The sequence below is a fragment of the Micromys minutus genome (genome assembly GCF_963924665.1).
Source record: "Micromys minutus genome assembly, chromosome: 1".
Lineage (NCBI taxonomy): Eukaryota > Metazoa > Chordata > Mammalia > Rodentia > Muridae > Micromys > Micromys minutus.
This window is the reverse complement of record NC_137969.1, coordinates 228,037,061-228,167,885: the sequence shown is the minus strand read 5'-3', so window position 1 is coordinate 228,167,885 and position 130,825 is coordinate 228,037,061. Positions and strand designations below refer to the sequence as shown.

At 45.2% G+C, this 130,825-nt stretch overlaps 2 protein-coding genes and 1 pseudogene across 6 annotated transcripts; 2 read left to right on the top strand and 1 right to left on the bottom strand.

Moving 5' to 3' along the window:
• The first annotated feature begins 24,476 nt into the window (after positions 1-24,476).
• LOC308439909 (SS18-like protein 2) lies at positions 24,477-24,808 on the top strand (annotated as a pseudogene). The gene has a single exon. The product of its transcript is annotated as an SS18-like protein 2 (transcript).
• A 2,323-nt stretch (positions 24,809-27,131) lies between these two features.
• ZFYVE1 (zinc finger FYVE-type containing 1) lies at positions 27,132-73,148 on the top strand. 3 transcript variants are annotated; one of them, XM_080908323.1, is made up of 12 exons: positions 27,132-27,265; positions 28,814-29,649; positions 50,005-50,509; positions 55,266-55,480; positions 63,424-63,530; positions 66,587-66,695; positions 67,138-67,235; positions 67,356-67,473; positions 69,855-70,025; positions 70,564-70,744; positions 71,256-71,369; positions 72,911-73,148. In XM_080908323.1, the coding sequence occupies exons 2-12, from the start codon at positions 29,167-29,169 to the stop codon at positions 73,141-73,143; spliced, it is 2,334 nt and encodes a 777-aa protein (XP_080764449.1). In that variant the 5' UTR covers positions 27,132-27,265; positions 28,814-29,166; the 3' UTR covers positions 73,144-73,148. The 3 variants fall into 3 exon arrangements, with proteins under 3 accessions (XP_080764449.1, XP_080764447.1, XP_080764448.1); XM_080908321.1 differs by having other exon boundaries at positions 27,135-27,265; positions 28,810-29,649; XM_080908322.1 differs by lacking the exon at positions 27,132-27,265 and adding an exon at positions 27,643-27,859 and having other exon boundaries at positions 28,810-29,649.
• A 4,943-nt stretch (positions 73,149-78,091) lies between these two features.
• Positions 78,092-95,948, bottom strand: DCAF4 (DDB1 and CUL4 associated factor 4). 2 transcript variants are annotated; one of them, XM_080908346.1, is made up of 14 exons: positions 95,850-95,948; positions 92,172-92,267; positions 89,550-89,650; positions 89,045-89,202; positions 88,078-88,160; positions 86,700-86,802; positions 85,193-85,336; positions 84,051-84,100; positions 83,072-83,151; positions 81,991-82,092; positions 81,768-81,865; positions 80,428-80,601; positions 80,022-80,136; positions 78,092-78,752 (listed from the first exon to the last, which is right to left on the bottom strand). In XM_080908346.1, exons 2-14 carry the CDS (start codon positions 92,258-92,260, stop codon positions 78,526-78,528), a joined length of 1,524 nt encoding a protein of 507 aa, XP_080764472.1. In that variant the 5' UTR covers positions 92,261-92,267; positions 95,850-95,948; the 3' UTR covers positions 78,092-78,525. The 2 variants fall into 2 exon arrangements, with proteins under 2 accessions (XP_080764472.1, XP_080764473.1); XM_080908347.1 differs by having other exon boundaries at positions 81,991-82,089.
• Between the last annotated feature and the right edge of the window lie 34,877 nt (positions 95,949-130,825).

The following is a 130,825-nucleotide window of genomic DNA, read 5'->3' as shown; positions in this document are numbered from 1 at the left end:
TGAGTGGGGCTCCACCGGTTCGAGGTTTCTGCGCGTCGCCCGACTCAGAGACTGGTTCCGAAGCGCCGACTCGCGTAGGCCGCAAACACAGCCGCGCTGCGCGGGAGCTACTGGAGGTCTTCCTCTTGCCCGGCATGCACTGCGCCAAGAGGCGTGGAAAAGGGAAACCATAGAGAAGATTATACATAGATAGTCTCCACTGTTGCCTCTGAATCACTAAGTACAGAAGGGGAACCATAGAGTAGGATTGCCTAGAGAGGCTCAAGCTGTAAATTACGACCCACCCTGCCATTTTTGATTGGAGCCGATTGAATCTTATGACTGTGCGACGCCATCTTGAGGTCAAGGTTCCGGCTGGTTACCCGCGCGGGGCTTGTCAGAGTTTTTTTCTCACTTTTTGGTAGTTCGTTTTCCAGGAATTAGAACCTTGGTCTCCTGATTCTTTGAGGTTCGATGAACTGATACCTGGGGGGATCGAGAACCTCAGTAGAAAGCCCAAATGTCATTTGTCCTTCGAGAAGAACTGTTCACATCAAGAAATATCTGGCAACGGCTATATTGTTTGTTTGTTTGTTTGTTTTGTGGCCTTTTTGTGCGTACACTCATTACAAATTAGGCGAGGAACAGGGTCAAATAGGTAACTTAATAGTTTCAGAAGCCTGTAAGAATATTTAATAAAACTTTATGTACTGGAAATGATTAAGAAAATACTAAAATAGTGGAAATGAATACTCAAAAATTACTGGGTTATTCGATTTATAGAATTTTTAAAAGCCATATCTACTGCTTTTGTTTCCTGTTACTCAGAAGCATTATAATTTGTTCATAAGGATCTTGTCTCCCTGAAGGTAGAGAGTGAAATTTAGTATTGTTCTGGGAGAGCTGGAGTCCTGAAGTAACAAATATCAAACCTTGGTTGGTTAGTTTGGTTTGGTTTTCGAGACAGAGTTCTTGTGTATCCTTATATGTCCTGAAACTCCAAGCTGGCCTCAGATTGGCTTGCCTCTGCCTCCCAAATGCTGAGTACTGTCATCAAAGGTCTGCTCCACCACACCCATCTTTTGTCTAATATTTTTATTCTAGTATATATCACTATTTATCATGCTAATATGTCTCGTTTAATGGTCCACCTCTTCCTTCCCTCACTAGGATCTAAACCTGAGGAGAGCACCGACCTTTCATCTTCTGGAGTTCCTGTGCTTAGAATAGTGACTGGTGTTTAACAAGTGCTCAGTATTTGTTGAATAAAAGAAATGATTGTCTGGGTGTGGTGTGGCATATATTGATTGCATTCCTGAGTTTGGTGGGGCCAAAGAAGGTGGGTTCAAAGATAGCTTCTTTGGTTCCAAGACCCCTAGGGAGAGCTACACAATGAGACCCTGTCTCAAAAAAACAAAGCAACAAAAAAGGAAATACAGGATGTGTATCAAGAGAATGCAATGCTAGGACAGTGGGAATAGGGAAGTATGACACTACTGCCATCTTACATTTTACATACTTTTATATTTCTTTTTACTAGGTTCCTTATAAAAAAGATGAACACTACCTACTTCCCAAGACTATTGTAAGGATTAAATTAACAAATATATGAAGGTACTTTCTACAATAAAATGCTCCTTAAATGTTATTTACACTTTGTAAATGTTTATTTTTACAACCACAAGCATAAACATAGAAATCCTCTCAAATTACTGCATATCCTCTTTTTTGTTTTTAAAGGTTTTTCTGTATTTTTTAAAGATGTATTTGTTTATTTATTTATTTATTTTATGCAAATGACTACAATGTAGCTGTCTTCAGACAGAAGAGGGCATCATTGGATCTCATTACAGATGGTTGTGAGCCACCATGTGGTTGCTTGGAATTGAACTTAGAACCTCTGGAAAAGCAGTCAGTGCTCTTAACTATCTTTCCAGCCTGGTTTTTTAATTTTTTACGAGTATGAATTTGACCACATATGTGTCCACTACATCTATGCCTGGTGCCAGCATAGAACAGAAGATGGAATTAGATCCCTTAGAACTGGTGTTACAGGTGATTGTGAGTCATCTTGTGGACTCAGAACTGAGCCAGGGTCCTCTGCAAAAACAGCAAGCAAATTCCCTTAGCCAAGCCATTTCTCAACTACTTGTGTAATATCACTTGTTTACTAAAACGCTGGGGACTAGTGAGATGGCTCAGCAGATACAGGTGCCTGCTACCTGAACTGACAAGCTGAGTTCAGTCCCTGAACTCACATAGTGGAAGGGGAGACCAAACTCACACAAGCTGAACATTATAGAATACATTCAAGAGGATAAATATGCACACATATTAAGCAATAAATGTAAAATACAATAACCAAGAACTAAGCTAGGTAGTGGTGTCACACACCTTTATTCCCTTCACTCAGGAGGCAGAGGCAGGTGGATCTCTGAATTTGAGGCCAGCCTAACCTAGGGAGTGAATTCTAAGACAGCCAGGATTACACAGAGAAACCCAGACAGATAGCTACAGCTGGAGAGAGAGTTCAGTCTTGTTTGTTTTGCACTGGAGCTGGGTTCTGTTTCAGGATAGTTGATCACATTGTGGACACTAATGTGTTACTTACTGGAAAAACCTGTTTTTAGTTGTGGTATGGCTCAGCCTCAGCACACATCTTTAATCCAAGAGCTCAGTTTAAATACTGAAAACAGAATTAAATAAAGTCAACCACAGGTCAAGAGGCAGAACAAGCAACTAGTTGACAGAAAGTGAACATAGAATTCTTAAAACCAAAACAAAAACAACAATAACAACAGAGTAAGAGGGAGTCAGGACGACAGATAGACATACAGAAAGTAGAAGGGAAGAACATTCAGTTTGAAGGAAGCTTTTTGAGACGTCATGAGGAAGAAAGACATTGCTTCTGGAACTTGAGCTGAGGAGGCAGGTCAGTTGAGTGCCTGCTCTGCTTCTTTGACCTAGCAGGCTTTCACACAGTATCTGGCTCCTGACTCTGTTGGTAAAAAAATGATTGAGATTTTGTTAAGCAACAAAGGTTCAGTTCCTAGAACCCAGATGCTGGCTTCAGATCCATTGTAATCCCAGTTCCAGGGGATCCAGTGCCTCCTAGACTCTGCAAGCAGCTAATGCACATGCATGTACATGCAGACAAAATATGCATACACATAAGCGAAAACAATTTTCTTAAGAAGTCTGTAACAGTTGTCTAACCTTTGTGTAATAGACATTTGTTTTTTACATCTACCAGTGATGGATATTTATAGTGTGACTAGAACTAGATTTACCGAGGATACAAGCTTCAGGGCTTACTGAGAAAGGATTACTTAGATTGGCTGTCTGAAGTGAGAGGACCACAGATGCATGTTGGTGGCACGATCCATGGGCTCAAGTCCTGGACTCGGTAAAGAGAAGCTGAGAACCAGTGTGTGGTTCTCTGCTTCCTGACTGTGGATGAACCATAACCAGCAGGGCTGTTTCTGCAGCTAGAATTCCCCAGCCGTGATGGACTGTAATCACCAACCATGAGCTAAAATAAGCTCTTTCTTCCTTCAGTTTCTTTTTTTGGGGGGATGGGGGAGGGAGACAGGGTGTGTATGTCAGGGGAGAGGTCAGTCTATTTTATCATAGTAACCAGAAAAGTAAACTGCTCCCACAGAATCCTTGCTGCTCTTACATTGGACTTGGTTCGACTTCTAGCACATGGCAGCTCACAACTGGCTCTAACTCCAGATACAGGGCAATAGATACCCTCCTCTGGCCTCCATGGGCAACAGGCATACATGTGGTATACAGACATACATGCAGGCCAAACACCCATACACATAGAAAACAATAAAATAAAAAGGGAAAACCAATGGACCAGGTCTAAAGAGGGCAGCTGAGGGGCAGCTATCTGACCAAAGAAAGATTGTTTTCTCTTAACATAAGTGAAAATGATCGTGAACAGAATTGTCAGTGAAGGAGAGATGGCTCAGTGGTTAAGAGCACTGACTGCTCTTCTAGAGGTCCAAGTTCAAATCCCATTATCCACATGGTGGCTCACAACCATCTGTAATGGGCTCTGGTGCCCTCTTCTGGTGTGTCTGAGGACAGCTACAGTGTGCTTTTATATATATAGTGAATAAATAAATCTTTAAAAAAAAAAAGAATAGTCAATGAAGCCACCTTGCATAGAACCCTGAGTTTACAGAAAGATTAAAAAAAAAAAAGGAACTGTTAGAAAAACAAAAACCAGGTGGGATGTGGTAGCTCATACCTTTAATCAAGAGGCAGAGAAAGGAGGGTCTTCAAGTTCCAGATCAGCCTAATTTACAGAGCAAATTCTAGGACAGCCAAAGATATACAGAAAAATCCTGCCTGGAATTATAAAAACCAAAAACAAAAAAACAAAGGGGGTGGGGGTGGAGGAAACAGAAAACCAGATGGACCAAAAACTAAAAGGCAATGTAATGTATACAAAGAGTGGCCCTCTGGAATTTTCTTATATAGAACCAATTTCAATAACTGTATAAAAACATTCTCAGCAGAAAAGCTGAACCTAGCTGGGCATGGTAATTCATACCTGTTAATCCCACCACTGGAAAGTGGAGACAAAAGGGTCAGGAATTCTAGGCCAGACTAGTAAGAGCAAGCATAGCAGGTCTGAGATTCTGTTAAAGAGGGAAAATAAGGAAGGAGAGAAAAGCAGAATGTCAAGGTCCAAAGATGAAGAGGAGGAAGAAGAACGCATGAAGAAGGAGAAGAAGAAGAAGAGGAAGAAGGAGGAGGAGGTGGTGGCAAAGAAGACACTACTCCAGAAAAGATAAAAACTAAAAAAAAAATTCCTTATGAACTGTCAGTCCTTAAAATGTAGCTAAGATTCAAAATGTCTCAGAGTTTGAGGCCAGTTTGATCTACAGAGTGAGTTCCAGGACAGCCAGGGCGGGGAAACCATGTCTTTGGGGGGAAAAAAACAAAAAGAAACAAAAAGTATGGGGATAACAAAATACTAAAAAGGCTGCAGAACTCAGCTACCCACTCAGACCTTAGTGCAAAACTGCCAAATTCATTCCTTCCATAGCTCTGAAAAGGCATAAAGGAGGGTAAACGCCACAGGCTACCCAGAGAAAAGAAATTTGTGTAGACTTTTTATAACTTTGCAGAGTCCTTCAAGACATTTGTACACTCTATTGACTTTCTGGTTTTGTTTTAAGAAAAGGTCTCACTATGTAGTCTTGGCTGGCCTACACCTCACTAAATAGGTCAGGATGCTTTGAATTCACAAAGACCTACCTGTCTCCTGATTCAAGTCCAGCACCACCACACATAAACTCAGTTTATTGGAAATGCAGTGAATAGAGGGCTCTCCTCGTATGGGTGAGGCCTTGGATCTGTTCGCCCACACAACATAAACCCCGGTGTTGGTTCTCACTCTTTATTCCCAGTACTTGGGAGGTAGAGGCAAGAGGATCAGTTCAAAGTTATCATTGGGATTTGAGGCCAGCTGGAAATACATAAGCCTCTGTCTCAAGAATTAATTAACTGCTTTTGGGCTGATGAGATGGCTCAGCGATTAAGAGTACTTATTGGCTGCTCTTCTTTCTGGAACATGTTCCTGACCACAGAGCCATCACACCAGCCCCCACTGCATAGTTTTATAGGAAAGAAGAGCAGCTACCAAAGAGTGGATCTGCCCCCAGCACACAGAGGTGGAACTAGCATCAGATCATCACTCCAGTGTGTCAGCAGGTACATGTGCACAGGGGCCAGGAAAGAGTCTAGCATCGTTTATCTCTCTCTGCCCATTCCATTGCCTTTGAGACAGCACCTTCTCCCCTTCCTCCTTCCTTCTTCCCTTATCCTTTCTCCCTCCCTCCTTCTCTCTTCTTCCCTTCCTTCCTCCCTTCCTCCCTCCCCGCCTCTCTCAACCTGGGGCTCAGGTCTTTTTGGCTAGGCTGGAAGCCATCTATCTTCCTGTCTTGGCCCACCTCGGAGCTGGGGCTACAGGCATTTGCATATATGGCTGGGATCCAGACTTCAGCCCTCATGATTCCTGATCGATCGAGAGTTCTTAACTGCTCAGCCGTCTGTAAGTCCCACACCATTCCTTCCTAACTTCCTAAGCTGTGTTAGATCTGGAGGTCATTGAAGAGCAAGTAGCAATATTGAGTGAAAGAGATGACATCTTCTCGGTGCAGTGGTGTACATCTATAAACCCAGCACTGCAGAAGCAAAGACAAGCTCAGGCCCAGCCATAGCTAGCTCCAGGCTATCTAGTTCAATACATCAAGTTCCAAGCCAACGGGAGCTACATAGCAAGACTCTATTTTTAAAAATTTTTTAAAGTAAATGGAAAAGATGGAAAATTTAAAATTTGCAATCATCTTCAATGAAGTTAAACTATATGCTTTGGGTTGAAAGAAAAACTAGGATAGCTTTGAGAGAAAAAAAAAAAAGAAAAGAAAAGAAAAGAAAGTTCTGTAGAGCATTGTGAGTGGCATTCACCCTATGCTGGAGGTGTGTGGGAATCAAGGGAGGCTTCCTAGAGCAGATAGTCTCCTGAGATGTGTCTTAGCCAGGGCTGCAGAGAGCACAGTAATAGAGTTTTTACATTGGTAATGAGCAGCACAGGTACTTACACAGACCCTGGAGATCAAGGCTGGAGCTGCCTACTCGGGAGAACATCTGAGGTCTGCAGTCTGAAGTCAGACTCTGAAAGGAGGGTAAAGGAGTGTTACAGAGTGGATATGAAGGAAATATCACCCTAAAGGCTCATTTATTGAAAGCTTGACCAAGTGCACAAGTAGTGCTCAGAGATGTACTTTAAAAAGTGATTGGACTCTAAGGGCTCTTATCAATTAATTAATTAATTAACTGATGGGGTCATCACTGAAACGGTTGTTGGGTTGGGCAGTGATAATGAACTCAAGAGTCAGAGGCAGGAGGATCTCTGTGGGTTTGAGGCTAGTCTGGTCTACAAAGTGAGTTCCAGGACAGCCAGGGCTACATAGAGAAAAGAAACCCCGTCTCCAAGAACAACAACAAAGGTAACTCAGTGAATAGAGTGTCTGACTGCCATGCACAAAAACTGTGATCAATCCTGGGTGTAATATAGACTCCTGGAACTCTAGCATTTAAGAGATAAATTGCAAGAGCGTCCTCAAGTACATAAAGAATTTGCAGTCAGCCTGAGCTATGTGAGGGTCCTATGTCAAAACAAAAATATTCCTTTTTTATTATGTCTGGAGGTACAGGGATATGCATATGTGTGGGGGTCATAGGAACCTTCAGTGCCAGTCTTCATGCTCAATCTTGTTTGAAACAGGGTCTTTCCTGTTGTTCTCAGCCCTTGAGCTTCCAGGGATTCTGTTTCCAACTCACATTTTGCTCAGGAGCACTGGGATTACAGGGGTGCGCCCTGTACCCAGCTTTCTGCAGGTTACAGGGATCTGAACTCAGGTTCTCACACTTGCAGGGCAAGCACTGCACCCACCGATCCATCTCTTCTAGCCCCGTTCCCCCATAAATAGAATAATTCCTCAAAGTAGCAAGGAGACAAATAGTGGTGAAAACGGTTGCAATATTCAGAAATAGACTTTCAGAGAACATGAAAAGCATAAATTATATATAAGGTAAAACTACTGTGGAGCAGGATGCATAAAAAGACAGAAGTGGCTGGAGAGATGACTCATGGTTAAGAGCACTGACTGCTCTTCCAGAGGTCCTGAGTTCAATTCCCAGCAACCACACAGTGGCTCACAGCCATCTGTAATGGGATCCAGTGCCCTCTTCTGGTGTGTCTGAAAACAGCTACAGTGTACTTATAAATAATAAATAAATAAATATTTAAAAAGCAAACAGGCTGAGTAGAAAGACAGACAATGTACACATAAATTACTCTTAGGCTAATATAAAATTATCAGTAATATAATTTCAAAAATACCCAGGAAGGGCTGGCAAGCTAGCTGAGGGTAAAGGAGCCCATCATCAAGACTGATAAACCTGAGTTCAATCTCAGGGACTCATAAGGTGAAAAGAGAGGCAATTTCTATAAATTCTGACTTACACACACATACAAGTGTGAAAAAAGAAAAAAACACTAAAATAATGCCAGTTACTAAGTTGTATGATTTGCAAACATATACAAAGCACACAGGACAAATAAATACTTAAAATAAAAGCAGAATAGATAAATAATGAGAGAAATGTGCTTTTACTGCCAAGAACCTGAAACTTTTTAAAAAAGATTTATTTATTTTATTTATATGAAGACACTGTAGCTGTCTTTGTCTTCAGACACACCAGAAGAAGAAGACAACAGATCTCATTACAGATGGTTATGAGCCACTATGTGGTTGCTGGGATTTGAACTCAGGACCTCTGGAAGAACAGTCAGTGCTCTTAACCACTAGGCCATCTCTCCAGCACAGGAACCTAAAACTTTGAGCTCTACTTATGACCAGAATTAGTGACTTTTCCTCTAATTTTAAAGCCACCATGATCAAGACAGTGTGATTAGCCTGGCAAGGTAGTCCTGGAGGCAGAGGCAGATGAAAATTCAATGTTTGTGAATTCAAGGCCACACTGGGCTATATAATAATTTCCAGGACTACCTTGGTGACATAGAGAGACCCTGACTCAAAAAAAAAATACTGAAACAATTTAGGTGATTAAAATTATTAATCTTTTTGCATGTGTATATATGCACAGTTCACATGAATGTGGGTTCATGTGTGTGAGTGAGTGTGTTTGTTTGTGTGTGTGTGTGTCTGTGTATGTGTGTGTGTATGTGTGTGTGTGTGTGTGTGTGTGTGTGTGTATGAGTGTGTATGATTTGTTTATGTTGTGAAATTAGGTCCTCATGCTTGAATTTTACTGACTGAACTATTTCTCTAGCTCTGTAAACTTGCTCTGTGGACCAGGCTGGCCTTAATCCCAGATATCTAGCACCCTGCCTCTGCCTGAGATTAAAGGTGGTAGCCACTAGCACCCAGCTTGAATTTTTGTTTGTTTGCTTGCTTGCTTTTTAAAATCAGGTTTTTGATTATAGTCTCAGATGAACTCAAACTTACAGGCATATTTTATCATGCATAACTTAAACATTTTAGGAAAATTCTGTATTTGTTGGCATGAGGGAGGTTGGTTCCTGTTTTTATTTCCCTACATTGTTGGTTTCTGTATCAGGGTCACGTTGGTCTCAGAGTTGGGAAGTGTTTCCTCCTTTTTTATTTTATGGAGGAATCTGTATATAACTGACATTCTTTTTCCCTCCTGTATTTGGTAGAATTCACTAGAAAATTCATGTGGGCTTTTAGTCATCTTTGTGAGAATATTCTAAGTAAAATTCAATGTACTTATTGTTTTTTTCTTTCTGAGTGCTTTCTGGAAGCTTGTACTCTTAGAGGTATTTGGCCATTTCTTGCAAATATATTTAATGGTATAATGGCTTAGTCAGTAAAGTACTTGCTGGACAAGAACATGAAGACCCCAGCTTATTTCCTGGTAGCCACATAAAAAGCTGAGTGTAATAATGTACTTACTTGTAAGCCCAGTGCTAGAGAAGAAGACAGGCAAATTCTTAGGGCTTTCAAGGCAGCCAGCCTAGCTTAATTAATGAGTACAGGTCCCTAATTAATGAGTGAGGGATTATATCTAAAAAGTAGACCTCTCCTAAGGAAGAAACTACTGGCTTCCACATGCACATGCACATAAAGAGACATGCACAAACAGGAACATGCACACACACTCATATGCTTCCTACATATGAAATTATTAGTAATTGGTAGTTGCGTATGTGATACTGGCTAGTGATCAAACCAAGTGCCTTATACATACTGAGTGAGTGTCTCTCTCTCTCTCTCTCTCTCTCTCTCTCTCTCTCTTTAGGGTGTCCTTAAACTTTGAGTTTCTCCTGCCTCAGCCTCCCTAGTACCAAGAATATACAGGAGTACTGTTTTCTGTCTTTTTTTTTTTTTTTTTTTCCTTAGATAGGGTTTTCTGCATAGCCCTGGCTACCCTGGAACTCACTCTGTCGACCAAGCTGGTCTAGCACTCAGAGATCTGCCTGCCTTTGCCTACTAGTGGTAGGATTAAAGCATGAGCCACCACCACTGGCTGACTTCTGCCATCTTTGCTATAGTGTTTGCTTATTTTGGGTCCTTTTATAGCTTTATATGAAGAAACACTAATATTGTTTTTTTTTTAAATAAATCTCTCTCTAGACATTGATGTGTTTACTGTGTTTTCATTTTACATGTTTTCTTTTATATGTATGCACATATGTCTGCAAGCATGTCTACGTACCTCATGACCTCAGTGCCTGAATAGGCCAGAAGAGGACATCGGGTCCTCTGGAACTGGAGTTACAGGCTACTGTGAGTCTCCATGTGGGTGCTCTGTGTGAGAGCTGAACTCAGCTTCTCAGAAAGAGGGGACGGAACCCTTACTCCTGAGCCATCTCTCCAGTCCCTGGCTTCCAGATTTGTATAACCCCTTCTGATTTCCTTCCTTCCTTCCTTCCTTCCTTCCTTCCTTCCTTCCTTCCTTTCTACTGAAAATAGATCTCAGGGCTATAACCTTTCTGATTTCTTTAGTGGCTTCTCTTTGGCCAAAGCTAGTTTTGTGTAGTATTTACATAGCAAATATTTTTTAAACCTTTTACTCTGTTTATATTTCAAGTCAGTTCCTTGTAGGCAGATACTACTGAACCTTGTTTTTTTTTTTTTTTTTTTTTTCTTAACTATCCAACAAAATTAGCTTTGTTGTTATAGTATTCAGACACACTTTATCTAATTTCAGAACACTGAGTTTAAATATACCATCTTGCTATCTGATCTCTGATCTCTACTTGGTTTATATGTCTTTTAAGCTTTTTCTGACTTATTCTGGATTAACTTGCTATTTGTTGCTGTTACTCCTTTTTGAGAGGAAAGACTGAGTATCATATAGCTGAGGTTGGTTTTAGACTTAAGAGACTCTCTCCTGCCTCTGCCTCCCAGTAGCGAGGACTAACAGCCAGCCTACTGCTCCGTTTTATGGCTAACATTAATTAGCTTGCTCACTATACATTTTGGGGGGTCTGGTGTTCACAATAACATTCTTGTCATAGCATACCTTCAAAATACATATTTTCTTTTCAATTTTTACGTGTACAGGTTTCTTGCCTGCTCACACAGATTGTGTGTTTGGTGCCCAAAGGGGATAAATGAAGGTGTTAGATCCCCTGGAACCTATATGGTTGTGAGCTGCTGTATTGGTGCTAGAAATCGAACCACAGGTCTTCTGGTAGTACAGTCAGTGTTGATATGTGCTGAGCCTTCTCTCCGGCTCCTATACTGCCATTTTAAGTGAGTTTTACCTTCATGTACTATGGAAATAGGGGCGGGGAAGTGGTGAGTAAATGGAGACAGAATCTATGATGGTGGCCGGAATTCAGACTCTGGAGTGCAGACCTAACTTTATTGTTTACTACACAAGCTTATATATAGCTTTTTAGCCAGTTAGGTTGTGTTTATGTATTCAGTGATAAATCCCGGGTGCTAAGGGTGTTGTTTATCAGAATCTGACTCTTCTGTCCAGGATCCTGTGGGGGAGGGTCCAATCCCCCGGGGAGATTTCCCTGAAGACCCTGAGAGCAGCCACCGCCCTGGTTCCTTTGTGTTGTCTCACAGGTGTGTCAGGAGACACAGGAGTCTGTAGCGCCTTGCTCTCTGTCCCACTTCTTCCTTCATCTGGTTCCTCCACTTCCCCCACAGCATCCTTCACTTCTGATTCTATTGTTTGTCCTGTTATTTTCCTTTTGTGTATGTGATATGCTATTTTTTAAAATGTTTATATTTATTTATTTTGTGCATGTGTGTAGGTATGAATATGTTGAGGTGGGCTCAATTCTCACCTTCAACTGCTTGAAATCCTTGGAGTAAAGGTGAGGAGCATTTACCTGCTGAGCCATCTTGCTTGCCCTAGTTTTTTGTTTAAACAGTTAAGTATTGTTTAAATAGATTGTCTCAGCTGTTCCTGTTGCTATAACAATATTTGTGGTTGGGACTTGCTGCTTCTCTACCCAGTACAAGGCTCTAGGTTTGGTCTTCAGTACTGAGGACAAGGGATCTGTGGCTAATTTATAAAGAGTATTACCTTATTTCGAGCATGTCTGGGTACTAGAATTCCCAAATTCTATATCCTGGCAAATTTAGAGTCCAGGCAGAGGCCTGACTTTCTACTTTCAGGATAGAACCTCTTTGCTAAATCCTTACATAGCAGAAGGTAGGGGGCAAAAGGTGCCTAATCAATTGCCTTCAGCTCGTGTGTGTGTGTGTGTGTGTGTGTGTGTGTGTGTGTGTGTGTGTGTATGTGTGTGTCTGTGTGTCTGTGTGTCTGTGTGTCTGTGTGTCTCTCTCTGTGTGTGTGTTCTTTCTAAGATTTATTTTATTTATGGTGTCAAATCCATTAGAGCCAGAGTTAAAGATGGTTGTGAACTACCTAAGGGTGCTGGGAACTGAACTGGGGTCCTCTGGAAGTACTCTTAACTGCTGAGCCATCTCTTCAGCCCTGCTTTTCTATTATTAATTAATTAGTTAATCACATATGTATGTGTGAACTCATGCATGTTGAGGTGCAAGTGAGGTCAGAGGACAATTTCTGTGAGTTGATTTTGTTTCTTTTCACCAGGTGGGTCCAGGGGCTTGAGTTTAAGCCATCAGGCTTGAAGCAAGGATCTTGACCCATTGAGCTATCTTGGTGACCCATTGTGCTGATTCTTACTCTTGGGGACTTTGCTTCCATGAGTTGAGGATTGCCCTCTTTCAGAAAGGATTCCTGTTTATATTCACTGTGCATTCAAGTGCACCATTAGCCTGTGGTCACTTTGATTCTACACTCTGACCCTTGAGACAATAAATCTTTGAGTATAGATGCTCCGAAAGGGCTCTTAGCATTCCAATGTTAATGATGAGAGTCTTGGATCTCAGGTTTCTGTCATGCATTCTTCTGTCTACCCTATCCTTTGAATCAGCTTGTTCAGGCTCCAGGCTCCCTTTTAAGGACTCCTGTCTTGTCCAAAAACTTAAACTCTCTTTCTCCTACATAGTTATTAATCACTAAGGTAATAGGATAGACCTTCAGGGCTCTCCCACAAATTTATTATTGCAACTTTTCTTTTGTTATGCTTGGGATGGAATCCAGGGCCTTAGGCTAGACAAGTGCTCTTCCATTAAGTTCTGCTTCTGGTTCTATCTACCCCTTCCCTGGCACTTGAGGATTTCTCTTATTTTCCTATCAGTCTAGTGGTCCACTCAGATGTACATTTGTTGTGGTTTATCTCCCATCAGAGTATTCTCCTATAGGAATTTTCAGAATATGAGTTCCAAACTGCTTCTCCTCTGTTTAGGAGGAAAGGGGTCAGCATTCTGGAGTCAGGGTCTTTGCCAAACCCATTGACTGGACAAATTTCTTACCAATGCACAATGGTAAGTGGCGCTGTGTTCACTAGTTTAGGACATCAGGCTGGAAGTGCTGGCACAGGATTACGGTGCAGTATGTGAGAGCCAGAGAGGACTGCAGTACGAGCAAGGCCAGCCTGGTCTACATAATGAGGGGCAAACAGGAAGAACTCTGTCTGAAAAAAATTAAAATGCAATAAATTCACTGAGCAGAGACTCTGGTTGGCACCGTTGGTGACCAGGATAACATAATACAAATGTGAAGGTCAGGCTCTGCTTCTTGGGTGGGTGAAGTAGGATCCAGAGAAAGAGAAAATAAACCAGTGATGGTGGCCTTTACCTTTAGTTCCAGGACTCTGGAGGCAGAGGCTGCTGGGTCTCTCTGAGTTCGAAGCCAGCCTGGTCTGCAGGGCAAGTTCCAGGACAGCAAGGGCTACACAGAAAGCCTGTCTCAAAAAACCAAAAGCCAAACAAACAAAACCTTACTCATAGAAAAGCACCTGTTTTTCTCTCCCTAACTGCTCTAGACTTTCAAAGAATACATCAATTTGCAGATTCGGTTGATAGAATTATTTTAGTCATAGAAGCAACAATAAAATGGCAATTAAAATGTTCTATTCCATATTGGTTTCTGTTGTATTTGTGGCAGCAGATTCCATAGTGTGAATCTGGAGGTAAGAGAATGACTTGGGGGAGTTGGTTTTCTCCTTTCTCCATGCGGGCTATGGAGATATAGTTGAGGTTGTCAGACTTGGTGGCAATCCCTTTTATTTGCGGAGCCATTTCACTGGCCCAGAAGGAGCAATTTTTGAATAATGCCAAAACTCTGACGCTAAATACAACTTAGTCTTTCTTTCTTCTACTCTAACCTTGCATCCCTGTTTATATTGGCCTTGAAGTTGCTATGTAGTTGAAGGGGGCCTTGAACTCTTTCACTGGAATTTCAGGCATGTCCCACCATCCCTGAGTCTGTGCTATGTGTTTTGGTTTATTTTTTCGATTCATGAAATTGTCTATATGGACTTTCCTAGTATCTTTGATGAACAAAACATTTCAACTTGACCTAATTTAAACTACTGTGTGTCTACTTTCTATTCTATAAATTATAGTTTTGGTTTTATATCTAAGAACTCTTTGCTAGATGGGCCTGGTGATGAAGCCATACAATTCCAGCTCCTGTTCCAGGGAAGCTGAGGCAGGAGAATCAGAAGTTCAATTCAGGGCTGGAGAGATGGCTCAGTGGTTAAGAGCACTGACTGATCTTCCAGAAGTCCTGAGTTCAAATCCCAGCAACCACATGGTGGCTCACAACCATCTGTAATTGAATCCAATGCCCTCTTCTGGTGTGTCTGAAGACAGCAACAGTGTACTCATTAAAAAAAAAAAAAAAAAAAAAAAAAAAAAAAAAAAAAAGGAAGTTCAATTCCTTCCTGGGTAGTTTAGCAAGGTATCTGAGTTCAACCTCCAGGATTCAGGTAAAGGAGGAAGGAGAGAACCATCCTGACAAAGTTGTCCTTTAACTTATGTGTACTGTGGCATGTGTGCCGCCCAACCCATCACATACACACAATAAAATTAAGTAAATACATTTAAAAGTATTCTAATTTTTTTAAAAAAGCAACAGAACTCTGCTGAACCCACATCATTAGATTTTTCTCATGCTCCCTTTTTAGAGTATTTTTTATTTTATGATTTTATTTGTTCATTTATTTTTATGTGTTTGTGGATAACCATGTGTGGGACTTTGTGCATATGCATGCAGAAGTCCGTAGAGGCCAGAAGGTATTGGAGTCCCTGGAACTGGAGTTACAGATGGTCGTGAGCCACCAGGTGGTCCTCTGCATACACATTCTCTTAACAACTGAGCAATTTCTCTAGCCCATGCTTCCTTTTGAAATCTACAATCCATTCTGAATTAATTTTTGTGTAAGTATCCAATTGAGGCTGTTTTCCCTCTCTTCAGTAGCACCCTTTCTCTAGGATAGAGGACATACTATTTCTTCCACTAAGTTGCTTTTAGAAAATATTGACTTGAGGCTGGAGAGATGGCCCAAAGGTTAAGAGTACTATGTATTGCTCTTGCAGAGGTCCCTGGTTCAATTCCCAGTAATGCCCATGGGAGTTTATAACCATATAGTTCTGTTCTCACTGGGCAATAGACATGACTGTGGTATACATATCTACATGCACATAAGCAGGCACTTACACATGAAATAATCTATTTGTTTGTTTGTTTGTTTTTCAAGACAGGGTTATTCTGTGTAGCCCTAGCTGTCCTGGGCTTACTCTATAAACCAGGCTGGCCTCGAACTCAGTGATCAGCCTGCTTCTGCCTCCAGAATGCTGGGATTAAAGGTATGTGCCATCACTGCCTGACTTGAATTTTTAAAAAAATATTTATTTTATTTTAATTTTATGTTCACCTGTGTATCAGAGTGTAGGTAAGTGCATGTGAATACAGTTGCCTGTAGAGGCCAGAAGAGGGCAGCAGCTCCCTTGGAATCTGAAGTTGATGCCAAGTGTCTTTCCTTGAAACTCTACCTTTATTTAAAAAAATTTGTCTTGAGGTAGAGAATCTCTATTATGCCCTTGAACGTACTATGAAGACCAGGCTGGCCTCGAACTCAGAGATCTGCCTGCCTTTGCCTCCAACTGTTGGGATTAAAGGCTTGCACCACCATGTTTGGCTTGAGAGTCAATGAATTTCATTTTTTTAAATTTATTTTTATTATAATCATGTGTATTTGTGTCTGTGTGAAGAAATGTGCAAGTGAGTGCGGGTGCCTACAGAGGCCGAAGCAGCTGGGTGATCTTAGAATTGCTATTATAGACTGTAGTGAGCCACCTGACAAGGCTGCTGGACACTGAATTTGGATCTTCTACCAGAGCAGTAGATGCTCTTAGCTGAGCCATCTCTCCGGCTCCCATTTTATTATTGTTGTTGTTGTTGTTATTACTCAGTTTTGTTTTTTTTAAAGGATTTATTTATTTATTATATGTAAGTACACTGTAGCTGTCTTCAGACACAGCAGAAGAGGGCATCAGATCTCACTAACAGATGGTTGTGAGCCACCATATGGTTGCTGGGATTTGAACTCAGGACCTCTGGAAGAGTAGTCAATACTCTTAACCACTGAGCCATCTCTCCAGCCCTATTACTCGGTTTTGTTGTTGTTGGAAACAATGTCTCACTATGTAGCTTTAGTTGGCCTGGAACTTCCTATGTAGACTGGGTTGGCCTCGACATCATAGAAATCTGCCTGCCTCTTCTGCCTCTCACTGCTGGGATTAAAAGCATTTTGCACCAGCCCAGCAATTTTATTTATTTTAAACTGCATCTTTTTAAATTTTTAAGTGGTATTGATGCTTGTGCGTGTCTCTGTTAATGTGGTTGCCCACACATGTACCACAGGATGTTTGAGGTGACTAAATGACAGCTTGCTGGAGTCCTTCCAGGTGTTGGCTCTCTCCTTCCACCATGTAGGTGCCTGGGGTTTAAACCCAGTTCCTTTAGCCCAGAGGAAGGCACCTTTATCTAGTGAGCCACCTTGCCAGTTTTCATTGGTAAAAACTTTGTATATTAAGACAAAATGTAAAATTAATTCTGTTAAAACATATTATATGCATGTTTCAACTCTTAGATAGTCCTTGTGCCTACGCAACTCATTTAAAAGTCCAAGGTTTAATCCCAGACCTTTTTTTTTTTTTAATGATTTGAAGAATGTTTCCTTTTTCTTTTTTTCTTTCTTTTATAAAAGATTTATTTACTTTATGTGAGTACAGTGTCATTGTCTCCAGACACACCAGAAGAGGGCATCAGATCCCATTACAGATGGTTGTGAGCCACCATGTGGTTGCTGGGAATTGAACTCAAGACCCTTGAAAAAGCAGTCAGTGCTCTTCACCGCTGAGCCATCTCTCCAGCCCAATCCCAGTCCTTTTAAGAGATGCTATTACAAACTGTTTAGGATAATTAAGCAGTGCAAATTACCATCCAGTCAATCAGACTCATGTCATGTTAGATTCTAGTCTGGATTATCATAGAAATAGACATCCTGGGTTCAACAGATAATAGGTAGCTGGATACAGGCAATGTTTGCTTGTTCAGATAGATGGTCTGCAGACCTCAGAGTCTCACAGAATATGGCATTTAAAGATCTTTTCTATTAACTTAAGACTTTTTTTTTTTGACATTTTGAGACATGTCAGCTCCTGCTAGCAGCCTCATTCAACTTGGAAGAACATAGAAAAGCCTTCATATGGAGTTGCTTCTATTGTGGCAAGCTAGCCACTGGGCAAAGACAATTCTCCAGCTATATCTGCAGAGAGAATGCCATCCAGAAAAGACAAATGGGTGCAGGGAAGTCCACTGTGAACCTATGCCAAGACAGGGTAAGCAAGTCATACATAATTCCTGCTTCACCAAGGTCTGTCAGATATTCTGTGCCAGAAGGCTGAAGATGATGCTCCAATGTTATAGAGAATTTTGGGGACTGTCCTGGAGGTCAGTCTCCAACTGTCTCTGTCATTTTATATTTTTGGAAGCTGTGTCCTAATGTATCCTGCGTACAAGTAACATTTATTTCCTTCTCAGTCCTTTGGTGGAGTTGATGACTAAATAGACATAGTCTTATTATAAGCTTAAGTTGTTTAGGATTTCCAAGGATATTCTAGGTCTAAGAAGGTAATTTTAGAAATGTAATAGAAGTTAGAATAAAATTTGACTTAGATATAGAACTCTGAACTCACAAGGATAGATAATAAAATACTTTCACCTGAATTGCCAAGTACAAACGGTCTGGATTATTTGAATGTAACTTTTGTTTAATAATTTTCAAAATAATTTCATAATTGTTCCTAGGGTATGCTTTCTTTTTCCTTTTTTAGATTTAGTTAAGTATATAAATATGCTGTAACTGTCTTCAGACATACCAGAAGAGGGCATCAGATCCTTTTTCAGGTGTTTGTGAGCCACCAGGTGGTTGCTGGGAACCTCTGAGCCACCCCTCCAGTTCCAGTTGTTTATTATTATTATAAAAAGCCTTTTTCAGTTAGACAAGAAAAAAAAAGGGTGGCGGAGGAAGGGAGGGGACTCTTGAGGTTTGCTCTATTACCATCTATTCAAATGCTAAATCCTATCTTTACCAGAAAAGTCTAAGCCTAGTGACTTCCCTCCCCCCCCCCTTTTTTTACAAGCTTTTGTTGTAGCAAACCTTCTTCCTTAACTTAAAACTATTGGTTAAATAAAATTGGCTACAGCCAATTACTGGAGGGATTAGAGGTAGGTGAATTTGGAGTGATCTGGTTGGAATCGGAGAGACCAGGGGAAAAGAGGAAAAAGGAGAGAGGAGGAAGAAGCTGCCATGACAGGAAAGAAGCATGAGGACATAACCAAGAGAAACTGCAAGTATCTGGGGTACACACTGGGGAGGCAGCCAGGCCTGTCTGCAGTTAGAAGAGTAGATTAGGGGTGATCCCCAGTAATTGTCAAAGCCCAATAAAATAGCCACTGTCTGAATCTCATTATTTGTAAGCTAGTTGGGAGACAAGCTTAAATTGTTTGTATTACACTCACTGAACCCAATATTTTATCGATCCTCTTTTCTCTGCTAGGGCTAGGGTTCTGGACCTGATGTGCTCTGGTTTTTATGTGGGTTCTAGGGTCCAAACTTAGGTATCCTTGTATACTTTACCAACTAACTTAGCTCCCCCAGCCCCCTAATTCACTAACTAATTCATGGGTGGATTAATCATTCCTCAAAATTCCACCTGGTCAGCTGGGCAGTGGTAATGAGTGCCATTAATCCCAGCACTCAGGGGCGGAGACAGGCAGATCTCTGAGTTTGAGGACAGTCTGGTCTACAGTGTGAGTTCCAGGATAGCCAGGGTTATACAGAGAGGCCGTTTCTCGAACCCCTCCCACCCCCCAAAAAATCCACTTTGTCTGTCTTATCTGTTTAATATTTCATGACGGGAAACATGAGCTTTAGCTGGGACATCCAAACTGGCAGTGAGGTGAAGCGGTAAGCACAGGAAGTGCAGTGAGTGCGTCCAGTTTTTGAGCCATTCTCCGGTCTTCCCGACAGTACTCACCAGGAAGACTGTTTGGACATGGGTTAAGCCACGAGTAGTCTGTATTAGTTGGCCTTCGACGTCACTGGGTGTTCAGGACCCCAGTGTGGTAGTGTAGCCTTTCTCAGGGTGAGCTTTTCAGTGCAGAAACCATATTCGGAGTTGACATACTTCAGTTAATAACAGTTACTAAAAGTTAGCTAGAAGTGAGACTACAGAAGCTACAAAAAGCTAGGCTTGAGACTTTCCAAGAACTGTGTGGGTACTGATGGATTAGGTCCTTGTTTTCATTTTGGCAGGTGGAGCCTGAATGGTATTTCCATCATGGAGTCCCTGAGTGAAGGCCTACGGAGTCTGTGGCTGGTCCCATTACGGTACTACGCATTCAGTAAGTTAACTTTCTTTTTAAATTACTGAGAGTGAATTGATTAGCTTTATCTTAGACAGCAAAGAAACTTCAAGGAAACAGTAACTTTAGAGGTATTAAGAATTCTGTTGCCGTGGGGTATGTGAGGGGGGTATGTGAGTTAGCCTTTCCTTGTAAGTGCTCATTGGTCTGATTCCTTTCTTCTTGTTCTGATTCTCGTCTCATCAAACTGTCCCCACTACAGTTCTCTCATAGAACTATTATGGGAAGAAATGTGCTGTACTGATTTTTGAGTCTAGTCTGAAACTGGGCGTGGTAGCGCATGCCTAATTTGTAATCCAGTATTTAGGGGGTAGAGGCAAGAGGGTCAGGAGTTTAAGATTATCCTCAGCTATATCAAGACCTTGTCTTTAACTCATTCATGTTGTTAACTCATACAAGTTCCATACATACACAGAATTCTAGACTAGATAAGATAGATAGGAGATAGCTGGAAACTTTTGGGATGGTATCACCAGCATGGTAAGCTCGCTTGTGTGTCCTGCATTTAAAAGATGAGTTCACTTCTGGAGGTGGTAGGAAAACCAAACTTTCTAACCTGCAAGGCAAGGCTAAAACGGTGTTTTTTGGGATCTGGCAAATTCACCAAGCCAGTAGAATTTCTTAGCACTTCACACTGTATACCTGAATGCAGCCTCTTGAACTTTGGGTGTGTGTGGGTTTCAGCTTGAAACAAATGTTCCTTGTAGGCTCCCACATTTGAACACTGGGTTCCTGGTTAGTGGCATTGTTTGGAAGGTTGTGGAACCTTTAGGAAGTGGGCCTTGCTGGAGGAAGTATATCACTGAAGGCCAATTTTAGGAGTTGGTAGCCTCACCCCACAGCCAATCTTCATTTCAAATCTGGCTGAAGATAAGATCTCTGCTATCTATTGAGCTACCACACCTTCCCTGCTGATATGGACTCTCCTTCTGGGAGAGGAACTTTTTTTTCCATACATCATTTTCGGTAACAGTGTTTTATCACGGCAGCAAAAAAAATAACTAATAACTAGTGTGTTTGAAAAAAAGTTATAGATCAAGAACACATTTGTGTCCCCACACTCAGGAGGCAGTGTATACTTTTATGCACTAGGGACATGTGCATTTGCATCTGTCTTTTTGTTGTTTTTTAAAATAATTTTTTTAAAATCTTATTTGTATTGCTGTTTGAGGTTATCAGGACCTTTGTTACAGACAGCTGTGAATTGCAATGTGGGTGCTGGGAATTGAACCCAGGTATGTTGGAAGAGCAGTTTATGTTCTTAACTGTTCAGCCAGCTCTCCAGCCCCTCTTTTAATAGTTTTGTATTTCCTGGAGCTGGAGAGATGGCTTGGTAATTAAGAACACTTGTTCTTTTAAAGTATCTGGGTTTGAAACTTGGCAGCCATACACTGACTTAGAACTGTTGTAGATTTGGCCTAAGGTTTTCATTATGTTGTCTGGGTTCCCAAAGTCGCACAAGATGCTGAGGGTCCCTGTCCCCAGTTTTTTTCCTGTTGGTAAAAAGTTGCCAGTGGCCAATGGCTAGGCAGAGAGACAAAGGTGGGGTTTTAGGATTTGCAGGGAAGAGGACTGAGAGAAGGACAGAACTACCATGCTGAGTTGGGCTGAGCAGGGAGGTGGGGGTGGGGGGAGGAGAGGGGGGGCAGCAGGACAGAGACAGCCAACATATAAGATCTGGGGAGGAAGTGCACCCCTGTCGGGTCTAGGATAGCAAAGATGGAATATAGATTTTAGTAAGTAATAACTCAGGAGTTTCGGAGGGGAGACATTAGCCACGTGGAAGTTTGGGAGTAGCCCAGACATTGAGCTATTTAAGGCGTATCAAAATAGAAGGCGGCTTCGTGAGTCTTTCATTTGGGAATCCACAGGGTAGTGAAAACTCACACCAGGAAGATTAGAGCAGATTAATCAAATTCAGCAACACACAACTGTCCATAATCTCAGTCCCAAGGGATCCAAAAGCACATGATGTGCGTACATGCACGCAGGCAAACATATATCCATAAAATTTAAAGTCTAAAATAGTTCAAATTGTTTCTGTATTTCTTGTTGCAGCTAATTATTATTATTAATTACTCCTGTGTGCTGGGATCAAAGATGTGTGCCTCCTGGCCTGACTTTTCTGAGTGTCATAGAGCAAACGGGACAGAAGGAAAGCACAGGACCTGGTAGAACATCTAAATCTGGACACTTAGATTTCCAGAGGTGAATGGGGAGTAAAGACACTCCAACCCAACAAACAAGAAAGAAAATTGTTGTGGAACTGGGGAGGTTGTGGTGTGTGTGCGTCACTAGACCCATAAACCAGGGTTTACTGCTCAAACAGAAACGTCCTGATGGCCTTTAATTAAATAAAATAATAACAGTGACTTTAAAGTATTTCTTCCTGAGGGAGAAAAAAGGCCAAAAACCCAATAGTAAATCCTCTCTGGAACAATGACTCAGTATTGCTCTCAGACAACATTCCAATGAAAATACCAAGGGGGGGGGGAAAGAGTGGGAAAGGACAAAACCCACTGAAAATGTAAAAAGATCTGATAAACCCAAGTAGCCAATAAAAGAATCAAAACTAGATCCCCCCCCCCCCCATTATTCACGACATTGCGTTGCTGCAGTGAAAAGATTCAAGAGCTCTGGGTTCTTTTTCTATAGAAAAGCCACACAAAATAAAATGCCACCAGCTTTCTTGTGGTTGGAGAGATGGCTCAGCCTTTAAGAGCACTCCTGGCTCTTGTTGAGGGTCTGACTTCCTAGGACTAACATGGGCCTCACAATCGTCCATGACCCCAGTTCCAGGGGATCCCATGCACTCTTCTGATTATCTGTGGGCTCATGCATACAGGTGGTTGTGCACATGCACATGCCCAGGCACACATGCATACACAGAAAATAAGAAAAAAAATACCCTCAAAAAACAACTTTCTTCTGCACCTTTAGTTGTCCTCCCTGGAGGAAGCTATTTCCCATAGTTTTAGTAATTTTCTTAGGGTTACCATTTAATTGGGGATTGGGTCAGTGCTTGCTGTGCAAGCAAGTGGTGACCTAAGTTAAAACCCCTAGATTCACATAGGATCCTGGCTATGAGGATTACTCTTAGTTGTCAACTTGACCGGTTCTGTACCTGAGAGGGAAGGTTGTCCTTATGCCTCCCTCTTCTGCCACCTCTGCTCTGAGACAGTCTGCGTACCTATGGCTAGCCTGAAGCTCCATAAACAGACAAGGCCGGCGTTGAACTCAGAGAGATCTGCCTGTCTCTGCCTCTTGGGTGCTGGGATTGAATGCCTGCAGTTCCACTATGCTGGGCTGTGAAGGAGTTTCTTGACCAGTTGAACTGAAGTGTGACACTCACCCAGAATGTGGGTAGCAATGTCTAGTGGCAGGTAAAAAGAAAGTTCAGGAAATTTCTGCTTTCTCCCTATTTCTCTTCCTTGTACTGGCAACTTCATCTACCCCATTGGCATTTTGCTCTTTCCACTGCTGCTGCCATGTTCGCCTAAAGATCTCAGTTTCTTTAGGCTTCCAGTACTCACCGAGGAGCAATGGCTTTTCCAGAAATTCTCCAGGCCTTCAATGCCAGAGAGGACTACTGAGGTGTCTGGCCTCATGGACTGAGCAAGCTCCTGGGCTCTCAGCCTCTCCAATGTAAGAGCAGACACTGTTTTATTACCTCGAGTATTTTGCACAAGTCAGTTGTACTGCTAAGTTTAATGTCACCTTGTCACATATTAGTCATAAGAGTGTCACTTGAGAAAATGCCTGTATAAGATCTGGCAGTAAGACATTTTTCTTAGTGATTAATGGAGAAGGCCCAACCCATTCTTGGTGGTGCCACGCCTGGGCTAGTGGTCCTGGGTTCTATTAGAAAACAGGTTGAATAAGCCATGGGAGAGCAAGGTAGTAAGCAGCACCCCTCCATGGCCTCTGCATTCTCCAGGTTCTTGTCCTGTTTGAGTTCTTGTTCTGGCTTCTTTTAGTGACAGACTACAATGTAGAAGTGTGAGCCAAATGAACCCTTTCCTCCCAAACTTGCTTTTTGATCATGATCTTTCACACAGCGATAGAAACCCTAGTTAAGATACCAGTCTATAATAAGTCTCCATTTTAGTAAATATGCATTCTAGTGGTTCTGTTCATATACCAGGATGGTAGCATACTTTTGTAATCCCAATTCTGGGCAACAGAAACAGGAGGATCTTTGGAGTTCACTGGCCAGCTAGTCTAGCTTTCTTGGTAATATCTAGGTTAAGAGAGATCTCAAACAAATAAGCAAACACCACAAGCCAAACTAACCAAAACAAGGTGGATAGCTTTTTTTTAAAAAAAGATTTATTTTTATATATGTGAGTACGCTGTCACTGTCTTCACACCAGAAGAGGGCGCTGGATCCTATTATAGATGATTGTGAGTGACCATGTGGTTGCTGGGAATTGGATTCACAACCTCTGGAAGAACAGTCAGTGCTTTTTTTTTTTTTTTTTTTTAAACTTTGAGCCTCCCCCCACGCAGGGAGGCGCAGGCTTGCGTCAGCAGCGCGCGACTCGGGGGCTCCCAGCTCGGTATTCCGAGCTTTTTTTTTTTTTTTTTTTTTTTGAAGCATGTCCGTCATCTTCGCTCCGGACTGGCTACGCGGCAAAGCCAAGGTCAACCAGGAGACTATCCAGCGGCTCCTGGAGGAGAATGACCAGCTGATCCGCTGTATCGTGGAGTACCAGAACAAGGGCCGAGCAAACGAGTGCGTCCAGTATCAGCTTACATAGAAATCTCATTTATTTAGCTACCATCGCAGACTCCAACACAAACAGTCTTACAAAGGCTGTGGAGTAGTCTTCCAGGAGGCCGTACTGAGGAGTGGCTGCGTGGAACCCGTCTCATGGGAAATAGAGAGCTGCCTAGAACATGGGCGAAGAGTCCCATGCATTTTAGACTGAAGAAACTTGCTACTGACTCTACTATATTCTTATTGTAAATATTTTAGTAATAAACAGATTCCGCAGTTAAAAAAAAAAAAAACTTTGAGCCTTTAGCTATAATAAGTTTATTTTATAAGTCATTAATACCCGGGCTGGAGAAGAGGTGGCTCAGAAGTTAAGAGCACTGACTGCTCTTCCAGAGGTCCTGAGTTCAATTCCCAGCAACCACATGGTGGCTCACAATCATTTGTAATGAGGATCTGATGCCCTCTTCTGGTGTGTCTGAAGACAGCTATGGTGCACTTATATATAATAAATAAATCTTTTTAAAAAAAGGCATTAATACCCAATTCTTATAACTTTTACCGAGAATAAATTAATAACTTACAAGAACTTCATTAATTTAAGTAGAGGTTTAACATTACACATGCTAAACTTGGAACTTTGAAGTTTTAATATTATATGTATAATTAAGTCATTAAGCAGTCAGTGCTCTTAACCATCTCTCTAGCCCCAAAGATTTATTTATTTATTTTATGTATGTGAGTACATGGTCATTGTCTTCAGACACACCAGAAGAGGGCATCAGATCTCATTTCAGATGGTTGTGAGCCACCATGTGGTTGCTGGGAATTGAACTCAGGGCCTCTGGAAAAGCAGTCATGCTCTTAGCCATGAGTCATCTCTCCAGCCCCTTTTGAGGAATAATGCTGAAGATTGACCTCTGGCCAAAACACGCACCTGACTCATGTGCGCATGCACCAGTACCCATATGCACACACATAATAACTAAAATTTAAAATGCTAAATGTTTGTTCCTATGATCTATTAACTCCCATTTTTTGTGGTGCTGGGGATGAAACCCAGGACCTTGTGTATGCTAGGCAAGCAATCTCTTCCAAGTTACACACATAGACCAATATATTCATTTTATAAGTAAAGTTATGAAACAATCTGGCAAAGCTATACACAGCCACAGAGGCAGTCCTAGCGATGAAACCTTTGTCATGTCAACCAACCTCAGGCTTGTTCAAAACTTGTTAGCTTAACTTCTTTTCTAAAATCCCTTCTCTTCTTCCTACACCATATTATTTCTAGTAAACATTTACTTTTTAATGTGATATAGAAAGCCTAGTTCTTATTATCCTGGTTTTTGATAGGGTACAGGAAAAAAAGCTTCCCACCCAGGTTTTTTACTCTTGGCTCTGTGTTGTGAAGAGATACTTCTCAGCAATATAATCCATACACATTGTGCATTCACTATTTTGCAGATTTGGCTTGACTATTAATTTAATTATGTCCTTTGAATCAGAAGGCAAATAAGTGTCCTGCTGGAATCAGAAGATGAGGTCTTAGCTAGTGTTGTCGATAGTTTGCTGTGTACCTTGGCAAGTAACTTAACCTTAGTTTTCTCTCTCAGGTTAACCATTATCAAGATAAAAATCATACGTCAAGATTGGCAAAGCCATCAGAAATTACACAGCAAAATTTGCCCTATCCACCTGTGTAGTTAGTTTTCCTAAGCATTACAGACCAGTATCTTTTCCATGCATTGTGTTTTTTTTTTTTTTCACTGTGTCTCAAGAAATAAAAGAAAAAAGTGAAAGCACTAAACAAATATAAAGCTAGTTTTAAAAAAGGTCAGATAATATTTACATTAGCAGGTACTGTAATCTTAAATTTTATCGCAATATGAGCTCTAGCCAGCTTGCACAATTCAAAAATTATAAGTTATGAAGCCTATATAGGGAAAAAACAGAAAAGGAATAAGGCTGGAACAAAATTAACAGTGAATTTGTTGAATACCTTTGAAGGGAAAACAAAACACCCTTAAGGTTAAGCATAGTAATATCCTCTCAGTGTTTACTGGTATTTTTCCACTTTGAGCATTTCTGAAGGAAAGATGTGCAATAATAATGTGCCGTGCCATTTCTGGGTTATATAGAACATTATATCATTATTTCATTTACAATACTTCTTCCCAGGCCACTGTCCTAAACAACTAGCTGCAACCTGCAAAATCCTCAGTCCCGGCCGAGACTCCAAGTCCCGAAATGCTTTCCGGGCTGTCTGCCGTATTCGCAATGGCGATGTTTCCATCGGGAATTGTAGTCAAATGAAGTCCGTATTTCTGGGCTGTGAGACAGAAGGATAACCTCGCCCAAAACTACAATTCCCAAAAGACTGCGCGCGCCCTTCCCGCTCCGCCCGCCGTCGTTCTCCGCCCCTGGCCTCTCCTCCCTCTCTGGGCTGCGCTGTTCATGCCTTCCTGTTGGTCAGAGCAGGGAGAAGTTCACTCTGATCAGCTGATTCCAACTGACAACAAGAAAGGAGGAAGCCTGGGAGGCAGCAGAGGAGGAGGGGGCGGAGATGGAGCTGAGGATGGATCCACTGGGGCCCTAGAGCAGTCCAGGTCCCGTAGCAGTCTGCCACCCCCACACCGCCTTGCCTCCGTCGAGCTGCTCCGGGTGGGCTCTGCGGGCCGCGGACAGGGCGGGGGCGCCTCGGCCCAGCCCCAGGCGAGCTCTGGTCCCGGGGCTCCAGTCCTTCCCGGGAGGAAGGGGGGACGGGTGCGGCTCGGGTGGGGGTGGGGTAACATAAACAATGGATTTGGCTCCGGGATGTGCGGGTTTGTGTGAGATTTGGGGGGCCTTCTTTGTTCTTCGGCTCCGCTGCCACCCCTTGGGCAGTGGTGGTGGTGTCCGGGAGCGAGGTGGGGGTGAGGGACCCTGGATTGGAGAGAGGCATCGAGGTGGGGAGGGCGGTTCGAGTTGGCATATTGTTTGCTTGGTTTGGTGGTAATGGTGGTGGTGCGGGTCAGCTGTTCTTTTGAAGGTTGGTTTTCTGTTTTTCTCTGTAGCGACAAGTTTTGATTTTTGTTTCCCTTTTGAGAGCTGACTGGGCACGTCTGAGGTTAAGGTGAAAATAAGGTCTCCTGGTTACTCCCTTGCCTTCCTTGTTTATCTGAAGATCAGATGGATAGATTGGTTACTGTAAGGGAGGAGTGCATATCTGAACGGAGGACTTTACACTTGGTTGTGCTTTTGGAATAGAAGGCAAAGGTAGGAAGAATTAGGAGTGCAATTGCATGTAGAAGTGACACAAAACTCCCTTTCCTGCCTCCCCAAGTTTTTGATTTAAGTGCTTGAGTGACAAGTGAGTTGTTTTGAATCACTATAGGACCTGGCTCAACTGTGCGCTTAAGTGCAGGAATTGTGCCTTCAGTTGCTCCCAGCTCTCTTCCTCTGTAGAAAGAAGAGACAAAAGGATGCACAATAGTTGTTTTATTGGTTTCAGACATGAAGTTGGGACCATTGTTGTCAGTTTTAGAGACCTTACTAGGCCTTTGCTTGTCCAGATCTGAAACAGTCCATTTATAAGGATAATTGGGTCTGTGGAGGTCTTTGAGCGAGGTCTGAAGTTATTGTTTCAGTGTTTTTCTTTAGCTTTTTGCAGACCACCTTCTCCACTTCTCACATATAAAGAACAGTGCAGAGGGCTAGCCTCCTAAAAAACTGTTCAGTGATTTTGAGTCAGAATTCGATAAAATAAGCAGAGCATTTTACCAACAAACCTGCAGAATCTTTTAGAAAGAGGCTCTGGGCCTAGAGTGTTTTGTTGTTATACATGTTTGTTTTGAGACAGGGTCTCTGTGTAGCCCTGGCTGACCTGGAACTCGCAGAGATCCCCCTACCTCTGCTTCCCATGAGCAGGTGCCCGTAGGCCGTTTTTTGTGGTTTATGTAGTAGCCGGGCTTCAGCCTTTAGAGTTCGAGGATTTACAGGTGTACGACATACCCAGCATGGCACTTGTTTTCAGAAGTGAGGTCCTTAGCCAGGATTTTGAGATGACATTTCTAGTCCTAGAATAAGCCACTGTAAGTTGTATAAGCAGGAATGAGGGTTCTCTCTAGTTTTGGCCTAGCATTTAGGTGCTCTTTTTTATTTGCTCAGTTTAAGGTACACTTCTGCTTTTTCCCCCAGATGAGTAAAACTTTCTTTCTCTGTTCCAGGTAGCCCTTGCAACAGTGGCCTAAGGTCCATGTAAATCGAACAGCTCCTCACCACCTTCTGTCATCAGCAGAGCCCTCAGTGTGCAGCAGAGACTCTGTCCAGTTGGCTTCCACCACATTTCACCTTGCAGAGGATGAAACCATCAAACTCAGTTGACACTGCTGCTGGTGCAAGAGACTGGGAGGCAGAGAATTAAACATTTGAACATTTGTGTGTAAAAATCCTTAGCCAGACAGGTTTGCAGAAGCCTGTGGAAGCGCTAGCCGCCTTCAGACTCAGAGCATTTGTCTTCCTTCATTCCTGAGAAAGCACAGTAGTGACTGTTGCAGGGTGGGTGGTTTCCAGAGTCTTACGGTATGAGTGCCCAGACTTCCCTAGCAGAGAAGGGCCTAAATCCAGGGCTCATGTGCCAGGAGAGTTATGCTTGCAGCGGGACGGATGAAGCTGTTTTCGAATGTGACGAGTGTTGCAGTTTGCAGTGTCTCCGCTGTGAGGAGGAACTCCACCGGCAGGAGCGTCTTCGAAACCATGAGCGGATAAGACTCAAAGCTGGCCATGTCCCTTACTGTGACCCCTGCAAGGGCCCCAACGGGCATTCGCCAGGTGTTAGGCAGAGGGCAACTGTGAGGTGCCAGACCTGCAAAATCAACCTCTGCCTGGAGTGCCAGAAGAGGACTCATTCAGGGGGCAACAAGAGAAGACACCCTGTTACAGTGTACCATGTCAGTAAGGTCCAGGAGTCCCCTGAGGGGGAGGAGATGGATGAGGAGACCAAGAGGAGGAAGATGACAGAGCATGTTGTGAGCTTCCTCCTGGTAGACGAAAACGAAGAGATCCAGGTAAGTCCCCAGCCATTAGGGACTCCTGTCTGTATATCCATCTGTTGCTGGGACCTTGCTCTCCAAAACAGGAAGGAGGCAGTGCCCCTTAGAGGCAGAAAAGGCCAGGGCCTCAGAAGCCTTAAGTTGTCTGCAGTCAAATTTATTTAGTTAGGTTGTTTTTGGTTTTGTTTTGAAGTTTTACTTTGTAGCTCAGCTGGCCTGGAATTCACAATAATAATCCTCCTGCCTCAGTTTTCCAAGTGTTGGGATTGTAGATGTGAACCATTATGCCTTGTTACCTTTTAGTGTTTTGAGACAGGGTCTTGCTGGGTAGTTCAAGCTGGCCTTGAACTGATGACCTTCTACCTCAACCTCCTGAGGTACTGGGACGGCAGAGTTAAGATTTAGTTATTTGCCAGCTAGATAATCTTGGGCCAAATTCATTTTCCTTTCCAAGCCACAGTTTTCTCATCTGTTCAATGGGAACAGTGGTTGTGGGAATGAAATGAGCCTCTGCAGGGTGTTGCCTGCCAGTACTGTCATTAATGGTAGGAAAAACTGCTTAAAACATATGGGAGAGTATGTAGGAAACCGTGAATAATGTTATAAATACGGGACTGTGTATCCTTAGTATTGAAGGGGAAGAAATCTTTTACAAAGACAGTATTCTTTCAGATGGCCTCTTTTGATTTATTTACATAAGCTTCTTAGTCCATTATCTGTTGATATAGCAAAATATCTGAGTCTGGGTAACTTATGAGGAATAAAAAAATTATTTTGCTCACAGATCTAGAGCGTGGAAAGTTTGGGAGTCTCTGAGTATTCTATGGCAGGGGTATCAGGATCCTGCTTAAGTTTCTTGGCTCAGTAAGCCGCCCCTCCCATCACAGGGCTCCACTTTGATGACCTTACCCCAGTACTTCCCATAGAGTCCTCATCTACGGATGCGAGGATCAAGTCTGGGTGGGGCACCATCCCTCAGTGGTTAAGAGCAGTGGGTTGTTCTTGCAGACGAATTTTCCAGCACCCGCATTAGGCCTGTAGTTCCAGCTAAGGGATCCAACAGTCTCTTGGTCTCCAAGAACACCATGTGCACAATCTATACTCTACATAAACATATATATATATCATTTAAACAATAGTTTCAGAGGACTGTTCCAACCATGGTGACTTGTGGAAGGCTTCTAGAGTGACTCTGGTTTGTCTCACTTGGAGAGAGAGTGGCAAGAGATGGATGTGAAAAAGTGTTTCTTAAGCTGTGACCATCAGGAATGACTGTGGAAAGAGTACTTTTTTTTTTTTTTTTTTTTTTTTTTTTGAGACAGGGTTTCTCTATGTAGTCCTGACTGTCCCAGAACTCCAATCTGTAGACGAATCCACCTGCTTCTGCCTCCCAAATACTGGGATTAAAGGCCTGTGCTTCCATGACCTGGTAGGGTAATGTACTGTTAGGTTTTTGTTGTTGTTTGTTTGTTTGTTTTAAATTGGCTTTAAAAATGCATGTGTGTCTCACTGCACATGTGATGGGGGATAGTTTGTAAGAGCCGATTCTTACCTTCCACCATGTGGTTCCCGGGGATTGAACTCAGTGTTGTTGGTAACAATAAGCTTCTGCCATCTTGAGGCAGGCCCTTTAGTTGGCTGTCAAGGGGCGGCTGCCTCAGTGTTGAATTCACGCCATAGTCCAGCGCTCATGGGCTGTGCAGCCACAGCAAGTTTCTCCTGCCTCACTAGTCCCTTCTGCTTCCACTAGTCCTTTCTCCTGCCTCACTAGTCCCATAGAACTGCCGAGAAAACAGGAGTGGATGACTTACCATACAGGGCCTCACGTCCTGTACTGGTTTGTTGTTGCCAGGCCCCTTGTGGTATTTTTGTGACCCAGTCACTTAGTATTTGGTGATGACTCAGTCCCAGAGGGAGGAACTCCGATGTAAGTCACCAACAGAGAGATTTCCCAATTATTCACTTAAGTATTTCTTACCTCTCCCTTTTCCTATGTGGTTAAGCTGATGGAAATGAATTATGTCATGATCCCTGTTCACTTCCCCTGTTGCTGGATACTTGCTAACAGACTTCCTTTGTTGGTTTGCGAGGAACTAATAGAGTTAGGGACAAATGACCCAGATCCCATTCTGCCTCCCCTTGTCAGCAGTAATGTCTTCATTATAGATTATGCTCTAATTGGGCAACATTGTGGACTAAATATTTTATAAATGGAGCAGCTGGATCTGGATAGTTCTTGTTTGTTCTGGTATACTGCCAGCCTCTGAAAGTCACAGTTCATGGTTTGTAAAGTGAGAGGAAGATTTGGGAAGAACCAGTAGTTTTCATGAATATTGTGTAGACAGACCCCTTTTAAAAAATATGTGTTTACTTAAGGTATGTGCTCATTTTAACTTAATATTTATCCTAATCTCTCTCTCTCTCTCTCTCTCTCTCTCTCTCTCTCTCTCTCTCTGTGTGTGTGTGTGTGTGTGTGTGTGTGTGTGGTACCTATATGTGTCTTTTTGCAGGCTAAAGCTAGAGGTTGATCTTTACTTTTGGAGACAAAGTCACACACTGAGCATACAGCTTGCTGTTTAAGCTAGACTATTACCTGAAAGCCCTTGGAATCCTCTTGGCCTCTGCTCCCACCTTTACTGTCCCCCCAGTAAGTACTAGGGTTCCTGGTACCTGCCACCATACCTGTATCTTCATTCTTTCCTCTGCTTTATCCTTTTTTCTTTCTGGAGACCTTTAAAGGCATTGTCTAGAGTAACCCACGCTATCCTTAGACTCTTTGCAATAAAGGATGACCTTGAATTTTCTTTTGAGACAGGGTCTCACAGATCTTGGCTATCCTACAAATCACCATGTAGATAGATTAGGCTGACATTGAACTTAGAGATCAGCTTGCCTCTGTCTCCAAAGGTGTGTGCTTAGCACACCTGGCTTGGCCTTGAACTATGATCTTTTTTGACTGACTCCACTTCCTTACTGCTGGGATTATAGGTTGTACCACCAAGCCTGGCTTATGTGGTGCTGGGGATTGACCCTAAGGCTTGCTTCATGTGTACTTGGTCAACACTTGACCAATAAAACTACATCCCTAGCCCAGTCAGGCTGTCTGCCCATCATCTCCACCTCTGTCTTGTTCTCTTCAAACATTTTATCCCCAAATAGGGTAGAAAAAAAAGTCCCAGTATTATCACTTTCAGATAGCTTTTTTTATGGGGCTGGAGAATTTGCTCAGAGGTTAAGAGCATTGGCTGTTCTTCATAGGACCTCGGTTAATTCTCAGCACCCACATGTCAACTTCCAGCTGTCTTGTGACTCCAGTTCCAGGAGATCTGACACTCACACAGATCTATGTGCAGGTAGGACTTCAGTGTACATAAAATAAAAGTTTTTTTTTTTTTTAAATTTTATTTTGAACCAGTGTTGTTATTTAGGGGTACTCACAGGAGCATAGGTAATTCAGTGGCTATACCACTGAAGAAAAGTATCTTCCCTTCCCTAGCAATTATTAATTAAATACTTGGTGATTCTGAGGAAGGCATGTTTGTTTTTTAAATGAAAAAGTTATGTGTGTGTGTATGAGCTTGTCTGAGTTCATGTGTGCCAAATGTGTGCAGGTGCCAGAGAAGGCTAGAAGACTGTTGGAAGCTGGAGCCATCTGATGTGGGTGCTGGGAATCAACCCTGGTTCTCTGCAGAGGTGGTCCACACTCTGAACCTCTGAGTTGCCTCTCCAGCGCCCTCTTAGGGTTTGCGGCAGGGTCTCACTGTGGACTTCAGACTAGCCTTGAACTACCTTCTTATCCCAGTGCAGAGGCTATGGTCATGCCTGTCTTGTTGTACGGTCCATCTTTCTTTTTCTTTTTTCAGAAGGTTTCTCTGTAACTTTGACTGTCCTAGAACTTGCTCTGTAGACCTCAGAGGTTCACCTGCCTGTGTCTCCTGAGTACTGGGATAAAAGGTGTTTGCCACCATGCCAAGATGGTTCCCTTTTTTAAAAAAGGGATTAGAAAGAAATCTAATGAGACAAATCTAGCTCTAGAGACACCTGCCCTTCATCTGTTTTTGTGTTTGTTTGCCAGTGTGATGTGTGTAGCTGGGCTGCTGAAGGCCCCTGTTTTTCCTTCAGTAATAAATATTGACCATTCCTGGGAAATAATAGTTTATCAATCACAGCAACATTAGTTGGGAAGAGAGGATTGGAACAGAATTCATTCACTTTAGGTACTGTTTGTTCTCACAGAGTTATAAGTAAAAACTTAGATAACTAAAATTTAAAAAGCCCCCTCCTACTATGGTGTTAGGAATTTTTCTTAGTGCCTGCATGAGACATTTAATCCTAGTGATAATCCTGTGTATTAGTTTCATATTACCCTAGCCAATCATTATGCAGATTACCATCTAATTTCAGAGATCAAAAGTCTTAAAGTGGGTGATAGGCTGTGCTCTTTGTAGAAACTAGAGAGACTTTTTTTTTTTTTTTTTTTTGGTTTTGTCTAGCTGTAAGAGTTGATGTGTGGTCCTTGATTTGTGGCCCTGTCCTTAAACTTTTAAGCCCTTAACTGAATCATCCTCAGGGTTCTGTTTGTCACATAAATTGCCACTATGTAGGTTCCTGGGATCAGGACTTGGATGTCACTTGGGGACAGTCTCCAGCCTGCTACATCTTGGGGAGTAAATTGTGTTTCACAGATGAGAACCCCAAAGGTTGATCTGGTTCAGAATGTCCACAGTGCAGTGATTGAGAAATGGATCTGCCAGATAAAGGCTCACTACAGAACAGGTTCCAGTGGAGTAAAGCTGCTGTAGGGCAAAGAACTTAACCAAACACCCTTCTGGGCTCACAGAAGTGGTCCTGCCAGGGAGTTCATCCTCTCTTTCCTGTGTTTTGTGGCCTTTCTAGTGAAATGGGCAGACTTCTGGGATTCCACCCATTGTGTTTTCTAGCCTTAGTGGAGCCAGTTGAGAAGAGCACAGTATTTACAGACCCATTATTCAATTGGTTATGAAGGACTTATACTAACAGGTTGTTTATAATGTCCAGAAGTCAGACCAACACCCTTAGCAAATGTCTCAAAGGTTAAGAGACTAAGCTTTCGAGTGACTGGGGTTCTTACAGGAGGAAGAAGGTGCTGTTTTCCTATTTTGGGGGTCTTCAAGAAGCTGGACATCTTGTTAGTATGTTTAGTAATTGGGGAAAAAGATGAGAAACAAAGTCATTCTTCATTTTTTTTTCTTCTAACACTCAGGCCAGTTATCTCATTTTTGAAAAAAGATTTATTTATTTATTATATAAGTACACTGTAGCTGTCTTCAGACACAGCAGAAGAGGTCATCAGATTTCATTACAGATGGTTGTTAGCCACCATGTGGTTGCCAGGATTTGAACTCAGGATCCCTGGAAGAGCAGTCAGTGCTCTTAACTACTGAGCCATCTCTTCAGCCCTATCTCATTTTCTAAGATTTATATGTTTTTATTTTGTTTATGAGTACGTTGTTTGTATGTGTGTGGTACCATGTGCATGTCTGGTGCCCGTAGAGTTAGAGATAGTTGTGACAGTTGTAAGCTGCCATGTGGGTGTTGGCAACCAAACCTGGTGCCTCTGAAAGAGCAACAACTGCTCTTAACCTCTGGGAGAGGCATACTACCCAGAACTGTGTTTCATCTTCATGCTGACTGACCACTGACTGATACTCAGGCCGGCCCAGGGACTCAGTTTCCTAAGCTGACTCATGACGTGGTTGGGGAGAGGGACTAACAGTGTCCAGGTGGGTCAGGCTTTCCTTGAGTCTCAAGCATCCATAGACTACTCTGTGACTTGGGAACCCAAGCTGAGTCTTCTGCCGTTCCCTCAGCCTGGTCATTGATACCTCACTGAGACTGGTCCTTTAGGAAGACCCAACACATTGCTTAGCTGCCTTCCTTGTTGACAGTCCCAGAATAGTGCTGCTCAAAATACTGGGACTTGTTTTTTTTTTTTTTTTTTTTTTTAAATTGACCAAAAGAAACCTTATTTTAGTAGGATTCAAAAATGGATAAAGATGTTTTCTTCTTGGATGGAAAGTCTTTATCTTGATGGGCTGGGCAGGTCTGACACGTGTATGTTTTTATGTCATGGTTCCTGGGTCTGCTTTACTCTGTCCTCTGTCCTGGTAGCTTCTGGGACCTTGCCTTTAGGTAGTCTCCTTCAAACCCCAGAGGACTCCATCATGTGCAAAAGGAATTGTGATTTTCTATATTGTTGAACTTTTCCATTCTTCTCTCTAATGTCCAGATGGATAGGGAGTAAGACCTGACTTTGGTGCAGTGGGGAGTTACTCTCTGACAAGTTCTGGTCAGAATTACATACATTTTGCCATTAGTTTCTTAAGTGCCATAAGAAAATAAAACCCAACTCTCTGGTGCTGTCTAAATAACAATATTTGGCTGAGTGTCAGGGTCTCCCAACCCTGCCCTTTACTCATAGGAAGTAAGAGCTCCTTTGTTTAGTGATGGTGGTGGACTAGACAGACTTAAAATGGGATTACTGGGAAACCCAGCACTGGGGTGACTCAGACAAACAGAAGCATGAAAGAGCTCCTATTGTGTGCCTTCAGTCTCTGCTCAGGGTCTTGGGAGTACTCTCAGCTTTGGATTCATTCTGTGGTAACTAAGTTCTGGCTTTTAACCTGGGAGACTATTTTGTTTAGTACAGGGCTGTTTAAAATTTGATCCATATAAGCCATCAAGATCACAGTGAGCCAGCTTTTAAGGAACCCATCTTTATCTGAGTTACCTCCACTTTGTGTGAAATTACCTTTACCTCACCCCTCCTCAGTTTTGAAGTCATCTTTTTGACTTTGAAAGCGCTTGGCTTTTTTGAGCCAGGATTAATGTAGAGGGCAAGGTTGCTTGCTGAGTTAGTTGACTGTGTATTTTTTCTGGGCATGTGTCTCTTGACTGTATCATTCTGGATCTTTCCTGCGGGTTGTGTAGCCCTGGTGGCTGACTGAACTGTGCGGGGGGACCTGGCTTGCTTAGGGAGGAGCTCCTAGGAGACTTTTTAGTTCATGTTTAAGTTCTAACTGATTGCTGAAGAGAAATTAGAAGGAGCTAGCGGGAAGGCCGTGGTGAAGGGAAGGGAAGCTGAGCCTTGAATTCAGTTGGTAGCAAGGATTTCCTTGAACTTCTGACCTTCCAGCTTCTACCTTAGACCTGGGATAAGCAGGTGAGCATCTCCATGCCTGATTTGTGCAGTGCCGGGCTCTATACCCAGGGCTTCACCAAACAGTCTGCCAAGTGAGCTATATTTCCAACTCTCTTTTTGCCTTCCTTAAAAAAAAAAAAAAAACAAAACAAAACAAAATCTTTTATTATGTATGTGTTGGTGTGTGTGACAGCTGAGTGTGTGTAGGTGCCACTGCTTGAGTGTGGAGGGCAGAAGATAACTGCACAAGTCCGTTCTCCTTTTTATACGGGAGTTCTGGGGATTAAACATAGGTCATCAGGCCTGGCGGCATATGACTTTCTCACACTGAGCTTTCTCACTGGCTGGATGTCCCTTTTTTTAAAAAAAATTATTTAGATAGATTTTACTGACTGGCCTGGAACTTGATTTGTAGACTAGGCTGGCCTTGGACTCACAAGGATCCATGCCTCTGCCTCCTAAGGGCTAGGATCAAGAGTGTACCACCATATCGTTCCACCAGTCAAGAAGTTGTGTTTGACTGATTTTGGGGTAGAGATGTGTACTAATTATATATAAGAACTTGACCACTGGCTTGACATCTTTGGAGGATGACTTGACTTTCTGGTAACTCCTAGACTCCCTACCCCTGCCTGTTTTTGATACTAGATCATTTCTGGTAGATTCTTGATGCTGGGTGCTTGAAAATGCTAACTTTGCCCCTTTCACACACCCACATTTAAGCTAAGAGACAGCACCACCCTGAGCAACTTAGAAGTTAAGGAATACTCTAGAATTCTACTTTCTAGTTAAGCTCTGCTATTTGCTGACTGTGTCATCCACATGGCTAAACTGCTCTGAATCCTTTCATAGCTTCTTTCCAAGCTTTCAAAGCCCTGCCTTGATATGGAAGTAGTTACTGAGCTGTACGTCTTAGTAGCTGGAATAAACTCTTCTGTGCAAACCTTCTCTCTCTCTCTCTCTCTCTCTCTCTCTCTCTCTCTCTCTCTCTCTCTCTCTTTCTCTCTCTCTTTCTTTCTCTCTCTCTCTCTCTCACACGCCATCCATCCATCCATCTTTATAAATGAATAAAATTGCTGTGCCCCTGGGTCCTGGGAGGCAAGTGCTCCTACCCCGACCAAATTACTTAGGCCGCCCTTGGGTCTATGATCTTCCTCCCTCACTTTCCTGAGTATTTAAGCTTCTAGCTGGTACGCTCAGCTTCTTGTGCTTTTGAGAGTCATCCAAAGTTTTGTACAGTTTATAAAGTAAATAATTTTATTGCTGAGTTGTGAGTATATCATAATTTCTTTATTATGATATCTTATACACATATATGTGTATATACATTCTTGATTTGGAGATAGGTCTGCAACTCAAGATCCTTTTGCATCAGCCTCTTTGAGTGCTAGAGTTAGGAGTGGCCCTGGCACTTAGCTTGTACTGTGTATTTATATTGGATATTGTGCATCTTTGTATTAGAATGGAAGTGCGATGAAAATGGCTGCATTAGTTAGTGTTTGCTGCTAGGACAAAACACCTGACAAAGGCACATTGAGGAGGGAGGGGCTTACACAGCTTGAAAATAGGGCTGCAGGAGTGGGAGGCAGCTGGCCACATTGCAGGTCTGTAGGTGGCACGGTGGCCGCCAGGTATCCGTCTGTCTTTCCCCTTCTGTGCTGCTCTGGCCTGGATTTGATTTTAATGAGTCCTAGGCATAAGACAGCTTTGGCTACCAAGCTAGATATCAAGGTAGGATGAACAGAGGACTGCCATCTGCTCTGCCCGCAACCCCCCATACAAGAGCAACACAAACAAGGTGTCTCCTTGTCCATCACCAGGGGCTCTTCTGACGGTTGGGCGGACGGACGGACGGACGGGTGTGTGTGTGTGTGTGTGTGTGTGTGTGTGTGTGTGTGTGTAAATTCACTTCACATCCTTTTTTTTTTCCTTTTATTCCAGTCCAGAACTCCAGCACACTGGATGGTAATATCCACATTCAATTAGGTTTCTCTAGAAACTCCTTCATGGATGCATCTAGAGAGTGTTTCTACTTGATGGTTCTAGATCGCTAGGCTTACAGTCACAGAATTAGAAATAGTGTAGTAAATCACATCGCTCCATCATCTCACAGACAGAAAATGGAGGCCCGTGTAAGTTAAATGATGTTGTTAAGATTGTTCCAGCTCAGTTATGGGTAGAGTCTGCTTAACCAAACCCTCCAAGGTGACTGTGCTCTTTTCTTACCCCTAGAGAGAACACAGCATGTAAACCTTTGCTACTGTCATCTATTCATTGAAACTATACTTACTGATTTCCTGTTGTGCTAGGCATGCTGTATTGAATGGCACAGACCAGACCCCACCCCACCCCCTACAAGGAGTTCATTGTAGTGGTGAAGCTGAGAGCTAGGAAGGATGGACTGGATGTGTTAACAAGAAGGGTGGTGGGAGTGAAGGGTTTTTGAAGGACAGGGATTTCATCAGTTGTTTCTGCTGGGATATTTATATTCTTACTTATTTGTTGATTTTTTATTTGTTGATCTATTTATTAATTTTGTGGCCTGTCTCTTTGTCTTCTAGTCTGTTACTTTTCCTTCTAAGGACTCACCTGTCACCGGTGCTCATGTTTGCTTTGTCACTAATGGAGTTGTAAAGGGAGCTGCATGTCCCATTTGGAAGGTTTTTGGAAAGATCTCTTGTAGGTATTTCCAGTCCTCAGGATTGGAAGGCTCTTTGTTCAGATATAAAAGGAGAGCTGAACTCGGTGAATTGGGTATGTCAAAGAACTTCAGCGTGGAGTTGGCGAGCTGTTTTGGAAGAATCTGTTGACTCATTTCTGTGTCTAAGCTGCTAGGGACAGCAGAGGAGCTGTGGGTAGTGTCTGTGAGGCAAGGGTCAGCGCTGCTAGAGTTATAAGACACGGAGGGGAATTCCTGACCTTTCCAGTCATGGGACACTTTGGGGACAATGGAGTGGAAGAAAGTGATCTTTGTCCTTACCAAATGTACTCTGTGTTTGTGAGGCCAAACTTGTGACTTCAGTCACCTTAAGAAAACATCTGATAGGAAACTGGCTCTGCTTCTAAGGAGGAGCTCCATCTTCCATGTGAATCCACAGTGAGTGTGCACTCCAGTAGGATAGAGTGCACATGTGACTTCCTAACCTCCTGTGATGTAGAAGCAGGGTTTCTAGAACTTTCTGGTCATCCATTATAAGGAATGGAACCTTTGTTGGAACTTAAGACTAGACTACACTGGACTACTGATGTGTTTGACATAGTTTTAGTAAAGTCCTATTTGATTCTTTTATTTTATGTATGTACATTGGTGTTTTTTTGCATGTATGCCTGTGTAAGGGCATCAGATCCACTGCAGCTGGAGTTAGAAGCAGTTTTGAACTACTGTGTGGGTGTTGGGAATTGAACCTGGGTCCTCTGGAAGAACAGCCAGTGCTCTTAACCTCTCATCCATTTCTGCATATTTGAAATGATACAAATTAGACCTTTTTATTTAGTCAATATACAGATTAGACGGTGAACATAAATCATTGTCTGATGTTCTTTTACTTAGGGAGAGTTGGAACTCCATGCTCTACTGCTGAGCTCCTGATGGTTTTTAAAAAGATTTTTAAAAAGATTTATTTAGTTTTATGAGCATTGGTGTTTTGCCTACATAGAGACACACATATACACACCACACACACACACACACACACACACACACACACACACACACACACACACATCTGTGTTAGTGTGCCAGATTTTTTTGGAGATAGGGTTACAGACAGTGGTGAGCTGCCATGTGGGTGCTGGGAACTGAATCCCAGTTCTCTGGAAGAGAGTAGCCAGTGCTTTTAACTGCTGAGCCATCTTTTTGGGCCAATTTAAAAAAAATATTTATTTTGTTTAGATTTTATTTATTGTATGTATGTGAGTACACTGTCACTGACTTCAGATACACCAGAAGAGGGCATTGGATCCCATTCCATGTGGTTGGTGGGATTTGAACTCAGGACCTTTGGAAGAGCAGTCAGTGCTCTTAACTGCTGAGCCATCTCTCCAGCCCATATTTATTATTTTTATTTAGGGATATATGTCCATATCTGTGAGTGAATGCTGTATGTGTGTAGGTGCCTGTGGATGTCAGAATCCTTGGAGCTGGAGTCACAGGACCTTTTACTGCCTGCCATGGTCTAGGTATTGGTACTGGGACTCGGATCATCTGGAAGAGCAGCAAGTGCTCTTCACTGCCCTTCACTGCCAAGCAGCTCACCTGCCCTGTTCTTTTAATATTATGGAAATGGTTTTGGATTTCTCAAGGGAAAGATTCCTTCCTTTTCACCTCTTTCCTTCCTTTATAAGAAAACAAAATGTTACTTGGGGTCTGTATATGTGCTTTGTCATCAGAGGCTAGTGATGGGCACAAGGTGAACTTAGTACTATAGAAACTACTTGTTTTTTTAGGGTGCTGGTCTCAGTTGAAACTAGAGAATCTCTTGGTTTCTTTGGCTCTCTTCCTCCGAACTTAGCCAGAAAAGATAAGAAAGCAAAGTAAACTAGAAACCAACAAATACAAATCATTAGTAGAAACTCAGTGTTGAAAATAACTGCCCACATAGCTTAGTTACAAATTTCAGTGGAAAATTATAAAACAATCATTTGTTAAATCGGGGTAGAACTTATCAAGAGGTTTCTATTGTGATAGAATAGGGGAGCTTTGGATAGTGCTTTGTGTTTTGTGGGGATGGGGCTGATTGAGGCTGCTGACACTAGGAACAGTTTAGCAAACTTGGCAGGGATGTCAGATCATAGTTGGTACAGATCTGATCTACTTTAGAGGGTAGGACTAGAAGGGCCTCCATGTTGGGCAGCTTCAGAGTGCCTTTGTGGCTTATCTCCTCGAGTCTGGCTGGGCTGGAATTCCTTTCCTCCCTCCTCAGCTCATTGGTCCTTCCCCATTGCTGCTTTTCTCTTCCCAGGGCTGCTGGGGGAAAGTCCATGTGTGCTCATGCTTCCTGGAACGATCTGAGTGCTCAGATGGAACCTCTCGAGTCACTGCTGTTGCCCACTCAGATCAGAGGTGGCTGGTGCTCTTCTCCATGAAATAAATACTTTGATTTACAAATAGAAGTAGTGGGTGTAAGGAAAAGATGACGGGGCACGAATGAAAGGAAAAGTCACAGGGCACCAATGTTGTGAAAGGTTAACGATCCGAGTCACGGCACCAATGTTAGGGGAAGGATGAAGAGAGTGGGGGGCATATGGCCCATGGAGGTGCGGCGAGGCCTGAGGGCAAGGGAGATGCCTCTGAGGGGTCCATGTTGGGAATCCCTTCCCTGAGGGACCAGCCACACAACAGTATAGTACGGAATAGAGTTTATTCAGGTCATGGGAGAGTTAAGAGGGTGGTAGAGGCAGAGAGAGAGAAGTAGAGGAGTAGAGGCTGGCCATGAGCACGTGGGAGAGAGGGGGGAAGGGAAGGGAAGAGGGAGGCTACAAGAGCACAAGGGCAGGAGAGGCCAAGAGAGAGAGGAGGGGTCAAGCAGCTCCTTTTATAGTGTCAGGTCACTGGGGCGGAGCATACCTGGCCACTGCTGGGTAATTGAGGGGTGGGGTATACCTGGCTGTTGCTAGGTAACTGAGGGGTGGGGTTTACAGAATCCCAACAGTGGGGATCTTTGAGAACTGTTCATTGATTTTACAAAATGAGCTTGTAATGTTACACAAATTAAGTTTTTAGGAAAGTGGGTAAGAGGTTCTATTGAGTTTCTTCCCGAAAGATTAATTTTGTTTTTTTTTTTTTAAATTGTGTTTATGTGTCTCTGTGTGGCTGTGTGCATGTGAGTGTAGATTAGGGGCATTGGGTCCCCCAGAGCTGGGTTACACTCCTGATCACTCCGGATTAGGTACCAGGGGTCCTCTGGAAGAGTAGTACATGCTCTTAACTGCTGAGCCATTTCTCCAGCCTCTTGTTGGGTTCCTTTCAGCCTAATATGTATTAGGTGTCACTTTACTAAGAGTCAGCCACAGCACCAGTATTATTAATGCTTTGTTTTGCTTTGTTTGTCTGAGACAGGGTTTTTTTATGTATCTCTGGCTGACCTGGAACTCTCTTTGTAGACCAAACTGGCCTTGAACTCAGAGATCTGCCTATCTCTGTTACTGGAGTGCTAGATTAAAGGCATGAGTGACTGTTCCCGGGCAATAATGTACTTTGGTTTGATTTCTTTCTTTCTTGTTTTTTTTTCTTGAGACAAGCCTCACTAGGCTTGGCAGCATGTACCTTTACCTACTGAGCCATCTTGCATGGCTCCTTGACCCTCTTTGAGTCAGAGTCTTATTGTGTATGCCCCCCGGATGGCCAAGAACTCATGGAGGTCCCCTTGCCTCTCTGCCTCCTAAGTCTTGGAATTCAAGACACATGCTACCACTTCTTGTTAATACCTTATTTTGGTTAGTGGGAGAGGAAATGAGTTATTTGAAGTGTGCAGTGAGAACTTTGATTTTAGGTGGAGCTGGTTTAGATCTGGCCACACTGCTGAGTTGCTGACGTCTGGGTAACAGGCAGGCGGGAGCCCCGTTGCTCTTGCAGCACACTTGGGTGTTTTCCCAGTGGGCTGATTCTAAGTAAGAATGGCTCCTGTTCTCTCAGTGTGTGTGCACACTGGAGCTATGCCCTTTGCTGTTTGACTTAAACAATTCTTTATCTTAGGCTGTCCTCTGTCCCTGCAGGGTTGGGCAGTCAGTTGTTATCTAATGTCCCTGAGGCTTCCTAGTGAAGTGGTTCTTTCAAGGCCCTGTAGTGGCAGGTCTGGGTGGAACCTGGGAGCTGCTGACTTGCCCCAGGTCTCAGAGTCCATGCTCCAGGAGGAGCAAAGGTGATGCTGCTCCTGCTTTTGTTTGTTTCAGGGCCAAGGGCTATTTGGTCAGAATTGGGTGGGTTGACAAGGGTGGCTCACCGTGAAGATGGGGCGGATGAGTGAGCAGACAGACCCACAGCATCCTGTGCCCTGACCTCTTCTTTGACCTTTGCTTTTCCTAGTTTGAAAACTTGTCTTCCTGCCACCTAAATGAAGGCAACTGAGTCCTTTCTGGCTCAGGAAAAGTTGTCTACAAGTTGTTTGAGTGTTACCAGGGAGCAAAGTAATGTGAAAGGCAGGAGGGTGAGGCCATGTTTGCCAACCTGGTTTTCTCATCTATTCATTTAATTTGTCTCTTTATGTGCCAATGGGAGTCAGAATGCTTATGTCCTTACTTTACACAAGTAAAAGGCTGCTAGCATATGCTGACTGCTCATAGACCACCTGAAGGCAAACCTACCAAGGCTTTTGAGTTCTTTTTTCTGAGTCTGCTTATTGGATCCAGAAGCTATACCCAACAAAAGAGCATACGTGTTTAGTATGTGTCAGGATACCAAATACCAGATTATATTCCAGATGTTAGTTTTATCATAAACACAAACACAGAGACATATATGTGTGTTAACTTTGTTTTCTTTTTTGAGATGGATCTTACTCCATAGCTTGTGCCGATCTTGAACTCACGAACCTCCTGCTGTCTTTGCCTCCTGAGTATTAAGATTACAGGGGTGTATAAGCACACATAGCTTATTTATATATTATGTACATTATTTACTGTTAAGCTAGAAACACTTCTGTACCTAAATGACCGTTCTTAGATACTCTAGATACCAGTTGGTGCTTCTAGATTTTCAGGGGAGACACTGAAGGTCTAGGTTTTCTTTCTTGCCTCAGGACTGTTTGAGCAAGTAGACTCAAGTGGCCAGCTGGCTACCCTGACCTTAGCTGACTCCTTTCTAGTAGAAGTTTATGGGGCCTTTGTTTGTGTCTTGCTGGCCACCTTAGCAACTTGGAACCAGACTGGCTGAGTGACCGAGGTCCAAATGGACTATTCTTTGTCACTTTTTTTTTTCTCTTTTTGTTGGTTTGTTTTTTGAGACAGGGATTCACTATGTTGTAGCCCTGGCTGCCCTGGAACTCTGTAGACCAGGCAGGCTGGTCTCAGATTCACTAGCCTTTCCCCAGAACTGGGATTAAAGTGTAAGACCCCAATTGAGTCTTATCTACTTGAGGCTCCCATGAATGAGAGAGATCAGGGATTGATGCAAAAGCAAAAGGTTTATTAGTCCAGTGCACTGGGGTGGTCTACATCCAGAGGAGAGGCAACCCTTGAAAGGCTGTTACAGGTAGTTTTTATACTTTTTAGGGTTATATCCGCAAGGTTATAATTTAAATTCATTGGCTAGCCTTTGACTCTATTGGCTAGCAAGCATGTGATATATGGGACCAGAGGGTCAGGTGATTTTCAGTCAGTACATTCTGCAGTTTTTCAAGAATGTTCCTGCTCCTCCCAAGAACTGTGGGTGGAGAATGGAACTTGGCCTACCCTTGACCCGAGGCAGTGCTTGTAAGGCTGGCAAAAGCCCCTAGGGTCCTTCAAAAGGACTGTGCCACTGCACCTAGCCATTTAAGAAATTTTTAACTGGGTCTGGAAAGACTGCTCAGCAGATAAGAACACTGACTGCCCCTTCCTAAGGTCCTGAGTTCAAATCCCAGCAACCATATGGTGTCTCACAGCCATCTGTAATGAGTTCTGATGCCCTCTGCTGGTGTGTCTGAAGACAGCTACGGTATATTCAAAACAAACAAAAAAAGTTTTTAACTTAATTTTTTGACAGATTCTTGCTGTATAGCCCAAGTTGGTCTTGCACTTACAGTCTTCCTGCCTCCATCTCTTCCATGCTGGGATTACAAATTTGAGTTACCATGCTAGCTAGCTTCTGGATCTCTTGTTTCTTAGAGCTATCAGGCAGTTGAAGTGGCCTGTGCCCAAGCTGATCAAATGCTGCTGTGGGAGGTCTGTGGAAGGTCTGGGGGACAGGGCAGAAGAGAGGGATTCAAGGGTTAGCAATGTGTCACACCTGAATCCTAAATGCTGTGATTTCCTCAGATAGCTGAGAGAAATTGGTTATAAAGGTTTTACTACTGAAGCTAGAGGAGACCTGTGTGGTGGAGGTATTGATTTGAGGTTCAGTAGTCTGAGTTAGTGATCCCGAGGAGCTTTCTGAAGTTCTATTCTGGATTTTGAAAAACGAAAACAGGTGCTGAAGAGATGACTCAGTGGTTAAGAGCATCAGCTGCTCTTTCAGAGGTCCTGAGTTCAGTTCATGGTTCACAATCATCTGTAATGGGATCTGATGCCCCTTCTGGTGTGTCTGTAGATAGCAACAGTGTACTCGTGCATAAAATAAATATATTTTAAAAACAAAACAAAGACATTTTATTTACAGATAGGGAGAAGAGGAGGGGAGGGAAAGTGTGTGTTGTGTGTGTGTGTGTGTGCTAGCATGCATGTGTGTTTATGTGTGCATGTGTGTATATGTGAATGCTGGCTCTTCTTGAGAGTGCATGTGAGGAGTCTGAGGAGGTTAGAGGACACCTCTGGTTACCAGGGTGGTAGGAAGTGAGCTATTGTACCCTTCGTGTTCTTTCATTTGTCACAGGGTTTATGAATGTATGAAATTGGAACAGTAAACTTTTAAAATATTACAACTTTATTAAAATGAAACTCACAAACCACCCTTTATTGTTTTTTAAAGTTGCCTTTTCATTGTGAGGATCAGATATAGGTCCATGAACATGCAAAAAGAGTCCTGTACTACTGAATAGGACCTTCAATCTAGATTCATCTTTTAAAGGGTGCAGGTCACTGGAAGTCCATGCTTGGTTCCCCAGCACCACGAATGAAATAAAGAACTAGAGAATTGAGTGCATTTATTATATAATCAAAACCTGCAGCCCGGAACGCCGTGTGAGCCCAGAACATTGTCATTACCCCAAGCAGAGACCTTGTCCCTGTTTCCTCCTCTTCTGGCTGCTGGCAGTCACTAATCTACTTTCTGTCTTATGAAGTGGATTGTCCTGAACATCTGACATAAATGAATCACATATCTGGCTATTCTGTCTGGTTCTTTTCATTCAATATCGTTTTCCCGTGGTCATGTTTAGCATGTGTTGGTACTTAGGCTTTTTTTTTTTTTTTTTTTTTTTTTTTTTAGTATGTCAAGCAAATACTGATAGCTGTTTACTTTGTTTTGAAACAAGGTTTCTTTGTATATTCTTGGTTGTCCTGGAACTGGAGTAACTACAGTAGTGAGCTGCCATGGGGGTACTGGGAATTGAACCCTGGTCCTTTGGAAGAGCAGCCAGTGCTCTTAACCTTTGAGCCATGTTTCCAGCCTGTTTGTTTACTTTTATATCGTAGGTTCTTAGACATTTTTGTCTAAGTGTTTTAAGGAGATAAAATTTTTATTACTGAAAATTTTGTATTGGTATTGTTTATGTGTAATAAAATATATGTGGGCATACATGTGCCACAGTGACTTTGTGACAGTCGCCGGTGACTTTTGGGGAAGTTGCCTTCTTTTACTTTGGATGCTGAGGTTAAACTCAGTCAGGTATATTGGACTTCTGATGAGCTTTTTTTTTTTCTTGATATATTTGAAACAGGGTTTTTCTGTGTAACCCTGGCTGTTCTGGGGCTCACTATATAAACAGGCTAACTTTGAACTCAGAAATCCACCTGTGTCTTCCTCTTGAGTGCTGGAGTGAGTATATACCACTGTGCCTGGCTTCAGTGAGCCATCTTGCCATATATACATGCATGCATACATACATACATTTTTCACCTAGACTTGCACTTTTTAGGCTAGCCTGAAACTTTGTACATCTTAGACCAAGCTGGTCTTCATCAAGTGATCATCCTGTCTCAGACTCTCAAGGAACAAGATTGTATCTGCTCACAACTGTGCCCCCTTTTGGTTTTATTATTTTTCTAAGGATAATATTTTTATTTTAACATTTGTAGTTACTGTTTGGGGGATGATACATGTGGGCAAAACTGTCATTTTTCCAGTTCATAAACGTATTTAGAGTATTGGGTTGCAAATGAAAATACTTTGTACTATAAAATATTATAAATTCTTTTAATTAGAATTAGAAAATACTTTAAAACAAATGTGATCATATTAATTTCGTGTACTTTTCTGATTCAGTAAAAGGTTTGGTGTAAGTGAGATTTAGATAAAAGACTAGTATGAGTCTGGGGAGAATATGCCTCATAATCACTGAAAAAGTAATTGAAATGATTTATGATTCATTTTTCCCGATAATTCTTCAGATGTGCAATTCCTCCCCAAAGCTATTTTCTGACTTTTTCTAGCTAGTCAAACAAGTCAGTACAGGAACAGCATAGTTAGCGACTGCACCTCAACTCTAGGTCAGTGGTCATGTGTGCAGTGCTTGTGTGATTTTTTCAGCCATGGCTGTATGTAGTCTCACCTCAGCATTTTCTGGCCCCTCTGAAAGTGAGCAAGCAAGGATATAGGGAATGGAGTCTGACAGAAGGCTTGCTAGGAGAAGGTGCTTGCCTTCAGACCTTCCCAGCCTGAGTGTGATCCCTGGGACCCACATAGTGAAAGGAGTTTCTTCAACAGAAGCAACACACACACACACACACACACACACACACACACACACACACACACACAAATTGTAATGTAAGAAAAAAGGGGAGGGGAGACCTGGAGAGATGACCCAGTGGTTAAAGAGCACTTGCTGTTCTTACAGAGTTCCCAGCATCCACAAGGTGACTCATACTGCCTCTAGCTCCAACTCAGGGAATGTGACTTTCTCTTTTAGCCTGTAGGGCATCAGGCAGGCAGATACACACACACACACACACACATACACACACACACACACAGTGCATTGACATACATACAGGCAAAATACCCATATACATAAAATAATAATTTTTTAAAAATTTAGGTGGGTGTGGTGGTACACATCTTAAATCCCAACATTCTGGGAGGCAGAGGTGGGTGGGTCTCTGAATTTGAGGCAAGACAGGTGTATATAATAAGGTCCAAGCCAACCAGATCTATTCAGTTAGACCCTGTCTCAAGAAAAAAAGAAAAGAAAATGCTTTGCCAAATGAGCAGTGGGTAAGGACAAGTATGACGGTCTGAGTTTGAATCCTCAGAGGTCATGCACTAGTGTGCACCTGTCATGCTAGTGCTCCTGTGGTGATGTGGAAGGCAGGGACCAGAGAGCTCCTGGAAACCTTCAGGCTGGTGAGCCTGGTATAAGCAGAGATGAAGCACCAGGGACACCCTGTCTCAAACATGGTGTGGCAAAGTCTCACACCGGAGGTGGCTCTCTGACTCAATGGTGTGCCATGGCAGTCACACACCCATATTCCACATACACACCCCAGAAAGTTGTACAGAATCAGGTCAAAGTAAGGGCACATGTAAGAAATGTCATAAAGGTGAAAATAATGGTTGTAAATTGCAGAATGGTTGGGAAAAGGCTCATCCTTCTTCATGGCTAAATGGCAGCCGTTGTGGGATGAACCACAGTCTGCTCACTCATCCACCAGTGGATGGGTGTGTGACTATTTTGACTTTTTGGTTGGTATGGCTAATGCTGATGTTTATGTTCGTATTTGGAGAGGTTTTATGTGGACATTTGTTTTCAGTTGCTGGATATAAACCTAGAAATAGGATTTCTGAGTCATGGGAATTTTGTACTTTTTTATTATTTTATATGTGGGTGTTTTGTCTGTATATATGTCCTGTATACTGCGTGCACGTCTGCTGCCCATGGAGGCCAGAGAGGGTATTAGAGCCCCTGAAAGTAGAGTCATAGGCTGCTGTAAGCTGCTGTGTGGATCCTGAGGACTGAACCTGGGATCTTTTAGGAACTTTATGGCTTGAGCTCTGTATTAATTTTTTGTTGCTCAGTTGTGTGATTCTGTGTGTGTATATGCAGGAGAATGTGCTGCTTATGGAAACCAGAAGAGGGCATTTGACCCCTGGAGCTAGAGTCAAACCCCCTCTTGGTGCGGGTTCTGGGAACCAAATTTAGGTTCTCTAAGAGCAGCCAGAACTTTAAACCATCAAACTGCGTCATTCCCCAGTTTTAACTTTTATGACTACCAAGTTCTCCCCCTGACTGAAGCTTCAGAGGGTCCCACAGGCTGTTTGCAAAGGTGGAGTTTTTGTCTTGGAACTTCCTTTTCCTCCCAAAGGTCTTGTTTGGAAGCAGTGAGTTTCTTATAGGCATTAGTTTCTTGGTTTCTATATTTTATTGTCTTTTTTTTTTTTTTTTTTTTTTTTTTTGAAGGTAACAAATGAAGAGGACTTTATTAGGAAATTGGACTGTAAGCCTGACCAACATCTCAAGGTGGTTTCCATCTTTGGAAATACTGGTGATGGAAAGTCCCATACCCTCAACCACACTTTCTTCTATGGCCGAGAAGTCTTCAAAACCTCCCCTGCTCAGGAGTCCTGCACAGTGGGAGTGTGGGCAGCCTATGACCCAGTCCATAAGGTAGCCGTGATAGACACAGAAGGACTCTTGGGGGCCACCGTGAATCTGAGCCAGAGGACACGGCTGCTGCTAAAGGTCCTGGCCATCTCAGACTTGGTCATCTATCGAACTCATGCAGACCGGCTGCATAATGACCTCTTCAAATTCCTTGGGGATGCCTCGGAAGCTTACCTGAAGCACTTTACCAAGGAACTCAAGGCTACCACTGCACGCTGTGGCCTGGATGTTCCCTTATCCACCCTGGGCCCTGCAGTTATTATTTTCCATGAGACTGTGCACACTCAACTTCTGGGTTCTGGTGAGTAGACAGTGGTGTGTCACAGACTGGCTTTTTAAAGCACAGGAGGTGGCCTCTGGGATGCAGTGTGGTGGTGGTAATGCCCAGAAAAACTTGGACCCAGGCAAGCCTTCATAAAATGTTCCAAGAAGGCTGGAATAATTAACAAGTGTAGTAGACCAAGGGTCTTGGGAGATAAAGATGAGGCCTGTTTCCCTGGAGTATGGATGGTGAAAGCTTCAGAAAGGGTTCAAGAGAGACTAGAAGAGCTAGGCAGACAATATATGCCTATAATTTGAATATTCGAGAAGCTGAGGCAGGAGGATTGTGAATTTGAGGCTAACCTGGGCTACATAGTGAGACTGTGGTGGCACACTGAAACAAAACAAAGGCAGGTATAATGGTGCATTCCAGTATTCAAGAAATGGAGGCTATCCTTAGCTACATTGTCGGGTTACCATAGGCTACATGAAACACTTGTCTCAAAAAAAAAAAAGGCCAGAAGGCAAGAAAGAATGCTTATATACAGGCGCTGTCACAGGGTTATGAGTATGCTGAAAGAATTCTTTCCAAGTTTTATAGAGAGAAGTAGAACTATAAGGTGGTGGCTGGTGGCTCATGTGGAATTACTAAGAACTTCCCTTTTAAAATATTTACATAATTAAGACTAAGAAAATGGTGTACTGGTGAGAATATTCATTAGAGAAGAAGAGACCAGATGCCTCGAGTGCTGGAGGCCTTGGTTGAATCCTAAACACTGCAAAAGGCACGTGTTCCGGTACACACCTGTAATGCCCACACTTGGGAGGCAGATCCAGCAAAATCCTGCAAGTCTGAGACCATCCTAGTTTACACAGTGAGACCCTCTCTCAAAATAAAGTGAAAAAGAAAAAAAATAAAACAAAACCAGAAACAGCTGGAGTGGTTCTCAAGTGGAGGAGTTGGCCTCAGGAGCGTGACTTAATGTCTTCATGGGAGAGAGAATGGAACCTGTGGAGGTGTGTGTGGCGAGTGCATCTGTAAGCTATCCTACTGTTTCTGTGTTCTTAGAGAAATATGCAGGGGGTCAGGGACACCAGTAGTTTTTAGATGTGGTATAGTGGTCTGACTCTGAAAACAGTTATACTGTTGGCATCTGTGTATCAGTCAAGAAAAGACCCATGTTGTGTGCTAGACAGAGGTGTAGAGCTAAAGCCTCTCCCCTCGGGCTACTTGGAGAGACCATCTAGTCCTCTGTCCTGTAGAGCTGTGGGAATGGAAAGGCGGACCACACACCCTGGGAAAGAGGAAGCAATGTCTGCAAGTTGAGCTGTGGATAGGCAGAGCAAGAGAAGCATGTTCTGGGAGGAGCAGATCCCTGGCAGTTTCTCAGGAGCATCTGTATACAGGGGACTGCAGTATCAGCCCTTGGGGTGCATTCTGTCTTACAGAGGGCTCTCTTGAAATACAAACTTCACTTATAATTTAGATGCCTTGGCTTCTGATATTCCTGCTTGCTTTCAATTACATCAAAATGTAATGGAAGCCAAGAAAAAAAAAAAAAAAACCCAACAATCCAGTGGCTGGATGTGAGCATGTGCTCCTATAATCCTGACACTCAGGAGACTGAAGCAGAAAGATTGAATGTCTGAGAGCAGCCTGAAATGTTGAGATCCTGTCCCAGAAATTAAACAAAATCAAAACTCCTAAAGGGGTTTTGTCTAACCCCTGTCAATGTCTAGCCATTAGTTATCCCCCTAGACCCTCTCCTCACTCTGCCTGTGCTTGCCCATGTGTTTGTGAGTATGTGTGTGTGCATGTATGTATAAACAGACGTGTGTGTGTTCAAGTGTGCATATATCTACAATATATGTAAATACAATGTATGTATGTGTATATATTTTGCATGTACACATATGAATACATACACAGTGCTCACTAGTGTACCATCTTTTCTTTGTTCTCACTTTGGGATATGCTTTCTGTCTGTCTGGACCTCAGTCCCCCAACTAGCTTATCTGGGCCAAACCTTTCCTGATCTCCTTTGCCATGGTCCTTAATGTACCCTAGTGCTGACACACTCCTCTATCTGGAGTCATCTTGTATGTGCTTGTTTTTGGTGTTTTCCATGAAAATGGAAATGACATGAAGGCAGAAACATTGCCTACCTCACTCACTGCTCTATCTGTCTTAAAGAGCCCAGATGAAAGTCTGGTGCAGAAATGTGTGTCAAAGAGAAAATTAAGAGTTGTGCCTGTCTGGAGCACAGTTAGGTTATTCAAGGGAGCTGGAGATACTTGAGGATCAGACCATGGGTGGCCTTGGATCAGTTCTCTGAAGGAGACATAAGTACTGTCAGGCCTGTATTTCAAAGCTTTATTTCCCCAACCCTATCCCAGGAACAAGTAGAGGAGCATGTCTAGAGTTGGGTGGGTGGGTGGGGTCTCTTGGGTAGTCTTGAGGACTGAAACATGATAGTGGTAAGAGGGGCGGTTGTTTGATGGACCTATATAGCCAGTTGTTTGTGGTGCTTCCAGTGAGTCATGACCTTCCAGAGACTAAATAAGAAGTGTCTATGAGATAAGGTGAGGAGACAAGAAATGTTAACCCTGCACTCTCCTGTGATCAGTCCTAAGTCATTCTGGGTCTTTACAGAGATAGGGACAAGGTTTAATGATCAGTTTAGGCTTTTGAAATAACCAGCCCCTAGAAGCCATCTTTTTGCTTTGTACAATGCTGTGTGTAGCAGCTTCAAATGACAGCTCAGAGAACTGCTTGCAATATGTAACCAAGGAGGTTACTACCATCTGACATCTGGAGCCTTTTCTGGAGCAACAGGGCTTCTTAAAGCCTCAAGATAGAGCAAGACAGCAGGGTAGGAGTGTCAGAGGTGGGCAAATGGAACATTGTATTTTTTCTTGCCTCATAGCTGTTCAGCTTCTGATTTCTGTTTGATCTTGCTGTTTTTCTGAAGTGCTGGTAGGAGCTTAATAAGAAATGAACGACAGGTTAAGTATCCCTTACCCAAAATGCTTGGGATCAGAAGTAGGATTGGAAGCTTTAGATTTGGAGTGTTTGCCAAAGTCTGAGAAAGGAGCATCCTGAATCTGCAACTGTGAAAGCCAAGCGCTCTCCTGGCTTGGTTCAGAAGTCAACTTGACAGTTTAGTGTTGTAGGAGTGAGTCACAGCTGGGGGATTGGCTTAATTAGACTGGTCTGTGGGCATTTTCTTAATTTATTTTTATGTATATGGATGTTTTTTCTGCATATATATACCATGAACATAAACCAGTAGTGTTTTTGGGGGGTAAGGGGACAGAAGAGGGTGTCAGATGCTCTTGGAATTACAGAGTGTTGTTAGCCAAACGTGTGAATCCTGGGACTTGGACCTGGGTCCTCTGGAAGAGCTGTCAGTGTTACCTTACCACAGAGTTTTACCACAAACCATCTCTCTAGCCTCTGTTTTTTTCTTTACCCCCCCCCCCCAAAAAAAGTGTGTGGATGTTTTCTCTACATGTATACATATCTACCACATGCATGCCTTGATACACGGGTGGTGTCAGATTCCCTGGGACTTGAGTTACAAACCATTGTGAGCTGCCATGGGAGTGCTGGGAATTGAGCCTGTATCTTTTGGAAGATCAGCTAGTGATCTTAACCACTGGTCCAAACTTTGTTTTCTTGATTGCTAATGATGTAGAAGAGTCTAGCCCACTGCAGGTAGTGCCATCCCTAGGTAGGTGGGCCCTGGCTGTGTAAGAAAGTAAGCTTTGCCATCCCCCAGACCAGATTGCTTTTGGTCAACACCAGAAACTAGGGTGGTGTTAAATCATTTCTGACAGGATATTTATTTTAGGGATGCCTGCCCGGCTTATGTTATGTAGATGAGCAGAATAACGTTTTGAGAGCAGTGATTGCATGTTCAGGGAAAGACATGCAGAGACATAGGAGGAAGGGAAGGGGCCGGGTCAGGTCCCTGGGGTGCTGTGGGAGAAGGTAGGGACTAATGCCTGCTGCAACTTCTTTCAAATCTCAGCAGGAGGTGAGTGTAAGGGATAAGTCCAGAGTTATGATGGATGCTGTTTGATGACTGTCTCCTAAAATTTGAATTAATATATCTTCAATGTTTGAGTGCTTTTCTTACGTGTTAAAGGAAGTTAATCTAAAGTGTCTGTGAAAGCAAACCTTTACCTCTAAAAAGCACACCGACTCTGCCCATGGCTCACTCCCCCAGTATTACTAGCTTGTCATAGCTTTGCAGCTTCACCATGCAAGACCAGAGTTGTCAGAGTATAAAAATTGTGAATGCTCACTAGTAGACAACTGGCTAAACATATCTCCTGACTGGAAAACTACACAGCTCTTATAAAGAATAAGGTGCTTCTTCAGTATATAGTGCAACAAGTGATTAGAAAGCAAGCTGTGGACATGTAGGAGGAAACACAGGCTATGCTTGTCTTTCCTTTAATGCTGACAGGTCTACTCTTTTCTTCCAGTAGATCTTTTTCAATATTCTTCTATGCTATACATGCAGACACGTGCATATTACATCACAGTGTATAAGGCAATGAATCACACACCCATGTAACCAGCATCTGCTTATGAGATGCCCTGCTTCGGTCTTGCTCCTTTTCAGGCAGCGCCAAACAAATACAGTAATTCTAACCATATAGTAGGTGCGTCTACATGTGCTGGACATATGTAGAGTTACAATTTATCTTACTTTTACCGTGAAAGGTAGGTAACTTTTGTTTTCAAAAAAGGCACCCACTGTCCACATGCCTTTCTGCTTGTACAGATCACCCCTCAGAGGCTCCTGAGAAGCTCATCCAGGACCGGTTCAGGAAGCTGGGCCGCTTCCCCGAAGCCTTTAGCTCCATTCATTACAAGGGAACAAGGACGTACAATCCCCCCACAGACTTCTCTGGGCTTCGACGTGCTCTGGAACAGCTGCTAGAGAACAACACCACCAGGTCTCCCCGTCACCCAGGGGTCATCTTCAAAGCCCTGAAGGTCAGTTGGCTCCTGCCCTGGGTACTTCTCATCAGTCTACAGTACTCCTAGGCTGGTGCTGGGAAGCCTGGGCTGGAATGAGTTGGTACAGAGGGTATGTGTGAGTGGAGGATGCATAGGGCCCACGCCTTTGTCTTGTCAGGTGCTCCAGTAGGAAGGACTCTTGTGTCCATAATTCAGTTGATAAAGGGAGAGGAGCTGCTAGCTCAGTTGGTAGACTGCTCCTGTTGTAGGTTGGCTCCCCTGGACCACATAAATTGGACATGGTGGTGTATGCCTATAATCTGGACACTGGGGAAGTGGAGACAGGGCCATCAGAAGTTCAAGGATATTTTGGCTGCTGATTGTCAAGTCTGAGGGCATTTGGAGTTTATGAGACAGGAGTATTTAGGAGGACCTTTGCATGAGATTTTCTTCAGAGCAGATTCTGAAACATCAGGGAAAAGATGGTAAAGGGGATGGTTTTGCTGTGGAATTGGATGCCATTCAGTGTGTCACCTACATACATGATATTGAACTAATGTTTGGGAAACCCATCTTTGAGAATTAGTTTCACTGGGCATGATGACACATGCCTTTAATTTCAGCACTGTGGAGACAGATCAGTGAATTCAAGGCTGTCTTGGTCTACATAGTGAGACCCTGTCTTAAAAAATAAAACAAAACAAAAACCTATCATTTTCCTTAAGGCCAGGCATATTGTGGATCCGTTGCAGCAGTAAGATCAATCTGCTGTTTTGTTAGTACAATTAAATGATCTCCTGTTATAAAGTCCCTGGCTGTCCTTCTATAGGGTGTTCTGATGTATGACAGAGCTTACACCCAGAAGGCACTCTCTGACTTTCTAACCATGGCAGGTCTGTATAATCTATTAGGTAGTGCCCTTTAAAAAAATTATTTTTTAAATTTATGTATATGTTTTTTTACCTGCATGTATATATGTGAACCATGTGCATGCCTGGTGCTGTGGAGGTCATAAGAGGAATTGGACACCTGGCGACTATATTTACAGATGGTCGTGAGTTGCTCTAACTGGTGGGTGCTAAGAATCAAACACTCCCCCCCATTTTTGAGACAGGGTCTTACTTTGTAGCTCTGGCTGCCTTGGAACTCGTTATGTAGACTAGGCTGGCCTTGAATTCACAGAGATCTGCCTGCCTCTGCTTCCCAATTGTTGGGACTAAAGGCGTGAGCTATGACACTTAGCATTTGGTTTTAAGCTTTCTTTTTTGGTTTTGAGACAGGGTTTCTCTGTGTAACCCTTGCTGTCCTGTTGTCCTGGAACTCACTCTGTAGACCAGGCTGCCCTTGAGCTCAAAGATCCACCTGCCTCTGCCTCCCAAGTGCTGGATTAACTGTGTGCACTACCTGGCCCTTAAGTTTTAATTTTTAATTATGGATGTGAGCACAGGTGCCCCGGAGGCCAGAAGTCAGCTGTGGATCACTTGGTAGTGTTTCATGCAGTTGTGAGCCAAACGTGGGTCCTGTGTATGAACAGTACCTGCCCTTAACCACTGAGTCACCCTGTGGCCTACTCTTTTGCTTTTCTCTGAGACAAGGTTACATGTAGCTCAGGCTGGTCTGCTGTTTGCTGTGGTTAACCTTGAACTTCCTGTTTCTTCTGCCTCTAATCCCCAAGTACTGAGATTATAGGTTTGCCATTATGTCTGTGTGTGTGTGTGTGTGTGTGTGTGTGTGTGTGTACCTTGTCTGGGCAGATCTTCATGCTGTGCATCCCCACTGTACTCATGAAATGTACTGCTGCCATTGTCACAGCTATCAATAAACAGGTGCTAGAACAGTGGCAAGTGGGAACATCAAAATAAGATAATTAGGAACTCTGACTCAGAGTAGTATAGATTATTGAAAATTACCAATTTAAAAGTTGGTTCAATGTCTGTGGGTTGGCCATGTTGATGTTGGGCCCATGCTGCCGCTGAGGGCCATATCTGGGTCTGTGATGTCCATGGGGGATGCTGCCACCAGGAGCCATGTTGATGTGTGTGGTCCAGACTGCCTCTGAGGGTCTTTTCTCACTTGTCCTCAGTGTTCATGGTCTGTGCTGTCACCAGAGACCATATGGAGGCCCATGGCCACGCTCCTGCTGACTGAAGAGCAAGGAGGCTACTTTTGATGTGGGTGGCTGCACGTGCACAGCTGAGAGGGCAGGACTTGGGAAGCTTGTGTGGCAGCTCCTCACCCCCACTGCACCTCAAGAAAAGAGTTGCAGCCTGGACAGGAGGCCACTGAGGAGAACTCTTAAGGGGTGTGTGATGGAGATGCTGAAGTGTGCATCTCCACAATTGATGGCCTCTGGTGGGAGGTCCGGGAAGGGAGGGACTCAGTTCTGTTCCTGGGGCCGGCCACTGAGAATTCGACCATGTTCCACTGAGTATATCACAGCACAGACTTTATTAATTATTACTATTGCTTTTGGTTTTGCCCTTTTTGTGTGTGGGGGAAGTCATGGGAGCTGGGGTGTATGTGGAGCAGCTAGGTGAGTGTGATCAGGTGTATGTTGTGGAAATCCCAGAGAATCAATGAGGTTGTTACCTTGATAAAAGGGAAGGGGAAGAAAAAGAATTGGTTTAGTAGTTTTGCTAGATGTTGTGGCATGTGCCTGTGATCCCAGCACAAGGAGGTTGAGGCAGGAGGATTAAAGTCAGTCTGGGTTATACATGTGTGTTCATAGTGAGACTGTATCTCAAAAGAACAAGCCAATACTCTTTACAGTGATGGCGAGGAGTCTTGATGAAATTTATGTCTTATGCTGTATGCAATGATCAAAGCACTCCCTGCATTTACTAAAGGTAGGAAACGTTTATCTAGGGAAACTTAAAACTTGATGCTATTATGGAAATACAAATTCAGATTCTGGCCAGATGGTTCAGTGGGTAAAGGTGTTTGGCACCAAGCCTAACAACTTGAATTTGATCCCTGGATACACATGGTGGAGAGAACCAACTGCCACATGTCCTGTGATTTCCATGTGCATAAGCACACTCACAAAATAATGACACATGTAAGTAAAAGAATTCTGCTTTACAGACTGTGCTCAGTGAACCGTTTGTCTAAATTCACACCCTTTTGTGTGAACTATAGACAGTGTTACAGCCTGAAATAACCCACAGTGGCTGAGAGTGGGAAGGGCCATCACAGTCCCTCCCCTAGGGGTAGCCAGGGCAAATGCTTCTTTAGTTTTATTTTTCAGTTTTGTTGTGGATGGGGTTTTGTAGACAAGTGCCTTCCTGGTGAGAGCCACATTCCCTGCCCACTCTAACACTTGAGACAGTGTGGTGTGTTCTAGTAAACATACATAGTTTAAATGAAAAATCAAAGCTAAAACAGTCATATCTTATTATCATTATAGATGTAAATTTGTGACTCTTCTTGAAAAGTAATTGATAACTACAGATATTTCATTGTCTAAGTGTACCTAGATGAACAATTAATAGGTAGGATATTATTGGAAAACTTTGTTACAAGTGTCCTTGTTAGACACAAAAGCTCTTTCTAACCCTTAATTAGTTGGTGTGCTGTGCTCTTTTGTCTATGGGCGGGTTGGAAGCCAGGTGCTGTTGTGTATGCCTATCACCAGTACTCAGAGGCTGGAACAAGAGGATCCCTGTGGTGTGAGGCCAGCTGGGCTACCTAGAAAGTTCTAGCCTAGGCTACAGAGTGAGATAGTATCTCTCTCTATGCTGCACTTTTTAAAAAAGGAGGGTAGGATTGTAAGTATGTAACTGTTTTTGCTGATGTTTTTTGAACCCAGACTAGTCTTGAACTCTGTGTAGTCAGCTCCACCTGGAGTCTCTGGTCCTCCTGCCTCTGTCTTCCAAGTGCTGGATTACAGGTGTTCACCACTACACCTAGCACTATATCTGTACATACTTTGTTTTGTTTTGTTTTCAAGACAGGGCAGCCCTGGCTGGAACTCGTTCTGTAGACCAGGCTAGCCTCAAACTCAGAGATCCACCTTCCTCTGCCCTCCAAGTGTTGGGATTAATGGTGTGCACTGCCACTACTGCCCAGCTTTGTATATTTATATTTTAACAGCGATTCATGCGGTTTCTCATAGTTGCATATGTAATCCTATTTAAATATTTTAATATTTTGGGGTTTTTATTTTCATTTTTTTCTATTAAGGTTTGACTTCAATACAATCTTTTATATTCCTTTTATATGCTTTAATTCATTGTTCTTTGTACTAAACTCATCAGCTCATTCTTTGAGGAAACCATTTCTTTTCAACACTGGATATACTGGAGGCAGGGACATGAGGGTCACCATAAATTCAAGGCCAATTTGATCTACATAGTGAATTTCAGGCCAGCCTAGGCCACAGATTGAGACTCTTATCTATAGAATCTTTAAAAAGAAAACAAGTCATAAAGAGAAATCTGTGTAATTTCATGCCTATAGTCCCAGCACTTGGGGGGTAGAGGCAGGAGGACCACAGCATCAAGTCAGCCTGTGTGCTGCCATGATTTTCTAACATGATGATAAAGGACTGAACCTCTGAAACTGTGAGCCAGCCCCAATTAAATGTTTTCCTTTGTAAGCGTTGCCATGGTCACGATGTTTCTTCACAGCAGTAGAACACTGACTAAGACAGACAGGGTCTCACTATGTAGGCCTGGCTGGTCTGGAACTTGTTCTGTAGATGAGGCTAGCCTCTAATAACCCAGAGATCTTTCTGCCTCTGTTGGGAGTAAAGGCATATGCTACCTGACCGTCCCCTCTTGTTCTCTTTGGTTTTTGTCCTAGGGATTGAAGCCAGGACCTAGCACACATTAGGCAATTACCCTTACTTCTTACACTCACTCATATTCATTACTGAATGGGAAGAACAGCTTTCGAAATGAGATTTATGAGAAGGGATGGAACACTGGGATTGGCTGCAGTTTGAATACGTCGGTGATGTCTGGGCCATTAGTGGCTTGCCCATTTGTGCCTGAGAATGGTTACCTGTTCACAGGACCACTTTCTCTGTCACCTGGACACATTGTGTTTACCAGCCCCTAGTACCAGTTTTAGTTAGGATAATGACTCCTTTCCATAAGGTTCACAGTAGCACCAGCCTAGATACCTGTGAACATGCTTTCACGGAGAGGGAATCAACACTGAACAAAAGAGGAACTGAAAATGAAGGTAACTGTGGATGTCTGTACTTACAGTTCTGAATAATCAGGAGATGCCTTTTCGGGTTGAAGCCATGTAGGTGTCATATGATACCTTCTTTAGCCTCCAATCCTTAAATGTAGAAACTCTTGACTTTCCAATTCCATCAAATTAGGAAGCATCTGTTAAATATTTATGAAGTTATTGCTGGAGGGTAGCTACATTGAAGAATATCTATTTGGAAACGGGCCTCCACTGCTAGCTCTTGATAACTGGGACTAACCTCAAAGGTACAGTAGAAAGGCTCCTACTGTTGCCAAGGCTACTAAAGTTCAAGATCATCTAGTTTCCAGGCAACCAGGTCTCCCAATTTTACCTCAAATACTTTGACAGTCTCTCTCATGAGAAGCCCTTCCTTGCCTTTTCCTTGTAGCTTGAGACCTGAGGAGATCAAGAACTATGGAATGATGTGAGGTTTGGAATTTGTATTTTTATTTTTAATTTTTCTTTTTAGTGCTGGGGAATGGGCCTAGGACCTCATGACATCTCAGACCCCAGACCTGGGCTTGGGAATTTTGAACTGGCTGAGCCAGTGAGTGGGTCAGAAAGGAGGTTCTGTCTGTACTGGGAAGTAATACTGTAGAAGGAAGAAGGTTTTTCCATCCTGTGTCTAAAATATGCTGCCTTTGATTTGTTTTTAATAGTTACTATTCTCCTCCTGTGTGCTTGATGTTTCTCAGTTGTCCTGAAGCTTGTCACGGCTGGATATATGACTGTTAGCCTGTGGCTTGGCAAAGAAGTGGCATGTTGGTTCTCTTACCCAGCATTTAAAGGGCTGGGGCTGTTTGTGTAGGAGTTCTCTCTCTGATGTCATAAGAGGTTACTATTGCCTTTGACAACACAAGCCAGCAGTTAGTGTGTCTGGGTCAGAGAAGGCCACACTTCTAATGGCATGTGGGAACAGCCACAGCTTGTCACATGGAAAGCTCAGATACTGTAAAATGGTCTTTTTGTTGTTTTCAGACAGGGTCTCACTATGCAGCCCTGGCTGGCCTGGAACTCAGATCTACCTGCCTCTGCCTCAGGTGTGATGGGACTAAAGGTGTGCCACTAGGAGTAGCCACTGTCCCATTTCTGTAAAAAACTTTCTGAGTGAAAAACAAAGCCGCTTGGGATGATATGAAGTGTTCTGTCAGCATTGCTGGGTGACAAGTTCCTCCTCTGAATTTAACCCAGATAGTGATTGCATGCTAGCCAGGTACTGTTTATCTTTAAAGAAACGAGTATTACCAGAGTCCAGTCGCATCCTTTATGCTGGGGCTTGGGAGGTGGAAGTGTGGGGAGATCAAGGAGTTTGGGTTAACCTTAGCCACACGGTAAATTTGAGGCCACACTTGGGATGCATGAGACTGGCTCAGAACAGAAATAGACAATAAGTATTTAAATTAATGTTTGGCCTGTCTGCTGTAGAACCTTCAAGGTTATCATAGTTCTGTTCTTTGGTTTCCCCCTACCATCTGTAGAGCAGACTCTATGTTCCTACACTGGCTTTCTGTCACTTCATTAGATTAATAAACATTTTTTTGCAGGTAAGTGTTCACCTGCAGGTGCTAGCAGCCATGAAGACCAATAAGGAGAGAGGCTCTTTTCCATTGTTTTTGTTGGGGTCTCATTTGCCCAGGCTGGCCTCAAACAAGAATTACCTTGACTTCCTGGTTCCCTGCCTGCACCTCTTGAATGTTGGGATTATAAGCATACAGACTGGGCATAGTGGCATACCCTTCAGAGGCAGATGGGTCTCTGAGTTTGAGACCACTCTGTCTATATGGCTAGACCCAGACTAGCCAGGAAAAAAGCAAAATAACAGCCCCTCCCCCCAATAAATAGCTAACTAAAGTTCAGTGCCTAATCTGGGGTCAGGTATGGTGGCTCATTCATGTAATCCCAGCACTAGCAAGATGGAGGCAGGAGTGTCAGTTGAAGGACAGCCTCAGCTACAGGAGCTTGGAAATACCACCACCAAAGCTCCCTCCACTCAGTCTGCCTTCTGGCTCCTGTCCCAGCATTTCTCCTGTTCTTTCACCGAAGGAATAACACCACATGCCTCTGTTTAGAGTTGTGTGTGTGGCTGCCTCAGACTTGGGATGCTGAAGTTAGTGACTCCATCAGAAGGCACTGGAGGGTGAGAGCCTGGGAAGCCCATCACATTCTCTCATTAGGCTGCAGAGCATTGAGATAGTGGAGGCTGGGTTTGAAACAGGAGCACTCTGCACATGAGATGCTCTCTCTGCTGCTCAGCTCTCAGCTCAGCGTTTGCTTTGGCCAGCTGCAGGCTTCTAGGTCAATAGAGTTGATAAGTGACTGGAAAATTTTTTTCCTTTGTGCTCCTTTTTTCTATGTTGAGATAGTTTTGTGGCCTAGTTACATTCATGGGAGCCAGTGCTTAGGACGCCGAGGGAAGCCTGGGACACGCCCTGCTGGTTTCTTGGCTCCTATCCTTGAGTCTCAGTTTTTTCCCAATGACATGAACATCAGTCACCATATGTGATGAAGATCACAGTATTGAATAAAATGCTGCTCATGGGAGAGAGACTTGTGATTTCTAAGCCAACTAAGGGGAGAGTGATGGTTTGCTTTTGATCTCTTGGGCCATGGGCTGCTTTCTCCAAGGCTCCCTGTGGTGAGAGTTAATGCAGGTTGGGGTCAAGGAGGACTGTGGTATTTGCAGGAGTGAGTGGGCCATCCTAATAGAAAGGCAGGTGAGGGGGAGTGGAGCCCAGGCTGCCCGAGCGTCTTCACAGATCACCTTCCCTCTGCCGCAGGCACTAAGCGACCGCTTCAGCGGTGAGATCCCTGATGACCAGATGGCGCACAGTTCATTTTTTCCAGATGAGTACTTCACCTGCTCCTCGATCTGCCTCAGCTGTGGGTAAGTGAGAGCCACCATGTCCATCCTCCACCTTGGAACCAGAGGCTTAGAGTGTTGGTTCTGACTTGGGTGTGTGGGCCAGTCACTCAATAGCTATTTAAATTATAGAATCGGATAGAGCTTAGGCCAGCAAGGTGGCTCACCTAGTAAAGCTGCTAAACCTGATGACCTGGATTCTGACATCCATAAGGTGGAGAGAGAGAACTGACTTTCACAAGTTGTCCTCTGACCTCTGCTCACACAACATCTGTGGTGTGTGTGGTGTGTGTGTGTGTGTGTGTGTGTGTGTGTGTGTGTGAGAGAGAGAGAGAGAGAGAGAGAGAGAGAGAGAGAGAGAGAGATTTAAAAATTAAGAAAATTAATTCCTAGACTTAAGGCCTGATGGTGCATTTCTGACAAGTTCCAGGTGATCCTGCTAGTCTGGAGACCGCCCTTTAGGCCAGTAAAGACTTTAGGAATGCTCAGTAAAGATGGCCCGAAGACTGATATAGATGTGAATGATTGACCTCCGGTATAGCCAGTTTTCATGCCAGGAAGCTGGGTTGCCTGCTTTTCTGTTTCTTTGACCGCTGATTTCATTGTTTTCATGTGACTCTACTTATTCAGGTTGCACCCAAAGGTTCCCCATATTTATTCTCGACTGTGGACAGAATCATGTGCATTTTCTAAGGAACATTCAGAATTGAAGCCTAGGCACCACATCCAGGGGTTTTCCCTGGGTGGCTCTGGGCTTTTCCCCTTGATAGTGGTGATTTACAAGGCCCCGGAGGTATTCAGAAGTGTCCCTTAAGCTGAGAGTATTGGGTTAGAATAATTCTCCAACTTTAACTTGTAGCTCCTTTACTCATTCAAACCCAGGCTCTGGATCATTCTGAGATACATATGCCTGTGTCCTGAAAAGCTGTCAGGGTGCTGCTGTGCTGCTGGTCTGTGGAACTCCTTGCTTGGCCACAGAGGATTCCACAGAGCAGTGACTCACAAATTTTAGCATGAATCGGAGGCACTCAGACTGTGCTAGGCAGATCGCTTAGTTCTGTTTCAGATTGAGTAGATCTCCAAAGAACTTGAGAATTGGTGGGTTTGATAATTCCCAGGTAAGGGTGATACCGCCTGTAGGACCTTACCTGAGGGTTGCTGCATCACTTAAACTGCTGAAGGCAATTAAGTAAGTCTTACTTATTTCTTGCCTGATGGATCTCATGAGTTTAAACAGTGTGTGGGTTGCACTCTCCTTGTCCTATAGACACACCTTGGACACCTCTGAATTGTTTTGGTCATATCAGGTCCAACATCTAGTCTATATCCTCCCCTCTTGCCCATCTTTTATGAATGACCTTTAGTCTTGGACGATGCACCCTATCTGAGGGTTACAGAACCACTTCTGATCTGGGTGGGCAGGTCTTCAGTTGTGCAGTAGAGGACAGGGGTGGCTTTGGAGAGTCCCACTTGTGAAGAGAGAGCAAGTCTTAGTTACCAGGGCGGCATCCTTTTGCTCTGCCTGAGTCTAGCATGAGAGGATTAAGCATTGTTGGGTCACCACCTTTCATTCTGAGCATCTGCAGGATTTCCAGAATTTTCTGTTACTACAGTGAAACCCTAAAGTGCAGATCTCCATGTCAGCATGGCAGAGCTTGCTGCTTACTTGAAAGTTTTTGTGGTTCAGCATTAAGCTTTTTCCCCTGGATATATTGCCCGTTTGGGGGCTAGCTTTTATTTTTACATTCTGGCAACCATATGGTTTAGCTTTACTGTCTTAGTTGCTTTCCTGTTGCTGTGAAGAGACATTATGCCCAAGGCTATTGATAAAAGAAAGCATTTAATTTGGGCCTCACAGCTCCAGAGGGTTAGAGTCCATGACCATGGTGGGGAGCGTGCGTGGCAGCGGACAGGCAGGCCTGGTGCTGGAGCAGTAGCTGAGAACTTACATTTTGAGACACATGTATTAGGCACAGGTGGGGTGGGGATGAAAATGAAAACTAGGAATGCTCTGAGCTTTTAAAACCTCAAAGCCCCACCTGCTCCAGCAAGGCCACCTTGTAGTACTAATATTTTAGTAGATCCTGGTGTGGGTTAACTACCCGCCTCAGTGGTTTGTTCTTGAATGAAAGACACACACAGACTTTATATTTTAATATGCCTTAGGCAGCACAATTGGTGATCAACTGCCTAACCTCCATGCTGTTAGAATCTACCTCTCACTGATAATTCTGAGTTACTACGAACTAATTTCTGTTCCATCTTGGATGCTCTTGACCCAATTGATCAGCCCTCTGGGCCTTGTCCTCTTGGCCCCTTCACATGGCAGCTCTGTTTCTCTCTCCTGCACACACTCCTTCCTTCTTGAGGTCCCAAGCCTGGAAACCCTAAATGCTGCCTCTGTCTCTCCTCCCCAGCTATTGGATACTGGCATCTTTATTTACCAATCAGAATTAACTAGGGCTGGGTTTCCAGAAGCTACCTGTAGACCCTCTCATGCAAACAGTTTTGGGGGGGCTCAATTAGCATTAGAATACAAGCAGCAGCACCTCACTTGGTAATCCTTCCAAACAATTACACCAACTAAGGAACATTCAAACATTTAAACTAACCACATTTCTATTATATCCGTCATCTTTTTTTCCTTAAAGACCTATTCAGCTTTCATCTCTAGTCAAGTTCATGTCTCTTCCATTTCTACAGAGGAGCCAAGTTGACTTCTTTTCTCCATTCCCCCATTCAGAGTAACAGTTGCTTGCTCTCTGTTGTGCTGCTGCTACAGATGTTTGCACCAGAAGCCATTCTGAGACCTCAGATCTGTAACTGTGTCTATCCTGAACCAAAGTTTGACTTCTGCCATGTATTTAAAGAGATTTATGAGCCAAGTGACCTCCAGACATCGTGTGAAAAGCTAGAGATATAATCATGTCTGGGTCAGAAAGGGGCTTATGGATAAACCACTCCCTATGTGCTTAGGAACCAGGTCTGGTTTTGGCCCTGTGCCTGTTCAGAGCCAGACACTTCTGTGTGAGGGATCCTGTCCTCTTAGCCCTCTCACTTTGTGTTTTGGCTTTCTTCAGGGCGGGATGTAAGAACAGCATGAACCACAGCAAGGAAGGGGTACCTCATGAAGCCAAGAGCCGCTGTAGGTATTCACACCAATATGACAACCGAGTTTATACCTGCAAGGTGAGTTCGCTGAGCCTCTCCTCACTCCAACAGGGACATCTAGAAATCCTGCATTGATCAGAATGAGAAAGGGACAGCCCAGCAGTGTTTACCCCTGATTCTGGAGCCTCTTCTCTATTTCAGCTTTTTTATCTTCCTGTTGAGCTTAGGGCTAAGAGTCTGAGAAGCAGCTTCTCAGGAAAACACTTTAGGTGGATTTTTTTTTTTCTGTCTGTGACAGGAATAAAATTTAGAGCATAGTTCTGGGTCCCAGACTAGTGTACAGTTCTTTCTCAGAGAGAGCACTGGCTTCTCTATGAGAAATTAACCTCCAAAGGTGCTAAACTTAAGGCGTATACACCCCTCAGCTGGTGTGGTGATTGGCGGGGTAGAGGCTATGAGGAGGTCATGGGGCCCTGCCCAGTGAACCTAGAATAAACTGGCAGAGTAATCTATGTTTCAGGCCTGCTATGAGAGAGGCAAAGAAGTCAGCGTGGTGCCCAAAACATCTGCCTCCACTGACTCTCCCTGGATGGGTCTGGCAAAGTATGCCTGGTCTGGGTGAGTCTAAGAATGTGGCTAGAGTGTTGGTTTATTGTTGGCTTGTCTGTTTTGTTGGTGCTTGTTTTCTTAGCAACTGGCAGAGAAACACTGCTGACTTGCTGACTTGCTTCCTTGTAGGTATGTGATCGAGTGTCCTAACTGTGGTGTGGTCTATCGGAGCCGCCAGTACTGGTATGGGAACCAAGATCCTGTGGATACAGTGGTGCGGACAGAGATTGTACATGTGTGGCCTGGAGTAAGAACTATTCCCTTGGATTCCCTCCTGTTTTTTTGTTTTTTGTTTTTTAATTGTTGTTTGTTTGTTTTGTTTTGTCCTGTTCAGTTATTGTTTGTGTCTGCAGAGGGAGTTTGCTTACAGTAGAAAAGTCGTCTAGAGAGGCATGGTCTGTAGAGCCCATCCTGTGCCTGCTCTTCATGTCTTACTCATTATACAAATCTTAGGAACACAGACCTGAATGGAATGGCTGGAAATTATCTAACATTCTCAATTGGCAAATAAGGCTTCATCTCATATGCTCCTGCTCATTTCCTGTATGCATAGATGTATATTGTTAGAGATGTACTTACTGTTCATTTTCTTATTCAGAGACGGGGCCACATTATGATGCTCAGGCTGGTCTCAAGCTCCCAGACTCAAGTACTTTCTCTGCTTAAGCCTTCTGAGTAACTGAGACTATAGCATGTTCCAGCAGGCTTTGTTCAAGTATATATTTTGCCATTTTCCTGCCTTTTTCTCATGACAGTTTAGTTGACTTAGTGCTATGGTTTGACTTACCATTTTCTTATTTTTGACATCTATTCAATTTATGGTTTTTTATTAACATATATGTTTTAGTGACTATCTGTATATGAAAAAGCTAGTTCTGTGTTCTGGGAAATGTGTGTGTGTGTGTGCATGTGTGAATATGCACGCATATGCATGTGTGTTCATGCTACAGCCTGCATGTGGAGATCAGAGGACAACTTGTGGGAGTAGGTTCTCCCTTGCTACCAAGTGTGGTTCCCAGGAATTGGGTTCATGTTGTCATGTTTAGCAGTAAAGTCCTTACCTGCTAAGCCATCTTTCAGAACAGGCAGTTTCACTGACTTGGGTTCTTTTGAAATGGGGTCTCACTGCATTGCCCAGGTCAGCTTCAAGCCTGTGGTCCTCCTGGCTTCATCGCCCGAGTGCTGAAATGACAGGTGTGTCCCTGCTCATCTTACAGGATTACTGTAGGCCTCTCTTACTGTTCCCACTTTGGAAAACCGGATCTGTTTAGGAGACAGTGATACAATTAGTACTTTCCTTCTGTTGGTCATTGCTCACAGTTAGTCATAGAAGTGTGCCTTTGCTCTAAGCTTCTAAGCTCCTTGGGAGGCTAAGAGAGGAGGATGGTTTGAGCCCAGGAGTTTTGAGTACAGCTTGGTGCAACATTAGATAGGCCCTGTCCCAGGATAAAATCAAACCACTGTTTGTATTTGGAATTACTCATGAATCATAACAAATCCGACACAACTACTTTCCTCAGAGGGCATTATTTTACTGTCTGCCATTGCCCTTGCTGGATAATTCCTGTAGCGGTGTTATTTAAACTCAGGCGGAGCATTTAGCCCATAGTCATGTGGGTCAGATTTCTGTTACTGTAATACATACCAGCGTAGAAAGAAGAAACACATACCAGCTCATATGTTTGGAGGTTTCTACCCATGACCAATTGGCTGGGTTGCTTGGGACTACAGTAAAATAGTACGTCCTGGTGGATGCGAATGATAAAGGAAACCCTTTTTCCTTGAGGCTCAAAATCAAGAGAGATCAGCATCTCATAGTTCCCTTCAGGAGCATGTTCCTAATGTGATCAAGAATTCAGAGGCAAGCATTCCGTTTCTCTTTCATTCCTAGCATCCTTTCATTGGCCTTTAAAGGGCAGTCTAGATCCAGAGTAGATTCAGTCCTGCCTACATACCTACTTTGGAGCTTTCTTGGATCACTCAGGCACACAGAATTAAGGATTTTCCAGCCTCACTGCCTTCTCACTGAGTCTCTGGGCCTTCTTTAGAAATGTGTTACTATTGTGGGTTATCTCTTTTAGCCCCCCCCCCCCCCCCCCCACACACACACATACACTTGATGGCCTTGGAGGTGCAGGCAGAGCAATCTGAAGGGATTAGATGGCCATGGGAAACAGAAAGTAAGGTGATGACTGGTTTCTGTCTCAGCCTCGAAACTAGAATGCCTGGCACTGTGTCTGCTCAGTCATTGTTTTAGCATGACGTGAAGGTGCGGTGTGTCCAGGGTTGAGCTGGGAGAAAAGTAGATCACCGTTCTCAGAATCCAATGGTACACATACAAAGGTAATAGCTACTGTACTTATAGAAATAGATATCTTAGAGGTTTACACATATTAGAGGAACCAGGAAGAGCTTGGTGTGGGCTTTCTGAAGAATGAATGGGTCACCCTCTGTACTGCAGGGCAAAGTTGGACAGCTGTCTACATCAGCACAGTGTTGTGTGTGATACTGCCATCTGCTTCTGTTCTGCCTTCCCTGGTGGCTTACAGTTCTGAATTGGCCCCAGATATCCCCCTCCTTTTCCTCCCTACACTCAGGGACTAATGAGCCCCTGCATTTTCGTTGCAGACGGATGCGTTTCTGAAGGATAACAACAATGCTGCCCAGCGTCTGTTGGATGGGATGAACTTTATGGCGCAGTCAGTGTCTGAGCTTAGCCTTGGACCCACTAAGGCTATGACTTCTTGGCTAACCGACCAGATTGCCCCTGCCTACTGGAGGCCCAACTCCCAGATTCTGGTATGATGTAGGAGTCCTCTTGAGTCCTGACATAGACCACCCCAATTATTCCATGGTGCCTGGGTGCTAAGCCCGTTTCAGGAGGAGGCACAATCATCCCCCAGAGAGTCTTGGGAGAGCGCAGCTTTAGGCTGCTCCTTTGCTTCTGAAGTGCCTTTTGTACCCTGTGAGTATTTTCCCTGTTGTGGGTGGTATTCATTGGACCTGTGAAAGCCAATGAATATTGCCTAGATGTCAGAGAATCACAGCTACAGAATTTGGAGAAAGGACTCTTTTTGAGATCATTTCTTGGCTTAATCCACAATTCTCTGGGTACCTACAACCTGGAATTAGTTTCTGCCCAAACACAAGTAACAGGAAACACTTTGCCCTTCTCCTTTCTTTACTCAGGGAACTATTATTACTAGAAAGCTTGGGTCCTGACTGAGTTGGAACCCACCTTCAGGAGTTTGTAGTTGCCCCTTGGGTCATGTCCACTCCCCAGCCAAGCAGACATGTAGGACCTCTGCCTCTTTGTTTTGTTTTGGACTTGGAACAGAGCTGCAACCAGTGTGCAACATCCTTCAAGGACAACGATACCAAACATCACTGCCGGGCCTGTGGTGAGGGCTTCTGTGATAGCTGTTCATCCAAGACCCGGCCAGTGCCTGAGCGGGGTTGGGGACCTGCGCCTGTCCGTGTGTGTGACAACTGCTTCGATGCCAGGAATGTCCAGTTAGGTAATGTGGCTTCAGGATCTGTGAGAGTGGATGGCGAGTCACCCTTCTGTGCACCCACTGAATATTGGCACTGCTCCAACCATATCACTTCTTAGAGCAGTTGTTCTTATGACCAAGGATAGTCATCCTCTGAGCTCCTAGCTAGGCATAGGCCTGTGCTGCTGATCCTTGAGGTAGAGGTTCGGGGGGCCTGGCCTGAACTCTGAGCTCAGTGGTGCTTCTGAGAGAAAATGTCTGCATATAGCTGATGATTCTGGAAAGCCAGGCAAGTTTAGACCACATCCTCTCTCTGTAGAAAATTTAGATATTGCTTCCAGAACCAATCTTTGGCTTTAAAAATAAGTCGTAAGTCAGTTAATAGAGAGATAAAGGACAATAGACGCCCAAGCCAGTTTCAGATTCTCAGCTGGGTGGCCCACATTCCCATTTAGTGACTGTGGGAAACCAGAAATGTTCCAGTGAGGGAGGACTACTGCGAGGCGCCAGCAGCTCTCTCTTGTGTTCTCCGCAGACATGACTGAGGCGCAGGCAGAGGATGAAGGTGGAACGCTGATTGCCAGGAAGGTGGGCGAGGCCGTGCAGAACACCTTGGGAGCCGTGGTGACAGCTATTGACATACCACTTGGTAGGCCTGGGCAGAGGCTGTATTGGGTGGAACACGTGTAGCATGAGGAGTTTCGGGGTACCCTGAATGGTTGGTTTGACTTCATTGCTTACTGGATTGAGTCTGGCAGCAAGGAATGAAGGGAAGTGTTACACTTGCTTTTATGTGCTGAATCCTTTCCTGGTATCAGCTTTATTTCTGGAGGCTATCTTTTCCACCATCTGCTGTTCATAAAGGCAGGTGCATGCTGTTTTGCCTAAAATAGTGTGTATGTATCGATCAAAAAGTCTGTTTATTCTCCTGGTGTCATTACCTGCAGCTCCTGTCTGAACGTTGCAGGGTAGCATTTGAACTGATTTGGAAGGTCCAAGCTGATCTTTGGAGGACAATTAATAGCCAGGCTCAGTGGCGCATCCCGCTGCCTCTCTCTGTACTCTGGGCCTCTCCACTCTGGTAGTAGATGAACCATAGGGTATTGCAGGATTTTAAGAGCTGATGTTTTGTGGCTAGAAAATGGCTCAGTGGTTAATGTCACAGAGGACATTTACGTTTGTGTCCAAGCACCCATGTTGGGTAGCTTACAGCCACCTTTAATTCCAACTCCAGAGGATCTTCTACTCTCTTAGGACTTCCATATGTACATATGTAGATACATGTATGCATGCACACATGTGCACTGGAGCGCGCGCGCGCATGCGCGCGCGCACGCACACACACACACACACACACACACACACAAAGGCTTTTATGTGCACCCACACCCACGTGTAGCGCACATAAATATACATAAAAATGAATAGATAAATCTTAATTTAAAAAAGTTATCGTATGGAACAGGTGGCAGGCACATGCTTTTCATTCCAGTAGCTTCTGTGCTCAGTGGTGCTAGAATCTGAATGACTGTCTGACTGTGGAAGACTTGTTTGTGGTTCCTCTGATTGCAGTGAGTACAGGTCCTGTGGTCAAGGGTAGAAGAAGCCTGGCATCTTTTTTATCCTTTTAATAATTTATTGTTTGTATGTGAGGGGTACTCATTTGCATGCATGTGCCATGGCACACACGTGAAGGTTAGAGGACAACTTGTCAGAGTTGGCTGCCTCCTTCCACCATGTGAGTCCTGCAGATTGAACTCAGGCCTGGTGGTAAAATTGCTAAGCAGTTACAGACACCTGCTGGGCAAGCCGGCACCCTGAGTTCTGTCCCTGAACCCATGTAATAAAGGAGACTCTACAAGGTTACCTCCAATAAAACACTATCAGGGGTGTGGCTGTGGCTAGTTTGGTAGAGTGTTTGGGTAGCATTCCTGGAGCCCTAGGTCTAATCCACAGTGTGAACTGGATGCCGTAGCACACACCTCTAATCCCAGGCCTGGGGAAGTGGAGGCAAGAGGGTCAGAAGTGCAGGGTTATCCTCAGCAACCACGAGTCTGAGGCTACCCTGTATTATGTCCATAAAATACATGAATAAAAAGAAACAGAAGAATACAGCACAGTCATGGTTCTGTCAGAGGGACCTGGGCAAGGTTCGGTGTCCTGACTGCTGATGTTCTTTCCCCGCTGTAGGCCTGGTGAAGGATGCTGCCAGGCCGGCCTACTGGGTGCCCGACCATGAGATCCTGCACTGCCACAGCTGCCGCAAGGAGTTCAGCGTCAAACTCTCCAAGCACCACTGCCGAGCCTGCGGACAGGGCTTCTGCGATGAGTGTTCCCATGACCGCAGGGCTGTGCCCTCTCGTGGCTGGGACCATCCAGTCCGAGTCTGCTTCAACTGCAATAAAAAGCCCGGTGACCTTTAACCCCACTTCCCTCTCCGACTCCTTCACAATTCCTTAGGTTCTCAGGGTTAGAAACAGAAGTCTCACTGAGGTAGGCCCTTGTCCTGGTCACCTGGTGTGGTGTGTGGTGTGTGTGGGCCCCTCTCACATCCCTGGGCTATTTTTCCTCAGTGGAGGTGAGCCTGGCGGTAGATCCGAAGGCATGAACCACCTCAGGGCAGGGGACAGAACAGCTCTCAGTAAAGCGGAATGGACCGGAGTCCATAGCATTTATTTCAGTTAAAAATAATAAATCTCCCCCCCCCCTCTCTCTATCTATCTATCTTTCTATCTATCTATCTATCTATCTATCTCCATTTATCCATCTAGAGGGGATTTGGAGTGATTAAGACTGCTTCTGCTTTGAAGACTTACCCTGGTATGTCCCCCCACACAGGGATAAGGTGGCATTGGGAGTCAATCTTTCTCCTGAAGCCAGCCAGGTTCAGAGTCACCTTTTGCTGCTTCTCCTAGAGTTTGGCAGTGTCCTTTCTGCCCCCTCGTCCCTCCTGCTCCCAGCTGCCTGAATGGCTGCCTGGGTTTGAACCTCCTGCTTGAAGCAGTTTTGGTTCCAGCCTGTTCTGGGCAGAGGTCTGGCTTCGTGTGTAAGCTACTGGTACATGTAAGGGTTAGAGGGGTAGGGTCTTGAGACATAAAAAGTTAAAATGCAGGTACTTGTGGTCCCTGTAGTTGGGGGTCCAGAAGGAAGTAGCTCTTCCCTGGCAGATCTGCTCCTTGATGCTTCTGTCTCCACTAGGCCATACCCTGCTCCTCAGCCATAGCTCAACTCCTCCCCTCTGCCCCGGACTCCAGTCTGCCCCTTCTTAGGATTTTTTATTGCTCAAAGTGTCTTATTCTTAGTTCCCGTACATACAACCCCTCTGTCTATTATGGAGGGAGGGGTGACCACAAGAAACCTTCCAGGGAAACAGCACAGAATGGACTGTTAGTTGTGTTTTTTTTTAAAATAAATATATAAATATATAAATATCTCAACAGATCATAAGGAAAAAATTCTTTGGTTCTTACGAAAGAAACAAAGTGAAAAAATGTTTCTCAAAAGGAGCTTGGACATTATAATGATCATGACTAAAATGACTGTTGTGCTGAACTCCTGTTAGGGTAGAGTTCATCTTCAGTGGCCAAAAAAAAAAAAAAAAATTAAAGCAACGTTGTTATTGTTTTGAACTGATGGGTGGGTGGAGCCTCAGGGAAGTATGTGGGCAGTGATACTGGGGTGTATATTCAGTGATGTTAGCCCTGGAATGGATGGTCCTTTTGAGATCTGGCCTCTTCTAGAATTGTATCATCCATTCACCACTATAAAGGACTCTTCCTGCTGAACACAGCTGTGTCGGCTCTTTTTGGCTCTTACATCTCATTTCCAGTTGATAGGAACGTAGCTGGTGGCTAGCAGAGAAAAGTCGAGAGGCGTGTCTAAGGGGGTAATAATTTTACACATAGTACATCAGTTTATTATTCGGTCATTTTTTTTTTAAACATAGGTCCATAAACCCACTTACAGATATATACCCACGCTTAAGATGGAAAATCTGTTTATATGTTAGGCTGGTCTTAAACTCAGAGCTCAGGTAATCCTCAGCTTTCCATGTAGCCGGTACTTCAAAAGTGTATCACACTAAGCTGGGGGTGTGTTTTAGCCAACCACCTAATAGTTGGCACTCTCCCGGCTCCCTCCGGTCTGGTTTCATTATTCCACACTCAGACTTGAACTCTTATCCTTGCTTCCACCTTCCAAGTGCTCAAATCACAGGTGTGCATCACCATGCCTGATTTACATGGGGTACAGGGTCAAGCCCAGGCCTTCCTACACACTAGGCAAGCACTCCGCCAAGGGAGCTACATCCCTCATTTCTCAGGTAAGTATCTAGCAGGCCCCAGATTAGTTGGCCAAGTGAGATCAGGAATAGTCTTTGCTTAGAGAGGGTAATTGGTGATCTTGGAATTCATACTAGTGATCAGAGGGCTCAGTGGGCTCTCAACATTCTGTGATCCTTTCTCAAACCCTGTCACACAGAGGTGGGGCATTGAGAGCTGGGCAGCTGCAGTCGGGCCAGAGGTGGCTGGCCTGCTGAGTTGTATGTAGCTTCTTTGTGTGGCAGCTGTTGGGTCTGGATCTCCCTCTCCCATCGTGTCGTGGTGTGGTTGGACACACCTGCTCTGCAGCTTCAGTGTTTCAAACATGTCAGTCATCTGTGGAGGCAATGAAAAACTATCTGTGGTGCTGGGCTCGTGTGTGTCCTAGGCATGTGCTTACCACGTAGATGCATCTCCAAGCCTCGACTTCCTACCTCGCCACCCATCATGGCCTAGTTCTCTGTGGCTAATGACACTGCAGCTTTTCCTTCATTTTTATTTTTAATCCTTCTCTTCTACCTTTACTTAGGGACAGTTTGAGGAGGCAAGGTGAAAAGTACCCATGTAAGGTGCTGGCCTGTCTTTGCTAGGCCACCTAAGGATGAATCCTGCTAACCATGCCATGGGGGCATTTCTAGCCTTGCCCCAGCCCCCCATTCCAGGCTCCTCTCATAGAGATCTCACAGGAAAATCTATAAAACTTTTTCATGCTGATCAGAAGGAAGCACACTAAGGTGAAAAAAGGGACCGGTTTTCTTGGCCAAAAAACAATGCCAAGTGGGGGTGGGGAGAAGCTGGCTAAATGCAGGCTGAAAGGCCCTGAAGAAACTCCTCAGCTGTCAAACATCAGCTTGGTTCACTTTCTCCAGCTGGGTGTCACAAATCTAGCCAGCACCTGGATTAGGAAACAGCATGGCTGTGCTCCAGGAACACCCGGTCCCTCCTCACAGAAAGCTCTCCTGACTCCAGTAGCCCAGGTCACTTCCCCCATCTTCCTCACCAGGTGTTTCATGCAGTCTTTAAATAACTGCACAGAACCAGCTGTAGAAGGTGGTTGCTCACCGTGAGACTAAGTGGTCTGAATGTCCCAGTGGGGGCTTTCTGTACTGTTTCTTAGCTGCTTGGCTTGTTGGGAATCGGGAAAGCCTTTTGGATGGCTGATGCACTGCTGTGAGTTCCAGCTGTGTTCTTCAGCAGCCTGGAAGGTGGGCGGCAGTGCTCAGGTTTGGAACTACAGAGGCCCCTGGTGTCAGCACCCAAGCCTTTCAAGGCACCATGGTTCTTCTGCAGTTCCAGATAAGGTCTTAAGAGGGAAGTTAAGCCCAGTCCATTAATACCAGGAGGGCTTACTCTCTTCTTTCTGAGCAACTGGCTCAGAGGTTACACAGGTTTTATTTGGGGACACAGAGCTAGGCTTCCAGGTGTTGGTCAAACAAAAACCCTGCCGTAATGGTAGCTGTGCAACCGTGTTTACATTTCCAGCTTTAGAATCCTCTTCAGGGAGGAAGTTGATTCTGAGCCTGCAGCTGGTTTATGCTCGCTAACGGAACTTGTCTCAGTTACTGTTTATAGGACGCTGTATATAATCCACCCTCGTTGGGCTCCCGCTGCCACATTCCCCCATCTCCTTGTCACAGGCCTCGGCACTCCAAGTGACCAGTAGATGGTTTGTACTCAGCAGAACACACATTGCTTGGTGCTGAGTGATCTTGGTTAGCTACTGCCATGTTCTAAACTGCCACTTTATCCTCACACCTACCCTTGCAATACTACAACTAGAGGATCCTGTATTTCCTAGGCTGCTGTAGTCTACCTTTGTGTCTTTGCTCGGGGTCTATATAGCTCTGAAGAGGAAGGACACTGTTTAGTATTGCAACAGCTTTTCACTTTAAGCCAGTGCTTCATGCTGTACTTCAGAGCAGGAACCCTGGCTTCATCTGTAAGACAACACTGGTAATTGTTACTGTTTATCCCTGACTCCTTTATGAATTGTTACATACATGACATTTTCACCCATTTTGAGGACTTGGTGTTTTTGGATGTTATATTAGGGTCCTAGGGGGAAAAGTTGGATGTTCCCACTTTGCTAAATTGAAGATTATCCTGGCTCACAGGAATATGTATTTAAGGACAGGTAGAACCCAGAGAGCTGTGTTCCAATAAAGGCCATGGTCTCTCTTCAGACAGTCTCAACAGGAAGGGAACCAAAGGACTAACAACCCCACCCCCACTGCCACACAGGATGGATGGAGAGGTCCAGAGATGAGCTTCTTGGAGCATGGGCAGAGGAAGCCAGAGTGGGTGTAGGAGGCAATCTGAACATGTCCAGCAAGCTGTTAGAGCTGCTCTTAAGCTCAGTAGGCATTTCCTTGGGCAGTTGGATACGTCAGCAGGATCAAGATTTGAATCAGGCTGGGTGTGGTGGTACACCTTTAGTCAGAAGCAGGCTCATCTCTAAATCGTAGGGTGGCCTGGCCTACAGAGTGAGTTCCAGGATACCCTGTACTACACAGAGAAACCATCTTGGAAAACAAGTCAAAATCTGAACCACAAAATTATCACACATGCTTTTTCCTTTACTGGTTGGTAGAAAAGATTTTAACAGTATAAACATTTCTTAGACTACAACTCTAAGATTACAGAAACTCAAAACCAATTTATTTGACCTTGGGTAGAACTGGCAAGCCAAAAGCTGCTGCCTCTTCCAGACTGGAAGACACTGAGAAAGGCACGGTGAGGTTTATTTGGAGCCACCGCACTTAGAAAGACCCATCTTCTTCCCGTCCAATACCCATGCATGGTAACAAAAGAATACGGGACCTGTTGGTACCACTTGAGAAGGCCATGTATAATGGTGTCAAACCTGGTCCTGAATCCTCAGACACAAAGCCATGGCTTACTTTCCCCTCTATGTCCCAGCTGCCTTCCTGCCTTTCTCCAAGGCAGAAGAGCTTTTCCTGGGCCTGTAGCACTCAGGTGGTCTCCCCACCAGGCAGTTCCTGGTGAAAGCAGCAGCTTCAATTCTGCTTTGCCAGTCTTCAGAGTCTACTTTGCTAACACAGAGGGATGTCTATGGGACTCAAAAGGCAAAGGGAACACATTTCATGCACTGAGCCTTTATTGACAGTATACTCCACATAATATACTTTTGTCAAATTAGAAAATTGAAAAAAACTTATTTTCTATACGTATGGGTGTTTTGCCTATATGGTTTATCCATACATATCCCATGCATGCGTGGTGCCAAGGAGCCCAGAAGAGGGTGCTGGATTCTCTGGAACTGGAGTTTGAGATTGGTGTGAGCTGCCATTTGGTTGATGGGAATTGAACCTGGGTCCTCTGGAAGAGCAGCCAGTGCTTGACCATTGAGCCATCTTTCCAGCCCCCCATGTCAGTCACTTTGTATTCTACCCGAGGATAGGACTCCCAACTGAATACAGCAAGCACCATTCACAAAACATCCTCATTAGAAGCAGGAGGGAGCTCCTACTTGCCCTCTTTCAGACTGTCTGGACAGGACGAGCTGTATGAGAAGCAGTAAAGGTCTTGTTGGACAGCCATGAGCAGCCCTGGGGCTCCCCGGGGGCCCCCAAGCCGAGGAGAGAAGGCCACACTGGGAATGTTGGCCTTGGAGGTTGGGCATGGAGAAGGTATGGTTCTGAGCAGCTGGGCATCATGGAGGCTCCAAATTCTTGTATAGCAGTCTTGACCCACTAAGAGAGGAAAAATAGCACAGCAGAATGAAAACGTATGGTATGTAGACATTCCTTCTCACAGCCTCTCAGGGCCAAATGACTGTACTAAGCCCAAACACAGAACCCCTAGTTCTTGACCTGTGTTTTTTGACCCCCCCCCCTTTGGGTTGTCTTTCCATGGGGTCACCTAAGACCATCCAAAAACACAAAAGATTTACTGTAATATGATCCAGTATTACAGTAGCAAAGCCGCAGTCACAAAATAACAATGGAATAATTTTATTGTTGGGGGGGGTCACTGGAACATGAACCTTATTAAAAGTGTTGTAGTGTTAGGAAGATTGAGAACCACTGTGCTGGGGGAAGGTATTTTTGCTAATACATTTCTTAAAATGAAGACGAGTTAGCTGGTCCATTGCTCCAGAACCCTAACTAGCTGCACATGTCCTGACGGAGCAGTGGCTCAGCCCAGCCCCTGGCTTATGGGTACAGCTTCTTCTTAAGCAGGAGTCCAGCCCACTGGACTGGGTGAAAAATACTACCCAGGAACCTTCCAACTTTGTCACACCCAGCAGAGCATATGACAGGAACTTCTAGTTAAAAAATTCAAGTTGAAGTTTGCAGGACTGCAAGTTGTGCTAATGCGGCATAGAACGCCAGGTTTATGATGGCCCAGATGCTAGATCTGTGGGGCTTAGCCGTTGGATTTCAGGCTACCTGGTGACTGGGGCCATAGTGCTGCCTTGGCAGAGGATGTACTTGGGGTTGTGGCTGGCTGCTGCAGCTGGGCAGACACTGCCTGCCTGTCAGCAAGGCTCACCTTGTGCCTACCATCCATTGCCGAGACCAAGACTCAAGGAATATTGTAGGAACAAGTCTGGTGCTGGTGAAGGTTGTAAGTACATCAAGAAAAGTTCCGGCCCAGTAATGCTGCTTAGCCCCCAAGAGTTTTAACAGAATGGTGAGCACCTTCTGTAGGAGCATTAGCACGGAGGCTTCTGGAAGACTGAGAACATGTCAGTGGTCTCCTGTTCCTTATGTAGGAACACTGACTTGGGGTTGTACTTGTAGTCAGTTTAACTCCTACAGGGCTTAGTGGCCAGATAGTGCTCTCCCTAGTGGATCATGGGTATGTTAAAAGGCCAGGAGCCACACACTTTAGGAACCCTTAATTTCTCAGCATCTGAGTGAGCTTTTAGGTAAGATGGTGCCTGGTGGAATCCCTCCAGGACGTGAGAGCCCTCACAGGTAGCACTTGGTGGATGGACTTTCCCAATCCCCACACACCTGCCACCAGGATCCCTTCCTCCTCGTGCATATGCAGTGGCAGGTAGGCGTACTCATTCACGTGACCTTCATACTGTCTCACACACTTAGTGGCTCTCAGGTCCCACAGCTTGATCTGCAGGCAGAAGCACAAAGGGTTTCTTGGAAAGGGTCTAGCAGGCACACGGCGACTAACAAACCAGGTATGCAGCTGCAAGGGTGACCTGATCTCATATTATGAGGACTGGTGCCTGACTCGTAATCCTTGTGTCCATCAGAATCACAGAACAGAGGCCCTCTGCACTTCTGTCTAGGCAAGGTTAAGCTTGTGAAGCAGCAAAGGAGTTCCCGGGATAGCGCCTACCCTGGTGTGGTACACCTGTGTGCCATGCCTGCTATCCCGAGGTCTGAGGTCAGTATTCCCTACCTTTCCAGCCATGTCTGACGCCATCAGGTATTGCTCATCCTTGAAGACCTGCACAGAGGTCACTGCTGAGTCATGGAAAATTTGGGCAGCCTTCCAGCTCTTGGCTTGACTTGGAGAACGCAGGTCAATGGCAAAGATTTCCCCAGAGCGACAGCCATTAAACAGCAAAGGAGTCTGTGAAGAGGAACAGTGCCCAGTTTTTACCACTGGCCACATGGGTATGTCTTGGCATTAGGGATGGCAGAAGTTTGGGTCTCAGTGGAATTAGAAGAGAGGTTGCTCTTTTGTTTTGTTTGAGACAGGGTATCTCTGTTTAACAGAGCCCTGGCTGTCCTGAACTTGCTTTGTAGACCAGGCTGGCCTCAGAACTCAAGAGATCTGCCTGCCTTTACCTCCTGAGTACTGGGATTAAAGGCATATGCCACAACACTTTGTGGAAGGCTGAGTTCTTGTGAAAGAGTAGAAGACATAGCCTTGTGTCTCCTCCAGTGTCATGGTGGTGAGCCTGTAAGTGCCTGGAGGTAGAGCCATGGTCACCGCAGGCTTCTTTTCTAAGGCCTAAGTGATGTCTCCCTGTATCCACTACAGCTCTGGACTAGTGGCAAGAGCAGACAGCTCAGTTAACTGTGTGGTTTTATCAGATGGATGAAGGGCTATAATGGTCAGTTCTGCTTCTGCCCAACACTGGTCAGCTGACCTCCAGTGAGTCTTAAAGAAAGAGAGCATTTCCTAAAGCTAAGTCCTTGAAATGCAGTAATGAAGACAGTGTAATTGTAAATCTATAGCTTGTCAGTTCTATATGAGACTAATTAAGTGCTATGAATCTGTATTGGAGCTGCGCGCTGTACTGTGGTGTGGGACAAGACAGACAGGGATGGGACGCTAGGCAGGCACTCTAATCACAAGCTGCACTCATAGTCCCAATTTAGAATTTTCACATTTTAAAAATCATCAGACTAATCCAATATTCAAGACCTGCTAACACCTGGCTAGAGCTTGGGAGACAGTTCCACATCAGCTCAGACCTGCTCTCAGAGTAGCCTCGGAATCCTGGTGGCCACACCTTTAGCCTCAGCATTCAGGTACCTCTGAATTCAAAGATAGCTGGGCCTACATGAGTTCCAGCCATGGCTACACAGACTGTTTCAAGGAAACCAAATCAAAACAAACCACAACCAACAATAAAACAAACAAACAAAAGTAGCCTGCTGATCCCCCAATGCTTTGTTTTCCTTGTTAAGAGGCGCTGGCCCAGATGTTATGACAGGGAAACCCAGTGTCACTCCCACAAACGTTCCACTATAGGGAACATTCTAGTATACCCTTCCAATCCAACCAACCTTGACTGCAAACTGCTGGGCCAAGACATCACTGTTGGTCCCATATGACTGCCGGTGTCCTGTCACCACGTTGGTCAACAGGACCCTCCGAGACAAACCTGGTAGAGATAAACAGATCCCTGAGACCAGGGAAGCTGGCAGTCTAGGGAAGAGAACTGCTGGATGGGGTCTTTAGGTCTATGGAGTTCTGTACTCAACACCTGGGGAGGTGGTCATGGCTCACCAGTACTGAAACAGTTATTTGCCTGGACGTTCAAGGACCAGGCACAGGACCAGGCCCCAGGGATCCGAAAACTGCAGAGCATGCCAGGCTGGTCTGTACCTGCTGAGAGAAACAAAATAACTCAGAACTGGCTGCCTTCTAGGCCCAGGGACATTTCTCTGTGATACCAGGCTAGCAACCACAGATCTGGGATAGCACTAGGAATGCAGCTCAGAGCCCAGCCATGAGTTCAGTATTTCCCAGAGTTCATATCTACAACAATCACTCCCAAGCCATACACTGACGTATTTCAGAGACAAGGCCTTTGGGAAGTGACTAGGGTTTGATGAGCTCATGCAGATGGAGTTCCAAAGTAGGAATGGTGGATTCACACAGAAAGATATCAGCAGAAATGGGTTGTCATCCCCCCTACCCCCAGGTTGGCTCTGCCTGCTGGAATTCCCAGCCTCAGAACTCTCAGACAAAGACTTCAGTTTCCTTATTTGTACAGTGGTAAGATGCGTGCCCCACAGGTACAGGGCAGTGAGATACCAACAGGACTAAATGTTCATGGCTTCATCTACTTCCACGAGGAACCTACTGGGGTGGGCCGCCTCCATCTCCCAGAGGTCAAGCAATGTGGGACTACAGTAGCTGTAACTTTGGACCTGCTCTGCCTGGAGTCTGCACTCTTGGAGCTGACCCCATCCAACAGATGCCACCTCTCTGAAAGTGTAGACATCTGCCAGAAGGAGCAAACTGCCGCCAGCCAGCCAACACGCCTATCACACATGGGAGCTGTGAATGACCGCTACCCGCAGCTCAAGCCAGCGTTTTAATGTCTTGCACGGGGTAGTTATGTGCATTCTTGCTCTAGTTGCAGACACGGCCTTGGGGTTTACAAAAAGCTGCAAACTAAAATGCAGCAATCCTGGGGGCAGACTTTGAAAGCTCTTCCTCAGTGTTACCCATCCTGCCTCACGTGTTGAACTGGAACCAACCCAGCTTCTGGTACCCACATTTCTGGGACCCCCACAGAGACAGAGGACACATCCTCAAAGCATTACTTTTTCTCTCCAAAGCTTAGGAAAGGACCCCGTACCTTGGTGATTGCTGACAAACAGTGATGCTGGGAGCAAGGTTGCACAGCCTGGCGTCTCTGCGAGGCCCATGAGGCACAGCCTGGAAAAAAATCTGTTAAGGATAGACAGGTACAAACAGGGTGGTCCTTCAGGAAGTCACAAAACACCAAGGAGGGTAGAGAACACTGTCCGGATGTGACACTTTTTACACTTTGCATATTCAGTTTCTGTTTCTTCAGGAACATAATGTCACAGGCACCGTAAAAAGCTCTTAGTCCCTTGAGATCTGTTTTCTCACCTTCTACTTAAGGACTGGGCGGGACTGGTAAGGCCATGGTATACTAGCCTGTGCACACCACAAACCAAGTTTCAAGTCCAAGGACAGCATGAAAGCTTAGGCGCTAACCAGCTACGAGACTGGGCCCACAGCAAGTGTCATGGACGTATATGAAACAAACCTCACATAGAGCGCACAGGCACTATCACAGTGGGCTGCTGCATTCCCAGTGGAAAGCCCTGCGGGTCTGAGTGGGCAGAGGCCACCATGCTCTACAGGCACAGGGCCTAGGACCCAGTCTTGTGCTTGGTATCAAAGGAGCTCCCTACATGGCGTTCTGTCCCTCTAATTGCTGCGTCCTCACTCCATTGCACAGCTGGGTACCTTCTTAGGGATGTGTTTAGTTCCTTATCAAGGCAGACCCCTTGGCAGGGATGCTGGGTCTGTCTGGTGACCCACGAGCCTAAACCTGTATGTTGGTGGTAGAGCAGGAGGACTTCTAGGGCCCAATGCTATCTCTTAGCAACTACGCTTCAAGTCCCAGATGTCTGGCACATAGGAACTTGATCATCATCCCAGAAACGGCAACCTCTGTACCTCAGCTGCTTATGGAGACTCCCTATGGTGGACCAGGCGTAGTCTCTGCCATTTCAACAGATGCTCACTCAGGTCCATACCAGGACGTGGTTGTCTACTAAACCTATTCACCTGTGGAGGGATACAGAATGTGGGAGTCCAGGTGATTGAGTGAGGCCCAGCACACAGAGTTCACCTGTGGGGAAGTGGGAGAGAAAGACTAGGTTGACTGCTGGCCGTGGAGAACAACGGTAAAATGCTTTGCTAGAAAATGGCTGGAAGGGACTGGAGAGAGGGCTCAGCACTTGCTGCTCTTACAGAGGTCTTGAGTTTGGGTCCCAGCACCATGAGAACTAACTCCCTCTTCTGGACACACACAGACACATGTGCACAAGTATGCACACACACACACTCCTTAAAATGAAAGAGAAAGTAAGGAAGGAAGGAAGGGAGAGCGAGAAAGGACAGATTTGTAGAGGCACAGACACACGACACCCCCACTCTGCAATGCTGAGACCAATCAATGCAAAGCTCTGAACATGCTAGGCAAGCACTCTACCACTAAATCACCCCTTAATCTGACACGATTTCTTTCTTCAGGTTTTGCTCTTAAAAGGGGCTTTAAGGAGCATCCTGAGGATGGTGGAGCTCCCTGCTCCGACCTCTTAGGCCTTGAGAGGAACAGGAAGGAGCAAACTCCAGGCATCTTTCTCTGCCTCCTCTGAGACAGGACAAAAGTACAGCTAGGCTCGCCTTGTAGCTCAGGCTAACCGTAAGCAGACAGCAACTGTCCCGTCTCAGCCTTCTGTGTGCTCAATGAGATTACAGCTACCACGCGGGGCTCCCCAAGCCATTTTTACCCGTATCCAGCTCATGGCTCACAGCTTATCGAACAGGAAGCCACTGCCTTCGATGTAGCATAAAGGCTATTCTTGGGAGGATTACCTGACATTTTGGGAAGCACGGCGAAGGGCCCCATCTATGCAGTGATTGCTGTCGCCCCATTCCAGGAACTACACCCCTCCAGACCAGTTCTGATCCCAACACTGCCAGTGAAAGCACCCTGCCCTGAGCTCGCCCCAACCACCTAAACTAAATTTCTTTCTGATGGTAAGACTCTGGGCCCTGCTCTCCCTGTGGGGCTCTCAGGAACTCCCTTGGAAAAGGGAGACGACTGCTCCCGAACTCTTCACAAAGCCTTCTTCCCTTTCCCTGACTGAATTCAGCCAGCTACAGCAGTGGCCTAGGCCCAAAGGCAAGAGGCTACAAGGGTGGAGACAGGACATACCTTCCTGTTGGTAAAGTACAGGTTCTCATGCATGTGCACCTCGAACGTGGGGGCCTTCAGACCCTGCAGGTTGATGATGCCATACTTGGAGCCTCCGATTTTGACGTCATTCACTGTGAAGAGGCGATCACTGGTAGTATCTGCCTGGAGGGAAACAGGCTGCAAGTGATCCCTCAGCCATGTGGGCTGCCTAAGCTCCTCTCCATGAGGGAATAAGGCAGGGCTGAACTCGGAGGCACTGCTGAAGATGGTAAATAGAGGGTCTGACCAGGAAGTCTGGTATCCTTGGTGACCACCTCAGAAACAAGTCTGGAAGGATCTCAGTGTTGGCACAGAGGACTATACCATGTGGCCACCATAAAAGCCATGAAAAGCTCTGAGTTGTTGTAGACATGCTACATAGTGAGATCCTGCTCCATTTAATTCAAATATACAACATAGGGCCTGTAATCCCAACACTCACTACAGCAGGAGAAGAGTCCGAGGCCAGCCTAGAGTACAAAGTCTCCTAGTCTTCAAAAGCCCCCAGTAAGTTTCCTCTGCTAAAACACTAAACAGACATACAGACTCACTCACTCTCTCTCTCTCTCTCTCATGAAATTCCTACTTCAGTTTTTAAGAGTTATATGCCTGGATGTACCAATGATGGGAATCCAGTGTGGGAAGCTGCTTTCCCAGTTCTCTGGTCTTACTATCCAGCTAGTCATGTGATGCTGGGTCACAGGGACGCTGCTCTACCATAAGCACATTGCCAGGGAAGGAGCTTGAGGGGACCCAATGCAGCAAAATACCTACTGTTAGGCTACCGGGCCCTCAGGAGGGCTGCTAGAGACTGGGGCCTGACCCCAGTACTTCTCTCATGAGCAGGCCCTGCTGTCAGGGGCTCCTGGGCCATGAGGCCTCAACACTGGCCTCAAGGCTCACTCTGTGGCTTTAGCTTCTCATCTTGCCAGATCACTGCTTCCACGGCCTAGTCTCAGACTCCAAGGCTTTCCCTTGGCATCTAGGAAGGATGACATGCACTCAGGAGGCCCACGGAGAGCAAGGATCCTTCTTGTACAGGGTATGCTCTGGACCCTAGACTCTAGTAATTCAGCTTGATTTTCAGTCCAGGTCTCAGTAAATACAGAGACTTTCCACTACCTACAAATGATGTGGTGGAGGTATGCGTGGTCCTGCCACTGAAGTCAGGGACACTGACAAAGGAACCGCCATGCTGCAGCTGATGGTACATGGGTTCTGCCCACACTGTGCACAGCCAGGGAGAAGATACTTTGTTCATGGTATGTGACCAGACCCAGGTTTATTTCAAAGGAGGGGACTGAAGGGTAAGTGATAAGGGGACACACACACACACACACACACACACAAGACACCCCTCCAAACCAAAAGGAAGACACCTGTTTTTTCACAGTAATTGGCTTCTTGTTAGCCAGGCTTAGTGAACACTAACACTAAGCCAGGAATGGCAGCCGTACCTGGGCACCGGCAGACACTTCTCACTCACCAGGATGAAGTTAAACCGGTCACTCGCCAGAGCAGAAGGGTCTGAGCTCTGAATCTCTACCTTTTTCCTCTCCATGCAGCTCACTCGAAGCTCATGGGATAAACTGGAGAGGAAAACAGAAACGGGAGAGGATGGCCACCAAAGCCAGAAACCTGAGTCCGACGCAGGTGTACCATTTGTGTAGAACCAGCTGTGGGAAGATGACTTGAGTTCAGAAGTTCAAGGCCAGTCTGGGCCACATGAGCAAGGAGGTCATGTTTCAACCATTAAAAAGGCAAGACAACAGCTGGGGTTCTGCCTTTCCCACACCCACCTCCACAGCAGCTCTCATACACAATGATATGGACAACTGACTGACTAGGTAGCCCTTCTCCAAATCAAAGAGTTAGGGTAGAGCAATTTCTCCAGTCACCCAGTACAGACATTCTCTTGGGACGAAGAAAATGGGCCAGAGACGTGATCAGGCCGCCGAAGGGCACACAGTGGATTGGAAGAGCCCAGATGTGCAGCGGCCCACCTCTCTGCCCTTTTCCTCTTCCACAGGACAGCTTCTGAGATGCAGGAGGCTGTACGCTACCCTGCGTGGCTGGCCCTTCCTGAGGTAGGCACTAGTTAACCTCCTGTTCATGTAAAGGAAGCAGAGCATAGGGTAGGGATAAGGGGCTGGGGTCAGACAGATCCTATTTCTGTTTTTACCTGGAGTAAGTCACTCTGCTCTGAACTTCAATTTCCTCTTTAGAAAACAGGAGGGGCTGTCTCTCAGCGAGCCTTAAACTTAACTGGATTTCTCTACCATTGCCTCTCTGCTTATGGTTCTCATTGCCTATTTCCCCATCTGTCTCCTTTCAAATTACCTTTCTAGACCCAGTTGGAATGATAGTGAACATCACTATATATATTGGAAATGCTGGGGACTGAATCAGGCACATGAGGCTAGTACAACTCTACACTGAACTGCTGGCTTCTAATCACAAGCCCCTTTTGATGCTCAAAAAAGAAAGGCAAGCTGCCCCAAGGAAGGCCATGGAGCTCTAAATTGGGTTGGTCTTTTTGCATAATAAAGGGCTGGAGGGGGGAGGGTCTTAAGGATGCAGATGCAGAAGCAGGAAGAGACGCGGACTGAGCTGGGAAGTAGGGAGAACCACCTGCAGAGGCAGAGGTAAAATCGGGTTAAGTTAGAGACTAGCTGAGAGACTTCCCAGCAAAGGGCCAACTGTCTTAAACTTACACAGATGTCTCCATGTCTTTATTAAACTTCAAGCAGGATCCCAAAAGCCCCACAATACCCCCAGCTATTTAGAATAGCACAAGACTAGATTTGCAAACTACAAATAAGGACAGGGAAGAATATCCAAGACAAAATAAGATACCATCTTACCGGCAATAACTGGAGAGGTTGAGAAAACCCAGTTGAGTTTTTCGTAGGATGGAAGATGCATTAAACCCCACTCTGGCAATTTTCTAAGTTTATAAATTAAAACAAAAAACAAAACAAACAAGATTCAGTGGAGGCAACCATGCTGGCATAAACCTGGAATTCTAGCACTGGGGAGGCAGGAGTGTACACTGAACACCAGTTCAAAGCCGTCCGTGAACACAGTGCTTTCCAGACTAGCTTGGGTTAAGAGACCTTGCCAAATAAGCAATAACAAATAAAAATCACTGTGGGGACTGGGGGAGGAGGAGGCTGGAGAGATGGCTCAGTGGTTAAGAGCACTGACTGCTTGCTCTTCCAGAGTCCTGAGTTCAAATCCCAGCAACCACATGGTAGCTCACAACCATCTGTAATGGGATCTGGTGCCCTCTTCTGGTGTGTCTGAAGACAGCTACAATGTACTCAATATAATAAATAAACCTTTAAAAATTATTTTTAAAATAATAAATATACATTTATTATTATATAATTATTTAAATATATTATATTTGTTGTGTTGTAGTTTGGGTAACAGGTATTTAATTCCACAGGACACAATGAGGGATACGAGTATTAGTGAACAGAAATTTGATCGATGAAATTTGATGGTACTCTCTGAAAGCCTCATCTCATTGGCAGTAAGAAAAACCCAGCACAGGGCAGTCTGGGGGCTTGCCAGTCTGTGCCACACCACTTGCTTGCTCAAAGGCAAGAGGCTGGTGTACAGAGTTAAGACCAGATGCCAGGGTCTATGTCAGCAGACAGAAAGGGGAGTGGGAAATGGGGCCTCTTGCCTGGTCTTCTCCCATCATTTCCATGGCAGGGAAACTGATAGCACAGTCTGACATGTGTGTGTCACAGGGCACCTGACTGGCAGCCTGCTTTCAGCAGCAGATGGGTGTACTGGCGTGGCGGGCACTGGGCAGCCCACCTTTTTCTGCTTGTCCTCCTGCTGCAGCAGCTGCAGCCTCCTGCTCTCCATCTCCTTGTGCTGGATGCCCTCCTTTGTGAGGGGGTTGCAGTTGTTGTGACCCGGGAGCAAACGGAAGTATCGGTTCTTTTCAGGGTCAAAGTAAAAACCTGGAAGATCTATAGGAAAAAGAATTAAACTGACCAAATTAAAAAACAGACCCGCCTAATGACGATAAAGAGTCTGTGTTTCTTTTCTGCTGGCTAAGTGACAGTCGTGGTCAGCCACGGAGGTCTGTACTGGGGAGACCATCTGCCCCAGCATCACCCCGACACCCGGCTCCTTCTGTCAGTTGTTTCTAGAATTCCCTCAAGTCAAGAATGGGCTCAACTCCCCAAACAAGGGAAGAGACAGAGCCCTGGCTGAGGCAGGGCAGTCAGGACAGGGTCACCACCTGGTTGGAAGCAGGCTGAGGCTTTATCTTTCCTCCAGGAAGGCCAGGGGCCCTGCCCAGTTTTCCACCTACCTGGCACTGAAGACTCTCCAGCCCTGCTGGATGAGGTTGATGGGGACTCAGCATCATGGTGGCCAGAATCTTGTGAGCTCTGAGATGCTCCTGCGGTGTACCTGTTGACACACAGTTGTGACAATAGGGGGGTGTGTGTGTGCTTGTGGGAGCCAAATGACAATACTGGGTGTCAATCTTTTTAAGCAGGACCTCTCATTGGCCTGGAACTCACAAAGCAGACTAGGCCAGCTGGTGAACCCCAGGGTTCTTTCTGTTCATCTTCCCAGCACTGAGATTACAAGCACATGACCCCACACCTAGCTTTTAAACATAGGTTCTGGGGAATCAAACAAGTCTTCCTACAAACCAAGCCACCCCCCTGCCCCCCCAGTGCCAGCTCTGACTGAATGTCCTACTTAGCAGATCTGTAGTTACCTGACCTTTGTGATTTGGGGAGCACTGACCCCTTCGAATCACCAAAACAAAAGCTGTCCTCCTTTTCTTCTTTGCTTCCCCTTCTCCCCCTCCTCACCTTCCCTCCCTAAGAGGACACCTGTCACAAGGAGTCCTTATCCTCACTTCTGCATTTGCATTCCTGGAGATCTTTTGGAATTTCCCAGGATGAGAAGAAAACCAGTGCTCTTTGGCGGTAAGAGTGTTACCAGCTGAGCTCTCTGTCCAAGCCGGGTGAAATTCATTATTTATTGGCTTGGGCGGCAGAAGGCTTATATTTTATCTGGCCAGACAACCTTACAGAGGTAATTTCCTCAGTGATATTAGGACACGCTGGATCTGTAAAGCCACCAGTGGCCTCTGTGGCAATTAGACTGGAATGCAGGGTGCGAATGTCTCACACACAATAAAAGAAAGTCTGCAAGGCTAAGCTGAAGGAGACAAAGAACAGGCTGCATCCAACCAACACTAGCCTCGCACAGATGTAGGAAAGGCATTTGCTGTTTTCTGCCCAGAGCTTTCTGCAGGAGGATGGATTGAGAGTCATAACAAATGTTGGTCTTTCTCTCCAAGGACTGCTGCTCCATTCTTCCCACATGGAGCCTAAAAGATGGCCGTGCCTGACAGGTTTCCAAACCACTCTGCCAAAACTGTGCTTGGACCCTTGTACAGATTACATTATGGCCTTTGGGGAGGTCTGAGGCCCCCAAAATATCCACGACTCTCCTAACAAAACATACCAACGCCGGGTGGGGTGCTGACCTTCCTACAGTATGGGTCAAACTGGAGATTCACACCCAGTGAGACTCCGGTGCTCAAAGCTCTAAGGGCTGGGCAGCTTATTAAGGGTTTTTATACAGCTGAGCAAGCGGCTTACAGGACAGAGCAAGATGGGAAAGTGCATCTCCCAGGGTCACAGCTGTTCTTTCTCCCATCATCTCTGAAGGGATCTGTACTATTTGCATTAATTTAATCTGGAGAAGTACCGTGATATTTAAAATCATGAGCCTACATTTAGAAAATAAAAAAACAATAATTTATGTGCGGATGGGTGTGGGCCAGCACGCATGGGGTCAACTTGAGGGAGACTATCCTTTCCTTCCACAGTGGCAGCATGACTTTGCATCCACTGAGTCATCTTGCAACCCTCAAATTTATCTGTTTTAAGAGGAGGGCTGGGCTGGCAAGGGAGCTAAGTAGGTACAGATGTTTGTGGTCAAGCCTGATGATCTGAGGTTGATCTCTGGGACGCACATGGTAAAGAGCGGATTCCTACAATTATCTCTTCACTTTCACATGCATGCTGTGGTACACACACACACACACACACACACACACACACGATCGACATGTGGAAAAATCTGAAACTGGCAAACGTGTTGTAGAGAGGGAGAAGCTTGCAAACCTGAAGGCTACATAAAGACCTCCTCCTGTCAGGAGTCCTCACTGAAGCCAGGGAAGAATGTGGTGAGGGGTGGGTGCACTTGTTCTGAGACAAGAATGTTTATACTTCACAATATGATGGATAATAGCCTATTACAGCAGGATAATGGACGTACGCTGAGGACTCTAATGAAGTCTAAGATGGGTGGGCACGCGGTACCCGTCTAAGATGGGTACCCACTGCTCTATTTCTTGTGTACTTTTGTGTGTGTTAAGCCTCTGTATGCCAGATGGTGGTGTCACACTAGAGTTTGAGGCCAGTCTGCTTACATAGTGAGTTTCAGGACAGTCAGAGCTATGTGGAGAGAGAGCCCCTCTACACAACACCCCCCAAAAAAGACTTGTAGTTCACACACACACACACACACACACACACACACACATTATGTGAATGTTACATACTATATCTTTTTGCATAAACATGTTGGATATATATTTATGTAAGTCCTTTTCCAGGATTTATACTAGATAATAACCCCATAAAGATCTATTTTTCTTCTTTCTTCTTCTCTCAAGTTTCCAAAATGGAAAAGCAGGTCTCCAGTTGTGTCAAGACAATTCTACCTGTGGCTGACACTGGTCAGAAGCCAGTAACTGAAACAAAGAGTGTGACTGTCATCTCACTTCCTGGAGCAGTGGTCTGATGACAGGCAACAGTCAAGCTTTCAAGCTTTGGTCCCACTGCCGACTGGTTCTCAGGAGTACTTGTGTGAGCACGGAGCAAAGCAGGCCTTCAAAACTTACCTCTCACTGGAATCACACTGCCGGAGGGCAGGGCTCTGCTGGTGGCCCCGCCCACGTCTTCTCCTACTCTTCCAGACGTTCCTATCCATTTCCGTTCTAGGAGAGAGAAACAGAAGCCCAGACACTCCGGCTGTGCGCTCTCCCACTTTCCGGGCAGCTCCACCGTGCTCACCGGCGTCACTGCCGAGACTGCTACCCACACCCTCGTCAGCTGCCACCTCCCACCACTGACAGTGTGATCCTCTGTGTCGAAGAGATGTGACCAGGCAAGAATAACGTGTTCCGCATCTTTTCCACAAATACTCCTGTGAATTCTTACTCTTGTCTCAGAGAGATAAACATCTGTCTCTGTGCCTTTCCAAGACACTCTCCCCCACCCCAGATGTCCACCTCATGCTTCCTTGGGGACTTCCAGATGTCTAGTTTGTTTAACAGCTCCTCTTTGCTGGAAAGCATACTAGTGGTGCCCACCCCCATCCAAAGGTAGGTGCAGAGCCTTCCAGCAGAGAGATTTACACACCAATTCAATGTCTTTACACCCCCAACCCCAGCAACCTGCTGAGGGAGCAACTACCGGTCCACAGGTTTCAAAGCTGGGGAGGGTCTCATTTAGTTCCCATTCCTGTATTTAGCTTCTAATGGCCAAAATGGAAGGTTCAGGTTATTAAGTTAAGGCCAGCCTAGGCTGCCTAGACTTTCCAAAAAAAAAAAAAAAAAAAACCCAACAAGAAGCTGAGAGATGGCTCAGCAGTTAAGAGAGCTCTTGCTGAGGACTTGAGTTCAGTTCCCAGCACCCACATCAGGTGGCTCATAACCACTTAGCTCCAGGGGATCCTATGTTTTCTTCTGGCTCTGGAAGGCACCTGAACTCATATGCATTTTTTACCCTCATATGTTTATGATTTTTAAATAGTTGCTCAGTGGGAGATAGGGGTGCTCTTTGCCAAACATGATTTTCACCCAGGACCCCAATGTCCTCTGACTTCCACAAGCACACCAAGGCACTCTCCCAGCACTGCCAGTGAGCAGACATACATGCAGGAAAAGCACCCATACACATAAAACAAAATAAATAAAAGGTACTCTTGTAATCCCCAGCACGCGGGAGGGTAAGGCAGGAGGAATGCAAGTTCAAGGTTATCCTCACACAGGGAGATGGAGACTAACCTGAGCTCCCCAAGACCCTCAGAAAAGCACCCCATTAAAAACACACAAAAAAACAAAACAGCCCATGTCTAAGGATTGTTGGAAGTATATTTTTCTAAAATACAAGTTCACTTTCAGGATGCATACTGTGGTTTATATCTGCATTTGTCTGTTTTAAACTTTGCTTATATGCTCCTGTCTCACTGGATGTGAATTCCTTTTTGTTTTGCTATAGTGCTGGAGACTGACCTCAGGGCCTTGTGTGTGCTGGGCCAGAGATCCAGGGCTGTTTCTTCTATTCTTAGCACCCACTGACCTAGTTGGCTAAGTGCAAATTACTGCTGAGCTAAACAAAACAACCCTCCCCTCCCCCAACAGAACCCTGCTGCGACTTTACTGTTGTGTGGTGCTTGGGGAGGAATCCTGGGCCCTGGGTCTTAACTACTGAGTTTACCGTTAGCTCCCTTCACTCATGAGACATTCAAACCCAAAATGTCTGTAGGTATTTTTTGCCAGCATCTATGTCTGCCCTGGCACTAGAGTTACAGACTTTAAGGGCTGCCATAAGGGTACTAGGAATCAAACCTGGGTCCTCTGAAGGAAAAGCCAATGCTGTGAGTACCAAGCCATCTCTCCAGCCCCACTCCACTAAACCTAAGGGGCTTCCTTCTGCTGGATGTTTTTCTTTAGTATTTATATGTAGACAACACCCAATGTGCATGTGCTGCAGGCACTGGGGAGGGGGGAGGGCTGTGGCCCGCCTCATGACTTGACTCTCCTCCTAGAAGGAGAGCAAGGAGTGGACAGGGTAGTGGACTGGGGGCAGGGGGACATGTGAGGAGCCTGCAGGAAGAGGCTGGGTCAGGCTAGGGATGGCTCCAGGTGCCAGGGCAGAGGCTTGATTACTTATTACCAATCAGATTAAAGGATACTAATCTCAAACAGTTTGAAATCTACAGTCTTGTGTGGTGTGAAGAGGTGTCTCTCTACAAAGCTAGCACTGAATGTGTAATTCTTGCTGCCTCAGCCCTCCACACACTGTGCTGACAGATGTGTGTGCACCATCATACCTGGCTTGAAACCTATAACCTTAAATTATGAAAAAGATCACACATGACTATGTAGGGCATTCAAATGCCCCGGAGTATAGTATTTTATAACCCTATTTCCATTCGCCAGAGTCCTTTAATTCTACCTTCAGTAGCTTTTCGCTGAGATTACAAGCTCATACGAAGTTGTGCAATTCAGGAATCTGGATTCTAAGTCATTCTAAGATAAAAAATGAAAATGGGGAAAAGTGTGCTCAACCCTATTCTTCCCCTGGACATCCAATCTTTGTCATCTGTAGGTTCCTAGCTGCCAGGTGGTACCTGCCCTGTTCCAGAGACACACTCAAAGACAGGCAGGCCCATGATCGTAATCACAATGCTTAGCAGTAGGAGGCCGAAGCACCAGGAACTAAAGGCCACCAATAGCCACAAAGTGAGGTTAAGGCCAGCTACTGTTATTTACAGCACCATTTCCAGGAAGTGGGAATTTTGTCTTCACCAGGTAGCTGACCTACTAGTATTTGGTTTTTTGTTTTCCTTCTTACTGCCCTGCTCCACACACAAACAAGACTGTGTCTGTGGACATCCAAGGTGGGGGGAGTGTGGTGTTCCCCAAAGTCACTAGAATTGGTGTGGGAAGACTGTGTTACTCACAGACGCACAACTTGGTGTGGCAGGGAGTAGAGGCTGGTCCACACCAGAGCTTACAACTTCTCCAAATACCAGCCTGCACAAAACCTCAGGCAAGCCACCACTTAACCTCTCTTTCTATGTCTTATAAAGATACCACTAGGGTTGGAGAGATAGCTCTGCATTTAAGAGCACTTGCTGTTCTTCTGAGTTCAATACCCACGTGGGAGCTCACAACGTCTCAAATTACAGTTCCAGGAGTCTGACACATTTGGGTCTCTTCGATCTTTCACAGACATGTAAGTACACACACCCACACACACAATTAAAAATAAAAGCTCTTTTAAAAGGTGTGTGTGTGTGTGTGTGTGTGTGTGTAGATGCCTCAGCGGTTAAAATCGCTGAGGACCCAGGTTCAAATCCTAGCACCCCGAAGGGTGGCTCACAACCATCTGTAATTCCAGTTGGAGGGGATCTGACTGATCTCTTCTGGTCTCCCTGAAGACCAGGCTTGCTCACAGTAGACATGTGTATGAAACCCAAATATCCATATGCATCAAATAAGCCTTAAAAAAAACTTCCAAAATTTATACCAAAAAGTACTACTAGCCTCGCGTTTCTTCACAGCCCAAATTTCAACAGAGGCAGTAGCCTTAGGTCTGCAGGCTGGACGCTGCAAGGTAATCCTGTGGACCCCGCAGGACCTGCCAGGTCCGGGCCCACGCCCACTCCGGCCGTGTACGACACGCTCACTCCTCCTGTCTTGAGCCTGGCCTTCCCTGTCCTCTTGCGTGGGAACAGCGACAACCCCCGTCGGTGCCCAGGTGCACGCCAAGCGTAGGAATAGTCTTACCTGCGCAGATGGTTGTTTCAGCTACAACACTGCTGGGCTGGAGTACGCAGAGGCGTGCTAAGATCCGGAAAGACCCCCATGTTCTGTGTTGGCGCAGCCCATAGGACTAAAGCGACCGGTTCTTTCTTCTCATTGGATTAGGCTTCTGCCTGTCCATGTCAGTAGGGGCGGTCTTTACAGAGGGCGGGACTTAGGACTTCCGCCTCGTCCTTGTCGGGCGTGCCCGTGCTTGGCACGCTTAGGAGCGGGGTGTGCTGAGCTTGGGGGCGGGGCTGGAGTTTGCTACCTGCTTAGAGTCCCAGGTACTCAAGTCCAGACAGTGAGTCTTCTTCCCTCCTGCTGCGGATCGGGTGGAGAAGTTCCTCTCGGCTTGGGGCGGGTATACAGGCCCGAGTTAACGCTGACATGTGAGGGAGGGAAGATGATTGTGTTGTGGAAAGAGCAAAGGAGGCTCTGAGAGGGAACGAGAAAAAGGAATCCGTAGAGAGTTTTCGGGACGCAGGTGCTGGAGGCTCCTCGAATCTAGGTCAGGTTGTTTCCTTTTTGCTATGTGATCTAGGGTGTGCCTATCATTTCTCTGTGCCTTCATTTCCTCCACTGTAGCAAGAAAGTTCTAAGCCAATGATCTCCAGACCAAAGTTTGTTTGTACAGGCAATATTTCTAGAATGGTATATGTGTGCCTGGGTTAGAGACCCACCCAGAGTACCACTGTGAAGAAGAGGGAGTTTGTAATAGGTCGTAGTGTGAGCAGAATTTGTTCAAATAAGTCAGACTAAGTGGGGACCACCAACAGGCTTGACCTTAGTTGCATTTGGAGAAGAGACTCCATTCCTGCGACTCTAGAGTGACATTGTGTGCCATACTAGCCGAGGCTCCCGAGTGCTGGACCCACTAGAAGCTAGCTACCTATCAGTGACCACAGATATGGACCTATCTATGAAGTGCTAAGGCAGAGCGATAGGTTCTGAGGGAAACAATCGAAGAGAGAACTACAGCTTCCCGAAGCTTGAGCTGCTTAAAAAGGACAAAGGTCTGACTTCCAAGCTGACAGAATACGTGACTAGAAGCCTGTTCCAGCTACTGGTCGGGCTGGCTGTGAGGTCCTTGGAAACTTTAGCAAAGTGGTTGAGGAGGGAGTCCAGCCTCAGAGGCAGGGAAAACGTAGGACTCCAGAGACTGGAACCTTGTTGGGTAAAGCTGTGCTTAGGGGAAGGCTCTTGGGTGGGGCAGTAAGTCCGGGAGGTTACCAAGGGGCTGGAGGTGGGCAGATGGGAAACACAACTAAAGGAGAATCTCTGATCTGGATTTTGGGAGGAGGAAGGCAGGATTGTAAACTAAAGCCTTGTGGTCCTTGGAGGATTTCGGAGGAGGGGGAGAGGAGGAGGCAGCAGCTGAGGCAGCAAACAGCCAGCTGACTGGCACCACTGGCCAACTGGAACTGGGTGGACGTCAGTTTTGCCCTGGAAACCTGTAATATATACTCACTACACAGAGGAAACTTGGTCAGAAGCAAATCATGTGGCATGCCCTATTCCGTGTTCTCTCTGGTGTTTTCAGCATGTGTAATGCTGAAAAAGAAAGTTCTGAAGCGTAAAGGCTAGGACCCAAAATCAGGTGCTTGGCTTATGGCTTCCAATGCCTAAGCACCCTGTGTTACAAATTTAACTTGGTGTCTAGTGTAGAATATCCAGAGGTAAAAGGAAACCACACACACCACCACCACCACCAATTCAAAAATAAAACAAAAACCAAAGCTAACATCCAGGTCCTGGAGAATTGGCTCAGTGGTTAAGAGCACTGACTACTACTGACTGTTCTTCCAAAGGACTGAGTTCAATTCCCAGCAACCACATGGTGGCTCACAACCATCTGTAATGGGATCTGATGCCCTCTTCTGGTGTATCTGAAGACAGCAGCAGTGCAATCATATATAATAAATCTTAAAAAAAGGATGAGTCTGCAGCAAAACCACAGCTGTTATTTTAAAGAGAACAAGAGATAGTTTATTCTGGGGCCATTGTGAGTGACTTTGGCCCAGGAACACAAATTTAGGTTACCCCCAGTTCCACGTTCCAACATGGAAGCAGTTTAATGAAGTTTCTATAGTTGTACAGAACAAAGACAGTCATGAATCAAGGCAAGTTACAGCAGAGAGGAAGGTACAGGGGAGACAGAGGCTTTTCTATCGACCTAAAACACTGAGTTTGGGTTGGTGGAAGCTAATGGTTTTCAGAGTTAATAGATTCTTTAAGGTTTTTTATCTCTTAGTCAGGGATGTTAGTTCTGAGGCAGAGGATGGTTGTTCCTGAGGGCTGGAATTAGCACGTGATGGGGTAGTTAGCCTTGGGACATGCAACCTTCTCTTCACAGACTGAAACACAAAGGCGTTTATCAGTCTCTGCAGATCCAGCTTCTTTTTAGTATTGTTTTCATTCACAATGAAGGACAGTGCCACACCCAATGGAATGCTTGTTGTACATATCTTTGGCCTCGGTTGAAAAAGGAAAAAAATCACCTTTTCCCAATTTCCACTTTTAAGTTGATCTCTTACTTTGGCTTATTGAGGACCAGTGGGAGTGGCTGGAGCTGACTTGGGGGTACAGGTTGCCATCCCAAGTTGGAGCAGCGGTCTGTAACTGCTGTTCCAGGGGAATCTGGTGCCCTCTTCTGATCTCCAAGGGTACCAGGCATGTGGATGGCGTACAGACATACAAGGCAAAACATCCATAAAATAAAATATAAAAAAATAAAAAGTTTATTTCCAGCTGGGTGGTAGTAGCAGCTCACGGGACTTTTAGTCCCGGTACTTGGTAAGGCAGGTGGATCTCTGTGAGTTTGAGGCCAGCCTAGTTTACAGAGCTTGTTCCAAGACAGCCAGAGATTCACAGAGAATCCACATCTCGAAAAACAAAACAAAACAAACAAACAAAAATCTGAAACCAATGCATTTTTTTCTTTGAAATTCTATCTAGAATAAAAATCAGTGTTAAATATTTCTACATACAAAATAGCCTGGGGCTGGGAAGATCAGTCTGTAAAGTGCTTGCTATCCAACCTGGAGGAACCCACATAAAATGCTAGGTGCAATGGCGTCCATTTGTAATCCCAGCACTGGGGAAGCAGAGACAGGACAATTTCTGGGACTTGCTAGGCAGTCAAACTAACCCCAAAATCTCAAGCCCCCCAAAAACAAAGTAGGTTACTCCTGAGGCAGCATGACCAAAGTTGACCTTTGACCTCCATACATATGTGATACATACAGATTGGGGGTCTTGATTGGGTTTGTTTTTGCTACCAGTTAAAGGATTAACAGGCAGGAAAAATCTTAAGGGCAGCAGGTAGTGGTGGAGAAATCCCAAACACTTCGGACAACAGTTTTAAAAAAAGGTGTTTACTGGGATAAAGCAGCAGTCACAGAGATAAAGACCAGGAAGACCCGGGAAAGTGGAAAATGGGGTCTCTTTTGGAGGAGTGAGGTTCTCTTTCTCTCTTTCTTTTCTTTCTTCTTCCCTCCCTCCCTCCCTCTCTCTCTTTCTTTTTCTTTTGTCTCTGAAGTTTTTTCCCCTAATTTATTTTAATTGGTCAGTTTAAAGGAAGGTAAGTCGGTTGTTTGGCCCTCGCCTGTCCAGATCAGGCCTTTTAGCCAGCAGCAGGAGGCCTGCATGTGAAATAAAAGCAGCCAGCAGAGCTTTTGTCTCAAGTTGGGAAGTGAGGAAGAAGTTGGCCATCTTAGAAGTTTGCCATCTTTATTACCTAGTCATGGTTCTTCTTCCTCTCTGTCTGTCTACCAGGGAATATAACTCCTAGTAGTTCATAGACACACACACACACACACACACACACACACACACACACACACACACACACACACCATAGTGACAGAGGTTTGCTTGCTTCTCTCTCTCTCTCCCTCCTTCCCTCAAGACAGAATCTCTTTAAGTCAATGTTAAAGACCAGCCTGTTCCACATAGTAAGTTACAGTCCAGCCAGGGCTTCCCAGTGTCTCAGTAATCAATACAAAACACCTCCAAACCATGAACAGTAGCAACATCAATAATATTGTACCTCTAAAATATTAGTCTTGATGATTCTCTCTGGAGTCAGTATTCACACTTGGGTCCGTCTTTCTGTGACTTTTCTTTGAAAAGGCCACCTTCATGCTTTCAGGTCTGTCTTTACCTTTCTCTTAGCCCTAATGCTTAAGCTGATACTAAAATACTGTACTGGGCTGGTAGAAAAGCACCGTGTGTAAAGGTGCTTGCTGCCTGCCCTACACTAGAAAAAGCTGGTAGAAGAAAATCAACTCCACAGAATTGTTCTCTATTTGTGCATTTGTGTGTCCCTCCGTGTGCATACATACACGCTAAAATAATAATAGAAATTTTATTTAGAGGTATCTATTAATCTCAACTTTTCTCTGTTAAAAATAGCCCAAACCATTAACATTATTAGCTGGTTAGAAGATTGATTTAATATTTTCGGGGGTGGGATTATTGTTTTGTCTTAAATTAAGGTAGGGTTTCATGATGTGGCCCAAGCTGGCCTGGAACTTGTAGCAATCCTCCTGCCTCTGTCTTCCAAATTCTGGGATTACAGGAATTCCCAAATTCAATTTAACAACTAATAGTGTACGCTTATGGGCTGGAAATATATGCTATTGCCTAGCATAGACAAGAGACTGGGTTTGATCCCCACTGCGAACAGCACAACTACACCTTTGATCTGAGTGGTAGTGCAGGCCTGTAATCTCAGCACTCAAGAGGCTGATGCAGGAGGATTAAAATAGAGTCCAGTATAGACAACATAGGATGACCCTGTCTCAAAAAATGAAAAAGGTTTGTAAACTAAAAATGTATGTGTAATACAGAAAACCCAGGAAACAGAAAAGCATGCTGCTAACATCCAAATTAGTGGGATAAAAATCTATCACTCAAAATAAAGACTTGTAACGGTCTTTTCGCTGGAGAATATGGTTGTTGCCCTTACGTATATAACTCCTCAATAATTTAACAGGTAGTCTTCGGACATGGTTTCATCAATTTCCAAGCATCTCCTTGGTTTTTGGCACACTCTATTCCAAGCTCAACCTGTCCCACGCAACCGTCTTGCCAGCAAGAACGACACGGCACACAAAATAGGATTCTTCTGTGGTAAACTTTAATGCTCTCGAGAGGCAGAGCATAAGCTTGCAACACGTGAAGACGAAGAAGACCCCGAACTATCTAGCCCATCCCCTTATAAAGGGATCAGTCCTCACCTTAGACGTGGAGCCCCCTGATTGGTTGAAACTCATCAGGCCCTATGACGCCACGGGAGAGGCAGAGCTCAAGGAGTGGAAAGTTACCCAGCACGTGCGCACATGACTTGTTTACTGCTAACTCCAGCCGGATGTCAGCGCCATCTTGTAATGGAGAATGTGCAGGCAGCGCCCCACATCTCCCCCTTTCTTTTATTCTTTAAGCAAAGTAGGACACCCATATTAGGAGGGCGGAGATAGAAGTCAAATCCCCATTAAGGTGTATAAAGACCATGTACAGGAGTAACCGCTAGGCTTTTTGTAGCCCGTAGTACTCTTGACCTGTCACTCTGCCGTTTTTCTGAGGGAGGGACACTGGGACAGGCAACCCTCACGCAAGATGACATATCTCCCAGAGATACCCTGCGACAAGGGGCTCTCAGTGCGATGCTTTGCTCGGCATCCCTCATGGGCTGCTCAAACCAGACACTCTAATCCTGTGCAATGAACCGAAGTTCTAGGAGTGCAAGAGCTGTCTGGCCGGCGACCTACTGCTTAAGCATAGACAACCAGATATCGGCTGATGCTCCATGTTCCAGAGCGACAAGCGCTTGGGCAATAATCACCTTGTCTCTCTTTTTGTTTGGGCCTTGAGCTTACAAACCAGCCAGAGAAGCAACACAAGACCGCAGCAAAGGATTGCTCCAAAGAGTTCCACCCCCACCCAAGTTGATATCGGTGGTGAAAAACTTAGGGAAGACTGTAGCATCATGTTCCACTGGAATTGGTTTCAGGAATGCCGACAGAATCGCCCATCTCGTCTCTCCTCTGACTCTCTGGTTCCACAGCATCAGGAGCAGGGCTGTCATCAGGAGTCTCGACCATTTTTCGAGTGAGCCTCTCGGGGACCCAGAAGGGATTATTTTCATCCTGAGGGAAAACACAAACAGCTCCCCTGGATCTGATCAACACAAGATCCGGTCCTTTCCATTTATTAGTTATGACATCTTTCCATTTCACCATCTCTCTTGGTTTGTCCATGGATAGGCAATGCCTTTCAGCCGCCGTATGGCCATGGTCATCAAGATTTAAAAAATTTAAGGTGAATAGTGCCATGGATACTGCGGTCCTAGGCACAGGGGGCAAAGCCTGCATAATTCCCCCTTTTTGTTTTATTAGATATGATTTAAGGGTGCGGTGAGCACGTTCCACAATACCTTGTCCTTGTGGATTATATGGCAAGCCTGTAAGATGAATCACAGCCATCTGGCTACAAAATTGTTGAAATTTTTGTGAGGTAAAAGAAGGTCCATTATCTGTCTTTAAGAACTTTGGTTTACCCCAGGCACTCTAAGCCTCCAAACAATGTTGGATGGCATGTGAGGCCTTTTCTCCAGATAAGGGAGTGGCTGCAATTATACCCGAACAGGTGTCAATGGATACATGTACATATTGCAGCTTACCAAAGGAGGAGACATGGGTAACATCCATTTGCCATATTTGAAGACGTTGGATGCCCCAAGGATTAACTCCAGAGTGGGGCGCCGGCAGAAACTGACTGCAATTTTGGCAATTGACAACAATATCGCGAGCCTGTTTTCGGGAAATGGAAAAGCGGCGTCGCAGAGTTTCAGAAGTTACATGAAAATCTTTGTGAAAACTTTTAGCAGCCTCTAGAGGCGAAGACATGGCTATAGCAATCATTTTTGTAGCCCTGTCTGCCAAATCATTGCCTTGAGTCATAGGTCCTGGCAATCCAGAATGAGCTCTAATGTGAGTAATATAAAAGGGTGATCTTCTGGATAGAAGGCAGTTTTGAATTTGCGCAAAAATTGAGGCAACTCTGCTAGTTGTTTTAATAATGCCAGCTGCCTCAAGCAGATTGACAGCATTAACAACATAAGACGAATCAGACACTATATTTATAGGTTCTGAGAAACGTTGTAAGACCTCAAGAACCACTAGACATTCTACCACCTGTGGAGAGGCTTCTGTATACTGCCTCGAATAGACCTGTCCATTAACCACAAAAGCCCCCAGTCCGGTCTTGGAACCATCAGTATAAATCACTAACCCTTCTTTTAGGGGACTACAGGACATTACTTTGGGAAAAACTACAGGTTGGGTTAAAGCAAACTGTAAAATTGGATGTTTTGGGTAATGATTATCTATTTTTCCCGAAAAGGAAGTGACTAAGATAGCCCAATCATTCGAAGTGGCAGCAAGAGTGGAAACCTGTATGGCATTATAGGGAACAATTAGCAAATGTGGTTCAGTGCCAAAATGTGTGATGGCAGATTTTAGTCCCCTCAGCGCCAATTGTGCCACAGCATCTGGATACCAGTCAATTATTTTAGCTGGCGAGGCATTAGGATGTACCCACAATAATGGTCCTTGTTGCCAAAGCACAGCAGTAGGGAGTCTGTTCGTTTTAAAAACACATAATGAAAAAGGTTTATCATAATCTATGCGAGCCAATTGTGCATCTTGTATAGCTTCTACCAACTGTAACGCTCTTTCTGCTTGTGGGGTCAAACTTCTAGGTGAGGAGACATGAGGGTCTCCTTCTAGAATATCAAATAAGGGTTTAAGTTTAGCAGAAGGAATCTTAAGAAAAGGTCTAAGCCAATTGATGTCTCCCAGTAATTTTTGAAAATCATTAAGAGTGTGGAGGTGATCTCTTCTTATCTCGAGCTTTTGAGGGACAATCTTATCAGGGAATACCACAGACCCTAGGAATTGACCGGTATCAGAAATTTGGACCTTTTCTGTGGCAATATATAGGCCCATTTTTTCCAAAGCTTGCTGCAGTAGGGGAAAAGCCTCTGTTAAGATTGACAAGTCTTTGTCACATAATAAAATGTCATCTGTATAGTGCAGCATAATTAATGATGGAAAATGTCTTTTAACAGGAATAAGGGCGTGGTGAACATATAACTGACATATAGTCGGGCTATTAGCCATGCCCTGAGGCAGGACCTTCCATTGGAACCTCTTGTCAGGTTCTGCATGATTAATAGAAGGAAGAGTAAAGGCGAACCTGGGCCTATCTTGAGAATGTAAAGGTATGGAAAAGAAACAATCTTTAATATCTATTATCATTAAAGGCCAATGTTTTGGGAGCACCGTGAGAACCGGTAGGCCACGTTGTATAGGGCCAAGCAAATGCATTTGTTCATTGATGGCTCTCAAGTCATGCAACAATCGCCATTTTCCTGATTTCTTTTTAATCACAAAAATGGGGGTATTCCAAGGTGAAGTAGAGGGTTCTACATGACCCAATTGTAGTTGTTCTTTAACTAATTGGGTAACAGCTTCTAACTTTTCGGAGGTAAGGGGCCATTGAGGAACCCATACCGGGTCCTCCGTTTTCCATGGTATGGGCCGTACTGCCTCAATGGTGCTTAGGAAAAACCCAGACCCTGCCTTTCTTTGTTGGGGTTAGGCGAGACAGGGTCTAGGGATCCTTGTTCATAGCGTCCCAAGCCTTTCCCCTCTTTATATCCCATCTTATCCATAATATCATAAGCCTGTGCAGAATATTTATTGGATAGAATTAGCCCCATTTGTTGCATTATATCTCTCCCCCATAAGTTAACTGGAAGAGGGAGTACATAGGGGACAAATCGCCCACATTGGCCTTCAGGGGCTTTCCAGGTGAGTGAGGCTGCACTAATGGTGGGGCAGGACTTATAACCCAATCCTTGAAGGAGTGTGATGACTCTACAACAGGCCAGTGTTTGGGCCACCAATGAGTGGATATAATACTCTTATCAGCCCCTGTATCGAGGATGCCCTCAAATTTCTTCTCATTAACCCACAAGTTAAGCCTTGGCCAGGTATTCAAAGATACTGCTAAATAAGCTAAGTCGGTCCCAGAGGAACCCATCTGTTTTTCTGCTTTTTCCTTAGTCTTTTTATCAGTTATCAGGGAGGAGCAATAACTGTGCAATCCTGTCGCCCTGAGTTACAGAGAATATGCCCGTTGGGCTGGAGCACAGTACCTGTATTTCAGAGGAGTGGTCATTGTCTACTATGCCTGGGTGGACTATCAGTCCTTGTGCTGTAAGGGATCCTCGTCTGAGGATCAGTCCTAGGGTTCCTGGAGGCAAGGTGACCGCTCCTACAGGGATGGGCTGAATGCCCATCTGAGGCATTAATACCAGTGAGGAGGAGGCACGCGGGTCCATTCTTGTTGGCCTGTGTGCTCACTTTGCTCTCCCCTAGGGGTTTGGTAAATTTGCTCCCATATCTTTGAGGGCCCAGTGGCCCGTTTTTTGGCATCTCATTGGTCTGGGTGGTCTGGCTCTCTAGTGGAGGGAGGAGCCGGCCTTTGAGGTCTCTGACGGAGCGGCAATGTTCAGCTTTATGGTACCCCTTGCCACATCTTGTGCAAAGGGGCGGAGGGTCTCTAGTGACCATCCGACAATCTTTTTTCAAGTGTCCAGATTTTCTACATCTAAAGCAGACCCGCCTATTAGGGGCTCGTGGAGGGCCCCTCTGGGACTGCAAAATGGCTGCCGCGAGACCTGCATTAGTGAGTGCCCCTCCCAGTTCTCTACAGACTCGAAGCCAATCTTGAAGACCTTTGCCCTTTCTAGGGGCGATAGCAGCTCGACATTCTTGGGTGGCCTGTTCAAAAATAAGCTGTTCAATAAGAGGGGCAGCCTGCTCAGGATCCCCGAAGATCCGTCCTGCCGCCTCGGTCATGTGGGCTACAAAATCTGAAAAAGGCTCTTGAGGTCCCTGAATGGTTTTTGTAAGCTGATTATCGGCCCCTCCCTTTTTTGAAAGTGCCTTCCAGGCCTTAATGGCTGTGCTTGATACTTGGGCATAGGCACCCCAATGATAAGCTGTCTGATCTGCTGCATAGCGACCTTGGCCAGTCAGCAGATCAAATGTCCATTCTTGTTGTTCAGGCGTCAGGGCCGTAGCATTGGCTCTTGCTTGGGTTTGGGCAGCCTCATACCAAAGAGCCTTCCATTTCATATACTGTCCCATGCTCGGTAGGACAGCCTTGGCAATTGTCTGCCAATCAGAGGGAGTTAAGGCAGAGATAGCCAATCTGTCAAGCTGAGCGATAGTAAAGTTGGCGGTTACCCCATATTTTCTGACTGACTCTGCCAATTATTTTATTTGGTTATATTTTACGGGGGCATGAACGTGGCCACCCTCAGCTGTCTCAAACACAGGGAAAGCAAGACGCATTTGCCTTCTCACCCTTTCCGGGAGGAATGAGGATTTTACAGGCGTGCGTGCTGCATAAGGAGGGGGGGCCACGGGTAAAGGAGGTGCTGTCGGAACGATAGAGGACAAGCGCATGGGCCTGCGCCGCTCATCAGGATGGTATCTTTTTTCCTCATATCTAGATGCTTCTTCATCTAGCTCTGCTTCTTCTTCTGGGTCTAAGCCTTCTCGCTCATCATCATCTGAAGTCTCGGGGCTATCAATGTTAAGAGCCTCAAAGTCCTCTACAGGGCTTGCTCCCCTTTTCTTATTAGAGGGCATAAGGGAATGAAAATCTGAAGGTTTGTGGGTAACAACTCTCCCGCTGTGCAGCGTACCGGGAGGTCCGTTTTCCTTAGGGGGGGTGTGCCTTTTTCTGCACGCGCCCATCTTCTCGCCCTGTTCGGCTTCTGATAGACTATCCTGGACTTCACTCAATGCCTCTTGCCCCGCAGCGACAGCGGGCCTACAACTCTCATCTTTTAAACAATTTTGTACCATCCTCCAAATGGCCATGGTCCCAGGCCCGAGGTCTCCGGCAGTCTGCGCACGGCCTAAATCTCTACCCAATTTTTTCCATGAGGCTGGTGAGAGAGACCCAGAGACAGCAAACCAAGGGGCAGCACGCTCTACCTCTTTTACGAAACGCTGTAAGATGCGGGTGGGCAATTCTAGATCTCTCTGCTTAAGAATTGACTGCAGGGCTGTAACGGTCGAGTGTGAGGAGCCCATCACAGCGATGTAATGCCCGCGGCTTATTTGCGTGGCGGCCCGAGGCGAAACTGAAAGGCGAGTCTCAGCGCGTTCTCGCTTTTTTTTATCTACAAAGACTTATGGAACGCAGGGGTGCCCCGGCTTATCTACGTCCGACTTAAGCACAAAATTAACACCAGCCCCGTTGGACACAAGAGGAAATTAAGAGGCAGAGAATAAAAACTGCACTGACAAAGACCAGAGCCTCTACGGACCCTTCCCACGGCCATGGAAGATTTAAACCAAATTAAAGAAAGATCCAGGGTCAGACATACCTTGCCGAACTTATCTCCCCGCAATTCTGGATTCTCCCTGCCCAGAGACAGGGGGTCTTCTGTGGTGCAGACGATGGAGTGGTCGAGTTCCCGGGTTCAGGAACCAGATGTCCCGCGCAACCGTCTCGCCAGCAAGAACGACACGGCACACGAAATAGGATTCTTCTGCAGTAAAGGATTCTTCTGCGGTAAACTTTAATGCTCTCGAGAGGCAGAGCATAATCTTGCAACACGTGAAGACGAAGAAGACCCCGAACTATCTAGCCCATCCCCTTATAAAGGGATCAGTCCTCTTGCCTTGGACGTGGAGCCCCCTGATTGGTTGAAACTCATCAGGCCCTATGACGCCACGGGAGAGGCAGAGCTCAAGGAGTGGAAAGTTACCCAGCACGTGCGCACATGACTTGTTTACTGCTAACTCCAGCCTGATGTCAGCGCCATTTTGTAATGGAGAATGTGCAGGCAGCGCCCCACATCACCCTGTGGTTTCTTTGCACCCAGTCTGGAATGAGTCATTTTCTCCAGAGCCTTCATACCACTTAATGGCGGTTGGGATTGGCAGCTGAGATGAGGACTTTATTATTCTCATTGCAGTTAGGGGCCATCCTCCAGGGTTCTTCGACTGATTACTCTTAGGTACGTGTGCTGGATAGTTTTGTGTCGACTTGACGGAAGCTAGTGTCATCTGAGATGTGGGCTTGATGCAAAAGGATAGCTGTTCAAGGTCATCCTTGACTCTATGTTCAAGATTGTCCTTGGCTTTATGTTTAAGGTCATCCTTGGCTCTATGGCAAGGGTAAAAAATGTTCTATGTGAGACCATTGAGAAGAAGGAGAAGAAGAAGAAACAGATGAAGTCCTGGAGTTGTAGGTGCAAGATGGCCCAGTGGATTTAGACAATGAGGCCCAGCATGACTGCCTGCCTGCCTGCCTGCCTGAGTTTTATCCCTGGAATCTACAAGGCACAGAGAGCAGGCCCATCCTTTGATTTGCACAAGTTTCTTGTAGTATGCACATGTCCCCCTCCACAAAACAGATAAAGGAATGGGGGAAAACCAAAACACAGCCTTGCACTTGAGACTGTATGCCAAGGAGCTAGCTAGCCTGTGCTTGGATTCTTGTTCTTTCACAGTTTCACACTAGTTGTGGGCCCTTGGAGATGTTGTTTAGCCTCCATAAGCCTCAGTTTTCCCATTTGAAAGGTGAGGAGACTAAGTCTTAGCTGTGAGGAATAGAAACACCCTTAGACTGATCGTGTAAAAGCACTTGGACCTGTGCCCAGCCCAGGGTGAGCACTCAGGAATTCCCTGACATGGACCCCAGAGCTTTTTCTCACAGGCACAGCGGGACCCCAGGAGAACAGGCTGGGGAAATGCAGAATTGCCCAGTGGGGGGCTTTCTGGCATCTGTTTCCCCACCAGGAGTCATGAGTGTGATTCTTCCATCACACTAAAATTGAGACCAGACCTGTTCCCCTGCCTCAGAAGCTCTGCCATCTTATCACCAGTTTGAAGTTCCTGCAAGATAAGCTCCTTTTGTATAAAAGGCATCTCCTGATTTCTAATGGGGGAGGGGGGCTGACTCATTCTCTGGAACTAAATAAGCATTTGTTCCCACTAGCCCCATAGCTGGAGTGCCACCGTTAATGAGCTGCAGTGTTGCCCATGGCTGTGGGCTTCATTAGAGAAACCACAGCAGAGCTCTGTTTATCACCAGGGGAGATGTTAGAGGCAGAGAAAGCACAGCTGGGCTCCCAGTCCCGGGCACATGTGCAGTTTGGGAGGCTGGTGTAATCACCCTCAGACTTGTGGAGTCCGGACAGAAATTCCAAGAGGAATAAAACTGGGTTAGGTAGAGGAGTCTGTTTGTGTAGGGTGATTTGGGGTGTGTGTGTGTGTGTGTGTGTGTGTGTGTGTGGTTGGGCCAGGGTGGTTAGAACCATTTCTTAGGTTCTGAAAGTTTGAATGCTTTAAGGAACTGGGGTAGGGAGATTGAAGCACGGATAGGTGCTAGGAGAGTTGTCAGCTGAGTAATGCCCTACCGTGGAACACGCCGAGCTCCCGAGCTGGTGTTCAACACCAGGTTTGCTATTGTTCAGTAAATATGCAATGCAGGTGACAATAGACTGGCTGAGCTATTGGGGACTTGGGGGTTTACCACAGCACAACATATGCACAACATGTGACAAAATCCACTGGTCTCTTCGCCATTAGATGGAACAAACCTGCGGAGGTGCTTACATCGACAGCAGAGAATGCCGAATTTACAGAGAACACCCACCTTACTTAAGGCAGGCCCAGCTTCCACGGAAGAGTCACTAGGTTCTGGAGTTAGATGTAGCTGCCTTTGGCTGGGTGGGTCTGCATGAGTTTGCTAGGATTTCAGTTAACAACTCGTCACAGACTGGATGGTGGCAGACAGCAGGCATTAAGTTTCCCACAGTTTGGAAAAGTAGAAGTTCAAGTCATTGGCAGATTTGACTTTTTCCCCCCTGAGACTTCTCCCCTTGGTTCTGCAGTTTGACCTCTCCTCCGGAAGCAAACAACCCCAGTGTCTCTGTGATCACATGGATTGGGCAGAGGATGTAGCTCAGCTGGTAGAGCGCACAGTGTCTACCATACCCTGAAGCCTTGGGGTTGAGTCCACAGACCACTCAGACCACTCAGCAAGGCTGAACCAGATGTTCAAGGACATACTTGGTTACAAAATAATTTAGGGACCCGCATGGGCTACATGAGGCTCTGCCTCCAAAAATAAAATAATAAATAATAAAAAGGACACGGATTAAGTTGGGTTAGGGCCCACTGTGATCTGTTCATCTTTAAAACATTCTATCTAGAGGGGTGGTGGCAGTGTGTGCCTTTAACTCAACACTTGGGGTACAGAGGCAGGTAGATCTCTGAGTTCAAGGCCAGCCAGGGCTATTAGAAAAATTCTGTCTTATTAAAGATTTATTTATTATTATATTTATGTGAATACACTGTAGCTGTCTTCAGACACACCAGAAGAGGGCATCTCATTTCATTACAGATGATTGTGAGCCACCATGTGTTTGCTGGGATTTGAACTCAGAACCTCTGGAAGAGCAGCCAGTGCTCTCAACCCCTGAGCCATCTCTCCAGCCCGAAATTCTGTCTTGTAAAAATCAATTTTAAATAAACAATGAATAAATAAATAAAATAAAGGCCCCATATCCAAATTTAGACATATTCTGAGGACCTGGGAGTTAGCACTTCTTTGATTACTTCTCCCCTCCCACCCCCAAGGTTTTCGACATTCAGCCTGTGACATGACCTGGGAGGTAAGCACATCAAGAACGAGGAAGTCAGAGTTCTTGCAGCTACAGAAGGGAGCCATGCGTCTGGGAAGAAACTGAATGGGAGCCGAGATACCAAAGTCGCAGGCGTATTTTGTGCTCAGATATCTGCCAATGTGTGCATGCACCCAGGTTTCTGTGGCCCCACACCCCCACCCCTGGTCAGGCTTCTGAGAGGATTCAGGATCAGGGACCTCTCAGCAGTTAAAAGCGCTCTAGAAAGTGGTTCTTAAATACTCTTTTCTGAAAGGAATCAGAGGGCTGGAGAGGTGGCTCAGTGGTTAAGAGCACTCACTGCTCTTCCCAAGGTCCTGAGTTCAAATCCCAGCAACCACATGGTGGCTCACAGCCACCTGTATTGAGATCTGATGCCCTCTTCTGGTGTGTCTGACAGCTACAGAGTACTCGCATACATAGCATAAATAAGTAAATCTTAAAAAGAAAAAAGAAAGGAATCAGAGATTTTCTGCTGTTGTTTTCTAAGAAAGCAGGTAGAGAGATCCTAAGTATTCTAAATATTCTGAGGAGGCCCCTGTGGGCAAAAATCGAGGATATTTGAGACGGAGGTAAAGAGTGTTTGTGATGTACTGCTAGCTCACTAAATAAGCGGGAACACCATGTCCATGCGCTAACCCACGCAGGGAGAGCAAATACAGGAAGAGAGGAGAAGACAGGGAACAACAAATGGAGGCAGGAGGCTCAAATTATAAAAAGCCAAAGAAATGCGAATGTGTGCCGAGAGGAGAGGCCGCAGGAGGGTTACACAGCGCACTGTGGCGAGGTGAGGTTAGGTGCGCACTTTCTTTCCATCTGTTTGTTTGTTTGTTCTGGATAAGAGTCTCTCTATGTACTTCTGGCTGTCCCATCCAGGAACACTATGTAGACCGGGCTGCCCTGAAACTCACAGACATCCTCCTGCCTCTGCCTCTGGATCACCGAGAAGCATGAGAGGCACTGATGGGGTGGGTTTCAGTGCCGTCACCTGCCAAATTGCACTGCATATTGAGGGGCCCAGATGCAGGGCACCGCAAACTGACTATGAACGCGGCTTTTTCAGCCATTAAACTGACAGAAAGTCCGGAAGAGCTCTCTTACCTGCTGCCAGCAGGGGAGGGAGGGCCGCATGCTCTCAGCCACTGCTGCGGGCTGTAAAGCAGTCTGACCTAGTTCAGAAGGCAATCGGGCAGTATGTATTCCCTTTACCCTTGAATCCCGCTCCTCGGAATCAACCCCATAAAACAGACAGTGCTTATGGATAAGGCTAGCGTGTTTATTACAGCACTGTTTGTGAATCACGGTGGGTGGCCATTAACCAGAGAATGGCTGAAAAATTTAAATATATTACTCTATAGAACATTAAATGGCTATGTATGTGTCTGTATGTGTGTATATATATATATACACACAGAGACATACAAATATGTGTATATGTCATAATATATGCATCATAAGTTAATATTGTGGAAGGAGATGGAGAGAGAGCAGTTGCCCATAATAAAAGTACCAAGTATAATAGGGCCCCCGTTCATGTAAGCTGTGGAAATGTCTGTATATGTATGTGATAAACTTTATTTGTTAAGATGTTGAGATTTAGCAAGTGAAATGACTCGGGTAAAGCTGCTTGCCGTCAAGTCTGACCCGAATTTCATCCCCAGACCCCAGGTGGTGGAGAGAACCAACTCTTTGTTGTTGTTGTTGTTGTTTTGAGGTGTGTGTGTGTGTGTGTGTGTGTGTGTGTGTGAGAGTGTGTGTGTGTGTGTGTGAGTGTGTGTGTGTGTGTGAGTGTGTGTGTGTGTGTGTGAGTGTGTGTGTGTGTATGTGTGTGTGTGTGTGTAGCCCTGGCTGTCCTAGGACTTACTTTGTAAACGAGACTGTCCTCAAACTCAAAGGTCTGTCTGCCTCCGCTCCCGAGTGCTGGGATTAAATGTGTGCCCTACCGCCCAGTGAAAACCAGTCCTTAAATCCTTAAATCTTGCTCTCTGATCTTTGTACTGAGACTTTGCTCAGGAATGTTCTCTCACCCATAAATAAATAAATAAATAAATAAATAAATAAATAAATAAATAAATATGAACAAAGATGTTGGCCAGGTATGGTGGTGAGTGCCTTTAATCCCATCACTCAGGAGGCAGAGGCAGGGAATCTGAGTTCGAGGCCAGCCTGATCTACATGTGAGGATCCAGGTCAGCCAAGGCCACATAGTAAGATCTTATTTCCAAACAAACGTCAGCAAAACAAAGTAAAAGGGAAGATGTTGAACTTCCAGGGACTTTTATTTTCCTCCTTGTATCTTTATGTGTCTTTCTAGTTCTTTATAATGGGCATGTATTATTTTTATGGCCGAGGAGAGGAAGAAATTCTTTACTTCAAAAGTAAAATAACAGAACCAGATAAACCTGAAACTTGAAATCCTAATGTGACCGAGCAGCGGACATTCTTATTTATAGCTGTCTGGAGGGGACTCAGCTTGAGAAAGGGGAGGAATCGGAGGAGCGGAACCCTGACTGCTCCGAAGTATCACCTTCATTGTACATTATGGGGCAGCTGGGACACTGTTTAAAGCCACAGTTGTGTTTGCTATAAGCACATCTTTCCCGTGGCTTTCCCGTGTCAGCAGAATCGTCTGCTGCTTTCGGCAAACTTTAGGAAACTTTTAGTAGGAGCTTGAGATCTTGGCATGGCGCTTCCTTCCACGTGTCCTCGGCACAGCAGTAACCTGGGGAAATTCTTCACTGTTCCCGGATGAGAACACAAAGGCAGAGAAACAGAAGCCGGAAGAAAGGCAGGGAGACCTCTGGGACAGTGGGACACAGAGTGGCACCTGCTGATCTGACGTTTTCCCAGACAGGGTGTCTTAGTTTGGGTTTTACTGCTGCAAACAGACACCACGACCAAGGATAGTCTTATAAGGGACATTTAATTGGAGCTGGCTTACAGGTTCAGAGGTTCAGTCCACTATCGTCAAGGTGGGAGCATGGCAGCTTCCAGGCAGACATGGTGCAGGAGGAGCTGAGAGTTCTACATCTTCATCTGAAGGCTGCTAGTGGAAGACTGACTTCCAGGTAGCTAGGGTGAGGGTCTTGAGCCCATGCCCACAGTGACACACCTACTCTTTCTAACAAGGCCACACTTTGTAATCCTGCCACTCCCTGGGCAGAGCATATACAAACCATCACACAAGGTTTCTCTGTGTAGCTCTGGCTGTCCTGCAACTCACTCTGTAGACCAGGCTGCCCTCAAACTTAGAGATTCCCTAGGCTCTACTTTCGAGTGCTGGGCTTAAAGGCATGCACCACCACTGCCTGGTAGTTTATTGGTTGGTGAAAGAGGTTTCCTCCTTGCTTTGTAGGTAGTTAATGAGAATAGCACTGTGTGATGTCACAAATCCATTGTTTCAGGGTTTAGACTAGAGTGTGAAAATTCATTTGTACATTTTGAACTTGAAAGTTGGTTGTTTGGCGTGCCTCTTAGAGACTGGGAAACAGTCTCCTTTTCGGTTGAGGCTGCTCTCTAGAGTGCCACCACAAATTACTTTTCTGTTGCTGTGTTAAAAACTATGATGACCAAGGCAATTTGTAGGATGGATTACCTTGGCCTGTGGCTCCAGAGGAATAAGCCTGGTAGCAGGCAGGAGCAGAAGCAAAGGACTCACATCTTCTATCAAAAGCTGGAAGCAAATTGGGTGTAGGGTGGGGCCCCAACTTCCTCCAGTAAAGCCACACCTCCTAAACTTCTCTAAGAGGCACCACCCACCGGCGACCGAGTTCAACTCATGAGCATATTGGAGCAGTCCCATTCAAACCACCCTAGGTGAGTCCGCTTTGAATCAGTAATCATTTGCAAACAGAGATGCTGCAAAAGGAGGCTCCTCCTTTGGTGTTGAGACTAGCTTTTAAATGCTGACAAGGATAAAAGGCTTTCAAACCTGGGACTTGGGAGACACTAGTAAAGCATGCCTCTTACTGCCATGCGTCTTTTCTCATCTTGCATGAGAAATGCAACAGAACTTTTTTTTTTTTTTTTTTGGAAATGGCCTTTAATGTGTTGATGTAGTTTAAGATGTACAATATACTTCCCTTGAGACTGTGAACTTGAGGGCACTGAACTCAATTTGAGGGTAAAATTTAATCATTACAGATAGTCAACTTACAGAGAGGTTTGGCAATTTAATAGCTTGTGAAGTATTTTTGGTTTCTTTAAACAACTGTGTTTCAACAATAAAGTCAGGCATGGCTGTTACCACAGGATGTAAGCTCAGCCTTTGGGATAGCTCATAGATTTCTTATTGATGCCTGTCTTTTTCTTTCTCTTCTTCCTGCCTCCTTGTCTTTTTGTTTTTTGTTTGTTTGTTTTTTTTTTTTTTTGGTTTAGTTTTTTTGTTTGTTTGGTTTTGTTTATTTTCTTTTAGGGAAAAGGTCAGGCTCGAAAGATGGCTCTGAACATTTCTATCTGTCATTTATCCCCATGGTATGATGCTGTGACAGGACATCTTGTGTTGTTGCTGTTGTTTATTGTTTTTTTAAACATGCATGTTTGTTTATGTCTGCATGTATGTATGTATGTATGCATATTAGGAGATAAAGGTACTTGTCACTAAGCCTGAAGACCTGAATTTGATCTCCAGAGCCCACATACTAGGAAGGAGAGAGCTGACTACTGAGATTTGTCTTCTGACCTTTACTTTAGCATGCACAAGCACATGTGTGTGTGCACACGCACATGCACATGCACACACACACATACACACACATATGTTCAATTATAGCCTTGAACTTCTGATCTTCTTGTCTCTACCTAGATAGTACTGAGATTATAGGTGGGCATCAGCTTACATAGTGCTGGGGGTTTAAACCTAGGACCCTAGACAAGTGTTTTACCAACTGAACTGTTTATTAACATCTCCAGTCCCCAAGATGTGTTTTCCCTAATAATTATAAATAGGTCCCCAGGGGCTAGAAACACGGCTTGGCTCAAATGGCTGAGAGCACCGGCTGCTTTGACAGAGGACTGGGCTCTGCCTTCTGAATCCACATGGCATCCCACAAGCATCTGTGACCATCATAAATGACAGGCTTTGTGTTTTGTTTCATCTGGCACATTTCAAAGCCTCGATGACCTCTTAGTTCTGAAAGCAAGCTGGCCATCACTCCCGTCTTCTTCCTCTTTCCTCAATGTCTGCCCAAACATTTCCACCCATCTATTAAGAGAGCCCTCCTGGACTTGGAGGGGTAAGAATCCAGAAGGGAGGACAAAGCCCCTGTGCGTTAACCATGACTCTGCAAGAGAGTCCCTTGCAGGGGTCCCAGAAACCAGAGCATTGTTGAATAATGACCACTGTACAGTATATGGCACAGAGCAAATTCAGGACTCCACCCTGTTTCCTGCCTTGCTCCCCGGAAGCTTCTTACCTAAAATAGAAGCCAGTTACAAGGGGTGCTTGGTGACTGGCTACTCTATTTGCTCCCTGCCTCAGTTTAAGAAATGAATAAGCTCTTGGGCAATGACACCTTTAACTCCAGTACTCAGGAGGCAAAGACAAGGCAGGTTCCTGAGTGTGAGGCCAGCCTGGTGTATGGAGAGTTTTAGGACAGCTAAGGCTACATAGAGAAACCCTGTTTCCAAAAACCAGAATTCAAAAACCCACCCAACCAACAACACCCCCCCCCCCCAGCCCACAACAACAATAACAAAAAACCAACCCAAACCAAACCAAGCAAGCAACCAAATGAACAGAAAAGTAACGAGTAAGCTCAGGTTCTCTGATCCACACCCTAAGGGCTTGGTTCAGGACAGCTTTGAACATCCCAGGAGCACCTCATACCTGATGGTTCAAGGTACCTGGTCTCTCTCTCTGTTCGCCTGGCCCTGGAAAGAAGACTGACACTAAACATTGGAGTTTTCATACGTTCTGTGCTCTGGGGATCTGTGCTGGTTAGATTTTTAAAGTTTACTAATTATTTCTGGCAATTTTTTTGCCACATTTATTTACCACAATTGTTATTTGACAAAAGCTAGGGTTCCTGTTCCCACTTCCAGATTTCTTCCTTGAGTGCCTGTACTGACTCCCCTTCGTTATAGACTACACTGACACACTGAAAAAAACTCTTTCCTACACCATGCTGTGGGTCATGGTGCTTATTATAGCAACAGAAACCTAACCAACAGGAAAACTCTCTGTAGAGTGTCCCAGGCATGGAGGCTGGAGAGATGGCTCAGAAATGAAGAGCTCTTGCTGCTCTTACTGAGGACCCACATCAAATAGCTCACAGCTGCCTGTAACTCCAGCTCTGGGGTATCAGATGTCTCTGGTCTTGTATACCTAAACACATGTGCACCACCCCTACGTATACACTTACATCAAAAATGAAAATAAGTGTATAAAAATAGGGATGTAGGAGATGTAGGGGCATCCTCAGCGACTTCCATGTCAAACATTAGTCCTCTGAAGCTTTGGACATCTGTAGGTCTGGCTTTGGGAGTTTTTCTGGAAGACCTAGTTGGTAAAACAGATCTCAAACCATATTTCTGGATGTTCTTTTCCAGGTAATTGATCATTATCGGGCTCAAGCTGTAGAACTCCTGTATTACATTCGCACGGGAAGAAACGGAAGGTGCCGGGGACTTCGGGTGCAAAAGGAGGAACCGAGTCACACTCTGCGTTCTTACCAGAGAGGCATGTGTCTCCAGATTCTCAAAGCAGGAAGAACACAGGTTTGGACTGTGAGCTCTTCCCGCCATTGAAGCTGTTCGTCTTTGCATGCTAGGGCAGTTCCCCCACCTTCTCAGGCCAAGCCACAGTGAGCCAGATAATACTTGCTTCGGGAATTGTTGAGTGCACTGAATGTAACTTCCTGGCAACCTGAAGGAGCTGGACCGACAAGCTCGTGGATTTTTTCTTCCACTGGCAAATAGATTGATGCCCGCACTGCTTTGGCTGCTTTGGCTGTGGAAGTGGGTATGCATGTTTCCTCCATTGGTGTCAGCAGCATATGTGATATAAACATCCCAAAGGCAAGGCAAAAAAATGTTCTGATGTCAGCAAACTCTGTGGTGTGTGTGTGTGTTCTGGAGATCAGAAAACAACTTGCAGGGAATAGTACCCATGTACTCATGTTTGGCAGAAAGTAACTTTGCTGGTTGAACCATCTGTCTGACTCCACATCTGTATTTTATTGACACCCCTTCCTATTCACTAATATCTGTTTTCATGCTGTTTGGAATTTCCAGGAGTTTCTCAGCTTTTTTACAAAAGTGTCTTCCCACTAACCGACACTAGAGGGCACTCAATTGCCAGTAACCAATTTGGGTCTTGGAATTTCGGTGTGCAGGTTCCACTGTGGCTTTACTCTTTTCTGTAAAGAAGAGTTGTGACACTCCACTCTCCTCTCAACCGCACATCGGGAGAGGACTTACGCTGATGAGGTCTAGACATTGGTTTCCAACAAATCAGGCTTTTGAAAAACATCCCTGTCAGCAGTGAATACTGTGTCCTGAGAGTTATGTTTAAATCTCTTCCCATGGTCCTTTGTCTGACTCGTGTCTAACTCCGTGATACCCCAAAGGAAAGCATTGGCAGGACGGGTCCCCTCCTAAGTGGAGGGGTTTCTAAGAGGCCAGAATGCCCTCATTTCGCTCTGGTCGGCCTGAAGCCTCACACAGGAGGGACTTAGCTCCTACTGTGGCCCAGCAGTCTTCAGATTTGGTGACCTCTGTTACTGTAACCCCACTATTCCTCGTCTTTTGTTATTTTCATAATTCTGCCTCCTCAGCAACCAGGCCTTGGTCTTCCATTCACTGACCAGCAGGAAGAGTAGCTCTCAAGGGCTCACTGTGTATCCTGCTCATTTCTCCTGTTACCCCTCTTCCTGCCTCCTCCCTCTCCTCCTCCTGCTCCCCTCCTCCTGTCCCTCCTCCTGTCCCTCCTCCTCCTCCCCCTCCTCCTGCTCCCCTCTTCCTGCTCCCCCTCCTCCCTCTCCTCTTCCTGCTCCCCCTCCCCCTCTTCCCTCCCCTCCTCCTGCTCCCCTTCCTCTCCTCCTCCTGCTCCCGCTCCCCCTCTTCCCTCCCCTCCTCCTGCTCCCCCTCTTCCCTCCCCTCCTCCTGCTCCCCCTCCTCCTGCTCCCCCTCCTCCTGCTCCCCCTCCTCCCTCTCCTCCTCCTGCTCCCTCTCTTCCCTCCCCTCCTCCTGCTCCCCCTCCTCCCTCTCCTCCTCCTGCTCCCCCTCTTCCCTCCCCTCCTCCTGCTCCCCCTCCTCCTGCTCCCCCTCCTCCTGCTCCCCCTCCTCCCTCTCCTCCTCCTGCTCCCCCTCCTCCCTCTCCTCCTCCTGCTCCCTCTCTTCCCTCCCCTCCTCCTGCTCCTCCTCCTCCTGCTCCCCCTCCTCCCTCTCCTCCTCCTGCTCCCCCTCCTCCCTCTCCTCCTCCTGCTCCCCCTCTTCCCTCCCCTCCTCCTGCTCCCCCTCCTCCTGCTCCCCCTCCTCCCTCTCCTCCTCCTGCTCCCTCTCTTCCCTCCCCTCCTCCTGCTCCTCCTCCTCCTGCTTCCCCTCCTCCCTCTCCTCCTCTGCTCCCCCTCCTCCCTCTCCTCCTCCTGCTCCCTCTCTTCCCTCCCCTCCTCCTGCTCCCCCTCCTCCTGCTCCCCCTCCTCCTGCTCCCCCTCCTCCCTCTCCTCCTCCTGCTCCCCCTCCTCCCTCTCCTCCTCCTGCTCCCCCTCTTCCCTCCCCTCCTCCTGCTCCCCCTCCTCCTGCTCCCCCTCCTCCTGCTCCCCCTCCTCCCTCTCCTCCTCCTGCTCCCCCTCCTCCCTCTCCTCCTCCTGCTCCCTCTCTTCCCTCCCCTCCTCCTGCTCCTCCTCCTCCTGCTCCCCCTCCTCCCTCTCCTCCTCCTGCTCCCCCTCCTCCCTCTCCTCCTCCTGCTCCCCCTCTTCCCTCCCCTCCTCCTGCTCCCCCTCCTCCTGCTCCCCCTCCTCCCTCTCCTCCTCCTGCTCCCTCTCTTCCCTCCCCTCCTCCTGCTCCTCCTCCTCCTGCTTCCCCTCCTCCCTCTCCTCCTCTGCTCCCCCTCCTCCCTCTCCTCCTCCTGCTCCCTCTCTTCCCTCCCTTCCTCCTGCTCCCCCTCCTCCTGCTCCCTCTCCTCCCTCTACTCCTCCTACTCCCCCTCCTCCCTCTCCTCCTCCCCCTCCTCCCTTTACTTGTTCTCATTTTCTTCTTCCTCCTTTTCCTTCTCTTCCCTCTTCCTCCTGTTCTTTCTCCTTCTCTTCTTTTGTGGTTCTGGAAGTTGAATCCAGGGCCTGTGCATACCAGGTGGGTGCTCTACCACTGAGTCATGTCCCCAGCTCAGTCATTGTGCACATGCGCCATGACTTCCATGGGAAGGTCAGAGATAACTTGTGAGAGTCAGGTCTTTCTTTTCAGTCTGTGGACCCCTGGGATCAAACTCAAATTGTCAGTCTCAGTGGCAGGCACTTTTATCTGCCAAGTTACCTCGTTGCACTATTAATGGCATTTCTATGTATCATCTGCATTGCCATATGTAGAAGTTGGTGTGAATAGTTCCATTTTATAGAGGTATAAACTGAGGTTCAAGATTAAGTTACTCGCCAGAAGTGAATTTTCTGATTTATTTTAAAGGTTTTTTTTCTATTTCTTCTGTACTTTAATATTTTTTAATGTTTTTATAAGTGTTTCACGACATTTTATGAAATGTTATAAAAATCTCACAATTTATGATAAAGCTAAAGACACAAAAATGACAAACGGCTTTTATTCTTGTGATTTGCCTACCCCTGTATTCTCAATTAAACCATAAGCTAAGCATAAACCCGGCACCGTGGCTCATGCCTATGATCCTAGCTCCTGGGAAGCTCGAGCAGAAGCATTGCTGTGAACGTGAAGCCAGACCAGGGTACAGAATGAGAGCCTGCCTTAAACACAGGAAAAAAGGAACAGGCAAACAAGCATCCCTCACCCGGTAAAACGTCAGGCATGGCTGGACACACCTGGAATCACTCAAGAGGTAGAGGCAGGCCAGTCAACAGTTCAAGGCTAACCTTGGCTATATAGTATGTTTGAGGCCAGCCGAGGCTGTGGAGACTCTCACAAACAAAGCAAACGACTTCATGGGATGAGGTAGGCGTGGCCACACTGCTCACCGGCTCCCGCTCAGCCCTTGCGTTATGAGGTTTTGTTTTAGTAGTCACTTTGGTGTAGCTAACACGCAAGATGAAAATGCTTCTGTTTGGCTGTGTGAAAAGACTTTCTAGAAGCCCTGACACCTCCAGGGATGATGGTCTGACCTGTGCTCCCAGTTAATGAGCTCATAAGCTTTGTCATGGTTACTGCTTCAGCATTTTAAAGTTTCTAGGGGGCACAGCTTCTCCCCGTGTTACCTGCTATGAAGCAAGAGGCTATGATGGGTACAGAATCACTGACTGGTAAACTGAATCCCAGACAACGTCTTCTGCATGCTCAACGCTGTTCTAAACAAAACAATACCAAACCAAACCAAACCAAAACACAAAACCAAATACCCCCCCCCCACAAAACAAACTCAACAAACAAACAAAAACACCAAAAAGCAAAACAAAACAAACAGTCACACACTAGTCAGGGGCTCTGTCATTTGTTATGAGGAGGGAGTTTTTGAAATGTTATCAAGAGCTAACACGTTCACCACATACGGCCTCCTCCACCAGTGCAGGGCTCAACGGCTTTTAGTATGTTCAGAGATGTGTGACCATCACCACAATCAACTCGAGAACAATTTTTTTTTATCTCCTAAAGAAGAAATATGGAGAGACGGCTCTGTGATTAAGAGCATTTGCTGCTCTTGCAGAGGACCTGAGTTTAGTTCCCAGAAGTCTAATGTGGTGGTTTTCAGTCTGGCAGCTCAAACCTGCAACTCTAGCTTTAGATTCTGACATCCTCCTTTGGTGGCTTCACGCCCCCCCCCCCCCCACATAACTAAAGATAAATATGTCTCAGGAGAGCAGAAAACACATACCCTGTATTATCCTCTCATTTCCATATACCTGCTCCTCCAACCCTAAGAAAAGGGCGGGCAGTTTTCTCTCTGCATTTCTCAATGTTGGAAACACATGGCTGTGACCGGCTTCTTTCACTTAGCATAAGATCTACCCGTGTACAGTAGTGTGGACCTCTGAGTAATCCCAGGATTGTGGGGTAGAGGCTGCAAAACTGTCTAATGATTTCTAGGCTGCCCAGGAATATGTAATGAGACCTCATCTCAGAAACAAGTAAGCGGGCTGGAGAGATGGCTCAGTGGTTAGGAGCACTGACTGCTCTTCCAGAGGTCCTGAGTTCAAATCCCAGCAACCACATGCTGATTCACAACCATCTGTAACAGGATCAGATGCCCCCTTCTGGTGTGTCTGAAAACAGCTACAGTGTATTCACATAAAATAAATATATCTTAAAAAAAAAGAAATAAATAAGCTAAAAAATTTAAAAATCCATTCACATTGTGGGATAGAGGAATACTCTGTTTTTTTTCTTTTTAAAAGGAACATTTAAGATTTATTTTATTTTAAATTAAGTGTAGTTGTGTGTGTGTGTGTGTGTGTGTGTGTGGGTACCCTTGGAGGCCAGGGCATTGAATCCTACTAGATCTGGGTCCAGGTGGTTGAGTCACTTGATGTGGGGCTGGGACCTGAACTCAGGTCTTCTGTAAAAGCAAGTGCAATGACACTCTTAAGGCAGAAGCCATCTTTCCAGTCTCCCCACTGTTTTGTATTTCGTCCACTTGTCTGCTGATAGATATTCTCCTTGTTTCCATATTTTTTGATTTATCTATGTATTTTTTTTTTTAAATGAGACTGGACCTCTTCTAGCCTGGAACTTACTCTGCACAGAAGACAACCTTGAACTAATGCTCCTGACTCCATTCCCCAAGCTCTGAGAGTGCAGGTGTGTGCCACCACATCCAGCTCTGTTTCTGTCTTTTAAAGGTTACCCATTATGTTGTTTTGAACATTCAAGTACAAGTCCCCGAGTATAGATAAAGATTTTCCTTTGTCGGGAGTCATTGCTGGGTTGTACAGTGTTTGACTGTGGACTGGATTAGACGATTTCCAAAGGAGTAGAGCAAACTCCCCATCATTGTGTGGATTCTGGTTTCCCCATCTTTGACAATATGTGTTAACTGAATTTTGCTTTTCTTTTAGACAGGATCTTGCTATGTAGCCCATGCTGGCTTCAAACCTGCTGTGTCATCTTGCCTGGGCCTCTAGGTTGTAGGAGATTATTACCATGTTTGGCTTCTTCGTCATTTTAGCCATCCCTAACAGATGTGAATAGAGACTTCTTTTTAAAAGTAGGGTAAGATTTGTATCGCGAAGTTTAGTTATTTATGGTTTTATTGAGCCTTTTAACTGCCAGTTGTTAACCAGTGACCAAGGCAGGCACTGGAAATGTCAAATTACCAACCACATCTGCTCTCCATTCATTGTAGGGTGGGGAAACAGGAAATCACAAGTATATATTTTTAGAGATTTGATTATTCATTTTTATTTTACCTGCACGAGTGTTTTCTCTCATGTATGCCTATATACTACTTTCATGCAGTGTTGGTAGAGGCCAGCAGAGGGCACTGGATCTCCTAGAATCGGAGTTACAGACTGTGGAGCTTGGAATCAAATCTGGGTCCTTGGGTAAAACAGCCAGTTAAGAACAGGCTCTTAAGTGCTGAGCCGTCTCTTGGGTCCAGGAAATTCCAAGTATTTTCACAGAGCTATGCATGAAACTTTGCAAGAGTCAAAAGTAGCATACGAGTAAGCCGAGAGCCATTAACCCCAGTAGGTTTGAATTCAAGCTGCCAAATGGTGTTATTAAAACACTTAATGTCTGGTATGTGGTGGTGACACTTGAAAACCCATCACTCGGGAGGCAAATGCAGAAGAATCTCTGAGACTTTGAGGCCAGCCTGGTCTACAGAGCGAGTTCTAGGACAGCCAGGGCTACACTGGGAAACTCTGTCTTAAAAAACCAAAAAAAAAAAAAAAAAAAAAAAAAAAAAACCCAAAATCCAAAACTCAAACCACAAAACATTTAATATTTGCAGGAAGTAACGCACATGCCCATAATTTCAGTACTTGGAAGGTGGAAGGTAGGGGCATCAGGAATTCAAGATCATCTTCGACTACAAAGTGAATCTAAGGGCATCCAGGGCTTTATAAGACTACCAAAACAATAACAACACATCCAAAATATAATGCGCTTACTATCAATTGCACTTAAGAGCCTAGAAACACAATGGCTTTTAGGTTCACTAACGACAAGCTCGCTTGTATCAAGAAGACAGCCCCGACTCTTAACAGTGACCCGTGACTCCCAATTATTATAAGATGGTTGCAGCACAGTTTCAGCTGAGGTGCAAGGTAAGAACAAGCCGTATCATCCTTGGCGGGGACCAGACATTGAAAGTTAACTTCTGTTGTAATTGTTTTTAGTAGCTTTGACTCGCAGATTTTTGTTTCCTATCATTGTGATGAACAGTACGCCCACTGATACCTGTTACTCCAAAAGGACCACCTTAGACACTTTCTCAATACCATTTCTCAATTCAGTATCTTCTTTGGGGTTCTTGGTGTTATGAGATTGGCCTGTATCCTAGAATCCTGTGTATCGAGACACTGGCCTATCATAAACACTAGAAGGACTCCCCCCCCAGCCATTTTAAAGTGGGGTAAGAAGCCTAGTGTGACTTCTTAATCCTAATGCCCTGACACTTGGGGTGGGGGGTGATGAGGCAGGGTTACTGTGAGTTCAAGGCTAGCCTTTAAGTTAGAGTGAGCTATGGAGTTAGACCCCCCCCCCCAACTTCAAAACCAACTATTCAATAATCAACAATGTGAAATGGTGGAGGTGAGCTCAGGAGAATCCAGGCCAGCTCACAGCACCAAAGGGGTTGTGCTTAGTCTGGCTGTCTCTTCTTCCTCCCCCTCCCCTCCCCTCCCCTCCCCCTCCCCTCCCCTCCCCTCCCCTCCCCTCCCCTCCTCTCCCCTTCCCCCTCCCCTCCCCTCCCCTCCCTCCCCTCCTCTCCCTCCCCTCCCCTCCCCTCCCCTCCCCCCTCCCCTCCCCTCCCCTCCCCTCCTCTCCCTTCTCTTCTCCTTCCTTCCTTCCTTCCTTCCTTCCTTCCTTCTTCCTTCCTTCCTTCCTTCCTTCCTTCCTTTTTTTTTTTTTTGAGACAGTGTCTTGCTATGTAGGTCAGGTTGACCTAGAACTTTTGCTTCTCCTGCCTCAGCTTCCTGTGTGCTAGGACCACCTGGAGATACTACACACCTGGCACTTAAGGCAGCTGCGTTCCTTTTAATTTTGGAGTAACATGGAGGGGAGGTCCTTTTGCAGTTATGCAGGTCAGAGTTCATGGCCTGGAGCTGTCAGAGAATGGAAAACATCTGCTTGAAAGCCAGCAGGCCTCCCTCTCTCTCTGTCCCAGTCTTTGCCAGGGTGTGGGACATTTTAGGTCTCGTGGCTTCTGTCCATCTGTCCTGCTGGTAGACACCTATTTTTATATAGCAGTGTAAATATTGACGGAACAACAAGACTTGATGTGCCCTCTTTTGCTTAGCTCATAGACTTTGGGATGACTCCTGCCTAGTGCCAGAGCAGAGAAGCCCGAGGTCATGTAAGTGGGGAGTGAGTGAGGAGAACAGGTGCTGGGGAGTGTCACCACCCTTAAAGCAACACCCTGTAGAGAGCCATCTTGGGGGATCCTGGGAAGTACCTCTGCAGATGAGAAGATTGCTTAAGGAAACAGCCAAAAGGACAGCATGTGTTCCCCAATGTGTGTGTGTGTGTGTGTGTGTGTGTGTGTGTGTGTGTGATCAGAGAGAAATCTGATTTGAATCTCTCTTGGGTCATGCTTTGGTGGCAGGGGCCAGTATTTTCCTCCCCCTGTGCAAGAGTCTTTGCCAGTGCTTTCACTGGGATGTAAGTGCTCCCAAGATTTCATCCCTCTCCAAGGGCGAGGGAGAACTTGGCAAAGCGGACTTGGCAGGTAGGGGGTAAAGAGAGAGCATTGGCTATTTTAAAAAGAGCAATGTGGGCTCCGTTACTAACCAGTGGCTCACTGGAATGAAGATTCAAGGCCAGCTCATGCTGGACTGGCTTCGGTGAGGTGGAAAAGGGGCAGCGACTGGTTCTGTCTGGGGACTGGGCTCCTAGGCATGCTTGGAGAGGAGAAAGATGAGGAAAAAATGTCCTAGCTGTTGTCTTTCCTTGTGTTTGGAGTCCAGCTGATACTTGGCATGGGGTGTGTGTTTTGTGCCTCTAAGGAGGGGTTTTTCTTTTTGTTTGATTTTTTAAAATGAATTAATTTATTATATATTAAGTACACTGTAACTGTCTTCAGACACACCAGAAGAGGGCATTAGATCCCATTACAAATGGTTGTGAGCTATCATGTGGTTGCTGGGATTTGAACTCAGGGTCCCTGGAAGAGCAGTCAGTGCTCTTAACTGCTCAGCCATCTCTCCAGCCCACAGGTAGGACATCTTATTCCTACAGACCCAACACCTGGGACGGTGAGGCAGGATTGCTGTGAGTTCAAGGCCAGCCTGGGTTACCCAGTAAACTCTAGGTCAGTGTAAGCAATGGACTGGGAACATTCCCCTTCTCCCCCCACACCTACCCCCCAAAAACCAACCAACCAACAAAAAAGTAGATGAAGTAACTAGTATCGTGTAGAGTTGAGAGAATCTCAGTTTGGGTCACCATCACCCCAGAAAATAAAAATTGTCCCAGTAATGGGGGAAGAGAGGAACCAGTATGATCCTTGAAGTAAGGCAAGCGTCACTTAACAGCAAAGTATTAGTGTTTCCACACACCCAAGGCCTCCAGCTCGAGGCCACGGGCTGACTTTTTGTCGACAGGAGCCGCCTGATGTTTGTGTCCAGGAGCATCGTCCTGATCTCTCCCATGTCCTTCAAGCTCTTAGATAGCTGGTGACCAAAGCCTTCTAAGGGGTTCCCCGACCTCCATCCCAGGGGTTCACTGACCTCCACCCCAGTCTCCATCACCGCTCTTTTCCTACAAAGTCAGCTTACTCATTTGCAGCCCCGGCTTAGAATCTTTTGGTGTTGGTCAGCTGCCTGCAGGACCAAACACCACATTCCTTGGAATTTACACTCTGCCTCCTCTCTCCAGTGTTTTCCTGCTCACTCATCCTGTGCAGCTATTTTCTTACCTGAGGGCTTGCTCACAAGTCCAAAGCTCCCTGAAGATGCAGTCACCCTCCCCCACCCGTCATTGTCTTTTGGAGTAAGCACAGACATGCCCCCCTTCTAAAGGGATAACCCTGATCTTTTGGCCTAGGTTGGTGTTTCTTACTCCAGGTGCCTGATGCTCCTCCCCCCTTTCAAATACTGTCTGGTCTCCTTATACATAGGGCTTGTCCTTGGCTTCTCTGTGCCCCAAGGCCCAGCAGCAGTAGGGAGTCTTGCTGTGTAAAGTAGCTGTTGCTGGGTTACATTTATAGTTTTAAAAGACATTTACCTCTTGTCTCATTTCTAAGGTCTCCTTAAGGAAAGCCCAGATTAATCGATATCTTCTTCATGGAGCCTTTCCCTCTCCTGCTGTGGGAATGACTCGGTTTCTCCACTCAGGTCTTTTGATACTGATCTCTTCTTTGTCTCATGCTAATAAGGTATCAAAACCTCTGTACTTTGAACCTTCAACAATCTTAAACTATAGATGCACCCAATAAAGACCCAAGGATATGACGGTTGGGATTGTGTACACCAGGCCTCAGTGGAAGAGGGTTGGAAGCTCCTTTTCTCCTGACCCACGTCAAGCAACTGTTCTGTTGGCTTGTAGCAGGCTTACTATTTTTGGTCTCTCTACAGATTGGAGGATTGTTTCCATGCCTGGTTTGTTTGTTCATTTCATTTTATTTTTTCTAAAGATTTATTTATTTATTATATGTAAGTACGCTGTAGCTGTCTTCAGACACACCAGAAGAGGGCGTCAGATCCCATTACAGATGGTTGTGAGCCACCATGTAGTTGCTGGGATTTGAACTCAGGACCTCTGGAAGAGCCCAGTCCTGTTTATTCATTTCTTCATTTGGTTTCTCCAGATAGGGTTTCTGTGTGTGGCCGTGGCTATCCTGGAACTTTCTCTGTAGACCAGGCTGGCCTTGTACTCAGAGATCCACCTGCCTCTGCTGGGATTAAAGGCCTGTGCCATTACATGGCTGCCTGGTTTATATTTATCTCGGTGCCTGTGCTTAGTGCCATGTCTCCCCTAAGAGAAAACCCTCTGTGCTTGGATAAATGGAAGAGCGAACTAAGAGACAAAGTCACTGGGGAGCACAAGCGTTGCCTCCATTTGAGTCTCCCCTGAACAGGTCTCATAGGTGTCACCTAGGAGTGTCTTCCAGCTTGCTTTGGGGGAAGTGTTTTGAGATACTGAGAAGGGGACAATTCTTCTGCCCTCATTCTCCAGGCACTGAGAAAACCAGGATTTTGTTATTGTTGTTTGAGATAGACTCTGATGAGGTCCAAGCTGGTTTTAATCTCTATATGTAGACAAGACTGGCCAAGAAATTCTGATCTTTCTTCCTCTATTTCCTGAATGCTAGGATTACAGGTATGAATCACCATGCGTGGCTTAGCCCATACCCAATTTTTTTTTTTTAAATATAGGGTTTTATATATTCTAGGCTGGCCTCTAATTCATAAACTAGCTCAGGATGACTCTAAATTTCTGATCTTCCATTTTCTAATTGCTGGGATTACAGTCATGCACCATCTCATCCAGACATGCTAGGGAAAGAACCCAGGGCTTCCTGCATGCTAGGCAAACACCTTGCTACTACCCGGGTATTACTATTATTTTGGTTTTCAAGACAGGGATTCTCTGTGTAGCCTTGGCTGTCCTGGAACTCACTCTGTAGGCCAGGGCAGCCTTGAACTCTCAGAGACCTTCCTGCCAGCCACCACCCAACTTTGCGCTCTCTCTCTCTCTCTCTCTCTCTCTCTCTCTCTCTCTCTCTCTGTTTATCTATCTATCTATCTATATAAACAGTGATCAGGTATCTTTATTAATTTTTGTCAATTGGTTCATTGAGTTCTAAAAACTTTTTATTGATAGTTAGCTGTCTTCTTTCCTATACTGAAGCTTTAGAACATACAGTGAAGTGTTTGAGAGGAGAGAGAAGATGAGAAAATCCACTTTAAAAAAAAATTCACATAAAGTGGTTTTCTTTTTCTCTTCTTGGATGGTCAGTGGGTTAGTATGGTTGTGAAAGAATTTAGGTTTTGAATTTGCCTTTCATTTATGAGTCATGTCTGACCATAGTTTTAATGTTTCATTTTCTACCAAGAATTTTTACTTCGGTTTAGTGTTTAGAACATCTCAGAGATGGTTGTGGGTCTCAGGAAACACTCACGAAGGTCACGGCTACTTGTGCTGCAGATGAATGGAGAGAGGGAGGGGGGAGCTGCTCTCGTTTTTAATAAAATCCTTCTAGCTCCCAGAGCCCTTGAGGAATGGCGTTCATTTTTGATGATTTTGTTTTTGTTAAGGTGTGCTACTCAGGGCTGGACACAAGGTCTTGTGAATGCTCGGTAATCACAGTAGCACTTAGCTATCTCCCTAACACTACCCTTAATTTTTCAAGGATTCATTTATTTTTATTTTATGTGCATGGGAGTTTTGCTTGCATGTGCATCTCTGTATCATGTGCAGTACTCATCCAGGCCAGAAGAGGGCAGAAGATCCCTAGGAACTGTGGTTACAGAATGTTGTAAGACACCATGTGGGTGCTTGAAATGGAACCAAGTCCTCTGCTAGACCAGTGCTTTGAGCTGCTGACACATCTCTTCAGCTTCTCCTCTTCAACTTTTCATCCTGAGATGTGGCTTCACTGGGCTTTCCAGGCTGGACTTGAACTCCATCTGTAACCTAGGTAGGGCTGAACTTGCTTCCTCCCTGAGCCTACAGGGTAGGTAGAGTTCACACTCTTTCAAACGGATCCTTTGGCTGTTGGGGGGGTACTCTTATCACGCTCATATTTAGGTGTATTGCAAAGGTGGTACTTTCCACTGTGGCATGTCTGCATGCTTTGCCGTTGTTTGCGGGTGTTTTAATTGTTTTTAATTGTACACATTTACTTATTTTGTGTACATTGGTGTCCTTCCTGCTTGTATGTGTGTGCGAGAGTGTCAGATTCCCTGGAACTAGAGCTACTGACGATCGTAAGCTGCCATGTGGGTGCTGGGAATTGAATCTGGGTCCTTAACCGCTGTGCCATCTCTCCAGTCTCTAAATCTTCAGAGATGGGCGCCCTTGTGACTTAGGTTCTTGGTCACTTGGTGTATTCTTAAGCTGTGTCCAAGAGGTTTGCTGATTGACATCAATGGAGAGTCAGAGAAAACTAGGAGAAAGGGAAATTAATGTGATTTTTCGTGCATAAAGTTATCCAATAAATTATAATCTGGGCCACATGTGTGATTTGGAATTTCCCACTAGTCACATTTTTATAAGGTAAAAAGAAATTGTGAAAATTTTTTTAAACCAACATTTTACTTAATCTAGGAAACTCCAAATATAATTTTTCACGTGACCAGTATAAAATAATTCAGTTCTTTGGAGGGAAGTTTAATACCAATCAGTCAGTGTAAGGCTGGGTATAATGCATGCATTTAATTCCAGCACTCATGAGGCACCTGGGGGTACACCATGAAACCCTATCTTTAAAAATAGGATGTTAATACAGGTGTGAGGATTAGGAGGAAGACAGACTTTCAGAGAGTGGGAGGGGTTTGAGAACAAGGATATGAGTGGCCTTCTCTAAGAGATTCAACTCATAGCTAATTTGCATTCTTTTTTTGGTGCTAAGCCTATGAAATCATGTGTATATTTGGCACGTCTCAGTTAGAATTACCACTTATCATATGCTCTGTAGGCACAAGGGCTCAGGATGCTCTGGTTTGACAGCAAAGCTCACTGCTACCTGGGGGAGATGGAGAAGTGGTCATTCTGGTTCCCTTCTGCATTCCAAATAGACTGCCTAGCCACTTAGACCAAGGCAGGAAAGATGGGGTTTGTATTCACTTATGAACCAACGGAACTTTGTTCCCACTCCCTTCCTCCCTTCTTCCCTCCCTCCCTCTCCCCCCCCCATCAGTATCCTTTTTCTTTTCCCCTTGGGCTGTCAGGACCAAAC

Bases quoted from the DNA above. Each gene is read 5' to 3' on its own strand.
- DCAF4 (XM_080908346.1), bottom strand. From the start codon at position 92,260: ATGGATAGGAACGTCTGGAAGAGTAGGAGAAGACGTGGGCGGGGCCAC. The intron at 84,101-85,192 runs GTATGTCCTGTC...ACTTCCCCACAG, and splicing joins TGTACTTTACCAACAGGAAG to GTGAACTCTGTGTGCTGGGC. The intron at 83,152-84,050 runs GTATCCCTCCAC...ATTTTTTTCCAG, and splicing joins CACCTGGACTCCCACATTCT to GCTGTGCCTCATGGGCCTCG.
- ZFYVE1 (XM_080908323.1), top strand. From the start codon at position 29,167: ATGAGTGCCCAGACTTCCCTAGCAGAGAAGGGCCTAAATCCAGGGCTC. The intron at 55,481-63,423 runs GTCAGTTGGCTC...CCTCTGCCGCAG, and splicing joins TCATCTTCAAAGCCCTGAAG to GCACTAAGCGACCGCTTCAG. The intron at 71,370-72,910 runs GTAGGCCTGGGC...TCCCCGCTGTAG, and splicing joins AGCTATTGACATACCACTTG to GCCTGGTGAAGGATGCTGCC.